Here is a 144,179-nt window from a genome sequence, read left to right as displayed (position 1 = left end):
AAGCAATGTTGTGTCAGATGATTCCCTAATGCTATGGCACAAGAGGCTGGGCCATCCAGCAGAAGGAAGCTTGAAAGAACTCATCAAGAAGGGCCTGATCTCTGGAGATTTCAACAAGATGGACCCCTGTGAGCAGTGTATACTTGGAAAAGCAAAGAAGGCACCCTATCCTACAGGTATTCACTCTTCTACAGCCCCTTTAGACTACATACATAGTGATCTTTGGGGGCCTTCACCGGTGTGTTCAATTGGTGGAGGAAAGTATTATCTAGCTATCATTGATGACTATACAAGGAAGTTGTGGGTATATATTCTTAAAGAAAAATCTGAAACACTCACAAAGTTCAAGATATGGTGTAAGGAGGTTGAGCTAGAGAAGGGTAGAAGTGTTAAATGCTTAAGAACAGACAATGGCCTAGAGTTCTTGTCTGCTGAGTTTGATCTGTTTTGTAAAGAGAAGGGTATGAAGAGGCACCGTACTGTTCCTGGTAATCCCCAGCAAAATGGTGTTGTGGAGAGGATGAATAGGACTATCCTAGAGAGGGTGAGGTGCCTGCTTCTTGGTTCTGGTTTGAGCAGCAGGTTCTGGGGTGAGGCTGTGTATACAGCAGCCTATCTTATCAATAAATGCCCATCTACTGCCCTGAAATCTGAAACTCCTGATTACATGTGGTATGGAGCTCATAGTGACTACTCAAAGTACAAGGTGTTTGGGTGTGTGGCCTATGCTCATGCTAGGCAAAGCAAGCTTGAAGCTAGGGCTCTGAAATGTATTATGTTGGGGTATCAGAGGGGTGTTAAGGGGTATAGGCTCTGGTGTATTGAGCCCGGTAAGCAGAAGGTCTTGGTGAGTAGGGATGTGGTGTTCTTGGAGGATCAGATGCCATACCTGAAAGATAAGCTGGACTCCAGTGAAGATGAGGGTGATTTCTTCAAGATGGAGCCTGTGGGGGTTGGCCTAGGAGCAGGAGGAGTCACTGACTCAGGGAGTGAGTCTGATTCAGATAAAGAAGAGGCTCCAACTCAGGGCAACCAGGCTGGTGAGTCTATATCAGACTCTATCAGAGACTATCAGCTTGCAAGGGACAGAGTTAGAAGAGAAACAAGGCCACCAACAAAGTTCTCTGATGTTGTGTATTATGCTCTGTGTGCAGCTGAAAGTATTGATGGTGCAGATCCACTCACATATAAAGAAGCTATGCAGAGTAAAGATAGAGAAAGATGGATTGAAGCCATGAATGAGGAAATAGAGTCTTTACTCAAGAACAAAACATGGATTTTGGTGGACAAATCCAAGCTGAGTACAGATGGTAAGGAAAGGAGGCTGGTAAGCTGTAAGTGGTTGTTTAAAAGAAAGATTGAGACCACTGATAAGGATAGAGTCAGGTTCAAGGCAAGGCTGGTGGCTAGAGGCTTTACACAGCAGGAGGGAATCGATTTCAATGAAGTGTTTGCACCTGTTGTGAAGCACACTTCAATTAGGATCCTATTGGCTGTGGTGAATCAGCTTGACTGGGAGCTACAACAGCTTGATGTGAAGACAGCCTTCCTCAATGGAGATCTAGAGGAAACTATCTTCATGGAACAGCCAGAGGGCTATGTGAAGATTGGAGAAGAAGGCAAGGTGTGCCTGTTACAGAAAAGTCTTTATGGACTTAAGCAAAGTCCTAGACAGTGGAATAAGAAGTTTGATGCACAGATGAAGAAGATTGGCTTCTCCAAGTCAGAATATGATGATTGTATTTACATCAAGAAGGCAGGCAGGACTCCCATTGCCTACCTATTACTCTATGTGGATGATATGCTACTTGCAGGGCCTTCTATGACAGAAATTCAGAAAGTTAAACAAGATCTGAAGTCAAGCTTTGAAATGAAGGATCTAGGAGAGTCAAGGAAGATCCTAGGCATACATATTCAGAGAGATAGAGGCTGCAAGAAGCTGTGGATGCTTCAAACTGACTATATTGAGAAAGTTTTGCAGAGATTCAAAATGGAAAATGCAAAAGCTGCATCAACTCCTCTGTCCCAGAGTTTTAAGCTTTCAAAGGAGCAGGCCCCTAAATCTAAGCAAGAGGCTGAGGAGATGGAGTCTATTCCTTATGCTAGTGTGGTTGGAAGTGTTATGTATACTATGATCTGTACCAGACCAGATCTGGCACATGCTATCTCAGTGACTAGCAGATACATGGCTGACCCGGGGAAGGAGCATTGGAATGCTCTTAAGTGGATATTGAGGTACATGAAGTCAACCAGTGGCTGGGGAATTGTCTTCAATGGCTGGGAAGGTGAATCTGAGGAGGTTGTGCAGGGCTATTGTGATGCAGACTATGCTGCAAACCTGGACAACAGAAAGTCCCAAACAGGTTATCTTTTCACCATGTTTGGAACTGTAATCAGCTGGAAATCAGGTTTACAAAGTGTTGTTGCTCTCTCAACAACAGAATCAGAATATATAGCTCTCACTGCAGCTGTACAGGAGAGCTTTTGGATTCAGGGAGTGATTTCTGACTTTGGTTTTGACCAAAAGACAATGGTGATTCATTGTGACAGCAGCTCAGCTATGTGCTTGGCTAAACATCCGGGTTTTCATGAAAGGAGCAAGCACATAGACATAAAGTTGCATTTTATTAGAGACGAGATTGAGAAGGGGAGAGTGAAGGTGATTAAGATTAACACCTTGCACAATCCGGCTGACATGCTAACAAAGTCTCTAGGTAGAGACAAGTTTGATCATTGCAAGAAGTTGATCAATGTTTGTGCAAGAACTGAGATGAGCCCTCAGGTGGAGAATTGTAATAATGGAGTGCTCATTTCAGTTGGAAGAAGAAGGCAGAGTTCGGTAAGCTCGGCTTTGAGCTGGAACTAGCCGAGAAGAAGAAGGCAGAAGAAGGAAGCTCGGCTTTGAGCTGGAACTAGCCGAGAAGGGAGTTCGGTCTTGAGCCGAGAAGGGAGTTCGGTCTTGAGCCGAGAAGGGAGTTCGGTCTTGAGTTCGGTCTTGAGCCGAGAAGGGAGTTCGGCCTTAAGCCGAGAAGGAAGAAGCAACCTAGCCGAACTAGCCGTTGGGGCAGCAGTTAGTTAACTCCCATGTAGCAGTTATTCTTCTTGTTTTCTTGATTCTTATTGTAGTTAGTTAGTAGCAGTTGCTACTTGTTTGTAGAGCTTTAAATAGCTCATAAACCGTGTATGTAGTTTAGAAGTAGGAGTTTAATCAATAAAGAGTTTTCCAGTTTCTCTCCAAGATTATCATCTTCAATACTCAAAGTGTGAGTGTGTGTGTTTCTGCATTGTGTGATCTCATACAACAGTGAGTGTGTGTGTGTGATCTTCTTGAGTGTGTGAAAGCCTTGTGTGTGCGAATCCCAACAAGTGGCGCCGTCTGTGGGAAGGGATATTGAAGCTGATTTGCAGAGGATCAAACGGTTTCAGAGATGGCAGCAAGGCTTGATGTAGAAAAGTTCTCAGGCAAGAATGATTATAGCCTGTGGAAGATGAAGATGAAGGCGGTTTTGATTCAACAAGGCTTGGCCGCAGTTCTTGCAAAACCAGAGGAGAAAGGAAAGGCTCCAGTGCTTGATGATAAAGCTCAGGCAAAGATGGAGGAGATGCAGCTCAAGGCACATTCTGCAGTGATTCTGTGCCTTGGAGATAAGGTCTTGAGAGATGTTCAAGAAGCCAAGACTGCGGTGGAGATCTTGGACAAGTTGGATGAAGTTTACTTGGCCAAATCCTTGGCTAACCGGCTGTATCTCAAGAAGAGGCTGTATGCCTATAGTTTTTCTGGAGATAGGTCCATCATTGAGCAGCTAGAGGAGTTCAACAAGATCATTGATGACCTGGGATCTGTTGATGTCAAGATTTCAGATGAGGATAAGGCCATTCTCACATTGAATGCCTTGCCTAGCTCGTATGACCAGTTAAGTGATGCAATTATCTATGGAAGAGATAAACCTATCACCTATGCAGAAGTCTATTCAGCCTTGATGGCCAAAGAACTCCAGAAGACAGCCAACAGAGGCTCTGCAAGCTCCAATGTTCAAGCTGCAGAGGCCTTGAATGTGAAGAAGTTCAAGAAGCAGAACTTCAAGAAGAAGTTTGAGGGCCCTAAACCCTCAAGTTCTGATGCTCAGAAGGAAACCAGAGCTTGCTATTGGTGCAAGAAACCTGGACATTTGAAGAAAGATTGTCATGCATGGAAGAGAAAGATGGCCTCTGAGGGACACAACCAATCTGATTGTGTGGAGAGTGCTGATCCCCCGGCTCAACTTATGAATATTAGTGACAGTGGGGTCAGTCACAGGTGGATAATGGACTCGGGGTGCAGCTTCCATATGTGCCCAAATAGAAGCTGGTTTCATGATCTTCAAGAAGCATCAGGTACGGTTGTTCTTGGAAATAATCACATTTGTCAGATCAGAGGAATAGGGAAGGTAAAGCTAGCCTACAAGATGGCTCTATAAAGATCCTAACTGGGGTGAGGTATATTCCAGAAGTGAAGAGGAATCTCATCTCATTGGGAATGCTGGAGCAGAGAGGGTTCACCATATTGATGAGTCAAGGAAAATTGTTTGTTAAATCTGGAGATGCAGTGATGATGGAGGCTGACAGAGAGCATATTCTCTATTATCTGAAGGCTAAGGCTGTTGATGGAGAAAGCAATGTTGTGTCAGATGATTCCCTAATGCTATGGCACAAGAGGCTGGGCCATCCAGCAGAAGGAAGCTTGAAAGAACTCATCAAGAAGGGCCTGATCTCTGGAGATTTCAACAAGATGGACCCCTGTGAGCAGTGTATACTTGGAAAAGCAAAGAAGGCACCCTATCCTACAGGTATTCACTCTTCTACAGCCCCTTTAGACTACATACATAGTGATCTTTGGGGGCCTTCACCGGTGTGTTCAATTGGTGGAGGAAAGTATTATCTAGCTATCATTGATGACTATACAAGGAAGTTGTGGGTATATATTCTTAAAGAAAAATCTGAAACACTCACAAAGTTCAAGATATGGTGTAAGGAGGTTGAGCTAGAGAAGGGTAGAAGTGTTAAATGCTTAAGAACAGACAATGGCCTAGAGTTCTTGTCTGCTGAGTTTGATCTGTTTTGTAAAGAGAAGGGTATGAAGAGGCACCGTACTGTTCCTGGTAATCCCCAGCAAAATGGTGTTGTGGAGAGGATGAATAGGACTATCCTAGAGAGGGTGAGGTGCCTGCTTCTTGGTTCTGGTTTGAGCAGCAGGTTCTGGGGTGAGGCTGTGTATACAGCAGCCTATCTTATCAATAAATGCCCATCTACTGCCCTGAAATCTGAAACTCCTGATTACATGTGGTATGGAGCTCATAGTGACTACTCAAAGTACAAGGTGTTTGGGTGTGTGGCCTATGCTCATGCTAGGCAAAGCAAGCTTGAAGCTAGGGCTCTGAAATGTATTATGTTGGGGTATCAGAGGGGTGTTAAGGGGTATAGGCTCTGGTGTATTGAGCCCGGTAAGCAGAAGGTCTTGGTGAGTAGGGATGTGGTGTTCTTGGAGGATCAGATGCCATACCTGAAAGATAAGCTGGACTCCAGTGAAGATGAGGGTGATTTCTTCAAGATGGAGCCTGTGGGGGTTGGCCTAGGAGCAGGAGGAGTCACTGACTCAGGGAGTGAGTCTGATTCAGATAAAGAAGAGGCTCCAACTCAGGGCAACCAGGCTGGTGAGTCTATATCAGACTCTATCAGAGACTATCAGCTTGCAAGGGACAGAGTTAGAAGAGAAACAAGGCCACCAACAAAGTTCTCTGATGTTGTGTATTATGCTCTGTGTGCAGCTGAAAGTATTGATGGTGCAGATCCACTCACATATAAAGAAGCTATGCAGAGTAAAGATAGAGAAAGATGGATTGAAGCCATGAATGAGGAAATAGAGTCTTTACTCAAGAACAAAACATGGATTTTGGTGGACAAATCCAAGCTGAGTACAGATGGTAAGGAAAGGAGGCTGGTAAGCTGTAAGTGGTTGTTTAAAAGAAAGATTGAGACCACTGATAAGGATAGAGTCAGGTTCAAGGCAAGGCTGGTGGCTAGAGGCTTTACACAGCAGGAGGGAATCGATTTCAATGAAGTGTTTGCACCTGTTGTGAAGCACACTTCAATTAGGATCCTATTGGCTGTGGTGAATCAGCTTGACTGGGAGCTACAACAGCTTGATGTGAAGACAGCCTTCCTCAATGGAGATCTAGAGGAAACTATCTTCATGGAACAGCCAGAGGGCTATGTGAAGATTGGAGAAGAAGGCAAGGTGTGCCTGTTACAGAAAAGTCTTTATGGACTTAAGCAAAGTCCTAGACAGTGGAATAAGAAGTTTGATGCACAGATGAAGAAGATTGGCTTCTCCAAGTCAGAATATGATGATTGTATTTACATCAAGAAGGCAGGCAGGACTCCCATTGCCTACCTATTACTCTATGTGGATGATATGCTACTTGCAGGGCCTTCTATGACAGAAATTCAGAAAGTTAAACAAGATCTGAAGTCAAGCTTTGAAATGAAGGATCTAGGAGAGTCAAGGAAGATCCTAGGCATACATATTCAGAGAGATAGAGGCTGCAAGAAGCTGTGGATGCTTCAAACTGACTATATTGAGAAAGTTTTGCAGAGATTCAAAATGGAAAATGCAAAAGCTGCATCAACTCCTCTGTCCCAGAGTTTTAAGCTTTCAAAGGAGCAGGCCCCTAAATCTAAGCAAGAGGCTGAGGAGATGGAGTCTATTCCTTATGCTAGTGTGGTTGGAAGTGTTATGTATACTATGATCTGTACCAGACCAGATCTGGCACATGCTATCTCAGTGACTAGCAGATACATGGCTGACCCGGGGAAGGAGCATTGGAATGCTCTTAAGTGGATATTGAGGTACATGAAGTCAACCAGTGGCTGGGGAATTGTCTTCAATGGCTGGGAAGGTGAATCTGAGGAGGTTGTGCAGGGCTATTGTGATGCAGACTATGCTGCAAACCTGGACAACAGAAAGTCCCAAACAGGTTATCTTTTCACCATGTTTGGAACTGTAATCAGCTGGAAATCAGGTTTACAAAGTGTTGTTGCTCTCTCAACAACAGAATCAGAATATATAGCTCTCACTGCAGCTGTACAGGAGAGCTTTTGGATTCAGGGAGTGATTTCTGACTTTGGTTTTGACCAAAAGACAATGGTGATTCATTGTGACAGCAGCTCAGCTATGTGCTTGGCTAAACATCCGGGTTTTCATGAAAGGAGCAAGCACATAGACATAAAGTTGCATTTTATTAGAGACGAGATTGAGAAGGGGAGAGTGAAGGTGATTAAGATTAACACCTTGCACAATCCGGCTGACATGCTAACAAAGTCTCTAGGTAGAGACAAGTTTGATCATTGCAAGAAGTTGATCAATGTTTGTGCAAGAACTGAGATGAGCCCTCAGGTGGAGAATTGTAATAATGGAGTGCTCATTTCAGTTGGAAGAAGAAGGCAGAGTTCGGTAAGCTCGGCTTTGAGCTGGAACTAGCCGAGAAGAAGAAGGCAGAAGAAGGAAGCTCGGCTTTGAGCTGGAACTAGCCGAGAAGGGAGTTCGGTCTTGAGCCGAGAAGGGAGTTCGGTCTTGAGCCGAGAAGGGAGTTCGGTCTTGAGTTCGGTCTTGAGCCGAGAAGGGAGTTCGGCCTTAAGCCGAGAAGGAAGAAGCAACCTAGCCGAACTAGCCGTTGGGGCAGCAGTTAGTTAACTCCCATGTAGCAGTTATTCTTCTTGTTTTCTTGATTCTTATTGTAGTTAGTTAGTAGCAGTTGCTACTTGTTTGTAGAGCTTTAAATAGCTCATAAACCGTGTATGTAGTTTAGAAGTAGGAGTTTAATCAATAAAGAGTTTTCCAGTTTCTCTCCAAGATTATCATCTTCAATACTCAAAGTGTGAGTGTGTGTGTTTCTGCATTGTGTGATCTCATACAACAGTGAGTGTGTGTGTGTGATCTTCTTGAGTGTGTGAAAGCCTTGTGTGTGCGAATCCCAACAAGTGGCGCCGTCTGTGGGAAGGGATATTGAAGCTGATTTGCAGAGGATCAAACGGTTTCAGAGATGGCAGCAAGGCTTGATGTAGAAAAGTTCTCAGGCAAGAATGATTATAGCCTGTGGAAGATGAAGATGAAGGCGGTTTTGATTCAACAAGGCTTGGCCGCAGTTCTTGCAAAACCAGAGGAGAAAGGAAAGGCTCCAGTGCTTGATGATAAAGCTCAGGCAAAGATGGAGGAGATGCAGCTCAAGGCACATTCTGCAGTGATTCTGTGCCTTGGAGATAAGGTCTTGAGAGATGTTCAAGAAGCCAAGACTGCGGTGGAGATCTTGGACAAGTTGGATGAAGTTTACTTGGCCAAATCCTTGGCTAACCGGCTGTATCTCAAGAAGAGGCTGTATGCCTATAGTTTTTCTGGAGATAGGTCCATCATTGAGCAGCTAGAGGAGTTCAACAAGATCATTGATGACCTGGGATCTGTTGATGTCAAGATTTCAGATGAGGATAAGGCCATTCTCACATTGAATGCCTTGCCTAGCTCGTATGACCAGTTAAGTGATGCAATTATCTATGGAAGAGATAAACCTATCACCTATGCAGAAGTCTATTCAGCCTTGATGGCCAAAGAACTCCAGAAGACAGCCAACAGAGGCTCTGCAAGCTCCAATGTTCAAGCTGCAGAGGCCTTGAATGTGAAGAAGTTCAAGAAGCAGAACTTCAAGAAGAAGTTTGAGGGCCCTAAACCCTCAAGTTCTGATGCTCAGAAGGAAACCAGAGCTTGCTATTGGTGCAAGAAACCTGGACATTTGAAGAAAGATTGTCATGCATGGAAGAGAAAGATGGCCTCTGAGGGACACAACCAATCTGATTGTGTGGAGAGTGCTGATCCCCCGGCTCAACTTATGAATATTAGTGACAGTGGGGTCAGTCACAGGTGGATAATGGACTCGGGGTGCAGCTTCCATATGTGCCCAAATAGAAGCTGGTTTCATGATCTTCAAGAAGCATCAGGTACGGTTGTTCTTGGAAATAATCACATTTGTCAGATCAGAGGAATAGGGAAGGTAAAGCTAGCCTACAAGATGGCTCTATAAAGATCCTAACTGGGGTGAGGTATATTCCAGAAGTGAAGAGGAATCTCATCTCATTGGGAATGCTGGAGCAGAGAGGGTTCACCATATTGATGAGTCAAGGAAAATTGTTTGTTAAATCTGGAGATGCAGTGATGATGGAGGCTGACAGAGAGCATATTCTCTATTATCTGAAGGCTAAGGCTGTTGATGGAGAAAGCAATGTTGTGTCAGATGATTCCCTAATGCTATGGCACAAGAGGCTGGGCCATCCAGCAGAAGGAAGCTTGAAAGAACTCATCAAGAAGGGCCTGATCTCTGGAGATTTCAACAAGATGGACCCCTGTGAGCAGTGTATACTTGGAAAAGCAAAGAAGGCACCCTATCCTACAGGTATTCACTCTTCTACAGCCCCTTTAGACTACATACATAGTGATCTTTGGGGGCCTTCACCGGTGTGTTCAATTGGTGGAGGAAAGTATTATCTAGCTATCATTGATGACTATACAAGGAAGTTGTGGGTATATATTCTTAAAGAAAAATCTGAAACACTCACAAAGTTCAAGATATGGTGTAAGGAGGTTGAGCTAGAGAATGGTAGAAGTGTTAAATGCTTAAGAACAGACAATGGCCTAGAGTTCTTGTCTGCTGAGTTTGATCTGTTTTGTAAAGAGAAGGGTATGAAGAGGCACCGTACTGTTCCTGGTAATCCCCAGCAAAATGGTGTTGTGGAGAGGATGAATAGGACTATCCTAGAGAGGGTGAGGTGCCTGCTTCTTGGTTCTGGTTTGAGCAGCAGGTTCTGGGGTGAGGCTGTGTATACAGCAGCCTATCTTATCAATAAATGCCCATCTACTGCCCTGAAATCTGAAACTCCTGATTACATGTGGTATGGAGCTCATAGTGACTACTCAAAGTACAAGGTGTTTGGGTGTGTGGCCTATGCTCATGCTAGGCAAAGCAAGCTTGAAGCTAGGGCTCTGAAATGTATTATGTTGGGGTATCAGAGGGGTGTTAAGGGGTATAGGCTCTGGTGTATTGAGCCCGGTAAGCAGAAGGTCTTGGTGAGTAGGGATGTGGTGTTCTTGGAGGATCAGATGCCATACCTGAAAGATAAGCTGGACTCCAGTGAAGATGAGGGTGATTTCTTCAAGATGGAGCCTGTGGGGGTTGGCCTAGGAGCAGGAGGAGTCACTGACTCAGGGAGTGAGTCTGATTCAGATAAAGAAGAGGCTCCAACTCAGGGCAACCAGGCTGGTGAGTCTATATCAGACTCTATCAGAGACTATCAGCTTGCAAGGGACAGAGTTAGAAGAGAAACAAGGCCACCAACAAAGTTCTCTGATGTTGTGTATTATGCTCTGTGTGCAGCTGAAAGTATTGATGGTGCAGATCCACTCACATATAAAGAAGCTATGCAGAGTAAAGATAGAGAAAGATGGATTGAAGCCATGAATGAGGAAATAGAGTCTTTACTCAAGAACAAAACATGGATTTTGGTGGACAAATCCAAGCTGAGTACAGATGGTAAGGAAAGGAGGCTGGTAAGCTGTAAGTGGTTGTTTAAAAGAAAGATTGAGACCACTGATAAGGATAGAGTCAGGTTCAAGGCAAGGCTGGTGGCTAGAGGCTTTACACAGCAGGAGGGAATCGATTTCAATGAAGTGTTTGCACCTGTTGTGAAGCACACTTCAATTAGGATCCTATTGGCTGTGGTGAATCAGCTTGACTGGGAGCTACAACAGCTTGATGTGAAGACAGCCTTCCTCAATGGAGATCTAGAGGAAACTATCTTCATGGAACAGCCAGAGGGCTATGTGAAGATTGGAGAAGAAGGCAAGGTGTGCCTGTTACAGAAAAGTCTTTATGGACTTAAGCAAAGTCCTAGACAGTGGAATAAGAAGTTTGATGCACAGATGAAGAAGATTGGCTTCTCCAAGTCAGAATATGATGATTGTATTTACATCAAGAAGGCAGGCAGGACTCCCATTGCCTACCTATTACTCTATGTGGATGATATGCTACTTGCAGGGCCTTCTATGACAGAAATTCAGAAAGTTAAACAAGATCTGAAGTCAAGCTTTGAAATGAAGGATCTAGGAGAGTCAAGGAAGATCCTAGGCATACATATTCAGAGAGATAGAGGCTGCAAGAAGCTGTGGATGCTTCAAACTGACTATATTGAGAAAGTTTTGCAGAGATTCAAAATGGAAAATGCAAAAGCTGCATCAACTCCTCTGTCCCAGAGTTTTAAGCTTTCAAAGGAGCAGGCCCCTAAATCTAAGCAAGAGGCTGAGGAGATGGAGTCTATTCCTTATGCTAGTGTGGTTGGAAGTGTTATGTATACTATGATCTGTACCAGACCAGATCTGGCACATGCTATCTCAGTGACTAGCAGATACATGGCTGACCCGGGGAAGGAGCATTGGAATGCTCTTAAGTGGATATTGAGGTACATGAAGTCAACCAGTGGCTGGGGAATTGTCTTCAATGGCTGGGAAGGTGAATCTGAGGAGGTTGTGCAGGGCTATTGTGATGCAGACTATGCTGCAAACCTGGACAACAGAAAGTCCCAAACAGGTTATCTTTTCACCATGTTTGGAACTGTAATCAGCTGGAAATCAGGTTTACAAAGTGTTGTTGCTCTCTCAACAACAGAATCAGAATATATAGCTCTCACTGCAGCTGTACAGGAGAGCTTTTGGATTCAGGGAGTGATTTCTGACTTTGGTTTTGACCAAAAGACAATGGTGATTCATTGTGACAGCAGCTCAGCTATGTGCTTGGCTAAACATCCGGGTTTTCATGAAAGGAGCAAGCACATAGACATAAAGTTGCATTTTATTAGAGACGAGATTGAGAAGGGGAGAGTGAAGGTGATTAAGATTAACACCTTGCACAATCCGGCTGACATGCTAACAAAGTCTCTAGGTAGAGACAAGTTTGATCATTGCAAGAAGTTGATCAATGTTTGTGCAAGAACTGAGATGAGCCCTCAGGTGGAGAATTGTAATAATGGAGTGCTCATTTCAGTTGGAAGAAGAAGGCAGAGTTCGGTAAGCTCGGCTTTGAGCTGGAACTAGCCGAGAAGAAGAAGGCAGAAGAAGGAAGCTCGGCTTTGAGCTGGAACTAGCCGAGAAGGGAGTTCGGTCTTGAGCCGAGAAGGGAGTTCGGTCTTGAGCCGAGAAGGGAGTTCGGTCTTGAGTTCGGTCTTGAGCCGAGAAGGGAGTTCGGCCTTAAGCCGAGAAGGAAGAAGCAACCTAGCCGAACTAGCCGTTGGAGCAGCAGTTAGTTAACTCCCATGTAGCAGTTATTCTTCTTGTTTTCTTGATTATTATTGTAGTTAGTTAGTAGCAGTTGCTACTTGTTTGTAGAGCTTTAAATAGCTCATAAACCGTGTATGTAGTTTAGAAGTAGGAGTTTAATCAATAAAGAGTTTTCCAGTTTCTCTCCAAGATTATCATCTTCAATACTCAAAGTGTGAGTGTGTGTGTTTCTGCATTGTGTGATCTCATACAACAGTGAGTGTGTGTGTGATCTTCTTGAGTGTGTGAAAGCCTTGTGTGTGCGAATCCCAACAAACTTGATACTCTATAATTGCTACTGTTGTGTATATTCTATTGATTTCTAAGGTTCTAAGTTATTGACTATCTATTGTGGTTGATCTATATGATGCAAAAGGTGTATCGTCGAGTTACCTTGCTTGGTGGTTCTTCTGGGTTATGGCTGGTCTCTTGCCGCCCCTTACTCCTCTTCTTTCCCCCTTGTTGCACTCCTTGCAAAAGTGTTGACTTATGGGGAGGAGGGAGCGGTGAGCGGGCTGTTTATATAGCTCTCAATATTGGCAGCTTGTGCCTGAAAACTTGGGGACAAAGTCTCTTATTTTTGGCTGCCAGCTTGCTCCCTTTTGAGCTTTGTGATTATGTGATTATGCTATAATGGTGAAATTCTTGGGAGAAAACAGCCCCTCCTTGGCTGTTTCTCAAGCCTCGATAAGAGGGTTCCATTCCTCCATCCTTTTTGGCTTGTGGTTGGGTTCCCTTACCTTGTGGCAGCTGGGTTTGATTCCCGATTGATGCAAGCAGAGAAGGGACAATTGTGGCTGATCTCACAGCTGAAAATCTCAGCCTCTTGGTTGCCTATTACTCCTACTATCTTAATTGAGCTTGTCTCTCCTCTTCCCCTTCTTATGTGTTAAAAATTTGACACCCATTTTGGTGTAATTTTTGTAGGTGAGGTGGCTGCTCCTTGGAGCTACATGGAGGGAGAATCGAGAGGGAAGAGGAAGGAGAAAGGGGAAAGGGGTCCCTTCTTGTAGCTACTTGGTTCCCATACTAAATTAGCCAACTCCTAGTCTTGCTTATTAGAGTTGGTATGATGAAAAGTGTCATGAGTGTTATCTATTTCACTTATGTAACTATGTACTAATAGCATCTCCATTATCCATGAAATTTTGTATTTCCAAATTGTACTTTTAAATAAAAGCATATCTCATACTTTTATCCTTGAATGCATTTCCTAGCAACTTGTTGTTTTTAATACAAAACTTGATTTATCCCAACGTCGGAAAATACAATGAAAATTCTACGTCCTCTAAACGAGAATTAGGTGAGCTAATAAATTCGATTTATCCATAACAAAATGAAAGAAATCTCGGGGCGTCACATGGTGCTTGGCGGTTGAGGGAGAACTGGGAGCTAGGTTTCATAAAGTGAGCTAAATGTCATATAAATTGAGAGTAGGTCGAGTCAAATTTGGATTGATTTTAGTTGATGGGCTAACATATTTCAAATTGTGTTGATATTCGACTTGATCATCCAATTTCACAAGTAATACAACCTCCTTTGAGACTTTTTTTTTTCCTCAAACACCATCACGGCGGGGGGTTAAGGCGGACCCCCAAAACCTCCTTTGAGACTTTAAGGCTTGGTTATTTATTGTTTTAATATTATGATATTTAGTTATATAAAATCAAATATGATGTAATTTCATGTGTGCGTGTGACTCAACATATGAATACCTAAACGAAAGAATTACTAATATTTAAGATGATGATGAGTTCTCTAAATTTCTAGCTAAATAGTGAATCCAGAAGGAATTAAATTGAAAATTAATAATGTTAAATTATGAGTACAATTTTGTTTAGTTAGGTCATTTATATTTCTTTCTATTTTTAGCTTCTTTTCATACTATTGGAATATACTATAATTAATATATAAAAAACAATCTAATAAATTATACAAGATGCTTATGTTGTAAGATAAATGAATATACTTATGGAAGAAGGATGAATTATTGAAGCATTAGATTAATTGGTTTTAAGTGAATATAGGTATCTTTACAAATATATCATCGTATATTCAATATGCGGAAAATGAAATGGATCATGCATAGCATGTGGGTTAGTTTTGAGAAAATTAACCAAAATGCCATTATGAATATTTTAATAAACTTTGATAATTTGAAAAGTTTTTAGAGAAATAACATAAATAGTATTCAAATGTCAACCTTAAGTAAGGTTTGTTGAGAGGGTTTTTTTCAGTTTCAAAAACTTTGAATTCCTAGCCCTTTCTTCTTCCCACACATTTATGCTATTAATTTTTTATATTCGTATTTAATTAAAAATAAAATAAAATTTTATATAAGTTATAAAAATTTATTTATAAACTTAATAAGTTCAAGAATGAGTGACAAAAAACCTAATAATTGAAAAATGGAATACAAAGTTTATTACATAAGCAATTTTAGAAATAATAGCACTTTTTAAAAGTCTTAGTTGTGCCGTTTAACAACACTATGGTTTTTTCTATTTTAATTGAATCATTTTTGTTAGTATTGGTTTTATATTTAAATATATATATAATAACTTTTGATGTATTAAACGTATGCATTATTATTTTAGCTTAGAGCTAAAAGGCTCCAATTGAACATAAATGTAAAACGCATTATTATTTCACGTATTAGAGCTAAAAGGCTCCAATTGAATATGAATATAGAAGGCCAATAGTTACATGAATATAGAAAGATAGAAGGCTCCAATTGAAAATGAAAACGTATACATTATTGTTTAGACAGATAATTAGAACTCGTGATTGATAGTATTTGATTTAATTTATTTACGTTAAGTTAATTTAAATTAACTAAAGTTCATCTATATTGTAATTCAGTTTAGCCGATTAATAATAAATTATTATACTCCCTCCGTCCCGGACTACTTGCACTTATTTCCTTTCTGGGCGTCCCAAGTTATTTGCACTCTTTCCATTTTTAGTAAAAATTATCACCTACAGCCGCAATTGTTGACTTTGCTATACACTCATTCCTTAATCTCCGTGCCGAAAAGGAAATGTGCGAGTAGTCCGGGACGGAGGGAGTATTTCAATTGCTTCTTGTCACCACAAAATCTATTTCGACAACAATAAATATAGAGTTAAGGCCAAAATTGGTCCTAAACATATGGTCATTTTAACTTTTTGGTCATAAACTTTATCTTTTGAATTTTTTGGTCCTGCACATATGAAAATTTGATCATTTTGGTCCTCCGTCAATAGTTCCGTCAATTTTTTGACAGTCAACGCGTTTTACCCAATTTTGACCAAATTAGAATCTTAATTCTGATTTTAAGTCACCAATGAATCCATTCTTTTAACAAATATGATAAATCAAAAATAAATAAATAAATAAATAAATAAAATGAAAAATCTAACCTTCTCCTGTCATTATCTCGAACAATCTTCACACCTTCATTGCACACACCTTACCAAAAGAAGCAGATGCATAAAATCAAATAAATGAAACACTATTTTCTGAAATTATTTATTCCTAAAGCAATCAAACTGATAGTTGTTTAATTGTACCGTCGAAGAGCATGATTGGTCGGGAATCAATAATGTTGGTTTCCTCCTCCCGTGCCGTGTGCCCCACCGAGCTGAGCTGGTGCCGCGCCGTCCCCATCGGCACCGGAATCACCATCCTGGCCCTCCTCTTCTCGAAGCCCCCCGACGTCTCCCTCCTCGAAACGCCCTCTGAAGCCTCCAATCCTCCCACCCCATCCTCAACTCCAGGCTCCGCTTCGACCCCTCCTCCAACTCCTTCTCCTACGTCACCCCCCAATCCCCCAACCTCCAAATCCGCCCCTTCGATTCCCAATCCACCTCTCACATTCTCGCCTCCCAAGTCCAATCCCATCCCCCCTTGCACCTCATCCTCGAGCACGAGCTCAACACCAATTCCTGGCAGAATCCCAAACCTTCCTCCGACACCGGAAATTCGGTGCTCGCGCTCCGCCTCCACACCTCCGCCTGCGACAGGGCGGCCGCCGAGGCGCTGCTTAAGGAGCTCGTGACCTTGCTGGAGGAAAAACAAGGGATGATTCAGGGGGAATCGGGCAAGAAGATGAAGGTCAGTTCGGGGATTGAGGATTGCATCCCTTCCGGCCAGGGGAACACACCGTTTTGGTCAGAAAATAAAAAAAATGAAATACAAGGCATTTTATTTTATTTTTTTATTTATTTATTTCTAATTTATAATATTTGTTAAAAGAATTAGGGATTAATTAGTGACTTAAAATCAGAATTAAGATTCTAATTTGGTCAAAATTGGGTAAAATGCGTTGACTGTCAAAAAATTGACGGAACTATTGACGGAGGACCAAAATGATCAAATTTTCATATGTACAGGACCAAAAAATTCAAAAGATAAAGTTTAGGACCAAAAAGGTAAAATGACCATATGTTTAGGACCAATTTTAGCCTTAACTCATAAATATATCATCAGTCACTCAAAAGATTTGCCTCTATGCACCACAAAATCGACTGTTCAGCCACGCTCAGTTTCGTGGTGTTGTTAATCTGTGCTCTGATAAAGCATTTCTTTTGAGTTACATTATGAAATTTATGGTATGAAAATTTAATCAGCTCAGACATAGTTCACATGTGAGTTGCAAGTTAATTTGACGTGCGCCAACTTGCTGTAGCTCCTGCCAATATTGAGTTTTCTCCACTACGATCATTATTAAGAGGCCCGTTGAGTTTAACAGCCGCAAGCTGTCTCAATCTTAGATTGTGGCAATACACTCTTTGAACTTTTTCCTCTTCCTAGAATATGTGTTTTTGCTTTGAACTAGTGTGGAACATGCAGGTAGCATTCTTTGTCGGAATACAGATAGACGACCGTTGCAAGAATGAGGAGAGACACAGGTTGAGCCCAGTAATGAGAGAGCTGAGTGTGGTTGGAGCCGTCAAAGTTGCTGTTAGGGGCTTGTACGTTGAAAGGACCAGGGGTGCGTAGGTGTCGCTCAAGCAAGGATATATCCTACTGGTCAGGATAGAGATCCTAACTAAGCCTAGACCCTGGTTTCAAAGAATCCTCAACCCTCTTCTACTGGGTAGTATAGTGAAGGTAGGGGTCGAATCCCACAGAGATGGTGCGCTAAAACTATTGCGGTGATATTCTGGAGGGTTTGGTTAGCTACCACGCTTGGGTTGAGTCTCTACCTAGACGGGAAATTAAGATGGTGTCCTACTGACTAGGAAGGGTGAATGGTGGTCGACATGTAGTGGTGTACATGGAATTATGGTGGATGCGGTGTAACAGAAAATATGCGGAAAGTACTAGGTTTCTATAAAAGGCTAAACAGAAAAGCAGAGAATAAGTGGTAGTTGTGGTGACTAGGCTGACAGATCTGCAGGGTGTACTAAAGGTGAAGGACAAAAAGCAAAAAGCATCTAAAAAGCAAAGTGGTCCCAAACTTGGATATGGACATCATATTCTTCAACAAACACAAACTAAAATCAGAAAACAAACCAGATTCAGCACCATAAAAACACAGATTAATAACTCACGAACACAGATCTACAATCAAAAATTCCAAATCGAAAATCAAACATCGAAACTGAAATCCCGCCTACTGATCAGCATGGAAGAAGACAAGAAACACATAACTGCACCTTGCATGAAACAAACCTCTATGAAATAAAAGTAAACAGATTATGCTAACTCGAAGAAATAAACTACTAACTGGAAACACACGATTCGATACTCATAACGACCAGAAACTCTAGATCTAAGCTAACTAGGCAGAAGGAAAAGAGATCAGCGAGGTAAACTGAACAAGAAACAATTTCATAGCATAAAACAAGTTCGGATCTGCAAACAAAGTACTTCTAGGCAATGAAATTCAAAAGCAAACAAAGATCCAGCGTAAGGAAAAACAAGCAATTAAACTATGAAAATGAAATAAAAGTGTTTTGCCACGCCGGGCGATGGAACTTCTAACTACGATCTTGCTGACTAGATGAGAACGTCTGGAACTCCGGGAACTTCTTCACGACCTTCAAGTGACCATGGCAGTGGCGAGGAACGAGACTCTGGACTGGGCTGAAGGACTGAACTATCGAGAGAATTCTACCTAAGAGTGATGATGATGAAATTAGATCCTCCTTTCTCTCTCCAAGTGGCTTCCTTTTATAGGGAGGCTTACCCTTGATTTTAGGGTAAAACCTTGTGGTGAGATGACTTCTTTGCTCTTAATTGTGGTTGATCAGTCCCAGTTATCCTTCTTCTCCATCTCGAGCCATTTTTGCATGTATACTGGTCAGTACGTAATCTTCCTGACGCCCTTATCACCTGAAGTATCTGAAGCTTTGCCTACTGGCTAGAACACTCAACCTGCACGCTTAAGCAACTTGTTTTGCAGATAAAGTTCAAATATGCACATCATACTGACCCGTAACAAAGGCCTAGAATACGACTTATCAAACTGCTCACACTTACCACATGCTTGTCCTCAAGCGTGAAGAACAACCAAAAGACATAAGTTGAATTCTAGTCTGGTTACTCCCCTGACTGACTCTACCTAACCTAGACTCTAAACTATGATGCAAAAGAAACACTTAAACAAACACACAAAAAAAAACTGAAAACACAAAGAGCGGGCTGTATTTTCAACCATCCCTCCCCTCTGGATCAGGTGCAATCCGTCCTTAGACAGCCTTGAACTTCTGCCACCCCCCCTCTCTCTCCCAATCAGTATATCTGTTTGTCAAGATCGCCCACACTCTCGGCCCAACTGTAGGTTCACTCTGTCACTCATACCTCACCAGGAATGTTAGGACTGCATTCTCTCATTATGCTCAACCACAGTTGCTTCGGACTTAGATCTCACGAGCAGCTACTGAAGGACTTATAGGCTTGTAATGGGGCTTTTGGCTTGTAATGTTTTGGGTGGATGTTCCTAAGGCTCTAAGGTTCAAAATTTCTATTTTATTGATGCGGGGGGGACTGTGTGTATCAGGCTTCTGATCAGTTGCTTTTCTTAGTTGGCGCTTCTGGCTTTGGTCTCCAACTGGTCAGTAGCATCTTTGTGGCTTCGCCACCCTTATTCCTTCTTCATTTTTTGTGGCCGAGTTTTTTTTCTGACCATTTTCTTCATATTCTTTCTTCTTCTCTTTTTTTCTTTTTCCCTCGTGGCTTCGCCACCCTTATACCTTCTTTTTGGGCCTGGGATGACTCCCTGGCCGATTTTCTTCCAAACTTTCTTGTCCAGCTGGATTCTGCTTTCTTGTACACCCTTCTAGCCAGTAAGCTTCATTCGCTTCATGCCTTGCACACGCACAGTCCCAGTGGCTAGGGGTATTTATCTGGGTATAAAGAGTTAGAAAAGAGGTTCTAAAGGTGGTTTTTTTGGGGGGGGGAGGGGGGTTCCTACTGCCTTCAGTGTTGCTACACGCAGTCACTTCACCCTAGGCAATTTGTGGCAGCCGCTCTTTTCTTTTCTAAACATGTGGAAAGTGGTTCCACTTAAAGCTTATAACTCACATTTTAAGAGGGCTTTCGTGTTTGGCTCTAAGTATGGGCTTTTCTCTCATACTCACATCATCTATCCTGACTAGGAGGTACTAATAGGGATGGTTTTGGTTTTCCAGCATGTCCTATCTCCCTCAATTCCCCTCACCGTCAGCTCAAGACAGTTGAGTTTTAAGCCCAATCAACACACAAAACAACAAAAAAAACTAGACCTAACAAGACATAAGCACAAACACATACCACACATACATCATACTGACCATTGCGTCCCCCCTCCCACTTCACAAGTGTCTGCCCTCAGATAGGGCTGTGAAGTGGAAAAGGTAATGGTCAGTATGGTGGACACACAGACAACAACAAACAACATACTAAAAACGAAACTTCTCACACTTAGACTATAGAATAGGCTAAGTGGGAGAGTTTAAAAACCTAAACAGAAACCAACAACACAAACTCATATATACACACTTCTCACACTTAGGCCATGCTATGGACTAAGTGCGAGTCAACATACAAACGAAAAAAACATAAGAAGAAAACATAGAAAAAACATGCTCAAATGATACAAACCTTTACTTCTCACACTTAGACTATAGAAGAGGCTAAGTTTTATGAAGTGGAGTCTGAGTACAACCACAAATTAACTACCTAAACAAACATTAAAACAAACATGAAAAACTAAAAAAAACAGAAAACTAAAAAGCAAACTAACTTGTCAGTATGAGGGGGTCTATCGATGTCTCCTGCTCCTTCGCGGGGCAGGTGGTGCAGGTTGCTCCTCCAGTTGTTCCTTCTCCTTCCCAGCTTGGTCCTCATCATCCTTCGCCGGCTCCTCGGCAGCTGCCTCGGTTTCAGTTGGTACACTTGGTCCGGTATCCTGACTTACATGGCCCCCTACTCCCGCAGCTTCTTCTTTCCTCTGGTGGGTCATTTCCTCTAATATGTTATCGATCATGGATAACAGCCTGTTCATCTCTTTTTGCATCCTGTGGTTCTCTTCACCTAAGTTGGTCACTATCACTTCCATAGATGCCTGCCTCTGGGTCAGTAAACTCTGTCCTGCAGACTCCTTCAACATTCGTTCCATTACCGATGCCAATCGCACCACCTCCGCTTTCAACTGCTGATTCTCTTCTTTCACTTCTTCCATCGTTTTCTCCATCCTTTCGCGACGCTGCTCTTGTTCTGAAACTTCCTGGGCTGCTGCTACCCTTCTGGTAGGCAAAGCTTCCTCCCCCATTGCATAGAAGCGGGGCACACCCTGCCTCAAATAGACCGTGTTCGTGCGGACGAACAACGGTGTGTCAAACATTCCCGGGGCGTCCACCATGCTTAACGGGGAGAGGTCTTCAGCCTCTCTGACGATGATATTGTTCTTCACGAACATTCCCAAGATGTGGCAGAGGGAAAGATTCCATGCGAGATGGGTAGCTATTTGGTGGCACTGGTATGCCGTCCAAAATCCCAAGTGCAATTTCATGCCCTTCTTGGCACACCACAAGATGTACAACTCCGTCATTGATGTTCTCACAGCCGAATTCGACTGCCCCAAAAGGTTGAAATCTAAGAACAGTTGAACTAAGCGTAAAATAGGGTCGTTGAAATAGATGGACCGCGAGAGGGTGGACTGGAACTCTCCTGAAGCTGGGTGAGTCAACTCCCCCCAAGCCTCCTGTGGTTCGAACTCCACGTGTCTGCGTGGGATTCCCCTCTCCCTATTCTGCCACTCCGAACTCAACGCTTCCTCTAATGTACACATACCCAACCTCACCGTCCACTCGATTATACTCATCCTAATCTCACTCCCAAACACCTTAAAACTGATGCATTCCTCATCCAAATCAGTGGTAACTTTAAATCTAAAAGACGAGAAAAATTCCTTGGCCAGCTTGACCGGGATGTTCATAACCTCATTCTCCAATAGCCACTCGAAACCCAACGCACGCAAAAGAGCGAGAAAAGAGCCGCGAACCTCCAATTCATCCAAAGAGGGGAGATGAAGTACCTTTCCACTCTTGATTTGTTTGCTCTTGTCGTCCTTTTTCCGGTAGGCGTTCTGGAGTTTCTTGGAGTCGAACAGCTTCATCTCATCTATCACGCTGCATTGAGGTCGACCGTCCACCGCCGGTATCTTAATCTCTCTACCGGCGGATGAACGAGCTCCCTATGATCAGCCAAAAGATGTTGTTCCGTGTACTCCTCATCGTCCAGAGAAACATTGTTGTCGGACGATGGTTCAGAGCTGGCTGTATATTCGTTGTCACTCAACTCCCGCTGGCTCGGTGGAGTTCTTAGGGTTGCTTCCGCGATGACGATCCCGGTGTTCACAACACGCTGTTTCTTGGTGCTTGGAGTTCTTTGGGTTGCTTCCTCATAACAGCCTTGCCCTTCCATTTCTTTCTACTCGGTATCGGGTTTTCTCCTCCGCCTCGGTTGGTTGCATCTCCTGGGTAGTGGGGCTACTCTCTATTTTGGCGTCTTCCTTCACCGGTTGTTCGGGCCTAACTGACTTGGGTGCGAGGTCCAGACCCTCAGCCACCCGCTCAGTTTCCACACCCTGATCCTCTTGCACCGGAGAGGGTTCCTCGACTACTACTTCAGCATCTATTTGATCGGTAAAAGATGGGGGCTCCTCCCCAGGTTTTGTGGGAGTTGTCCGTTCGTCGTCACTCACGATCTCTAGAGGATCCCCCGTCGTGTTCGATTTCGCCCTGCTGGATGCCCACTTACCCAAACAACGTTGCGATATCCTCTGCGGTTTGGCCGGCTCTGCCTTGGAGTCTGTCTTCACTACCAGTTTCCGTCTGATAGTAATCGGCTTTACTACCTGAGGTGCCACTAGGGTGGATGCTTCTACCTCTGGTTATGCTGTCTCTGTTCCTGTTTCCTTGGCTTCCGTAATCGTATTGTCCTCCTCTTCTTCCAGCTGGTATGCCGGGCTTTCTGGTTAACTTACTCCCTTTGTTTCCTCGCTCATGCCTACTGCCTTCGAAGCGAGGTCTAGACCCTCAGCCTCCGAGGCAGTAGCTTCCGCTGCTTGGCCTACTTGGTTCAAGATAGAATCAAACTCCTCATCTGTCATCAACGACCGCTTCTGGGCTGATTCGTTCAGATCTATGTCCTCCCTTTCCACTTCATGAGACACCGGCTCCTCCTCGGGCGTCCTCTCCGTTTTGCCACTCCCCTCATGGGTTGTCTCTTCTTGGCTGGCCCTTTTCCTACGCTCCTCAGGGTCGGAGTCGTAATGGGCGGCGACAGCGTCGAGCTCCGCCGAATCTGGTACCGAGGTCTCCGATGGCGCGGTCGCCGAGGGAGATCCCTCCTCCGATTGTACTTCTGCGTGACTGACCGGTGCAGGTGGAATTTCACTGGGTGCGGTTTCTACGCCCCCCATTTGACCGCAACCAGCCAATGCCACCGTCCAGTCCCAAGTAGGGTCCTGTTGACGAAGAAATGCCATCATGGCATCCATGGAAATCATAGGTGGTGGCTGAGCGGTCGGTGCTGGTGGTGGTGGATTTTGCTGTGGTTGTGCCTCCTGGGTTTCTTGGCGGCGCGGTTTGATTTTCTTGGCGAACGCTTTCTTCCCCATGATCGGAAATCTGCGATTTAGTGGTGGAAAGTAGGGTTTGATATCTTGGAGAGAGTTGGGGTTGAGAATGATGTTTCCGTGAGAGAGATGGACAAGAATTTCTTGAAAGCGAATTTGAAAATGAGGGTTTGTGAGGGAAAAGGGTTGGGACGGTGAGTTTAATTTGGGTGAGAGAGAGCAGTTGCAGGTGGTTGTAACCGGTTATCAGGGGTTGCCGGTCGCGACGCTTCAGAAGGGAGGCGGTTTAGATTTCTGGCCTCTGATTGGTCAGCGTGTCCCTTCTCTCTGCTCACGCGCCATCCTAGCCGCTGTCACCCTGCAAAAGCTGCACAAGCCTTAATTCAAATTATCGTCCTCTCCATAATTTCCCCTATACTTACCTAAAAAAGAAACTAATTCAAACGGGCACCTAAATAAAATTTGAAATAGCACCAGATAAGTAATCCCTTGGTCAATGTGTACTCCAAATTAAAATTAAGGCCCGAAAATATTTTTGGATTTTTAGAAATTATCTTGCATGCAAAGATTAACTACGTATGTACAATATTTACATCTTCCTTAGGTAATTTGGAATTCTACTTGACCAGTATATGCAAGCTATTATTTTTTTTTTTCAAAAAACTAGCCATGTGGAAATCCAAATTCCTATCTTACTGATCAGTAGGACACCGTAGTAAGTGGTTGCAGTGGAATTTCATCCACTACACCCACCTCACTATTCTCCCTAAATAGTTTCAGCCTATGTCCGTTTACTATGAAAGGCTCAGAGTTAGGAAAACTCCCTGAAATTTCCACTGCCCCATTAGATCGGAGTGCAGTTATGATGTAAGGTCCTGTCCATTTGGACTTGAGCTTTCCTGGCATCAGCTTCAATCTCGACTGGAAGAGTAGTACTTTCTGGCCAACATGGAGCTCCTTAGTTCTTAGATTTCGATCATGCCACAATTTAGTTCGCTCTTTGTACCACATGGCTGAGTCAAATGACTACAATCTAAGTTCCTCAAGCTCCTGCAGTTGCAGTTTCCTTTCCTCTTCACAGGCTGTAGCATCCATATTTACTTTCTGTACTGCCCAGTATGCCCGATGCTCGATCCCAACCGGTAAGTGGCACATCTTCCCAAAAACAATCCGGTAAGGGGACATGCCTATGGGGGTTTTGTAGGCTGTTCGATACGCCCAGAGAGCATCCTCTAACCTTACACTCCAATCCTTCCTAGAAGTGTTCACAGTCTTCTCCAAAATTTTCTTTATCTCGCGGTTAGAAATCTCTGCTTGACCATTTGCTTGCGGATGGTAAGGGCTGGATAGTCTATGGTGCACACCGTACTTTTTCATCAAGGATTCAATTGTACGGTTACAGAAATGCGTACCTTGATCGGATATGATCGCCCTGGGCACACCGAATCAACTGAAGATATGACTCTTTAAGAACTTGGCCACCTCCTTGGCTTCACACGTGCTTGTGGCCTTGGCTTCTACCCATTTGGAGACGTAGTCTACAGCAACTAGGATATACAGATTCCCATAGGATGAAGGAAACGGACCCATGAAGTCAATTCCCCATATGTCGAATAGCTCGCAAACTATTATGGGTACCTGAAGCATTTCATCCCGGGCAGATATTCCACCGGTCAGTTGGCAACGCTCACAGCTCCTGCAGAACTCGTACGCATCTTTGTTGAGAGTTGGCCAGTAAAAGCCGCTATCCAGAATCTTCCTTGTCGTCTTCTTAGGACCGAAGTGTCCTCCACATGCCAAACAGTGGCAATGTGTCACAACGTCCCTTTGCTCCCAGTCAGGAACGCACCTCCTTATCACTTGATCGGATCCTACTCTCCACAGATAGGGGTCGTCCCAAAAGTAGTATTTTGCCTCACTCTTGATTTTCATTCTCTTGGCCTTAGTAATACTCGGCACTTCCGGAAGCTCTCCAGTTACTAGGTAGTTGGCCAGGTCCGCATACCATGGCTCTTGCCCTACCTTCTCTTTCCCTTTTGCTGTATCATTCTGACCAGTAAGTTTGAACACTTCTTCCCAATCAATTTTTCTGGGCGCAAAAATCACCTCACACAAATGTTCCTCTGGAAATTTATCATGCACTTCGTCACCGTTTCCATCTTGCATTATTCTGCTCAAATGGTCTGCCACCTTGTTCTCGACTCCTCTCTTATCTTCCACCTCCCAATCAAATTCTTGTAACAAGAGTACCCATCGGATCAAGCGTGGTTTGGATTCCTTCTTGGCAATCAGATACTTAATCGCTGCATGGTCAGTATACACTATGACTTTGGATCCTAATAAATATGGCCGGAACTTCTCGAAAGAATACACCACTGCCAGCATCTCTTTTTCAGTGGTATCGTAATTCCGCTGGGCTTGATTCAGAGTCTTGGACGCATAAAAAATTACGTACCTCCTCCCATCGATCTTCTGACCCAGCACGGCTCCTACCGTAAAATCGCTGGCGTCGCACATTACTTCGAAAGGATGGTTCCAGTCAAGAGCCCTTATGATAGGTGCGGATATCAGCTTTTCCTTGAGAAGATTGAAAGCAGCCTTGCATTGCTCATCAAAAACGAACTCCACGTCATTTTGAAGTAGTCTGGTAAGGGGTTGGGCGATTTTGGAGAAATCCTTAATAAATCTTCGATAAAATCCGGCGTGCCCCAGAAAAAATCCCTTATTCCCTTCTGATCAGTAGGGAATGGCAATTTTGATATAACATCCACCTTAGCTTGATCCACCTGAATGCCTCTCTCTGAAACCACGTGTCCTAAAACAATACCCTCGGTGACCATAAAATGACACTTCTCAAAGTTTAAAACCAAGCTCTTGGCTTGACACCTTTCTAGAACTATGTCCAAGTGATGAAGCATGCGTCAAAAGAATCGCCATAGACCGTAAAATCATCCATAAATATCTCTATACAATCTTCAATCAGATCGGAGAATATGCTCATCATACATCGTTGAAACGTACCTGGAGCGTTGCATAGGCCGAAAGGCATGCGTCTATATGCATAGGTTCCGAATGGGCATGTGAAGGTCGTCTTGTCCTGGTCCTCAGGATCCACGTAAATTTGGAAATATCCGTTGTATCCATCCAAAAAGCAAAAATACTTCTTACCGGCTAGCCTCTCCAACATCTGGTCGATGAAAGGCAAAGGAAAATGGTCTTTCCTCGTTGCATTGTTTAGCTTTCGGTAGTCGATGCACATTCGCCAACCCGTGACTAGCCTCGTTGGAATCAGCTCATTCCTCTCATTTTGGACGACTTGGATTCCCGACTTCTTTGGAACCATGTGGATCGGACTGACCCACTCACTGTCCGGCACTTAATAGATAATTCCTAGCGACAACAACTTCAAGATTTCCTTCAATATTTCCTCTCGCATGTTCGGGTTTACCTTCCTTTGAGCATCTCTATGTGCTTTCGCTCCTTCTTCCAGCCTAATATGGTGCATGCAGACGTCGGGGCTTATCCCCACTAAATCTGTAAGACTCCATCCAATAGCCTTCTTGTTCTTACTCAGCACAGTCAGCAGCCTAGCCTCCTGTTCCCTTGTAAGACTGCTACTGATGATCACTGGATATGAGTCCTCACCTCCAAGGAAGGCATACTTCAAATTCGGTGGCAACTTCTTCAGCTCAACTTGGGGTGGAAGTGTGTCTTCGGGTAGAGGGTTTTTCTCAGCCTCTCCTCTTTTCTCTAATTTTCCCTCTGGAGATTCCTCTATACTGACTGGTAACTGAGCCCCTGCGGCTCCAACGAACTCTGATTTCTGGCAAAATTCCTTGATCGCTCCTTCTATTTCTTCATCAGTCAACCCTTGGCTACTGATCAGATCACACCATGCAGCAGCTTCTATGTCAGCCTGTTCATAAACATCTAAAGCCTGGAGTTTCTCCTGCAATAGTTCGGTCTCAAGAAAATCTTGGACTAGAGGGTCAATCACATCAACATAGCATATATTTTCAGAATCGATAGGTTTCTTCATGGCATCATTTATATCGAAGGTAAACTTCTCCCCATGAAAATCAATGCAAATAGTCCCCTCAGCCATATCCACTATTGTCTTGGCCGTTCTCAGAAAAGGTCTTCCTAACAAGACTCCACTAGACTCCCTCGCTTCATGCTCACTCATTTTGATCACATAAAAATCAGCAGGGTATGTAAAATCATGCACTCTTACTAACACATTTTCTAAAACTCCCTCAGGACTTATGCACGACCTATCAGCCAGTTGGATCAACACTCTAGTATTTCACAGCCTCACTCCTTTCAACCGGTTATAGATAGACAATGGCATGACATTTATAGATGCCCCCAAATCACACATTGCATGTTCGACCTTCACATCTCCTACAGTTATGGGTAGGGTGAACATACCTGGGTCGGCTCTCTTGGGTGTTAACTTCTCTTGCACTATTGCTGACGCTATCCCTTCCACCATAATCTTGCCATCCTTCTGGGCTCTCCCGGCTATGAAGTCCTTTATGAATTTCCCGAGAGGGGGTAGCTTCACGGCTTGGAGGAATGGTATGGTGACATCCAACTTCCCAAAAATCGACAAGTAGTCAACCGGGTTCTCTTTCTTCCTCTTTGTAACAAATCGGAATGGGAATGGTTTCTCCCCTTTTTTCTCCTCTACTGGTCCCTCAGCAACCTTCTTGGAGTCTTTCTTGGGTAGTTCCTGGGTCTGGGCATCCATTATGGGCTCTTCCTCTTGAGGAGGTTCCTTCCTGGTCAGTAGGGTGTCGGGTTAACCTCTTACACTTGGTGTATCATCCAAGAAGAATGGATCCTGCATCCGAGGCATAGGTCTCCCTAATTCTTCCGCTGAAATGGTATTGCCTCCTATCTTCGTTCCATTAGATCCTCCACTAGGTCGTTTCGGTTGATGCGCGTCATAAGTAGTTCCTGACCTCAACGTAACCTTACTCACATTTGCCTTTTCGGGCATTTGGACTGTAGATGGGAGTTTCCCCGCATTTCCCTTCAAATCACCCACCGAACTGGCCAGTTGAGTTAACTGCCTATTCATCATATCCATGTTCGCTTTATGTTCCTTCTGGGCATTTTGCATCCCCTGCACGACCTCATTATGGGATTGCAATTCTCCTTTGATGCTCTGTTGTGACGCTAGCATTTCACCCATCATGTCCTCAACGGATCTCCTTGGCCTGTTCGAATTTTGAAAATGACTCGGCCCTTGGTGTTGATAGTTCTGGGAGTTTTGCTGGTCTTGATTAGGCGTGTATTGGTTATACTGGGCAGGAGGGGTGTACTGATCTTGAGGATATTGATTCTGGTGCTGGCCTTGGAATTGATTTTGGTTCTGATGGTGTTGGGGTCCTGGGTTCGGCTGATTTTGGAAATTTTGGAAGTTTCTCTGGTGGGGCGGCACATAGACAGGGTTCGGGTTTTGGTTTTGTGGGTTTTGGTTTTGGGATTGTTGGTTTCTTCCTGACCAGTTGGGCTGGTAGTCTGGGATTCCTGGTCCACGGTTAGGGTTTTGGTTCGGATGGGGGTTATACTGGTTCTGACCTTGGTTCTGATTTTGGCTTCCGTCACCCCATCGGAAGTTTGGATGATCCCTCCATGGTGCATCCCGTTGTCTACCTTGAATCCAATGCCCACTAGAATTGAAGTACCCCGCAGCATTAACTTGCTCCATATTCCCGAAGTCATTAGGCTGATCATAGTTCGGTCCTTGATTTCCCTGCTCTGCACCCTTGTAATTCCCAGCTGGGGGAGGTGGTGGAGTGCTCTTCTCGATCGCACTCAGAAGTGACTTCTTCAGCTCATCCATTTTCAAATCCATTTTTTGCTCCAGCTTATTTTCCTGATCAGTAAACGAGGCAACAGCAGCCCGCTCTCGGTTGTATCCTTCCCTTGAATGGTCATACTCTTTCTTTGCATTCAGTAGCTTCCTTAGGACTCTCTTCGCTTCGCTGACCCGTAATTGCGTGAAGCTTCCTCCTGACGATGAATTTGCCAGGTCCTTGGTTACCGCGTTCATACCTTCATAGAAAGTATGATGTACTTCAATGTCCGCCATGCGATGGTTGGGACATGATTCCAAAAGACCCATGTATCTTGCCAAATAATCACTCAAGGGTTCATCATACCCTTGCTTCACATTAGTTATTTCCCTCTTCAGCGCGCTTGTCTTGGATGACGGAAAAAACTCGTCCAGGAATGCTGACTTGAAATCGGCCCAAGTCTCAATAGAGTTGGGGGGCAGGCGCATGAACCAGGTGTTAGCTTCCCCCTTGAGCACAAATGGCAAAGCCTTCAGCCTATAATCATCCTTAGTCGCTCCTGCTGGTCTCCTCTGCGCCCTACAAATTTTACAAAACTCATGAAGAAACTCATACGGCCCTTCATAGCTCTTCCCACAGTATGTAGGCAGGATCGCGATCACATGAGGCTTCACATCGCAGGCGGTTTGCCCTGGAGTAACGACTATGGCTTGCGGGGGCTCTCTTTCAGTATGTGCGTTCAGCGTCCCGATCTCTGGGTCTTCATCTCCCTGGTTGGCCATTTCCCTTGGGTGGCCTTCCAACAGTGGTTTCTCTTCTGGTATTGGTCCCTCTATGGTGCCCTTCTCTTCGTCACTACTCGTGCCTAGGTCAGACAAGGTGGTCAACAGGCCAGAACGAGTGGTTACGAGTATAGTTCCTCGCTTGAGTATTTTCGGCATCCACTGATCAGGAGACGAGCTACTGCTCATAAACTGAAATGAAAAGAAAAAGGAAAATTATACACAATATATACACCAAAGTATCACACACAATAGCAACTCAAAAAAAAGCCATCCATCCCCGGCAACGGCGCCATTTGAAAGGACCAGGGGTGCGTAGGTGTCGCTCAAGCAAGGATATATCCTACTGGTCAGGATAGAGATCCTAACTAAGCCTAGACCCTGGTTTCAAAGAATCCTCAACCCTCTTCTACTGGGTAGTATAGTGAAGGTAGGGGTCGAATCCCACAGAGATGGTGCGCTAAAACTATTGCGGTGATATTCTGGAGGGTTTGGTTAGCCACCACGCTTGGGTTGAGTCTCTACCTAGACGGGAAATTAAGATGGTGTCCTACTGACTAGGAAGGGTGAATGGTGGTCGACATGTAGTGGTGTACATGGAATTATGGTGGATGCGGTGTAACAGAAAATATGCGGAAAGTACTAGGTTTCTATAAAAGGCTAAACAGAAAAGCAGAGAATAAGTGGTAGTTGTGGTGACTAGGCTGACAGATCTGCAGGGTGTACTAAAGGTGAAGGACAAAAAGCAAAAAGCATCTAAAAAGCAAAGTGGTCCCAAACTTGGATATGGATATCATCTTCTTCAAAAAACACAAACTAAAATCAGAAAACAAACCAGATTCAGCACCATAAAAACACAGATTAATAACTCACGAACACAGATCTACAATCAAAAATTCCAAATCGAAAATCAAACATCGAAACCGAAATCCCGCCTACTGATCAGCATGGAAGAAGACAAGAAACACATAACTGTACCTTGCATGAAACAAACCTCTATGAAATAAAAGTAAACAGATTATGCTAACTCGAAGAAATAAACTACTAACTGGAAACACACGATTCGATACTCAAAACGATCAGAAACTCTAGATCTAAGCTAACTAGGCAGAAGGAAAAGAGATCAGCGAGGTAAACTGAACAGAAAACAATTTCATAGCATAAAACAAGTTCGGATCTGCAAACAAAGTACTTATAGGCAATGAAATTCAAAAGCAAACAAAGATCCAGCGTAAGGAAAAACAAGCTATTAAACTACGAAAACGAAATAAAAGTGTTTTGCCACGCCGGGCGATGGAACTTCTAACTACGATCTTGCTGACTAGATGAGAACGTCTGGAACTCCGGGAACTTCTTCACGACCTTCAAGTGACCATGGCAGTGGAGAGGAACGAGACTCTGGACTGGGCTGAAGGACTGAACTACCGAGAGAATTCTACCTAAGAGTGATGATGATGAAATTAGATCCTCCTTTCTCTCTCCAAGTGGCTTCCTTTTATAGGGAGGCTTACCCTTGATTTTAGGGTAAAACCTTGTGGTGAGATTGTGTCGACTGCATCACATTTTTAGAATGGTAAGTAGACAATTGTGTTGACTTCATGGAGGAGTGGGGAGGGAGGCTGAAGATTGAGGACGAGTTGTCTGACTTCATAATACACATCATCCGAACGACTTTTTGAGGGCGACAAGTAGAATAATAGCAGAGACAACAGCATACTTGAGTCCGAGATTAACCAGTAAGTAAGTTGACGACAAGGGCCAACGAGATTTGCAGTGAGAGCTGGCCAGAAGGGCATGTCCAGTATGGATGCTCCGGTCCAAGCTCCAGTTCCGGGAAATGGCACTGCTACAAATAGCATCAAGCCAATCCACTGGAATTCTTTCACTGGAGCTGCCTTGTGTTTGGCCTTGTCGGAATATACGAGACGCAGCTTTGTTCTTCGTAGTGAGAAAAGCTGCAACTTTCTTCAGGTATAGTATGATTATGATGATGATGGGGACAGGGACCATGTTCCTGTCATTGGCATTAGGATTTTCCATTACATATACACAACATTCTGATTACCAAAAGTGAAAAAAAAGTAAATGGTTCTTTAAATCGTGGACAACTCAAAATGACAAATGACTCTTTAAATGGTGGACATGTAGAGTATTGTAGATATGTACCCAAGAATAGACACGACTGTGAGAAAAACCGGGTGCAGTTGCAACCAATAACCAACGGGGATAGCACCACGGAGCTCGATCACTGGCAGCGTAGCTAGGGCGAAGACAACAGCTTCATCGGGCCAACCCGAAGCCCGCAAAGCTTTAGCCACCTTTACGCCAAAGCCAGAACCCCTGATGCTGTCAGCACCAGCACCAACAGCAGTATCAGCAGCTCTCGCATCTCCGCACAATGCATGCAATCCAAGAGACACCGACGCAAACAACACAACCCAGAACACGAATTTCACCCGGTTCTCTTTTGACATCCACAAAGATTCATCCTTTTCGACTTTCCCAATACAATCATCCGATAGAGCTCCAGCAGCAGAAAGTTTGAGGCAGCCCGGATGGGGGAAAGACGGATAAAAGAAGAGAGATTCTGGCTTTTCGACGGCGCGTGGGAGTGAAAAGGAGTTGATTCTTGGAACTGAGATTAGGTGCTTTTCGCATTTTAAACGAGATGCTGCAGAAACTGAAAGGGATGTGGAGTGGAATAAAAGAGTAAGCCATTCAAGACTAGGAAATGAAATGGATTTGTGGTGTTGATTAATGAAGCCATTAGCAAGGCCACAAGAAACAAGATTGAGGGGTATTAATCGAGGTACAAATCCAATTTTCTTCGTTTATTTCGCCAATACAAGTGTACTGGCCTTTTTCACCTAAATAATTACAATTATACTAGTAATAAATAAATAAATACCGACTTAACAAGCTAGTAAGATGCAACATTACTAAGATTATCTCATAAAAGAATCTCAAAAATGTGTGCATCCCCACTAAAATCTTTCATGGCAGGTAAAACACTAGAAAGAATCGAAATGAATTTCCTACAGCTTACAAACAGTAAAACAACCAGTTTTTTGGTGCATCTTTCTACTTAGACCTGGCACAAATTCTGTACAGATTCATGTAACAATGAAAAGGTTATTTTCATGCCCATTGTTGTCAACGACAAGGCGCAGAGGATCGAGTTTCCATTTTCCATCAACTATGAATTTGATCTGCAAGATATAATGAAAAATATTTTAAGTATCAAGTAAGGTAATCAAGTTGTTCCAACAACCTTACCTCGTATCTGCCCGGATACAGTTTCAGGGTTATCGAGAACATGCCTGACTTTGATCTCCGCATCCTTCTCTGCATCACATCAAATCCATAGCACCCATCACTTATCCACAATGGCTAGTCTAAAGTCCATTGCAACTGCTGCAGATGGAACTTGAGACCAAAATTCTAATGAAGGATGGGCATGCATGACATTATTCTATATTTCATGAACAATGCACCAGACAAACAAATAGGAGTACTAACACATGCTTGCAGTCTAGCACTAATAAAAGTAAACAAACAAAGGCCCAATTTTACCAAACAAAATATGTCAACACTGTTTCAAAGGAAATGCATTACATTGGAATCGAACAGAATTCAGGGGTAAAAAAAATTCGCGAGGCGGAGTGACGGGTGTACTAGATATTTTTCCAAAATTGTGCACATTATATGGGTAAGTTGCAACTACAAAAGGTAAGTTTCATTATATTCTTTCTTATGGCATCACGAGGTTTAAGGTTTTGTTTGGATTCTCACACATCCAATGCCCTCTCTAGAACTTCTACTTTCAATATTCATAGTGGCAAATGGAATTACCCACATATGGAAGTGTTCAACATCAAGCTTAGGATCTCATTTTGGTCAGACCCAATAACAATATTAAGCAAGCTAGAGCAATAAAAAAATATTGGTTGGTAGCCGGCCCAATTACAGTTTGCATGACATGAGGAACCAAAAGAATTATATTGGAATAAAAAAGCATACAATATTGATAGGATGAAAGTTTAAACTCAAGTTACTCAACAGAACTAAAAGAAAAAAGTGAGTTCCATGACAAGGAGCTTTCTACATATTAAAAAATATCTAACCTGAGTTGTCCAGCAATCAAAAGAGCCTACTAAGGATACCTCTGAGGCCGAATTAGGCCATACTATGGAGGTTGTTCGGAGAAGTTGCAAAGATCTACGAGCATCACCTATCCGTCTCTTCTTCACTTCTATTATCTTTTGTGCTTCACTGAGAAAAACAGATGGATATATAAGCTAGTTGCAGCTATATACTATCAAATATACGAGTGTCGTACATTCTTGCTAATGTCATTTTCCCCTCTACTACAGCCAGCTTTGCTCTTAGTGACCTTAGTAGCTGTTTTGCACTCATGACTCATGACTTCATTCTCTTGGAACTCCACAGAATCAGAAAGAGACTGCAAATCAATGGAACCTCCAGTTACCTATAAAAGAAAGGTGCATTGATGAAAATAAAATCCAAAAACCTTTTTGCAGATATAATTAAGGAGTTGGAACTTGGAAATGTTTTTCTCTGTAATTTGGGTCTGAGGGGCAAACTTTCGTTCTTCAAATTATTCTAATTATGATAAATACAATGGTGTACAAAATATACAAAACTCGACTTATCACTTAAGATGGCATTCCTTTATAGTTCATTAATTAACGCAAATCACTAACTCATATGGTGAACCACTGCATGTCAAATAAACGACAAAAGTGAAAGTTACAGCACCTCTTTCGAAATACTATCTTCCCGTTCAGATCTAATGGAGCGAAGAGCTGTTGTGAGCTCAGATTCTAGATCCCGAAGACGAGTTTGTATTTCATTGTAATTGATCTCGTTGTATTCATCCACATCTTCAGTATATTCCTTAGTGGTTACAATTATTCCATCATTATAGCTCTCTTTATTAGTATCAACAGGATTTTTTTCAAATGAAATCTCTGCAGCTGCACATTAACAGTTCAAACACCAATATGAGAAAACTAAACCATAAAAATACACTGATTCAAATAAAACTAACATTTTAAGCACTTTTGCCTAAAAAAGAATGAACATTAAAGCACCTTCAAACTCAGCAAGTGGGAAACCTGCTCGTCTATTCAGCCAAATTCTCCAAGTTTCTGGTTCAGTATAATGAGTAATGTTGTCAGCAGATGAAGCCGACGTGCCTTTGGAATGGTAAGCAGGCATTGTTCTGCTGTTTTCTTCATGATCGGTCCCACCTTTACAAATTTAGAATAGCCAAATCCCAAGCTTTAAATTGCAATTGTAAGAACTATAAACAAGTGTGCCCCTAATTCTTCTAACACAGCAAAGCCACAACAGTCGAATAAATTTCCTTGGGCTACCTAAATTACCATATTGCATACCAGCAAGAAAAGACTTACCGAAACCTAAGGAGTTATCAGAATGCATGTCATTTCCCTCATCTTTACGTTTGGTTTGAGCTTCATATCGATCTTTCCCTAACTTGATACCCGAGTAATCACTGTTCCTCTGCTTCTCCAATCTACTCAATATTCCATCAATCCCAGAGTCTACATCAGCAGCAAGCTGCCTACACCAGACAAAAGAAACATGTCTATAATTGATATATCCAGAGAACTAACTTACTAAGCTCCAGAAATGGCAAGTACAGTATAAGCAGGTATTATCAATTTTCCCAATAATGTTTTTCCTTCCTTCTATATAGCATTAAATAAAGGATAACGATAAGTCCAGACCTCGGATTTCTTTCGTTCTTTCTTTCTTTCTTTTTGTAATGTTTTTTCAATTAATGTTACTAAAAGTAGAAAATCTAAAGATAATAGACGAATATCCAAAGAAAACAATAAGATTTGAGAAAATAGAAAAGGACAAAATAACACATTATCCAGAAATTCACAGGAAAAAAAAGGAAGAAGAGAGAAAGAAATCTGAGTGTGATGTCTCCAATAAGGATGAACCAGGGAGCTCCTCGTCAACGAAACTCGAGGAAGCAGTCTGTTTACAACTCTCAATTCTACTGTGGAACTCCGCAATATCAAAATCGGTTGTTTCCTCCGCATTTTGATCGTCCCAACCAAGAGAATACCACCCGCCTCTCTCCTTTATAGCTCTCACCAACTCCTCCTTTGTCGGGAACATAGAAGGTTTCTCCGACTTGGCCATGAAATCCATTATCTCGGCCTCCAATTCCACGTCCCCGTCACCCTGGTGGGACCCGCAGCACCAAGACCTGTCGAGATTAGTCCCTGATTTGAGCGCTGCCCGCCTCTCTTCGTTCAACTGGAAACTGAAGTTTAGAAATTTCTTGGGGTTCCACACGAAAATGAAGGCGGGGGCGAGACGAGAGTTGAAGCAAGCGACGCAGTGGTTTGAGGTTGGGATTTGGGCGTGAGCTGTGAGAGATAGCATCGTTCAGGCATTTCGTCGAACAGTTAGCCAGCGACGCAGCGTGGAAAAGCGTGACCACCATTAACTGAAGCGCTCAGCTGTTGCTTAATTCGTACTTCTGTGTTGATGCGATTTTGAGTACTTATTTCACTAATTATTTCACTAATTATTTTGAAGACCCTGATTTGATTATGAATAGGTACTCAAATTATTTGTTATCTCCTTTCGACCAACTCTAAAATTACTACTCCCTCAGTCCCTCTTATTATAGTCTCATACTCGACACGGATTTTATAATTTTGTTTGGTTTCATGGTAAAATGGAAAAAGAATGGTAGGATCTATTTTTATATATATATGAATGCAATAATTTAGTTGAATAGTAGATAAGGCATGTTGATATCGTGGACGTCCTATAATAGCAAAAATGAGCCATGTGTTTTGCAGGCAGAGGGGTGGGTTTAGGGTTTTGGATAAAGACTTAATATAATTATATGTATAAATTATACTTCATTCGTTCCACAATAGTAGGTGTAATATGAGGTCCACTTTTTTTTATTAATTTTATAATAGAATGTGAATGAAGTGAGTTTATGAAATGCGGAACCTATTTACCATTTATGATAAAAATGACATGTAATTCTTATTATTGGATGAGGAGAGTAAAATTTTATGAAAGAAAAAAAAATTCATTAGGGGTAAAGCCCTCCCCTCTCTCCACATATGTCCGCCCTTATTGCATGAGCATCACAATATCTAAATTGCAATCACTGACCACTCAATTGCCAATTCCTACTCCATTTCCTACTACTTACACACAAACATGATAAGTGATGGTGCCTCTTGAGTCTCGACCGGCACACACTAAGGGTGACCGTTGGGTTATGTTGTTGTCTAGACCAAGCCTCTGTTCTACAATTTTTTTTTTCATTTTGGGATTCAATGTGGAATTGCACTAGGAGGATTCATAAAATTATAATAATATAAATTTTATTCAAGATTTCATATAGTTAAATCTATCTAAAACACATATAGGAACAATAACAAGTTGATAAATTTCAATCTCTAAGCATGATTTCAGAGTTTAAAGTTTAACATTGTTTGCGTAATTTTCTCTTTATTGGTGACGTAGATATTGTATACTCCATCATTTTCCTAAAAATAGAAACTCTTTATTTTTTGATCCGTCTTTTAAAAATAGAAATTTTCTTTTTTTGAAACTTTTTATCTTTTTCTTACTTTACAAATTTTAAAATAAAACTCGTACCATTTCAAATATTGTTATTTTTAGGGGATGGAGGGAGTAACGAAAGTTACTCCACCACAACAATTAGAAATTCTAATCTTCTAACCTATTTCTTAGTGTAGCTTGAATATTGTGTGTGCAATTCAAAGACAAAAATCGAGAGAGCACGAACAAATAGGCTTGCATGTGTGTGTTGTGTATTGGATTTTCGACGCACATAATTTTCGTTGCTAAATCATTATTTAGGGGAGTAGTCTATAACTTTCTAAACTTTCGTTTATTTCTGGTTTTGCATATTAGTAATTTTTGAATCCACATATAATTTACCACAGGGCGGATCTAGCCTAGTTGAATATGGGGCAAATACCCCTCCTCACTCCTCCTTCACCTTTACACATTTATTGTAAATTTTTGAATATATACACGGACATTATACCAATTGCCCCTCTTCAAATATATATAAAAAAATATCTTATACGGAGTATTATAATTTCGCCCCTTTTACAAATGAAATCTTGGCTCCGCCCCAACAGTACTCCATTCGTCTTGAGATTTTATGCAGTGTTGTTTTATTTTGATTTTGCAACCAATCAAAATTTTGGCTCCAAGATAACTTTATATTCCCCCATTTGTGAATAGGAGTCCCGTTTTGCCATTTTTTTCGTCCACAAATAGGAGTCCCGGTTCATTATTTGTACTAATAGTAAAAAGTCTTGCATTCCACCAACTCATTTCACTCACATACATTATTTAAAACTGTATATACAAGTGGGGTCCATATTCCAATAACTTTCTTTCACCCACTTTTCTTAACATTTCATAAAACCCGTGAAGGAAATAGATGTGACTCCTATTCGCAGATGGGGGAAGTATAAATCATAGTTCAACAAATAAAAATTTATTTTATATGATACAATATTATTTCATTACCTAAAACGTGACATTGTTTTGATTGATATTGGATAATACTGCAATCGCTATCTTAATGCAATCAAAACCAGACCTCAAGCACAGCCAAGATCAAACTCGGAACGAACAAGAATACAATACACGATTGATTGAAATGATTAAGTCAAGAAAACACTCTGAACTCGGATGAAAAATGGTGGAGAACTTTTATTCAATGTATGGAAGAATTCTAACTAACACAAGATGAAAAACTCTTTCTCTCTTTTTCTAGTTACAACTCGGCTCCAGAAGTGAAGAATCTAACTAACTCCCTCTCCTTTCATACTCAAATAATTGTGAGGGAAATACAAAGGAAATACAAGAATTTGCATATTAGTCCCCGAACTATTGCATATCAGTCCTTGAACTTTCTAAGTTGTTCACAACCCATAGAATGATAGCTTGAAACTCATAGAATGATAGTTTCCAACTACAAGAATGATAGTTCAGTTTTGCCCCAAATTCCATAACAAATCTCCACCTTGGGACACAACTGAACAAACTTCCAAACACTTCCAACTTCTTTCATTCACTTTAGCTGGATTAGATTCACCAAATCCATACAATACTTCAGTTTTGAACCGGGTAACACTTTTGTAAGCATATCAGATGCATTGTGCTCAGTTGCTACCTTTTGAATCTTTACCGAGCCTTTATCAACCTCATCTCTCACAAAATCCAGCTTGACATCCACATGCTTACTCCTCTCATGGAATGTTTGATGTTTGGATAGACATATGGCACTATTTGAATCACATAATATTGTCACAGTTTCTTGATCAACTCCAAAATCAGAGCAGATCCCTTTCAGCCATATGCTTTCCTTTACAGCTTCAGACATAGAAATGTACTCAGCTTCAGTTGTTGAGAGAGCCACCACAGATTGTAAACTTGATCTCCAACTGACTGCAGCACCATACAAACAGAATACATAACCAGATTGGGACTTCCTTGTGTCTATATTGGTTGCAACATCAGAATCACAATATCCCATCAGATGCTGCTCTTCAGTTTCCTTACTCCCATCAAACAATATTCCATAATCCTGAGTTCCATTTAGGTATCTCAGTATCCATTTCAAAGCATGCCAATGCTCCAGACCTGGATCAGCCATGTATCTGCTCACAACACTTATTCCTTGGCTGATATCTGGCCTTGTACACACCATGGTGTACATGATACTTCCCACTATGTTTGCATATGGGATTTTATCCATTTCTCTTCTATGTTCATCATCCTTTGGGCTTTGATTCACACTGAGTTTAAATTGTGGACTCAGTGGCATGCTCACTGGCTTACTTTTATCCATCTGAAATCTCTTGATCACATTACTGATATAATCCCTCTGAGTCAGCCATATCTTCTTGTGATGTCTGTCTCTGATAATTTCCATCCCAAGAATCTTCTTAGCATTCCCAAGATCTTTCATCTCAAACTCAGATTTCAGATCAGATTTCACTAGCTCCACCTCTTCCTTATGCTTAGCAGAAATCAACATATCATCTACATACAATAGTAGATATGCCACAGCAACTCCACCTCTTCTCTTGATGAATCCACAGTGATCATACAAAGATTTCTCAAACCCAATTTTCTGCATGAATTCATTAAATCTGAGATACCACTGCCTTGAACTTTGTTTCAGCCCATACAAGCTTCTCTTCAATAGACATACTTTTCCCTCATCCCCTGGTTGAATGAAGCCAGGTGGTTGTTCCATGTAGATCTTTTCTTCAAGCTCTCCATGAAGAAAGGTTGTTTTAACATCAAGTTGCTCCAATTCCCAATCTCTTTGTGCAACAATTGCAAGCAAAATTCTGATGGAGTTGTGTTTAACCACAGGTGAAAAAATCTCATTGTAGTCCACCCCTTCTTTCTGTGTGAATCCCTTAGCCACCAATCTAGCTTTGAACCTGATTTGATTGTTGTTGAAAACCTCGATTTTCTTCTTGAAAATCCATTTACATCCAACTGTTTGCTGATCAGTTGGCCTTAACACCAAAATCCATGTGTGATTCTTGTACAAGCTATCAATTTCCTCTTGCATGGCTAATAGCCACTGATCCTTTTCTGGGCTTCTTATTGCTTCCTTGTAAGTTGAAGGCTCATGATAGTCCATCTCCTCAGCTATAGCCAATGCATAGTGCATCATATCAAACTCCTGAAATCTAGAGGGAAGCTTGATTCTTCTTCTGGGTCTGTCTGTGGCAATCAGTCTCTGTGGAGTCCTGCTGTTACTTTCATGTTCAGAGGATCCACCAACATTGGTTTCTGGTGAACATCTCATAGCATCTGATGTAGATTCTCTCTGACCCTCCACCTCAAACTCAACAGTCTGAACTTGCTTCTTGAGGAAAGGCATTTTAGATTCCCTGAAAATAACATCCCTACTAATCACCACTTTCTTATTTCCTTCCTCACAGCACCATAATCTGTAACCTTTAACTCCAACCTGATAGCCTATCATCACACATCTGAGAGCCCTTGGCTCCAACTTTCCTTGTTTGATATGAGCATATGCTCTACACCCAAATGGCCTCAATCTGGAATAGTCTCCACAAGATCCATACCATCTACTATCCGGAGTCTGATTCTCAATAGCAGCAGAGGGACATTTGTTGATTAAAACAACAGCAGTGGAGGCTGCTTCTCCCAAAAATGGCTTTGACATTCCAGATGCTATCAACATGCATCTTACCCTTTCAAGAATGGTTCTATTTATCCTCTCAGCAACCCCATTCTGTTATGGGTTGTGAGGGACCGTTCTATGCCTTTTAATCCCCTTTCTCTTACAAAATTCATCAAACTCATGGGACAAGAATTCCAGCCCATTGTCAGTCCTAAAACACCTCAAATGCTTTCCTTTCTCTAACTCAACTGCAGTACACCATTCTTGAAATCTCTAGAATGTCTCTGATTTTTCTTTCATGATCATTATCCAAACCTTTCTTGAAAAATCATCAACAAAGGATAAGAAATACCTGCCTCCTCCAATGCTATTTACTGGTGCAGGGCCCCAAATGTCACTGTGAACATATTGGAGAGGCTCTGTTGAATTATGTTTGCCTACTCCATATGGCAGCTTCTTGCTCTTTCCTAGAATGCACTCTTCACATGATCCAATGGCTCTTTGTATCTCTGACTCAGCCATCTGAATAATGCCTTGCTTTACCAGCTGCATCAGCCCAGTGTCTCCCACATGGCCCAGCCTAGCATGCCAATTGATGGTCTGTTGAGTGGAGTTAGCCGATCCAGCTACTGCCTCAGCTTGTAGATAATAGAGTACATTTTTTCTGACAGCCTTCATGATCACCTGGCCATCCTTTGTGACAATCATCTCTCCACCAAAAAGAGTAAATCTATAGCCATTCTTCTCAAGAAGACCCAAGGATATCAGATTTCTTTTCATGGATGGAATGTATCTCACATCAGTGAGAGTTCTCAAGGATCCATCATCCATCCTCAAGGATATCTTCCCCACACCCTTAACATCACAAACGTGATCATCTCCAAGCAACACCGAGCCATCTGACTCCTTCAAATCCATGAACCACTCAAGATTTGAGGACATGTGGAAACTGCAGCCAGAGTCCATGATCCATAACTTGGATATGGGACTGCTCTGGACCACATTCAGAGCTCTAGCTTCTTCAATTTCTTCAGTGATAGCTGCAGTTCCTTCTTCCTTATGATTTTCAGCTTGCTTTTTCTTCCAAGCAAATCAATTTTGTTTGATGTGTCCTGGTTTCTTACACCAAAAACAGCTTCTAGTTTCCTTTTGGTCCCCATCTTTTGTGGATTTTGGCTTCCATTTATCAGATGATGGTTTCTTGAACTTGAACGGTTTCTTTGAGGCTGCTTTCACATTCAGACTCTCAGCTGCATGATCAATCGGTTTGCTGATGGATTTCTGCATTCCTTTCAATTTAAGTGCAGAATACACTTCCTCCAAAGTCACCTTGGAATCTCTCCCCAGAAGTGTGGAGTCTCTGAATTGTTCAAAATTCTGAGGCAGAGCATTCAGCAACATTAATGTCTTATCTTCATCCTTCATAGGATCATCAACACCCTCAAGATCATCCATACACTTTCGAAAATCTTCGAGCTGATCGGCCAGATTCTTGGAGTCAGTAAATCTAAAGTTGAACAATCTTTGCTTGAGATGTAACCTATTGGAGATCGACTTCTCCATATAGATTTTCTCCAATTTCTCCCATACTCCTGCGGCATCATATTCTTTCTGGACTTCCCTCAAAACCCTATCACTGAGGCATAAGACGATCGAGCTATACGCCTTATATTCCAGCTCCTGCGCTTTCGTCGCATCCACCCCCTCAAGTTCCTTCTTGTCCGTCTTGGATTTCACATAATCCCAGACTCCTTGCTGCATCAAAACAGCTCTCATTTTCAATCTCCACAGGCCGAAATCATTTTCCCCGGTGAACCGCTCAACATCAAATTTCGCGGTAGACATTGTCAAATGCGTCGTCTTCTCTCGTTCCCACAGACGGCGCCAATTTGCAATCGCTATCTTAATGCAATCAAAACCAGACCTCAAGCACAACCAAGATCAAACTCGGAACGAACAATAATACAATACACAATTGATTGAAATGATTAAGTCAAGAAAACACTCTGAACTCGGATGAAAAATGGTGGAGAACTTTTATTCAATGTATGGAAGAATTCTAACTAACACAAGATGAAAAACTCTTTCTCTCTTTTGCTAGTTACAGCTCGGCTCCAGAAGTGAAGAATCTAACTAACTCCCTCTCCTTTCATACTCAAATAATTGTGAGGGAAATACAAAGGAAATACAAGAATTTGCATATTAGTCCCCGAACTATTGCATATCAGTCCTTGAACTTTCTAAGTTGTTCACAACCCATAGAATGATAGCTTGAAACTCATAGAATGATAGTTTCCAACTACAAGAATGATAGTTCAGTTTTGCCCCAAATTCCATAACAAATACCATGTAAATAAGTCATTAAGTTATTATAGTATCGAAATCTTGATTGCTTGCAAAATTAGAAATCAAAAGAAGTGAATTGTTTGATTGTAAAATTAGAATAAATTAATAGTTTAATAATTTATAAATAGATTTTAAAGTTGGTACGTGAAACTTTAAAAATTTACAGACAAATTATCTCATTATTTATGATTGGGACTAAATCTTTTAATTATTTGAATTGAGCCCAACTTGATTAAATTTATAACAATAATTGATTATAGGATGACTAATAAGCTAGCATGCAGGATTCCTATTAGTATTACCCAATACCCATATGACTATTGACCGTGATCAAGATCTACAGTATTTGTTAATTAATCTAAACTTGTTAGTAGTTTTAATACACTAGTAATTACAAGTTAAGAGTCGCCTCATTTTTTATACACAAGATTAATTGAACTAGGCAATATTTCAAAGCTCAATATCAACTCTGTTATTTGAGACATGATTTTATGCAATAATCGTAGAACACTTGTATAGAAATCATTTTATTGTTTGGTAAACAAAAACTTATTTATTCAATCTTCTGAGAGTCTCGAACCATGATGTAAAACTCATAAAGCTTTTGAGCATCTGGCAAAACATCCTTAGCTGCTTCATGTAAAGAGAAACGTTGAGCCCATCTTGCTAATCTAGGAGTCCTCATTTCCTCAAATATCACAAGACCAGTTGCAGATTCTGTTACTTTAATAAATCCCAAGTAGCTTCCCAACACAAGATCCATGTAACCAAGGCGGTCTCCACCAAAATAAGCCTTCAATCTGCTGCATTTCACAAAGCTCTTCTCCAATAATACTGCCCCTTCATGTATCCTCTCAACGATCGCGCCTCTTTCCTCGTCTCCTGATGCCTTCTCCAGCTCCCTGAATGCCGGAAACCACTGCAAAACCATGCCATGTTGTCAAAGGAAATATGTATATAACGGTTAGATTAATGCCACATGTAACTTAGCTAATAATCTAGTAAAATAATAATGTAACATCTTGGTCTAATAATGTAACTTATCACAACCATCCAATCTAAGGATCCAAGGGCCGAGATTTGCTATGATTTTTGGCAGAATTTCACTTATTGACCACAATGCGCACCTATTACTATATCCTAATATTAGTTGAAATAATTTAGCAAATAAAACTAGACCTTATCATCAACATATGCTGCCCAAAAGCATGCCATGGCGCGATCATAGGGGTCGGAGGGAAGGATGGATGGGACATTGGAAGGCCATACTTCATCAATGTATTGAAGGATGATGAGGGACTCGGATATAGGCTTTCCGTCATGGACCAGAACTGGGATTTTCTTGTGGACCGGGTTGGCCTCAAGAAGGCGTGCGCTTTTGTTGCTCGTGTAGAATTTCTCTTCGGTGAATTGATAAGGTATCGACTTGAGATTTAGAGCTATCTGCACTCTGATTGAGTATGGGCTTGCCCATGCTCCAAGCAGCTCAACTCCACATGTTTCTCTGCTCATCATTTTGATCAAGAATCACCAAGTTTGAACTCAGAAAATGTTATGTTTGATTGCCTAAAAAGATATCTCATCTTCAAATAATACCATGTCTATATACAGTAGAATAATGTTAGTAGATTAGACTTTTTGCCCTGCAAAAGAATTATTTTCTACTAGATCATTGATTAGCATAATCTCAAGTCTAGCCACTACTAAGTTTGGCTAACATTTCAGCAGCCCTATATTTTTACCTATAAATACAGATAAACTGTTTCTGCTATTTACACTTTACAGACTTGAAAACAAAGATTGATATATATTTTTTTCAGCCTAATTAAAATATTCATTACATAGAAACTTACTTCTGTTTTCTTCATGTAAGCTGTAAAAAGTGAACTATCCTAGCCTAAAAAGCCTCATTGCTATAAACAAATTCACTAGAAAAAAGATACTCTTATGATAAGAAAGAAAGACAAGACAACTTTCCAATAACAACATTGATAAAAACAGAATATTTTCAATCAGAAGCAGCTTTTGACATGGCCAGGATCTTCTTGTGAGGATCCAGCATAACATCCTTAGCCAGGCTGTCAGAGTGGCCAGACGAGGAGTCTTGGCTTCGTCGAGGATTTTAGTACCATTCATCATCTCAAGGTATCCAACCATCATCTCCACCAAAGAAAGCTTTGCCTTTGCTGCAGCTGATGAATGCCTCCTCCAACAACACAAATGCTTCCATTGCTTTTTCAAAAGCCAACGCGTTAGCCTCCTCTCCTTCGCCCGCCCAAATTTGCCCGGAACCAACTAGCCAAACCATTTCAAATTTTTTTAACTCTTGTCTTTGTGTGAAGCTGAAGAAAGGAAGACGAAAACTGTAGCTTGTCATCAACAAAAGCAGCCCAGAATCGAGCAGTGGCACGGTCATGGGGATCGGATGGAAGGGGCATGCATCATGAACAATGATGAGAGACTCACAGATTGGCCTATCACCATGAATGAGCACTGGAATTTGTCTTGTGAACAGGGTTGCTTTTGACAAGGAGCTCTGGTTTTTCGTGTCGGTTCATTTCAACCAACTCATAGTCGACGGATTTCATCTCGAGCGCCATGACAACCCTGTTCACAAATGGACTCTGACCTGCTCACCTGTTGTTGCCATGGATGAAGTGAAACTCCTAGCAATTTGTTTGACTTGAAGTAATCAAGTTATTAGTTATCTCTTGTCACCTCCCTAAAATAAATATGGTGATGGAGAAAGGAAGCATTTATATCCACACCAGACCACCCTCTTTGAACTAGTAATCTTTGGTAGACTTTCAAAACTAAATATTTATGGTGAAGCCATTCTTATGATAATAGTATTAAACTGCTAGATTGGATCTTATCTAGAATGACAAATTATCTCTAAGTTCTTTTTTATTTGCTTGGATTAACAAATTTCTTTCACTACTTTCATCCTCCCAAATTTCTTTCACTAATTCAGGCCAACCACCTAATTTAATTACTCATCTGTTGTCATTTCACGTTTCCAACTAACTAGTACACTGATTTGGATCACTTCAACAAAAAAATTCCATCCAAACTAGCTATCTTTTGGGAGTATATATTTTTCCTTAAATTAATTGTATTATCTGAAATTAATATACCATATCAATAGCTAATACTATATATCTTTCCTTGATTAAATTGATTTTGTTTGTTATGATAGAGTACCATATTCGGATATGAAAAAATTTCATTACGCTAATTTCAATAACGAATTCATTACATATATGGATATATTTCATTATTCAAAGCAATAGTTTCCATTATATCCCAAAGTTTAAAATTTTATTAAAAGTATCTTTTTGTGCATGTTCTTGTCAATTATACGTATTGCAAATGCCCATTATATCTTCAAAATTAGGATATATGCCTATTATACAGCTTATATTAATATTGAATTTTCTATTAAAAATACATGAATGTTTCAGTATTCCATGCAAATTTTCCATTACACTCTTAATTTATGTTAGTACAAGCATTCTTTGAATGTACAGTAGCATACATTATTTGAGAAGACATTGTTCATCATACAGTTGGGTTACTTGGGTACGTCGCATCGTATTATAGTCGATAATTGGTACTTCCTCCCACTGTGAATGTTTCCACTGAGATTCAACGCAATGAACTTACAGAATAACTTTGCTTTTATTCCATTTTTTTTTGTAAATGGACCCTACTTTCCATTAACTCATTACCATCACATTCTATTATAAAACTAATATATAAATGTGTGGCAACATTCCACTAACTTTTTCTATTCACTTTTCTTTACATTTCTTAAAACTCGTGTCAGTCAAACATGGACAACATTTTACAGACGGAGGGAGTATTAATTATATACATTTTATATTGTTTTTCACTAAGATGTTATGGAATACTCCATCTGGCCTTAAAAATAGAAATTGTTTTCATTTTGGTCCGTCCCTTATAAATAAAAATTTATTATTATTATTTGAACCAGCGTAGACATATTGCCAACGAATTTACAGTCCGTCCCCATTAACCGCTCGGGCATCGACCCAGGAAGAATCCATTAAATTTTTTTATCGGCTTATTGGTAATCCATGATCAACTTCCTTTATTTATATGCATTTTATTTTTTATTTTATTAAGATGTTATGGAATATTACATTTGTCCCCCTTAAAAATAGAAACTATTTTCATTTTGATCCGTCCCTTACAGATGAAAATTCCTAAATTATAGTACTATATTTTTGAAAATTTTTGAACCACGTAATATCCCTACGCATCAATTTATTAATTGACTTAGGTATATTTTTCTAGTTAGTTAATTACTTGTCGGTCTCTATTCCGTTACAGCTGAATAATCAACCATAGATGCTCACACACTTTAAAAAAGAAAACATAAATATTTAAGTAAATTTGTTTTCGGATTTCAAGTTTGTAAAATAAAATTTAAAATAAAATTATTGATTACAGAATGATAAAATCATAATTTAATATTTTTGGTCTAAATAATTATGGGCGGAAAAATTAGATAGTACAATAAATTAACAGTGAGAATCTTTATTGAGAAGAATCGATGGGAGAGAGCAACTATGTAGAATGAATTTGTATACTAATCAGTAATTAGAATTATTTATTCGTTATTAATATTGTATAATAACATTATGAAACTAGTGTAGCAAATTCTGAAAGCAGCTTATTGCAAATCGCATGGCATTCGAAATCTGATCGCATTATCATTTACGATCGATCTCGTCGCGCACTGAAATTCGTCTTTGATCTTTCCCTCTCTCTCTGATTTTCTGTTATTATAATTTGGATCTTATTCGTGAATTTGATCGCAGATAGAGGTGATTTTAAAATACCGAAACAGCAAGTGATGGCGTTCTCGGAGATGCAAGGATCCATCGATTTCGACGCGGAGATGACACTGAGTGATAAGCTCAAATTCTTCAAATCCAACACTTTCGATCCTCAATCCTACTTCCACAGCAACAGCGGCGGCACCACCGAAAAGGTCTATCGCTTAGTATAATTTTTACGAGATTCGTATAATTCCGTAAATTAATTTTTAATTTTTGGACCAAATTGAATGTGTGAATTCTGCAAATTTGACCGAATTGGTGCATTTGGAGCAGGAAATTAGGCAATTGTGCTTGCACCTAGATAGGTTGAAGACGGCTTCTGCAGAAGAAATGCGGAAAAGTGTCTATGCGAATTATGCATCATTTATAAGGTGTGTGATCGTTTCAAACATTTCAATAATTGACCTCTGTTTCTGATGATGTTCATTATCTTTTGCTATGTATATTGTTCAGGACATCAAGAGAGATCTCTGATCTTGAAGGGGAGCTTGTTTCCTTGAAAAACCTGTTGTCTTCGCGAGCAAATATCATCCACAAGATAGCTGATGGAGTTCGGATCGAATCCTTGCCAGACGGAACTGATCACGCTAGAGAGGCTGCAGATTTAAGTTCGAAGAAACAGCCTCCAAAATATGACAAGTGGCTGTCACAGTTTATGGAGAAGATTGAGGTCTTACTGGCTGAGAGGCGAATCGATGAGGCATTGGCAATACTAGACGAAGGGGAGGTTCTAGCTGAGGAGGCTAAGGAGACTAAATCAATGACTACCAAAGTCATATTATCTCTACAGCACTCTATCATGGTAAGCAGGCAGAAATTAGCAGATCAGCTAGCAGATGTTACCTGCCAGGCTTCTACCAATGGCTTCGAGCTTCGTTCAGCAGTTCAGGCGATGAAAAAGATCGGTGATGGCCCTCGAGCGCATACTTTGCTGCTTAAGTCTCACCAGCAGAAGCTGCACAGAAATATGCAGTCCCTACAGCCATCTAGCACTACATAAGGACCTGCATACACTACTGCACTTGCACATCTTGTTTTCTCCACTATAGCTCAGGCATCCAATGATTCCTTGACTATATTTGATGATGAACCGGCTTTTACATCTGAGCTTGTGACTTGGGCAGTTAATCAGACACTGGCTTTTGCACAGCTTATCAAGAGGAATGTTGTGGCGACTCCAGCAGCGTCTGGTTGTCTAAGGATTGTTGCTGAGTGCATCCACATCTGCTTGGGGCACTCGTTGCTGTTAGAGGATCAAGGATTGGCTCTTTGGCCGACTGTTCTGAATTTTTTCAAGCCCTTCTTGGAGCAGGCCATCACTACCACGTTAAAAAAGATCGATCTGTGTACAGCTGCATTTGCTGCTTCTGAAGATTGGTCGCTCTGTCACTCTCCGATAGCTGGCCGTTCTTGGGGAAGTGCTTCGGCTAGCATGGTTGCATCTCACCATAAGCTTTCAAACACTGCACAGAGGTTCCATACAATGATTCAGGTGATGATAACACAAATTTCATGTCTTTATTTTACGATGCTAGTTTGTAGTAGAACTGAATCTTGGTTTAGGAGCTTTGTGAAGATATTGGCTCTCTTGAGATCTTGCATTTATCCGAGCAAGCTCTGGAAGGCGTGCTGCAGTCGTTCAACGCGTATGTCAGCTTGCTCGTAAACGCATTGCCTAGCTCCATGGACGCGGACAACTTGGAGGGCGGTGGAAGAAGAATAGTTGGAATGGCAGAAACTGAAACTCAACAGGTAGCTTTGCTGGCTAATGCAGTGTTGCTGGCTGACGAGCTTCTCCCTCGTGCAACCATCAAGTTGTGTTCCACCATCAGAGGTGATGACCCACAACAGGGGGGACCCTGACAGGAAAACCCGCCCTCCCGAGCAAAGGGAGCTGAAGAAAAGGCTACAACGCTCGGTTGAACAACTGAGAGATAGCTTCTGCAGCCAGCATGCTCTGGAGCTCATAGTCACCGAAGATGGAGGCATTCATTTGAGTGCCGAGATGTACTTAAGCCTAGACGAAAACAAGGAGGAGCCTGAATGGTTTCCATCTCCTATATATCAGGTGAGCAATAAGTAGAATTAATAAACAATTTTGGACAATATTTTTACAAACACTTGTTCAGGAATTGTTTGCTAAGCTGACAAGGCTAGGCAGCATTGCATCTGATGTATTTGTGGGGAGAGAGAGGTTTGCAACTATTCTGTTGATGCGGCTAACAGAGACTGTGATCCTATGGTTTTCTGTGGATCAAAACTTTTGGGATGAGATCGAAGGTTCGCAGAGACCGCTAGGACCTCTGGGGCTTCAACAGGTCTCATCTTCATCACATTTCCAGTCATTAAGATTCAAACACACCAGCAGCATCAAAGAATTTGTATTCTTGTGCAGTTCTATTTGGATATGGAGTTTGTGATACTTTTTGCGTCTCAAGGGCGCTACTTATCCCGGAATCTGCATCAAGTGATGAAGAACGTTATTGCCAGAGCTATTGAAGCAGTTAAGGCAAACAACATTGATCCATATAGGTACAGTACAGTTAGTACTCACCAACTGCTTCTAAACTTGTCTAACATCAAATACAGTACTTATGTTTCTAAACTTGCTTGAATTTGCAGTGTGCTGCCCCGAAGACGAATGGTTTGCTGATGTTGCTCAAATCGCAATAAAAATGTTGCTGGGACAAGCCAATTTTGATAACCTGGACCACGATAACGCTAGTCCGAGGTCAGCAAGATCTGTATTATCCGTCCATTCTCATGGAAGTCAATAGCATCATCAGCTCAAGATTTAGGATTCCATTAGTCGGTTTCATCTGTCAATGAGTTTAAAAACTGGGGACATCTGAAACCTGGTTACATATCCACCACTTAGTTTGTTTGCTACTGTAATCCATGATGGTTTACACTTGTAGTTTGAGTACACATTCAAGATGGCTGCAGTAGTAGGACTGTAGGAGTACCTCAACATTTACAACAAGAATGGGTGGAAGTTTTCCAGAAGACACTATTATTGTCTCTTCGAAGACAGTATTCATCCGTCCCATTACATAAGACACATTTCTTATGGACGCATGCTTTTAGGCAGTGGGATTTTAGTGGTTAAATGAAGAGAATAAAGTAGAGTTTGAGGAAAAAAGTAGAGAGAAAAAGTAGGAGATGAGATTTAGTAAGAGAGATAGAGGGTTGTTTTTTTTGCCAGACTCAAAAGAGAATGTGTCACTGATAATGGACGACCCAAAAAGGAATACGCCTCACTTATAGTCGGACGGAGGGAGTATAATATTCTGAGTATAACTTTCTGAACTTACTGTAAATAAACCATTAATTCATAAAAAATATTAGTATTCCTCCGTCTCAACTCAAGTGATTGACTGGTTTTCGGCACATGCTTTGGAAAATTGATAATAAATACTCCCCCTGTCCCTAGAAAGTCGAGTCACTTCCTTTTAGCACTCATTTTGAAAAAATCGTAATAAATAGTTAAAATGGATAAATAGTAAAGTAAAAGCGAGAATAATGTATAGAAAACTCTTCTCTACCGTGATTTTCAAACTAGATCATATTTCTCTGGCTGTTGGATATTGAGATACATGGCTAACCAATTTTTGTTCTCGGTTCTGGACAAGCCATGTGAACACGCAGTGGTCCGCTTGTTGCCATCGTGCGAAGGCTTGGTCGGTTTTTGCCGGAGGGATGGGACTTTAGTGATGTGAGATATCAGTCCCATTCTGCTGATTGCCGCCTTCGTAGGCACTGACCATAAAGGATAGTTGTCGTCGTTTAATTTGATTCCGAGAACCACCATTGAGGTATCGATTCGGTATGAATCTAGTTTTGGTTCAGGTTGGTTTAAGGGTATTCTGTGCAATCCTGCTGCGCATGAATTCAACGAATAATTGTGCGAATTGCTCGTTTTTGGTTGGTTTGTATGTTTCATTGTCATTGAGATCTGACATGGTTAAGTAATTTGAACAGGGTGCCCATTTTAGGCTATTTAGGCTTAAGATGGTCCGAGACCGTGTTGAGACTTCTCTAAGTCTCACTCCTGTTTTGATACCATCTTGAATGGGGTATCAATCATATTTGGGGAGAAGGAAAAGTGTAGAGAGATTTAATGGTAGAAATTGTGTTGTGTATATTCATTGATACTTACAGAGTTTTACATATTGTGTACATGGTATGATTTTCCGTATGGTAGGAAATCAATCTATTTAATCTATACAAATCAATTTATACTCATTTTATTATGTTTCCTTTTCTTGGATGATTCTGATCTTCATTCCTTTTCTAACACTGTTTGCCAGTTGATTGTGTAATGCCATACTATTTCTGAGTTTTTTTTGTATTGATAAGGAATTATTCGTAAATTCATGTATCAGTGTGGCTGTCCGTTTCTGTTGAATTTTATGCCTGATTTGGTTGTTTCTTTGAATCTATATGTTGGTTTGTTTGTCTTGATGAATAAGTGTAGATAGGGCTGACAATTTTTGACACGACACGATAACACGACACGAATCGGCACGAAATTAATGGGTTTGGGTCAGAGCTTATTGGGTTCGTGTCCTTATCGGGTCGACTCATTAAGGACACGAAAATTTCGTGTCGGGTTCGTGTTATCCGTTAACAATACGTGTTCGTGTCGTGTTCGTGTCGGGTTCGTGTTATCCGTTAACAAATAATATTTTTATATTATTTATTCTTATTATTTTTATTTTTCAATATTTATTAAATTGACTCTCATAGTCTCATATGGTCATATCTCATTTAAATCATTTAAATATTTAATCACTTTCCAATACGTGTTGTTATTGTGTCGTGTTGACCTGAAGTGGTTCGTGTCGTTAATGTGTTCGTGTTTGAGGGTAGCGGGTCGTGTTCGTGTTTGGGGTTTCTTAACAGGTCGTGTTCGTGTTTGTTGTTATCGTGTCGACACGATAACGATCCGACACACACGATTTACCACCCCTAAGTGTAGATGATGAAATAATTTTTCTTGTTTTCATCCTCTTGTTTGCAGGCTGTGAGGATTCATAAAGTATCATTAATATTGTAAAATGTTGTTGAATAAAAGTATTACACCAGCTGTTTCTCTGCTTAATGCTGCATGGCCTAATCCATTTTACAAAAATGAATCCTAATTTGCATCTAAAGAGCAATTTGCTGGCCCTCCCCTAAGGGTGGTTTCATCGATGAACTGCATCTCAACCCAACCGCAAATCACATACACGTGGGTCCTCTCCTCGTACAACGCAGACACACCCTCCCGGACCATCCCATCGTACTTGAGCTTAAACCGCAGAGGCTTATGAAATGAGCGACTCTCCATGAGAGCCGTTGGCACGAAGGAGGCAGGGACAGAGACCGTCGTGGTGTTCATGGTCACATTAAACAACATGTGATCACCAACTTCAATGAAGAAGTCACCCGTCCTCGACACCCACAAAAGCTCGTGGTCCAAGAAAATCGACATGACAGACGTCTCGTGGTAGAGGCTTCTTTCACCAAAATTGCTGATGTTGAGCCTAACATCACATTTTCCTGTCACCCGGTCCGGGGCAGCCTGAAACTCCGAAATTGTCAAAGATTTGAGGACAAAGAGATGCTGCAATTGCTGGTCCATCACAATTTGGGTTTGCAGATATGGAAAGAATGCAAAGACAAGTAGTACTAATGAGATTGTGGCTAAGGCTGTCATTAAAATGCGATCCCAATCTATGACACTGAATGCAGACTGCATATGCAAGTGGAGATCGCGGCACAAGGTTCGAAGCTCTGAGGTTGCGACTGGACGAGCTTCGTCTTCCACCTCCAATGCGCTAACCCGGTTGTACCTGTCCGGCCATCTAATACGTCGAGGCGACGTGTTTTCCTCCATGTAAAAGAAGGGAATGTTTGTATTTTGCCAAAATGAAGGAATGTGCATGCTTCATATACTAATATATCTCCAGTCTAAGAATTAGGACTCAATGGTATCCTCTACTAAACTCTTGGCTCCATGATTGTTTCCCAAAGATAGAGAGGAATGCATAATAGGAGAATCACTCATTTACACCCTTCTCTTCTAAACTCTCTCTCTCCATTATATCCACACATCTAATAGTGTCTTTGGTGGAGGATTCAAGTACCTTATTTTCTCTCTCTCTTCCACATTATGTGTTATGTATATAAGGGGGCTGGGCTGCCTTCACATGGAAATTTTCAGATTTGAAGTTGACAGAAACATGCATGCCTTTTCCTTCATTGAAATTGTTTGAATATGAACCATTAGTATTTATATTAATTGTTTGTTATTTTGATATTTTTCTATTCTACACTCACCAATAGTCTTCTCTGCAAATAATTCTCCATGTGAAAACACAGAGCCAAGGGACTGCCATCTCCTACACTATTTCCTATTATATCAATATGATATTATCATGTGGGTACTCTTTAAAATAAGAAAATAAAAAAAGCATTTTTCCTATTATATCAATATAATATTATCATGTGGGTACTCTTTAAAATAAGAAAATAAAAAAAAAGTATTTTAAATCTTATACATTAATCATATTTCATTAAAAACATAAACGTGAAAAATTTTTACGGTGCGAAACAACAGTATTATTTTTATTCTCAATTCCAAGATTTCACTTGATTCAAGCTGTAGATAATTCAATTATATTTGACGTTGCTTCAATTTATTATTATTATTATTATTATTATTATCCAATAAAACATGGATCTTTTAAAAAAAACTTAATTAAATAAACTTGATTAGTTACATGCATACAATAGATTTACATTCAACTACAAAAATGGTCCATAGACTATGAGTTTATCTCGCTCATAGTCCCTAGACTTTAAAAATATCACCAGACATCCCTGTACTAAGGGTTTATTTCGAAATTGATCCTTTTGGCTATTTTTTATCCGAAAATGCCCTTTTGAGCATTTGGGCAATTTCGTCTTATCACATTTTAATGGTTTCAATATGATATTATTTCAAAATTATCATCTTCTTCCTTTTGTCATCCTTCAATTTGTTTTTATTATTTCAATATTAGATTTAATTTTATAAAATTTAATTTAAAATTTAGATTTTTAAATACCGATAAATTGTTTAAATTATTAGTTTATGTATTTATTATAAAAGAGTTTTGTATGAGTTGGCTGCATAATTTTATTTTTATGTATATAGCTATGTGACGAAAAAGAATACATAAATTAATAATTTTAATTAAAATAATTTATTGATATTTAAAAATCTAAAATTTAAATTTAATTTTATAAAATTAAATTTAATGTTGAAATAAAAAAAAACAAAGTGAAGGATGATAAGGGAAGAAGAAGATAATTTTGAAATAATATCAGATTTAGTACATCATTGAAATAATATTGAAACAGTTAAAATGTGAAAAGACGAAATTGTCTAAATGCTCAAAAGGACATTTTCGGATCAAAAACAGGCAAAAGGATCACTTTCGAAATAAACCCTTAGTCTAGGAATGTCTGACGATATTTTTAAAGTCCAGGGACTATGAGCGAGATAAACCCATAGTCCAGGAACATTTTTATTGTTCACTCTTATATTTATTTAAAGTAAATGTACAAAGAGAGATTATGAACTGAAAATATATTGAATGACCGTGTAGAGTAGTAGAAGTAGAAGAGATGGTTTCATTGCTGCCAATTTGTTTATTTAATGACATGCATTTTGACGTTTGATTTGGAAGTATAAGAAGAGAAATTACGAGCATGCAATTGATATCTATTTTTTTTAAAACAAGATATTTTTCTTACTCGGGTTCGTTTGTAGGCACGTATAAGACCATATCAGAAGACATTAGTGCTAAAATAGGAATAGAGTTCGAAATAGAAGTTGAAGCATAAGATATTATATGAACTATGTTAAGTTAGTAAGTACTCTCTGAGTCTCTGTCTCATCACAAGTAATCAACTTTTCATTTTGGGTTTTCTCACCACAAGCGATCAATTTCATTTTTTAACAAAAAACAAAACTTTAACTCTTTCTTACTTTAATCCTTCTCTCTTACTTTATTCTCTCATTCTTACTTTATTCTCTCTTTATATCTCTTACTTTTTCATCTCACATACTTCATTCTCTCTACTTTAACTATAGTGCTCACTATATATCATTTTCTTAAATCTTGTGCCCAAAAGAAATCCATCACTTGTGGTGGGACGAAGGGAGTAGGTTTCAGAACTCGAAAAATGGCTGCTCATAAGATCCAATTACGGGAAACATCTTAGATATTAGTTTTTTTGTTATTGTAGACAGTGGCGGATCCAGGAATAAAAAATCGTGGGGTCGAACCGATCAAGATTATAAATATAATATTTTAATAAATATCTCTAAACAAAAATACGTAAAAATATAAATACCACAATCTTATGCTATGCGAGATAGTTGGCTTCTTCGAGTATCCATTTTCTGAAAACGACTCAAAATCCTTTCATTGGGAATAGTTGCAAACACCTCCTTCTCGCTATATACCGTCAAACTGTCATTCAACCAGTCATCTCCCATCCTATTTCTCAGCTCTGACTTCACAAATTTCATTGCAGAAAACACTCTTTCAACGGATGTTGTAGCTACTGGTAAAAGTAAGACCAATTTTATCAATCGATACACCAATTGAAAAATCTTATCTTTCATCGTTTCAACCATCTTCTTTGAAAGAGTTCCCAAATCTTCAACATCTGAAAAACGTGTATCTCTTCTTACATCACTCACGAAACTTTGAAGGTGTTTAGTTAACAAGTTAAGCTCCATAGATGAAAAGTCTTCCGGATAAAGGGTGGCAAGATGAACAAGTTTATCGACATTGAAATTGGAGAAATGATTTCTTGGATCAAGACATGCCATACACTCGAGTAGGTCTGTGACGATTCCTCATTTCTTGACTAATTAAATCAACAACCTGATTGTGAAAAAAAATTATGTTAGGAGTTAATATAAAAGTTTAAATAAACAAGAATATTAGTTATCAAAAATACCTGATAAAAAATTTCAACACGATAATAATGATAGTTTGTAATACTTTGTCCATCATTCTTCATACGAATTCTTCTTGGAACAATTTTTTGGAAAGTCATGGCCTTTTGGTTGGCAAGGACCTTTGGCAACATATTCTCTACGAATTCGATCACGAATATTCACATCAAAACTATCTATAGGGTCTCGTAATCCAGGGTCGGCTTTGATTTTCTCTTTATCAATTTCAATATCGTCCGGATTATTTTCAACTACCACATGATTTTCCAATTGTTGTGGTTCTTGCTCAACATTAGCACTTGAAGAACCAATAGAAACTCGAGGTCTTTTCTTTAGAAATTTATCCATTAACCTAAAAACAATGTAACACAAATTTAAAATTTATATTTAATCAATTATCATTTACAAAATAAATGAATAATCCACAACTCCAAAGCAATTAAGCAAAGAATTTGCAATATCTACTTCTTGATACAATGAATAATTGATTGTCAAACAAATAATAGTATTAGTGTATTTCTTGCACAGACCTGTGAAATAATCTTCTCTGTAGAATCGGCGTGAGAAGCAGGCAGAACGTGAACTACGCCTATTTTAATAGGTTAAAAAGTGATCTACTCCTATTAGAATTGGGTCAATTAAAAGTGGTTTCAATTCTAGAATTAATGAGTAAAAAGGAAGCCTAAATTGTAAAGCCCAATTGTAAAAGCAGGCAGCCCAAATTAGCAATCTCTCTTCCTTCTTCTCTGCAAAAAACGGCGACGCAATCTCTCTTCCTTCTTCTCTGCAAAAAACGGCGACGCGGGGCAGGAGACCTTCTTCTCTGCAAAATCGGCGACGCGGGCAGGAGACCTTCTTCTCTGCAAAATCGGCGACGCGGGGCAGGAGATTTGCGGCGTGGGGTCGGCGGCTGAGGGAGGGCATTATCCGGCGATTCTCCGGGGACAGCGGTGGGGTCGGCCGACCCCACCTAGATCCGCCGATGATTGTAGAGAAATGTTCAGTACCATAGTTAATTCTTATCTACTTTTTCTTACTACCTTATACTATCATCATTCTAACTAGGGATGTCAATCGGGCTAACCGTTCAGGATCAGGCCAACCATTATAAGTAAGTGAGTCACTTTCCTTTTTGGTGAGTCCCACTATAAGTAATCATTACTTTTTAAAAAAATAATGAATTTAATCTTTTTTTACTTTATATTTTATTAGTCCCTTTGTTCATCATTACAAGTCCATATTTGACAGGCACAAGTTTTAAAAAATGTAGTAGAAAGTAAGTGAAAAAAGTTAGTGGAAGGTGAATCTTACTTTTATATACTCCGTTCGTCCGCTATTTATAGTCCGGTTTTGACTCGGCACATGTTTTTAGAAATCGTTTGACTTGGTGAAAAAACATAGCGAAATGAGTTAGTGAAAAGTGGACCCCACTTTTATATATTGATTTTGTAATAGAGTGTGAGCGTAATGAGTTCTGTGAATAGTGTGGACCCCACTTTAAATCACAGACATCCCAAAATAATAAAATGGGACATTATTTCACAGACAAAGGGAGTATTAGTTTTATTATAAAATATTAGTATAATAAAATTAATGGAATGGTGAGTCTATTACCAAAAATAGTACTCCCTCTGTCCTCTGTAGTAAAGGTGTTTCATTTTGAGCACTCATTTTAAAAAAAATGATACTCGCTTCGTCCCACCACAAGTAATTAATTTCTTTTGGTCACAAGATTTAAGGAAATGATATTTATTGAGATAAAGTGGAGTGAATAAAGTTTGAGAGATTAAAAAGTAGAAGAGATAAAGAGAGAATAAAATAAGAAAGATGAAATAAAGTAACAGACCGAAAATGTTTTATTTTTTGTTAAAAGAGGAAATCAATCATTTGTAATGAGACAATTCAAAATGGAAAGTTGATCACTTGTGGTGGGACGGATGGAGTAATAAATAGTTAAAGCAGAAAAAAAGTAAAATAAGAGAGAGAATAATATAGATAAAAGTCTTCTCTGTATTATTCTCTCTCTTACTTTATATTATCTCTATTTTAATTATTAAATATATTTTTTCCAAAATGAGTACTGTAAATGAAATTTGTCTAGTACATAAGGACAGAGGGAGTAAAAAACAAATGAGATACTTCCTTCATATTAAAAAAAATAGAAATATTTGAAGCAACACGGATTTTAATGCATAATTGGTAAAGTAAGTGAGAAAAATTGGTAAAGTAAGAGAGATGAAAATAAATATAAGTAAAGTAAGAGAGAAGAAGAGAAAAAGCAGTGAAAGTAGAGTTAGGGTCCATGTTCTAAAATAGAAAGGTTCAAAAGTTTTTATTTTTAAAAAATGACCTAAAATGGAAATAGTTATAGTTGGTATTTTTAAAAAATGAATGAGAATATTTATTCATTCAAGAGGGTACAACTTTTTAAGAAACAACCCAAAGAGGGTAGATCTTAATTCATTCAAATTTTATTTATTGTACTCATCAACCATTCAATTTGTCACCTAAAAATCTATTGATCGAGTAAATTAATCTTGTCCAGAATTTTAGGGTCAATTATTATTTTCTGAAATTGATACAAAAGTAGAATGGAAATTATTATTTTCTGTACATTGCTTCGTCTTTGAGTTGATAAAATCAAAGCCCCAACCGTCAAATTCCGGCTGAATAGGGTTCAATCCGATCATGTCTTCTCATGGGAGAGAGGTGCGGTGGCTTTTGTCCTTTCTTCTCGTCGGGTTAGGGTTTCGGATTCAATTCGGGACCGCACTGAAGGTGCCTGTACGATTCACTGACGTGCTCCCCGTGCTGCCGCGTCAGGTGTCGTGGCCTGTGCTCAACAACATCCACAGCGCCGTCGACTTGCTTCCGCAGTATATCGGCTCCTTGGCGCCCGAAAACGGCACGATTAACTGGAACGGCTCCTGTTTCTTCGACAATCAAGCCAGGATCGAGCTCACCGGCTCCGGCGATAGGGGAATTGGTGGCGGCGTTGATGGGGTACGAACTAAACAAGCCCAACAGCAGTGACGGCCCATCAGCCCAAAGCCCAAGGAAGAGTATGAGTTCGGCATTACCAAAGAGTTCGGAGGAGTTCGGCATTACCAAAGAGTTCGGCCTCAGCCTACAGCTCGGTAAAAGCCAACCAATCAAGCTCTGCTCTCAGGTCGGCATCAAGCTCTACTCTCAGATCGGCAACCAAAGCAGTTCGGTCTCAGTATTCGACCGAACAAGGAGTTAGTGGACCCATGCAGGATTTCCACAACTTCCAACACACCCACTACCACGTGGCGTCAACTCAGGCCACGATCTTAGGCCATGACCTACACGACCTCCACGACCTAGAGTGATGATGTAAGCCACGATCTTAGTTCAATGTATAAATAGAACTTAGATCTGATAGAAAAGGGGAGAATCTCTCTAGAGAAATAATCATATAGCAAGTCTGTGTTGTAAGCTGTAATTCGCAGATCAAGCAATACAAACCTGCCCCCATTTCTCCCCGTGGACGTAGATTTACCTCAGTAAATCGAACCACGTAAAATTCTCTGTGTCGTAATTTATTTTTACGAGCATTTATCATCATCAAAAATTCGCGGAATCATCACTGGCGCCGTCTGTGGGAAACAGAGAACAAAATTTGTGATAAAGCGAATTTTTGATCCATTTTTTCCACCCAAAAAATGCATACCAGATCGCAGAGTACCCGTATTCCTGCCCGTGAGAACCAGGAGGAAGCCAATCCATCCCATAGGTCGGGAAAACAGCCTAGGGATAAATCCACCACCAGTTCTCATGGTGGAGGAACAAGCCGCTCCAAAAGCCGTCACACCGAGTCTTCCCAGCAGCCCGATTTGAACGAGGCTGTCAAGCTGTTTTTGGCGGAAAAGCAGGAGGAATTCTTAACCTTCCTGCAAAAAAGCCAAAAGCAGCCGGGGACAAAAACGGCGGATTCTCCCTCTCCCTCCATACGAGACAGTCACTACCGCAGTAGTGTCATGTCTTCCAGAAGAAAGAATCCTCGGTACCGGAATCACAGGAGAACTCCATCTCCTCCATACCGAAGAAATGTCGGGTTCGCCATGTACGGAGCATTGAGGACTCCGTTCTCGGACGATATTACCCGAACTCCCCTTCCACAGAACTACCGAACTCCGTCGATAACCTATGACGGACTCGTGGATCCTCATGACTTCCTGGGACGCTATCAGTATAATATGGCGAACCAAGATCTCAATGAGGTCCATATGTGCAAGCTGTTCCCCGAGCTGCTCATCGGGAACGCCAGAAGGTGGTTCGACAGCCTTCCTCAAGGCAGCATTAGATCCTACCGAGATCTGATGGATGCTTTCCACAGGAGGTTCTTTCGGAAAGCGGAAGCCCGAAATACTTCGGCTCAGCTGCTTTCTATACGTCAAGGTCGCGACGAAAAGATCAGCGACTTCCTGACGAGATTCCATAAGGAATGCCTACAGGTAGATAATCTCAATGATCTACTTGTCATTTCGGCATTCCAAAATGGAATCCTGCCCGGAGCTCTCTACAGAAAGCTCGTGGAGTGCGGTCCGCAAACAGCTCAAGAGATGTGGGACATTGCGGACAAGTTTTCTCGTGCCGATGAGGCAGACCGTCGAAAACGGTCTTTAGACAGCTCATCTAGAGAAGACAAAAAGAAGCCCGGTCATAGCGATCAGAGGCATCCTCGCCGAACACCTTCTCCACTAAAGGAGAGATAGCGGTCATCCGAGGTGATCGAAAAAGAGCAAGTGTGTTCGCAGATTGCGCTTAAAAGTGCCGAGCAATCAGTTCGGCACCATCAAGCATAGCAATCACAGCAGCCGGAATCAGAGGCCGGCGAAATGACCGAAGTCACACCGGAGCCGAACTCGATGGTGTACGGCACTGAAGCCGTGATTCCGGTTGAGATCGGCATATCCAGTCCCCGAACTCAATTTCTCCTCAGAAATGAATGGTGACGGACTAAGAGCCGAACTACATCTGGCCGAAGAAAGAAGAGAATTGGCCTGCATAAAAGCAGCCAAGTACAAGGAGCAAGTAGCCCGGTATTATAACCAAAGGGTGAAAAAGCTGCAATTTCAAGTGGGAGATCTCATCTTGAGAAACAACGAAGTAAGCCGAGCAGAAAAGCTGGGCGAACTCGAACCCACATGGGAAGTTCCATATCGGGTGTCAGAAGTCCTCGGCAAAGGGTCTTACAAATTGACTCACGTGTCAAGAGCACAAGTACCCCGAACATGGTACGTTTCCAACCTCAAAAAGTTCCATTTGTAAGAGACAGTCCGGTCAATGTGCTTTCTTTGGTTTGCTTGGTTTTTGTTCGTCTCTATGTGCTTTTTATTTGTCTATATGCCTTGTCTATGTGCGTGTCGTCTCTTACAAATGTTACTGAGGTATCTTGTTCTTCGAAGGCTGATCCCCTTCTTAGAACATATACAAGCTAAACGATTGTGTGTCAAAGCTTCTAAAGAGGATACAAGACCACAATTCAGCTTAAACAAGCAGTTCGTCCGAAACGAGCTGCAACAAGCCAACGATTGTGCGTCAAAGCTTCTAAAGAGGATACAAGACCACAATTCAGCTTAAACAAGCAGTTCGTCTGAAACGAGCTGCAACAAGCCCACGATTGTGTGTCAAAGCTTCTAAAGAGGATACAAGACCACAATTCTGCTTAAGAATCAAGCACTTCGTCTGAAACGAACTGCAACAAAAGTCCGATTCTCGCGATAAAACTTGCCTGAATTAGGACAAGGGAAAGTCCAATCCACGCGATAAAACTCGCCGAATTAGGACGACCAAGTTCGGTCAAAGCAGTTTACCTCATAAGACCGAGGACGACCATGTCTAGTCAAAGAGGTTTACTGCATAAGACCACTTCGGTTAACTGGGAAAGTCCGATCCACGCGATAAAACTCGCCGAATTAGGACAAGGGAAAGTTCGATCCCGGCGACAAAAATCGCCAAATTAGAACACAGACCAAAGACGAGTCCGGTCAAAGATGTTTATTTCATCAGACCAAAGACGAGTCCGGTCAAAGATGTTTATTTCATCAGACCAAAGACGAGTCCGGTCAAAGATGTTTATTTCATCAGACCAAAGACGAGTCCGGTCAAAGATGTTTATTTCATCAGACCAAAGACGAGTCCGGTCAAAGATGTTTATTTCATCAGACCAAAGACGAGTCCGGTCAAAGATGTTTATTTCATCAGACCAAAGACAAGTCCGGTCAAAGAAGTTTACTTCATAAGACCGAGGACAAGTACGATGAAATTTTTTCGCTAAGCTGTAAATACACAGTGTTAGAAGCGAAAACAAAAACAAAATTTCATTTTCAAATCTTGTTCGGCACACAACTCCGCTACCCTACAAAATGGCGTTACGCTATTACAAAGGACTATTCTACTGTCCAGGGTTGCTGAAGTTAAGCCACCTATCTGCAAAATCCTCTGGAAGCCGATTTCGGTTGTTCCGAGCAGATGAAGAATAAGCAGGTCGACGAGATGCTATCCTCGACCCAACGCCTCTTCCCCGAGCCCGAGAAGCCCAGCGCCGCAATGATGTCACGACTTGTTGGCAAGCCGAGCTCTCCAGCGCATTGTTCCTCCGGAGTACATTATATTCCTCCCACAGTTCGTCAACTCGACTCTGAGCATCTGATATGGTCATTCCCCCGCGCACACGGATGTAATCCTCGTACGCAGTCCTCTCAGCAATGGTCGTATTCAGCTCGGCCTCCAGATCATTCTTATCGGACTCTAAGTCCTTATTATCGGCCTCCAGCTTCACTAAACGAGCCAGAAGCTCGTCATTCTTCGTCTGATCGGCTATAGCTCTTTTCTCAGCTTCGTCTAAAGCCGAAGAGTACAGCCGTTTCCAGTGAAGTATCTCCAGCTCCTTGAGAGTTAAGAATACAAAGCAGCTACGTCAGTTCGGCATTTCAGCTTACCGAGCAGGTAGTAAACCACAACAGGAGTAAGAGAGTACGAAAGGCTAAACGAAGACACAAGAGCAGAAAGAAGAATTTTTTCATTCATAAGAAAAAAAATTTTTCTATACAAGGAGGGCTTCAAGGCCATTTTACATAAAGGAAGAAACTAAACTAAGAGAAGGGAGACGAAATCATACTTCGCTAGCTTCGTCTCCGCCTTCTCGGTGAGGTTCAGCTTCCTTCTCCTTATCTGCTTCAGCTTCAGCCTCTGCCTCCTTGCTCTCCCCAGCCTGCTCGGCGCCACCGTAGCCGATCTGCTGCGCCTCCTGATCGGCTTCCTTCTCCGGATGCCCGGCTCGCTCGACTTCGGCCTCCCGCTCCAGCGGCTCGGCCTCACCCTCTCCGTTGTAAGTCGAAGCGGGTGAAACGGGTCCCACGGAGGCAAAGATAGCCTCCAGGTTCTCGTCCCGATCAGCTCGACAACTCCGGACTCGGTCTGCAGAAAGCAGGACCGAAGATGAAGCGAGCTCCTCAAGGAGCGGCAGATTCTGAAGCCGAGCTGCTATCTCTCGGCTGTACAGAGGCAGTACGACATCGGCCCCCTGCTCGCCCTTATCGGCAATTAGCCTTACCAGACTACCGACAAAAGCCGAGAACTGGCTACTCAAAAAGAGTTTCTCCGTGTAAACACGGAGAGCCTCCCCCTGGGCAACCACGGCGGCAGCATCACTCCGTTTCGTCTGCTCTCGCTGGATGACGAGCTGGTTTTTGGCAAACTGAGCTTCATCCTGGGCCGAAATCCTAGCAGCTCTGGCTTTCTCAAAGTTTGCCTCGGCCTGCTCGGCCCGGTGACAAGCAGCCGCCAATTTCCTCTGCATCTCAGCATAGTCGTTGGACGCTTTGGAGAGTTCGACGGCGACGAGCTTGGAGAGCATATCGTTCCTCTGAAAATGGACAAGGAAAAAAGTCAACAGAGGGCACCAAAAATACAGGACAGAAGCCAAGCCAAAGAATCAAGAAGACAATTCACCTCGGCGAAGTCCGTGGGCCATAAAAATGGCTCACAGATATGCTCCGAAGGAGGCGCCAAGACCACATCTTTCTCTGGCGCTCTCGGGGGCTTCTGGGTCCTCCCCTTCCTACTTGCCGAAGTCGACTCCGGCTTCTTTGGACCCGAAGAGGTCTTTTGCCTCTTCGGATTCTTCTCGGCATCAGGCGCCGAGCTGGTAGCCTTCTCTTTCTCCGGCTCCTCAAGCTCGGAGGACTTTCGGATAGCCTTATTCAGCATGAACACTGCCAAAAAGCAAGAAAACAAGGTTAGTTTTCTTCGTTAAAGCAGTAGAGCATAAAGATAAAGAGAAATCCTCACCCTCGGCCTCTTCGTCCGAAGACGAGATATTGAACACGAGGTCGCCCTTGACGAGCTCAGTTTCCGAATACTGTTTCCTAATCATAGGAATCTTATTGAGCTCGCCCTCGAGCTCGGCCAACGGTTCTAACCGAGGATGGGGAATCACGGACTTCGGCCTTCTCCAAGGAAAGCCCGGAGCCGAAGTCCTATTATAAAAAAAGAAACGGTTTTGCCATTTCGGCCACTTGGTTCGGCAGAAGGCCCTAAAAGGCTGTAAGGGGATCAAGTAGAACCAAGATCCCTTCCTTTTAAACTGGAAAAAATTAAGGATTGCCCTCAGAGACAGATCCTTATCTAGCCTACGCAGTTCGGCAGCAAAAGCCGATAAGTGCCTCCAAGAGTTCGGAGTCACCTGACCTAAAGGGAGTTGAAAAAAATCAAGAAGCTCTACAAAAGGTGGGGGAAGAGGAAAACGAAGCCCGCATTCTAAGCAGGCTTCGTAAACGGTGGCATAACCCTCCGGCGGGTCGTTAGCCCTATGATCATCGTCGGGAACCACCGCCTTCCCCCCAGGTAAAAAATATTTCTCGTGAAGGGATATCACAGTATCCTTACTCAAGATACTGTGAAAATACTCTACGGTCTTCTCCCCGGATTCTTTCCGGCTAGAAGACCCCTTATCCCCTTTCCTACCGCTACCCGACACCGAAGAAGAAGAAGAAGACATTTTTCTTACTTTTTGAAAGTGAAGAAAGTCTGAAGAAGCTCTTGAAAGCGGAAGAAAATTTCTCGAGAAAGAGAGTATAGAAGACGCAACAGCAAAGGTGTTCAAATGAGGAAGAAAGAGCATATTTATCAGATTCGGCGAAGATTTCAAAATCGTCGCACCGTTTCGAATCCCACCTTTTCAGGATTCAACGGCCGGATTTTACTGTCGCATTTAATGCAGTCACATGCAAGGCACGTCCCCTGACGTCAGCCTCCCCCGTACCTTTATCCAGAATGCCGAAGTGACTCGCTTCGCCGAAGTGATTCACTTCGTCTTTCGGGGGGGGGTAGTGATGGGGTACGAACTAAACAAGCCCAACAGCAGTGACGGCCCATCAGCCCAAAGCCCAAGGAAGAGTATGAGTTCGGCATTACCAAAGAGTTCGGAGGAGTTCGGCATTACCAAAGAGTTCGGCCTCAGCCTACAGCTCGGTAAAAGCCAACCAATCAAGCTCTGCTCTCAGGTCGGCATCAAGCTCTACTCTCAGATCGGCAACCAAAGCAGTTCGGTCTCAGTATTCGACCGAACAAGGAGTTAGTGGACCCATGCAGGATTTCCACAACTTCCAACACACCCACTACCACGTGGCGTCAACTCAGGCCACGATCTTAGGCCATGACCTACACGACCTCCACGACCTAGAGTGATGATGTAAGCCACGATCTTAGTTCAATGTATAAATAGAACTTAGATCTGATAGAAAAGGGGAGAATCTCTCTAGAGAAATAATCATATAGCAAGTCTGTGTTGTAAGCTGTAATTCGCAGATCAAGCAATACAAACCTGCCCCCATTTCTCCCCGTGGACGTAGATTTACCTCAGTAAATCGAACCACGTAAAATTCTCTGTGTCGTAATTTATTTTTACGAGCATTTATCATCATCAAAAATTCGCGGAATCATCAGGCGTCATCCACCTCTCGGTCTGTTATTGCTCAAATACATATTGGGATTGCTGTTATTATGTGTATTGAATGTTTACCTTGACTTTGCATATTGTCTTTACCCTGCTTATAGATTTTTAAAACCATAAATTTGCTGGATATAGATTCTGTTGGATGATAGGTTTTTCAGTAATACTCCCTCGTTCCCTCATAGTTGAGATGGAACTTTTCGGCACAGAGTTGAAGAAATGGATGTTTAATGTTTAGTGAGATAAGTAGATAGATAAAAACAGAGAGAGAAAAAAGTAGATAGAATAGAGGACAAAGTGAATAACGTAGAGAGAATAAAGTAGAGTAAAAGTAAGAAAAAGTGTTACTCCATTACTCCATCCGTCTCTAAAAGGTATGAACATTTGGTTCGGCACGAGTTTTAATGCATAAGTGGTAAAGTAAGAAAGAGATGGAAAGAAAAAAGTTTTTAAAGTATTGTTAGCGGAGAATGAGTCTTACCTCATTAGAGAGAAAAGAGTTTCCAAAACTAGAAAGTTCATACTTTTCAGGGAAGAGCCATAAAGGAAAGAGTCCATATTTTTCAGGAATGGCGGGAGGTACTAGTAATAGCTTCACACTATGAGGGAACGTAGGGGGTACTAGTAATAGCTTCACACTTTATTGCTCTTCATGTGCTCCTTATAGTCTCATTCTTGTAATTGTGTTTGTGCTTTTGTTTATCCATTAGAGTGAAATGTTAAACTGAACGCTACCAATCTTTCAGACTGCCGCTGCCCATAGCTGGTCGTGCATGGATTTGTATGTATTTGCAACGCCTTACAGGGTCACTTGGGATTACTATTTCTCTGCTCGAGACCACACACTGAAAATTGAATCATGGGAGGAACCTGCCGAAATTGAATATGTAAGCACATGCTTATGTCCACTTCATAATGGTTGATTTCTTTATGAGGTACAAGTTGACAATTTGAGCATTCTATTTCTGAGCAGGTAAAGCAGCATGGGATCTCGGTTTTTCTTATGCCATCCGGAATGATTGGGACCTTCCTTTCATTGGTAGATATCCTGCCGCTATTTTCAAACACTGGATGGGGTCAGAGTGCTAATCTAGCTTTCCTGGAAAAACACATGGGTGCATCTTTTGAAAAACGCCATCAACCATGGCGTACTACCATCAATCCAGCCGATGTGCATTCTGGTGACTTCTTAGCCGTTTCAAAGATCCGTGGACGGTGGGGTGGATTTGAGACACTGGAAAAGTGGGTCACTGGTGCATTTGCTGGACATACAGCTGTATGCTTGAAGGATGAAATGGGTAATCTTTGGGTTGGTGAATCTGGACATGAAAATGAAAAGGTATGTATGTATATCCTTGTGGCTTCTATTTTCTCTTGCGTACGGTTCATGTTTTATGATGCTTATGAAGACAAATTTAGACTAGGCAAACCTGTTTCCTTTTCTACCCTCGACTGTCAAATTATGCCTGGAAAGTATTTGAACTTTATGTGTCATGTTCTCTGATTGAGTAGTAATTCAATGGGATTTGACCTCTGGTTTTGACCTTGTGGATCAAGCAAGTGAGAATTTTCTGTATTTTACATTTGTTTGGAACAAGGTTTAAAAGAGTTTCTTGTTGGGAAATTCTATGAAGCTGTAAAATCATAGCATTGGCATATTGATGTGGTAAGCTGACTTGTCCAGGGTGAAGAAATTATTGCTGTAATTCCTTGGGATGAATGGTGGGAAATGGCACTCAAGGATAGTTCTAATCCACAAATTGCGCTGTTACCCCTACATCCCGAAGTGCGTGCTAAGTTTAACAACACTGCAGCCTGGGAGTATGCTCGGCAGATGTCAGGCAAGCCATATGGTTATCACAACATGATCTTTAGTTGGATTGACACTGTAGCTGATAATTATCCTCCACCACTAGATGCTCACTTGGTACGTATCTCTGTTTGGACTAAGATGGGCAGAGCTTTATTCTCAGCCATGGATTTTATAACAATATTGACAGATATCAATTACTCTACGCTGTTTAGTTCATACATGCCCTAAGTTTAAATCAACAGTTTGTACATAAGATGGGTTGACTGACCACAAGACTATCCACAGGTCATTTCTGTCATGTCTATGTGGACGAGAATGCAGCCAGCATACGCTGCAAACATGTGGAATGAAGCTCTTAATATGCGGCTTGGGACAAAGGTGAAGTATTTTGTCATTATTGCAGAACTAGTGGGGTCTTGAGGGATAAAATTGAGTTCATTGACTATAATTAAACGACAATTTGTATTGTTTTTGGCGTTGTTAAGATAATGGGCTGCATCCTGATTTAGCTACATATGGTGGATTCCTCTCGATATTGATGTCTTCACCTTGTTTATTTCCCCGTAGGATCTTGGGCTGCATGAAATTCTAGCTGAGACAGAAAAGCGAGGTATAACTTTCGATCAGTTACTAACTATCCCAGAACAGGATGAATGGGTTTACAGTGATGGTAAGTCTACAACATGTGTGGCCTTTATTCTGGCAATGTATAAAGCGGCGGGAGTATTTGGTCCTGTATCCAATTCCATCCAAGTAACCGAGTTCACAGTGAGTATCTATACTTTGGACCTCACAGATGATTGATTCACGCATTGTTGTCTGCTTACATTGGCTTGTTTTGGTGGTGGCAGATCAGAGATGCTTACATGCTCAAAATATTTGAGAACAACGCAACACGACTTCCACATTGGTGTAACAACAAGGTGGACCAGTTGCCGTTCTGCCAGATCTTGGGTGAGTATAAAATGGAACTTCCATTCTACAACACTCTGGAGGCGTACGCCCAGATGAACGAGCGCTGCCCGTCTCTACCCCCGACTTATGAGAGGCCTCTCCAGTGTTGAATACGATTGAATATATGTAAGGATATTCGTCCTCCGAAACTCCAGGCTTGTAATGTGTATTATCGTCTTGGCTTAAAAACATGTCGTGCTTTCAATTTTCCTTTATCAAAGTGTAGATATTGGCGGGGAATGCTCAATGGAGAGACTCCCTAGTAGGAGTATTACACTCCGATAACAATTTTATGCTTGCAGAGTAATCCTATAGATCTATAACACATTTAATAGCATGTAAAAGAATATAGGAATTCAAAATTCATCAGTTCATGTCTTCTCTTCAATCTATTGGAAAAATTCCATCTTTTAAGTGCCAAATAGGGTGGGAAAAAACGAAAAAGAAAGAAATGGAAATAAGCCCAGTTTTAGTAGTAAAATTAGAGCAAAATATAAGTGCCAAATAGGGTGGGAAAAAATACTGAGATATCGGTACCGAAAATATCGATTTTTTGGTGTACCGAAATCTTTCGATATGGTAACGGTATCAATTTTCCTACACCGTGGTATATCGAAAAATCGGTATATGTTGAAATATTATATTATATTTAATATGTCAATATATAAAATAGAATTAAAAATAAAAAATCTCCCAAAAATCTTACTTTTAAATATTTTGTGCGTAAGATAGATTTTTTTTGAACAATAGTATTACGAATATTGTACCATTCTTCGGTATACCGTAAAAAGTGCGGTATACTGCAATAACAATAAGGTAATGGAATAAAAAATTAATACCGAAAATTCAGTATGGTATCAGTACGATATTTTATCGTACCGCAGTTTTCGGTACGTCGTGTGGTATGACGTTTTCGGTACCGTATACCGTACCGACCCTCCCAAACATAAAAGTGTCGCATTTGCAAATGATACATAGGTAGTGAGTATTAATACTTATAAATTTTGGAAAATGAGAGAAAAGTAGTATTTATTTGTTAATTTGGAAAAGTAGGGAAGAGTTATGATCCACACAGATGAGGGAAGGAAGTAATTAAAAATAGGAGCGAGTGAAAATCGCAATGCCAGTAACTGAAAATAGTAAGCAAGTAAATGGATGCATAAAAGCAAAGGGAGGTGCGTGTAGCCTCGCCCTCCACCACCAAACCAATAAACAATGTCGTCGTCACTCCTTCCTCTTCCCCTTCTTCTTCTTGGCCTCCTCCTCGTGAGCACGGTGCAATCGGCAGCGCAACCGAAGCTGAAAACCGACTACTACAAAAAGAGCTGCCCTAACTTCGGCAAGATCATCCAAGAGGTGATCACCGACAAGCAGCTCGCCGTCCCCACCACCGCCGCCGGCGCCCTCCGCCTCTTTTTCCACGACTGCGTGGTCGGCGGGTGCGACGCCTCCCTCCTCCTCGGGTCCAGCGCAAACTCCCCTGCCTCCGAGCGCGACCACGAGATCAACCACTCCCTCCCGGGAGACGCCTTCGACGTGGTCATCCGCGCCAAGATCCGCCTGGAGCTGGAGTGCCCGGGCGTGGTCTCGTGCTCGGACGTCCTGGCCGAGGCCACCCGCGACCTCGTCACCATGGTTGGGGGACCCTTCTACCCGGTCCCCCTGGGGCGCCTCGACAGCCACGAGCCCCACGCCGCCAAGATCGAGGGCCACATCGCCACCCCGAACATGACCCTCACCAAGATAATCGAAATCTTCCAAGCAAAAGGCTTCTCCGTACAGGAGATGGTCGCCCTCTCCGGGGCCCACACCGTGGGGTTCTCCCACTGCTCCGAGTTCGCCAACCGGATATTCAACTTTAGCGCCAAGGAGGACCACGATCCCACCATGAACCCGGACTACGTCGATGGCCTCCGCAAGCTCTGCGCCAACTACAAGACGGACCCCACCATGGCCGCCTTCAACGACCCCATGTCGCCAGGGAAGTTCGACAACACCTACTACGTCAACCTCCAGAACGGCCTAGGCCTCCTCGCTACTGATCAGATCCTGGCGCTCGATCCGCGGACCAAGCCCTTCGTCGACGCCTACGCCACAGATCAGACCAAATTCTTCCAGGATTTCGCCAAGGCGATGGAGAAGGTGGGAATGCTGGATATCAAGACTGGGGATAAGGGAGAGGTGCGGAAGAGATGCGACACTCCAAATACTACCAAATTTCATTCATAAACCTTCCTTTTTTTCTATACATTAATTGCTTTCTGTGTTTGTGCAACAAAAACAAAAATGATTGTTTGATGTAAATCAGAATAATCTACTATTCATTTGCTTTCTGATTTGTTGTCATCTCATTTTCATGTTGTAGTTGATATTTGGTTTTGGAGATGTGTAGCGTGGTGGTGGGGGCGTTTTATTAACCATACTATTTATAAATAAAACGCCTACATATACATAAAATTAATGATCCATTTTCTTCATTGTTCTTGTCCTCATTGTTTTCCCCCTGTGATCATATAGTTGGAATTAATTTGAGTCAGATTGAGGGATACTTAACACTACTCTCCTTGTCAACAATTTTATTCCATAATTTACCCTGAAACTTGATCTAAGAGTCTTTTATTTAAGGTGGAATCCGTCATACACAAGTTCATTCGCATGTTCCAGGACATATGTATAAACCCGGGAAAGAAAGTTATTCATGAAATGGTACCTCAAGATCTCGTTCTTAAATGAAAGTGAAAATATAGTTTGTACGCGCACCAAAAACATATTGCGAATGAGGGAGCTCCAAATGCCCTTGCCAATCTCCACTCAGTAGAGAGCAATGCATCGTGTGCTAGCAAATAATGCCAAGTGCTTTAGGCGCTTCTTAAGCTTTCGTGTGATGATTCTTTGCAAGTGTGTGTGTGATCGATAAATTCAACGGTTGCAAGTAGGGTCGGGAATTCGGTTATCGGTTAGTCGGTTAACCGATAACCGAGCCGAAACATTCAGTTCTCGATTAACCGATAACCGATAAATTCGGTTATTAGTTCGGTTTCAGTTCCCGTTTGAAGCCACGATCGGTTATCGGTTAACCGATAACCGATCGGTTATACCCGAAAGAACCGAGGGAACCGAAATTAAAATTCCTGAATTCCTATTATTTATTTTCCCTAAAAAATTCTTTTATTATTTCCCTATTCAAAACATTATTTCCCACTTTTCAGCCCTACACACGCCGCTGAATCTGGAGACTCCCACACCGCCGCATTCTGCCACTCTCCTTCTTCCCAGCGCCCGACGACTCCTCCCCACCGGCCGGAGACTCCTTCCCAGCGGCAGGTTCTCCTTCCCTTCCCAGCGGTGGGTTCTCCTTCTTCTTCCCAGCACCAGCGACCACTTCACCTTCCTCCCAGCAGCAAGCCCGGCCAGCAGCGACGGCTCTCATCCTCCCAGCGGCGACATTGTAGCGTATTATAATAGGTTGTTTTTATTTTTTTAATTTATAATACGAAATATAAACATAATTATTTCTACAAACATAAGAAAAACAAAGTGCATTGTAGAGCAACTGGTAGGCTGTCCATTTTTCTCACACATCGACTAGGGATCGAATCCCGACAATAACTTGTTTTTTTTTCCAATTCGGTTCCTATCGGTTAGAACCGAACCGAACCGTGTAAAATCGGTTCCTAACCGAACCGAACCGATGCCTTCTCGGTTCCGGTGTTAACCGACCTTTCGGTTCGGTTAGAACGTTGCAAGCACACATGTTCGCACCTGGCAAATTCTACTACTCATACGTTTTGAAATTGACATTTTGGGTCAGTTTTACGTGTGGCCAAAAATATTTACTCCTCCTGAGTTATATTCTTTTTGTATTGTCCTAAATTACTTGAGTTATTTCTTTTTTTTATAATTTTTTTATCATCTATCATACATTACTCTTTCTTCATCTCTCTTACATTATTCCCTCTCTCACTTTAACATTTAATATATCAATTTCTTAAATCTCTTACCAAAAAGAAATGGTCCAACTATCTTGAGACGAAGGGAGTATTTGAAAAAAAAATGTTATTCTTTTGGATATATTGAGTTTTATTAAATAAAAATATTCTAGATATTCATATTACTCCATCCGTCCCACAATAAGAGTCATGTTTTGTCATTTTTGTCCGTCTCACAATAAGAGTCATATTTCACTTTTATCATAAATGGTAAGTAGGCCCCACAATCCACCAACTTATTCCACTCGCATTTTATTATAAAATTAATATATATAAGCGTGACTTTTATTCCACTAACTTATTCAACCAACTTTTATTTACATAACCAACTTTTCTTTCTATTTCTTAAAACATGTGACATAACTAAGTAGGAATCCTGTTGCGGGATGGAGGGAATATTAATTAAGATCAAAAGTTATGTCTCGTCATGTTTGGGCATGGATATCAATTTAATGCAGTACTACCTCCGTCCTTGAAAAACAAAAACTTTTGAAATGGTACGGGTTTTAATGCATAAGATAAAAGAATTTGTAAAATAAGAGAGAGAAGAACAAAATGGATAAAGTAAAAGAGATGAAGAGAAAAAGTAGTGGAAGTAATGCTAGTGTATTGGGTCCATGTCCTAAAATTAAAAGGTTAAGACAGTTTCTAGCATTTTTAAAAGCCGACTCAAAATGAAAATAGTTTCTATTTTTAAGGGATGGATGTAGCATTAAATAAATGCAATAGAAGGAGACAAATTATCAATTATACTGGAAGTATTAAATTTTGTGTGTTGCGACAAACAAAATCTAGATGCATGCGGCTATGGCGAATTGGCGACGGATGATGCCGAACATCCGTGACCCAAACAATGAGATTTTATGAGCAAATTCCCAAAATACCGTTTCCCTGTAATTACGCCTTCTATTTACCAAAATCACGCACACCCATCTTCCTTTCTTTTCTCTTTTCCACCTAAAATCTCTCCTTATATTACTCCATCCAAAAAGTGTTTTTACAAGTATACATTGTTAACTCAATATTCCACCAAATTTGCTATTGTATTCAAATCAATATCTAGTGTACATTAGTACTCCCTCTGTCCCCAAAAAATATACACTTTGGGTTCGGCATGAGTTTTAATGTAAAATTAATAAAGTAAGAGAGATGTAGAGAGAAAAATTAATTAAGTATTGTTAGTGGGGAATGAGTCCCACCTTATTAGAGAAAAAAAATAGAAAAATGCATATTTTTATAGGATTGACTAAAAAAGAAATAGTGCATATTCTTATTTTTTATTATTGCTTTAAAAGTGATATGTACCGGTGAATCAACATGAGATTCAAGCTATTGAGACCATACTGTAGTTTCTTTCCTTTTATTACGTCCTCGGGATAGATTTTGTACGTTTCCCCATAGAAAATCACGTGACATTTGTCGCAGTTAATCTCGTGACTCACATCCATTCGCCTCTGTCTCTCTCAACTGCTAATTAACCAACTCTCTAACTGCCTTATTCTATTCTATATAAATTAAAGTGTGTGCTCCATTCCATACAAGCAGAAACCATTTTAGAATAATCATGGTTTCAAAACATATTATTCTGTGCTTGTTTTCAAGCTTTGCTTTGTTATCTTGCTCTGCATTCACTCCACAAGCCTACGCCGATGCACTTGAAAAATCAATTCTCTTCTTCGAGGGACAGCGCTCTGGCAGATTACCCGCCACCCAGCGGCTCACGTGGAGGGCTGACTCCGCCCTCTCCGATGGCTCCGGTTACCATGTAAACTTCATACACCCATATACTTGAGCCATTTTTCTCTTTTAGGACGTCATTTCCCTTTTTAGCAAAAAGTAACACATTTCACACTCTTACTTTTTTCTCTCTACTATTCCATTTCTCCTACTTTATTATATACTACCTCCGTCCAAAAAAAATAGGCACAATTATAAATGATACGGGTTTTAATGCGCAATTGGTAAAGTGTGAGAGATGGAGGGGAAATGTGGTAAACGTAGTGTTAGTGGATTGTGGGGTCCACATTTAGAATGAGGCGTAGGGTTAGTATCTGTTTAAAACTTTCCACATTTAGAATTGGTCTATTTTTAGTAAAATTGTAAAATTAGTTTATTTTTTACGTAAAGAGAGTATTTATTTAATATACTATACATTTATGTGCTAAAAAGAAATGACTCTACTAGTACTTCATTTTTATCCAAAAAAACTGATTCATTTTCAGGTAGATCTAGTTGGAGGTTACTATGATGCAGGGGACAACGTCAAGTTCGGCCTCCCGGTGGCTTTTACTACAACACTAGTGAGTTGGAGTGTGATTGAGTTCGGTAGTTCGATGGGGAATCAATTGGAAAATGCACGTGAGGCAGTGCGTTGGGGGGCGGATTATCTACTCAAGGCAGCGACAGCAACCCCGGGGGCCTTGTACGTGCAAGTAAGCCCACCCTTGCGCCTCGTCTTGTAGTAGTATACTACTTAACTTTTTGTTTGGAGGTAAGAGTGGTATTTATGGGAACAGGTGGGAGAGGCCAACAACGATCACCGTTGCTGGGAACGACCCGAGGACATGGACACGGCCCGCAATGTGTACAAAGTGACTGCTCAAAGCCCTGGATCAGATGTAGCAGCAGAGACTGCTGCAGCATTGGCAGCTGCTTCCATTGTGTTTAAAGATTGTGATTCTTCTTATTCAAATAAGTTGCTCAAAACAGCAATGGAGGTATTCGATTTTGCAGACAGGTATAAAGGGGCTTATAGTGACTCTCTGGGTGCAGTGGTGTGTCCATTTTACTGCTCCTACTCTGGATACCATGTAAGAAATTATTTCACCCACTCACATACTTCCCCCTCTCTAATAGAAATACACTATATTTTATTTTCCGTTTGTCTCATAGTCCATATACATTTATGTCAACTCTTTTCTCTTTCTATTTTATTTTATCATTTATAGCTCCGAGCCGACCATTCAATACACAATTTCTACTATTTTTTTTCATTCTCTTTTATTTTATGAATTATGCATCAAAACTCATATCAATCCTAAATGACATATTTCTATGAAACGGGGGGAGTATAATACTATTAATAGTGTCACTTTAAAACAAAAAACACATGGTTAAATGCACAACGCAAAACTAAAGAATTAAATCATTATAAGAGAATCATTTTTACTTCGTTTATTCAGTTCATTATATACGGGTTCTTATTAAGACAAACTAGACTATATTAAAATGACATGAATTTTTCTATAACAAACTAAAAAATAAGTAAAAAATGATCTTATATTGGTCTATCTCTTTTTTATTCAGTGTTTAAAATTAGTTTCGTATTGATCAGTAATATCTTGATTAAATTGAACATATATATAAATGTGTGTGCAGGATGAGTTGATGTGGGGAGCATCATGGCTTCATAGAGCTTCAGCAAACCAATCATATTTGTCTTACATTCAATCCAACGGTCACATTCTTGGAGCTGATGATGATGTTTATTCTTTTAGTTGGGATGACAAGAGAGCTGGGACCAAAATACTACTCTCTCAGGTGTTGTATACAATCACTTTTTTGCATATATTTGATTGTGTTTGTGCTAATAATAATAACAATAATAATAAATCAGGGATTTTTGGAGAAGAATATTGAAGATTTAGAGGTGTACAAATCACATTCAGACAATTATATATGCTCCCTAGTTCCAGGGTCACCTAATTTCCAGGCACAATACACTCCAGGGGGGCTTTTGTACAAGGGAAGTGAAAGCAATCTCCAATATGTAACCACATCAAGCTTCCTGATGTTGACATATGCCAAATATGTGAAGAGCCACGACGGCGGTGGCGGTGGCGGGGGCGGGTTGTCGTGCGGCGTCAGCGCCGACAAGGTTGTGGAGTTGGCAAAGAAACAAGTGGACTACATACTAGGAGATAATCCAGGCAAGAGGTCATACATGGTGGGGTTCGGGGAGAGGTATCCGCATCGGCTACACCACAGAGCCTCTTCCTTACCCTCGCTCCACGCACACCCTGCTCGGATCAACTGTGGCGATGGATTCCAGTATCTAAACACGCCGTCGCCCAATCCCAACATTCTTGTCGGAGCAATCGTTGGCGGCCCAGACAGTCAAGACAAATTTGCAGATGACCGGAATAATTATCACCAATCTGAGCCCGCCACTTATATCAACGCCCCATTTATTGGCGCGCTCGCTTTCTTTTCTCATCATCTTTAATCTTCTTATGTATTGTACTCCTCCCGTCCCTCGTTATTTGTCACTAGTTTCCTTTAGTTTTATTTTTAAAAATGGAGATTATTTGTGCCTTTTGCACGTGAACGTGAAGATCATTAGAATTCGACAATGGATTTCCAAACTTTAGTTTGGATCTTTGTCTAGACTAAACTTATTAAAATTGCTTATGTCGTATATAGAAAAGAAAAGAGACAAAACTCCTTCATAAAATAGGAGACGAAGTGATCTATTTGAGAGAGAGGGAAGAAAAATATAAGTCATATTTCTATGTTGCTCATTTATTTACCTACAGAAAGTTATAAATTTATATATGTGTTTCGACTTGGGTCGCACCACCTATTTGACTTTTAACTAATTAAATTGAGAATCAGTTTAATTCAAGCTCAAATACAAGCTATTACAATAAATAAGTATTGATTGTTCGTTCAAATCCAAAATTTCGAGTATTTCAGATCTTCTCTTTAATTTATTATTTCTCGTACCTAAGATATAAATATCCATTAATTAATTTAACACTGACTTTGATTAATTAATATATTTTCCAAGTGTGGTCTAGTTCAAAAAATATACTCCTTCTGTCCCACTCATGATGTCCATATTCTTGAGTGACACTAGATTTTTAGAGTAGTTGTTAGGTGGAGTAAATAAAGAGAAAAAAGTAGTTGAATATTTTTAATAAGGAAAGAGATGAGGGGATTTATTTTCAAATATAGAAAGTGGACATCTTGAGTGAAACAAATTAAAAATGAAAGGTCAACACCTCTTGAGTGGGACAGAGGGAGTATTTATCATTCATGGAATAAATTCCAGCTATCCGGTTTTTGAAAAAAAAAACTTTATTTCAAATATCTCTTGATGATTTTATCAAACTGGACTCATTTAATACACGATTCGTTGTAACAACAAAACTAACACCTCTAGACATTGATCATCACTACCCAATGCATCAAGATTTTTGGATTACGAACTGCCTACAACTTTTGATAAATTAAAGCAATGCATTACCAATATAATATGCTCAATGTTATACTATCTGTTGGAAAAACAAGTAGCCGCCCATCATTTATTACATTAGGGTACCTAGAACATTATTAATGTCGTAGATTCCTAGTTGTATGGTTCCAATCCTCATTTATGAGTGTACATAAAGAGTTTCAAAATCCCTATAAATACTAGGGTGATGAGTCTCTCAGATGATCGAAAAAACAATTACAAACAATTTATCTCTTTACTTCTACTCTCAATATGTCTGACCAATCTTCCTACACCTCTCTCGATTACCATCTTTGAGATGGTATCAGAGCAGAATTTCCCTTTTTGGGACTCAGAAAAATGTCATCATAGTCCCGGATATACCTTTCCCGACCTTTTTTAAACCTGCAAAACCAACCAAAAACCAAACCATGTCAGATTCTGACACGGAGGAATCAAAACCAGCCCAAACAGAATCCATGGCAGATCTGGCAGCACAATTTGCCGAATTTCTGAAGTTCATGGAGAGCAAATCTGGAAACAAATCAGAAAACTCCAAAGCAGACAACACTTCCCCAAAGAAGCAGTCAACCCAAATAGAATATTTGGGGAAAGTCAAGGTGGAAACCAAACTCAATGGGGATAATTATCCTCTTTGGGTCAATCTTATGGAGAGAGCCATTGGAGGAGGAGGACTGATTTCTCACATTTATGGAGTTTCAGATCCTCCTTCATCCGATGATCCCGGCTACTCGAAATGGCAGCAACGGGATCATTGTTGCTTTAATTGGATCATCAACAATCTTGAGACAAGTCTTGTGAATGAAGTATCACAATACAAGACCGCCAAAGACCTGTGGGAAGGTCTGGCAATCACGTACGGAAGTGGAGCGGATCCTTTCCAAGTGCACGATCTGCATAGGCAAGCAATATCAATGAAGCAAGGGCATTTAACCTTGGAAGCTCTCTGGAACAGATTCCAAGATCTATGGATAAAAATTGATGCCAGAGATCCTAATCCCATGGAAAGCCCGAAAAGCATCGACAAATACAACAAACACACCTAAAGGCACAGACTTTATCAATTCGTATGGGTATTGGATGTGAAGTATGATAAAATCAGGCGCGAGATTCTAAATCAGGATCCCTTACCGTCGGTCCGCCAAGCCTACGGAATGGTAAGAAGAGAAGCTGAAAATGACAAAGTTCTCAAACCTGAGCCGGAGCAATCTGGAATCGCTACTGGACACGGAGCATTCGACAGAAGCCGACCTCTTCCTTCACCGGCGATCCGATTCCTACCAAACCAGAAACCAGAGGAAGATAAAAGCAAATTAATATGCTCTCACTGTGGAGGAAAGAAGCATACACATGAAACTTGCTTTCACCTCCACGACTATCCCAATTAGTGGCAGGAGATGAAGCAAAATCGACAAAACGGGAAGCGAGGCGGAGGGAGCGGCGGAGGTGGCACCGGTGGCGCTGGCCGTGGGAGAGCAGCGGCGGCGGTAGCAGGTGGCTCGGTTCCCACCTTCGTCGATGGAATCACGGGCGGCTTCGGCACCAGCTACACGGCAACCACACCTCCACCACTTCAACACCTCAACGGCGGTGGAATCGGCAACCCCTCCAACCCCGTCAACACAGATCCGATGAATATTGCCAAAGCTTCGGTCTCCATCAACAAAAATTGGACAGAAGGTAAAAAAAATTACTTGGTGGCTAGGGCTCAGGATGCACATAGCAGTGGAGGAGGCGGAGGAGAAGCTGGAGAGGCGGCGGCGGAATCCAGGGATGAAGATGGAGTGGGGCGGCTAGGGTTTTCTAACCCACAACCCTCGGTTTTGCAAAAAACAACCCCAATTCCCTTTTTATCTCCAAATTTAACCCCACCCAAAAATATCCCACCCCAAACAAACCTGTATTCTCAGAAATTACCCCAGCTGACCGAAAATATCCATTAAACCCCTCCAAGTTTCAAAAAATTAGAAAATAGACCCCAAAATTTTGAAATTTTGTCCTCCATCAAATGCACAAACTCGCTTCAAGCCCTAGCCTACACATCATCCTCATATGTAGGACCTAAAGATTACCACATGATTTTTGACTGTGGGGCAACAGAAACTATGCCCTTTGATGCATTAGATTTCCTTGAAATTTCCCAATCCACGAAACATTATGTCCAAACAGCCAATGGGGAATTAGCACAAGTAAAGGGGCGGGCACTATCACTATCTCACCAACTCTTTGCCTCTCGAATTGTATTTATGTCCCATCTTTGTCCCACAAACTCTTGTCTGTTAGTCACGTGACAAAAGAGCTCAACTGCAAATTACTAATGCAGCCTCGTTTTTGTATGTTACAGGATATCAAAACGGTGACGATAGTTGGACGTGGCACTGAGCGGCATGGACTGTACTACGTGGATGAGATAGCCCAACAGAGTACTGCGATGCTGACTCATGGACTGACTGACATACAGATTTGGCTCTTGCACCGCCGGTTAGGTGCATTTATAGGATATCTTCACTTATTGTTTCCTGAGTTAGTTTCTTTTTCGTATGTTTTGAACTGTGAAACTTGTGTTTTGGCAAAAAGCCATAGACATTCCTTTAAACTGAACAACACAAGAGAAAATTTTCCGTTTGCCTTAATTCATTCTGATGTTTGGGGTCCTGCCCCGGTTACTGGTGGACAAGGGTTTCGATATTTTTTGCTATTTATTGATGATTTTTCTCGCATGACTTGGATTTATTTTTTGAAAACAAAATCAGAAGTTTACTGGTGGACAAGGGTTTCGATATTTATTTTCGTTCTATAGTCTTGTCCGAACCCAATTTCACACCAAAATCCAAATTCTTAGATCTGATAATGGGCGGGAATATGTGAACTCTAGGATGCAATCTTTCTTTACTGAAAACGGCCTTGTTCATCAAACCTCTTGTGCATACACACCAGAACAAAATGGGGTCGTAGAGCGAAAAAATCGATACATCCTTGAAATCACCCGAGCTCTCTTACTCGAGTCCAACATCCCAAAATCCTTTTGGCCGGAGGCTGTCGCCACTGCTGTATATCTTCTTAATCGACTTCCTACAGGAATCCTTAGCTTTAAAACTCCCTTAGAGGTTTTTTCTTCCCATAACTCAGTCCCTTCCTCCCTTCACCTCGATCCCAAAATCTTTGGATGTACTGTGTTTGTTCATATTCCAAAACATGACCGGGATAAATTCTCACCTTGTGCGGTCAAATGTGTTTTTTTGGGATATGGAAAAAATCAGAAAGGTTACCGTTGCTATGACCCTTCCACAGATCGCATGTACACTACTATGAACTGTGACTTTGTTGAGAGTGAATACTTCTATAGCCAATCTAGCGGTTAGGGGGAGAGAGTCAGAAACCTCGGGGTGTGACGCACTAAATTGGCTACCTTTTTGGGGAGAGGTCATTCAGGGGGGAAGACGAGATCAACCAAACTGGCATGCTAGACCAAAATCCTGTCACAAAAGTCGGTCCAACAGAGGAAGTTATGTAACACCCGTACTATTAAAGTACTAAATTAAAGCATGTCATGAAATAATTAATACAAAATATTTATGCATGCTATGTTTCTCGTTAATGTGCCTTGGAATGTAGTATGGTATTTATGTGACGAAATAATTGATAAAATTATTTCGAAATACTATGCTTCGCGATAAATGTGATTTGGGAAATCGTATGGTTTATGTGTTTAATGTGAAAAAAGGAAACGTGCTTATTCTTTTAATTATGAACGATAGGAGACATATGGAAGGTCTCGTTGAAAGAATGACGACGATATTGCTATATTTAGCAAGACGAATAAAATACGTGGAGATGATTTTTTTTCCCTATGGAAGACGTCGTGCGTAAATCGAGGAATGGTTGAAGGGATAGTATATTTGGAACAACACCAAATATAAACTATGCCGTTAAACGTACTTTAATTTTGGTTGTGATGAACGAGATAACAAGAATTTAATAAAGACGCGTGAATTTTAATTATCAAAGGAAAATACGAGAAAATAAAGTATGTATTTACTTGGGTACATACAATGGCCTTGGGCCATAACAATCAAGAAGCCTAACAATTTAAATATTATACTAACTTGGGCTTCCAATTAAATTGAGCCCAAGACCATTAAATTAATTTAGAAGCCCAATTTCTTTCCAAACAATTGGGAGCAAGCCCAAAAGCCTTTCTTCTTCCTCTTCCTCACAATGTGGTCGACGGCTTCTTCACAAGGAGACCCTCCAATTTCCACTCCTTCCACCTTCTATCTTCCACCATCAATGCCCACAAACCAAGAGTTACCACCACTTCTCAATTTATGCTTTTCTCTAACTCCTCACATTACACTACACAAAAAAAAAAGAAGACAGAGAGTGAGAGAACCGAGAGAGAGCCAATAGAAAGCAAGAGGAGGAGTTCATTTTTACCATTCTTGTCCATCCACCACCAAATCCAACCATTCTTGAGGTATAATCCCTTTCCCAAAGCATGATTAAATAGTATCTATGCATATATAATTTTTTTTTATACATTCACTTCCATAATCACTTCAATTAACAATCAACTAAGAATCAATCGAACATTTTCCGTATGTAATCGAAAGCCCGAAAGAACTTAACTTTGTATTGAAAACGTATCTTTCGGGGTGGTTCGGAGTGTTTCCGGGGAAGAGGAAGCTGCCGGTGGCGGCGAGCGGCCGGTGACAGCAGCGGCTCCTCCCCGTGGCAGCAGCAACGCGGTGACAGCAGCGGCTCCTCCCCGTGGCAGCAGCAACGCGGCGGACAGCAGCGCTCCCCGGCGACTCCAGCAGCGACGCGACGACTTCCGCAGCGACCCGGCGACCCCAGCGAGCAGCACGGGACAGCAGCAGCGACAGCGGGAGTATAATGACACTGAGCGATGCTCGGTGCAGCGGCTACGGCGGCTCCGACGCGAAAGGAGAGGGGAGCGGCGGAAATTGTAAGAAGAAGAGAGAAAGAGAAGAAGAAGGAGACGTGGAGTGGGTAGAAAAAAAATGGACTTGGGCCTCTTGTGTTTTCTTTGATTGGGCATTTTTATTTTAGTGGGAGGCTATTGTTTTAAAGTGGGGCCTTTTTAACTATATGGGGCTTATAAATTTAATTGGAAGTAAGAGGTGAGGTAAATAATTAAGTCTTGGGCCGATGATTTAATCGCTAAGAATGATTTAATTTAATCATGGGAAATTTTAATTAATTTCCGGAATATTTCAACGAGAAATTCTATCCCAAGTCCGAAATAAATATGTTCCGAGGGAATATTATTGCGATAAATTAAGTATGCGCTTAAATGATCTTTAGAATTTTTTTTTCGACGTCATGGAAAATACGAGGAGCCAACGGAGGAAAGAACGAGCGTAAGCGGCCGACCGGCGTCGCACGCGACGCCTTGGGCGGCCGCCGAATAATCGAAAATGTATGAAAAAAAAACCGAGGAAACGAATTAAAAGATTTTAATTAGAGTGCATGCATTCTAAATATCGTCGTTACCGAGAATTTATATGAATTTTATGTATTTTCCGAAAAGGTGGTTCGCACGCACGCTAAAAGTCGGAACGAGGAATTTTACGGAAATCCTAAGCTTTTGAGGTGGGCTTTATTCTTTAACGTTTATTTTAAATTGATATGTTATGGTGTGATAAGGATGGTTTCAAAAAGTATGTCATGCCGTGTTTATGTTTTGAAACTGCCTATCTGATTGTCTACTAGGATAATGTCCTACTAGACTTTGATGGTTAACGAATTCGGGTTTGACTAGGGAGTGAGTCCCTACTGAGACTAATGCACTGATGGGGATCGTGAGCCGTCCTCTAGGTCGGCCGGTCCAGTGATCGAGTTTGTGGCCACATTCTCGTTTCACATGATGGTTCAGATATGGTATATGATGGAGGATGACGATTGTCCGCGCGGAGACTATTTTAAGGAATGATTTTAGTGTTTCTCGGCCTTTTTAAAGTAAAACCCGAGATTCACTCGATGATGGATTGACATAACTTAAACGATAAATGTATTTCGGGCATGAGTTCACTGGGTGCATTAAGTCCACAGTCCTTTGAGATGGCCTTTGAAGCTGCACTTTATGAAGAAGAAGAAATTCCACAGTCCTTTGAGATGGCAATGAAACACAAACACTGGAGGGAAGCTATGAAGAAGGAGATTGATGCCTTGATCAAAAATGAAAGTTGGGAAAAATGTGATCTACCTCCAGGAAAGAAACCGTAGGATGTCGTTGGACCTTCACTATAAAAAGACGAGCAGATGGTTCAATCGAGAGATACAAGGCAAGATTGGTGGCTAAGGGATATACTCAAGTGTATGGAGTAGACTATGAAGAAACGTTCTCACCTGTGGCCAAACTAAATACAGTAAGAGCCCTTCTATCTGTTGCAGCATGCAAGGAATGGCCACTATATCAGTTTGATGTTACAAATGCATTTCTTCACGGAGAGCTTGAGAAAGATAAAGAGGTCTACATGCAGGTTCCTCTCAGATGATCGAAAAAACAATTACAAACAATTTATCTCTTTACTTCTACTCTCAATATGTCTGACCAATCTTCCTACACCTCTCTCGATTACCATCTTTGAGACTATCAACAATGATTAAGAAATAATCACCAAGACTTCGTCTTTCAGTAAATAGCAAGAAAGACTTATCTCACTGTTACATCTGCTCAGTGTTATACCTAACTGGTGTCATTTATTTATTGGCAAATAAATATGCGGACAAACACTAAAACCTTTTGCAATAGGTAACTAAATCCTATATATGTTGTGAAATACTATTTCTCTTCTGCAAAGAATTGCATAAAGCCGACTGTGTTATCTATATTGTGAACAATGCTCACAATCAGTTTACTAAGTGAAAGAACTAAACTTGTTTGTTTATTATACATGTAAATGTTTGTGAAATATTATAAATGCATAAACAATCAAAATGTAATAAAATCACTTCTCAACTTGGGTTAAAACTAAATTGTAAAGTTTGTTATATACGAGCAATTCTAATTGTGCATACGGCTCGAAACATACTTTTTAGTATACCAATTCTAATAATAATATTGTCACAAGTCTCTGGAAAAAAATGAAAAATATCTGATTCTTTTTTTATCCCTAAGACTATGTTTATCAGCAACCATCCAACCCAACACAACCATCAACTTTTTAATATTTAATTAATTTCTATCTCCTCCACATCATCTTCCATATCATCAATATTCATCCAACCCCACCACACATTTTTTCATGGTTTATCAATGACCACCCAACCACACTATTATATTTTTTTATATATTATTTTTTAACAATAATATTGTTACATAAAATATTTATTATAGCACAGTAAAATTTATAAAAAATACAATTAATGACAAAATAAAAATTATAAAAACATACAATAAAGGGAACTACAAAATAAAAAAATTATACTGTACCAAAGAAGAATGATTATATAAGGAGAAAATATAAGATTTTTTATGTGTAAAACTATAACAAATGTGGTCTCTATTTATAGAGGATGAAAATTTATAGATTTTGATATAATTTTTATAGTTTTTTAATATAATATATTAAAGATATATAAACTTTTATTTTGAAAAGTATCAACCAATGAGATTGTGCCATTTGGCTGAATCTCATTGGAAGAATCATGAGAAGTTTGGAGAGACCAAGCGATCTGTGGTTGCACACCATCAGACCGTGATCGAAGAGAGAGACCAGCTTGGATAATTTTTTTTAAATTGTAAAATGATGTGGAGGTCGGCCTCCTTGCACCAATAAACTTGGTCTAAGCATTAAAATCAAATGTCAAATTTCTCTATATTTTATCTACTCTTACTTCCTTAGTTTTCCTCTATCAATTCTCTTCTCTCATCTCTCTCTTCAATTTTCGTGCCACTGTTTGTTGATTTTGAACCACACCAAAGTTTGTGACTTTTATAGCCACTTGAAATTTTAAATGATTATTTACTCTCCCGTCCTTTAGTCCTTTAAAAATCGATCATATTTATCTTATTTGGATGTCCCTAAAAAATAGACCAATTCTATTTAAGGAAATTTGTTTTCTCTCTAATAAGGTAGGTCTCATTTTTCACTAACAATACTCCAATCACTTTTTTTCTCCACTAGAGAATATATATATATATATAGTTAAATAAAATAATATATGAATATTTATAATCTAAAAAAAGAAAGTAATAATGTAAGTAAAAAGGAAAACAAGAAGATTTGAATCTCAAACATGATAAATAGAAGATTAAAAATGAAATATTAAAAATTGAACAATTATTTTTATTCAAATAATATGTTTCATATTTCAACGATTATATATTAAATTATTTCCTGAATTTTAAATAATATGGATATTAAATATTTTTTTTAATAAATCTACGCCCAACAAATATAGAATTTTCAATACAAATTATGCATGTAAAAATATGAATAATAAAGACATGACATTCTCAATTTAAATAAAAAAGTTAAATGAATTTGACTTCTTTCCTTCCAAGGCTCAGGGGTGAAAGGGAAAAAAAATTGACCACTATTCCACTAATGATATTTGGAATTTTCAAGAGACATGAAACAATATTATTCCGAGTTCAAGGACTTAACACGTGCAAAGTGCATATTCAGTGATGTTCATGTTGGAAGGAAGATCCCCAAAATATCCTGCACAATTGAAGCAAAGATTACATAGAATCAAAGGAGAAGATCAGGGGAAATCAATCACACCAATTAGGGATATTATACACGGTTCTACCATAATTAAGCTTACCTTGTATAGCTCTCATTAGGCCTATATTAACAGTGTACCAAAGTTAGTGTAAAAATACAAGAATTATCCCTAATACTCAATTTCTACATGGCATCCGAGCAGGGGCTCAGGAAAATATCATCATAGCCCAAACCTATACCTTTCTCGACCAAGAAGGCGAGAACAATAACCAGCCAAAATATCAGAAGACAAACCAGAGACGGTCGAACCAGTGGCCGAGAAAATAAGATCGAGCAAGAGTGTTACCGTAGCCTTCAAACTAAACGGCTCAAACTATGCATTATGGGCGCGTTTAATGAAGGTATCCATAGGCGGCCGAGGAGTCTACCGCCATATATCCGGTGTCCCACCTCCACCACAACCGGGGGAGAAAGGGTATACCGATTGGGAGGAGATAGACTTGATAGTCTTCTCCTGGATTATCGACAATATGGAAACCAACATCATCGCCGACTTTGCGCATCACCAAACGGCGAAAGCACTATGGGACACGTTAGCCGTAACTTTTGCAAGTTCGGCGGATTCGTATCTCATATACGACCTGCGAGACAAGGCGAGCAGAGTTATACAAGGAGAATTAATATTGGAAGCATACTGGAGTAGACTCCACGGATTGTGGATCGACATTGATCGATGCCCACACAAAACAGTAAATTGCTGCGATAAAGGGATAGCACAGTACCGAGACATCAAGGCAGAATTGAGATTGTTCAAATTTCTTACCGGATTAAACGAGAAATACGACTGGATCCGATGGGAGATCCTCAAAGAGGATCCCTACCCCTCAGCCGACGTAGCATACGGATGGGTGAAACGGGAGGCGGCTCGACACAAGATCATGTCGCCGGCGTCCGAATCGACCTCCATCGCTGTCGGGAGTGAGACATCATCGGGGGTCGGATTTGGGTTCGGGGCACGCGAATACCGTCCACCACAGAACAGAGGGCAACCATCGACGCAACGCAACACCACCAGCCGCTGGGGAAACAACCGTCCGGACAAATCCAAACTTTGGTGCTCCCACTGTGGAATGCAAAAACACACAAAGGAGACTTGCTTCCAATTAGTGGGATATCCAGAGTGGTGGGAAGAGGAGAAGTCCGGAAAGGCGAAGGTCGCTATCGGGACAAACAACGGAGGCTGAAATCAGACAGAAGGGGGGCGAGAGGCAACAACCTTTCAAGAAAGGAAAACCGATACCGGAGGTCTCCTAACCGATGGCAGCGGACGCAGCGAGAGCGGCGGTGGAGAGAAACCAGCCGAGGCGATGATCGGCTCTTTCAGGCTAGACGGCGGGGAGACAAGAGGTAAAGGGTTAGGGTTTGCAAGTCCTAACCCTATTGAACTCGATTCTGCTATTAAGTCCCCAAGTTTTAGAAAATCCGAAATTCAACCCCACTTCAGAAAATATACCATTATTGAACCCCAGCATGTTGATAATTATAAAATTGACCCCCAGCCTGTTAGTAATTGCATAAGTAACCCCATTATTTGCAAAAATTCATTTGCGCCCCTAGAAAATCTTTCATATGCTTTTGAAGCCCGGGATGGGAAAATTAGTAACGAGACAGGGTGGATTTTTGACTGTGGGGCAACCGACACTATGTCATATGATAGGAATGATTTTTTGGAAATTCATAAAACACCCAAATCACATATTAAGACTGCAAATGGAGGGGTAACACCAGTGGAAGGGGCAAGAACTATAGAAATCTTTCCTAACGTACATATTCCCAATTGCCTCTATGTGCCTAAATTGTCTCAGAAATTGATGTCGATAAGTCATGTGACTAAGGATTTAAACTGCTCACTCCTGATGCATCCAAACTTCTGTATGTTACAGGATATCCGGACGGGGAAGATTATTGGACGTGGCACTGAACGTCGTGGGCTCTACTTTGTGGACGAGATCGCTCGACGAGATGGTGCGGCGATGCTTGCTCACGGGTCCACTGATCGAAATGCTTGGCTCTGGCACCGTCGGATGGGACATACCTCTCCGGGTTATTTGAAATCCTTATTTCCTAAACTTTTTGTTCCTAAAGATTTTTCTTGTGAAGCATGCGTTTTGGCCAAGAGTCACCGAAACTCATTTAAACCTAATGATACTCGTGTTGAGACTGTTTTCTCTTTGGTTCATTCTGATGTGTGGGGCCCAGCGCCTATAGGAACAAGCTTTGGATTTAAATATTTTGTGATATTTATTGACGATTGCAGTATAACTATGTGGGTTTATTTCATGAAACAAAAATCTGAAGTATATGATAAATTCGTGTTGTTTTACAAAATGGTTCAAACCCAATTTCAGACATCTGTCAAAATCCTTCGTTCAGATAATGGGGGGGGGGGGAATTTTTAAACACTCCAATGACAAATTTTTTTGAAGAAAATGGGTTAGTACACCAAACCTCTTGCTCCCACACACCAGAACAAAACGGGGTGGCAGAATGAAAGAACCGAATCATCCTAGAAATGACCCGGGCTCTCCTATTTGACTCGAAAGTACCACCATCTTTTTGGCCGAAAGCCGTAGCCACATCCGTCTACCTCCTTAACCGACTTCCCACGAAAACCCTAAACCGAAAAACTCCTCTCGATCACCTATCCACCCTAACCAAAATTCCCCCTGCATTATCCTTACCACCTAAAACTTTTGGGTGTTCGGTTTATGTCCATGTTCCCAAGCATGAAAGGAATAAATTTTCACCGTGTGCCATTAAATGCGTCTTCATGGGGTACGGGATTAACCAGAAAGGCTATAGGTGTTATGACCCGAAAACCAAACGAGTGATTACCACCATGAACTGCAACTTTCTTGAAAATGAATTCTACTACCACCTTGGGACTCAGGGGGAGAGTGCGAGACAGGGGGAGACCCGAGAAAATGACTCCCTTCGGTGGTATGTGCCAAGTAACTTCGATTCGGACCTAACAGAACAAGCTGGCACTGTTCCTGAGCCGATCCCGTCCACAGGGACGACCCCGACAACGCTTCCGTCGCGTTCCTCTGATCCAACCGTAACGGAATCCGAGGTAATATCTAGTCCGAATCATGAAACTTCAGATACTGTTTCTGACTCACTTGGTACAGAAGAATAAGAGGAAGATACTACTATTGATCAGGATACAGGGCAGTATATGCTTCCGCCGCGGAGCACGAGAGGAATTCCGCCCAAGAGATACTCCCCGGAACCCAGAGAAAGGAAAAGTAGGTACTCAGTGGCCAACTTCATCGAAGCCAACATATCCAAAATGGCACGGGCATTCCATGCAGCACTCTGTGAAGAAGACATTCCTAGAACCTTTGAAGAGGCCTTCAGAATCAAGCACTGGAGGGAAGCTATGCTAGTCGAAATGAAAGCGCTGGAATGGAATGGCACTTGTGAAGTAAGCCCTCTGCCCGATGGGAAACATACAGTGGGCTGCAGATGGGTCTTCACAATTAAACGAAGACCAGACGGGAGTATTGAACGATACAAGGCGCGGTTAGTAGCAAAAGGATACACGCAGACCCAGGGAGTGGATTATTCTGAAACATTCTCCCCCGTTGCAAAGATGAACACAGTACGTGTATTGCTGTCTATCGCAGCAAACAAAGACTGGCCACTCCATCAGTATGACGTCACCAATGCCTTCCTTCATGGAGAACTGAAGGATCCTATTTATATGGACGCTCCACCTGGCTTCACAGAGGAATTTGGGCAAGACAAAGTGTGCAAATTAAGGAAGACTCTGTATGGGTTAAAGCAGTCACCGATGGTCTGGTTCGGGAGATTCACGGACGTAATGAAGCGTTATGGATACAAGCAGAGTAACTCAGATCACACCTTATTCACCAAACAGAGAGGAGAGAAGATCACTTGTCTTATAATCTTCGTGGATGATATGATTATTACAGGGGATGATACAGAAGAAATGGACGATCTCAAGGGACATTTGGCTGCAGAGTTCGAAATGAAGAATCTAGGAGATCTCAAATATTTCCTTGGGATCGAGGTTCTCAGATCCGGAAAAGGAATCTTCATTAGCCAACGGAAATATGTTCTCGACCTCTTGACGGAAATGGGGATGCTAGAGTGCAGACTGACAGATACTCCCATTGTACAGAATCATGGCCTCCAAATAATCAAAGGAGCCGTATCAACTGATCGAGGAAGGTACCAACGGCTTGTGGGAAAGCTTATCTACCTATCCCACACTCGACCCGATATCGCATACGCAGTTGGGGTACTTAGTCAGTTTATGCATAACCCACAGGAGGAGCACTGGGAGGTGGCACTTAGAGTAGTGCGCTACTTGAAGGGAACGGCCGGACATGGGGTACTGTTCCGAAAAAATGGACATCTTAACATCCATGGATACACCGATGCAGATTGGGCCGGAAACCCAGTTGATAGACGATCAACAGGAGGATACTTCACATTTGTGGGCGGAAATTTAGTCACTTGGAGGAGCAAGAAGCAGAAAGTAGTGGCTCTATCAAGTGCAGAGGCTGAATTCCGAGGCATCAAAAGTGGACTCACGGAGATTCTATGGCTTAGAAGGGTGATGAAGGAGCTGAACCTCGGATCACAAAAACCGTGCAAATTACTCTGTGACAACAAGGCAACAATCAGCATTTCAGAGAATCTGGTGCAACATGATAGAACCAAACACGTGGAAATTGATCGGCACTTCATAAAGGAGAATCTTGAAGAAAAGATAATAGAAATCCCATATGTGAAGTCCGAAGATCAATTGGCAGACATCCTGACTAAAGCCGTATCAGCCAAGATCTTTCAAGAAATGTTGAGCAAGTTAAACTTCGGGAATCCCGTCGCTTAACTTGAGGGGGAGTGTTGGAAGGAAGATCCCCAAAATATCCTGCACAATTGAAGCAAAGATTACATAGAATCAAGGGAGAAGATCAGGGGAAATCAATCACACCAATTAGGGATATTATACACGGTTCTACCATAATTAAGCTTACCTTGTATAACTCTCATTAGGCCTATATTAACAGTGTACCAAAGTTAGTGTAAAAATACAAGAATTATCCCTAATACTCAATTTCTACCGTTCATTCTACCCCTTAATGCCATATTCATATTACACTAATCACGGCCAAAAATCTTAGATCTTCACTGTTACTTTTTTATCTAAGAATTTATAGCATTTTGTTTTAGTTTTGATATAAAATTAAGAAATTAATCTTATCACGTTCGTATACGCTCATTGACTTTATACATATGCAATATGTACCATGTTAACTCAATTATGTGATTTTTAAATAGTTAAATTTTAATTTCAAATTTTCAATCACGAAAAGTATTGTTTCCAATTCGATTGACTAAAGCATCCACAATAGTTCGTGGACAAGCAATAGCCCAGTCACAAACTCCTCTGCCACATCAGCAGCACTAAATTCCTCCTGCCACATCAGCATAAAAAGCAACTGGACAAGCAATAGCTCAGTCATAGCCCAGCCACATCATCAGCACTAAAAACAAATAATTAAACAATCACACAAAATACGGAATTAAATTTACGACACATATACGGGAAAATTCAATAATAATATTAAAATTTTAAAAAGTACATTAATTAAAAAAAAGTCAAATAAAAAAAATACATTACTTAAAAAAAACTCCTAATCCAATCACGAGCCCCCCGCCTCCGCCGCCGCCTCACTCCTCGCCGTCGTCGCCGCTATCCGGGATCCCCAAATCTACGGCATCTAAGCCCGCGTCAGAGCCCCCCACCTGTGCCGCACCGGGATTCAAATCCTCTCGCATACTCACGAGCACGGCGTGAAAAAACTCTTCTCCTCGGGGTCAGTTGCATTCTTCCATTGATCTATGATCTTGATCATCTGAGCCCGCGTTTGTTGACGCACTAAGAAGACGAGGTCGGCTGTCGAGCTGCCAACAGGGGGGATGCCGACTGGACCTCCTGGGACCTCTGGCGATCACGTTGCGCCCGCCTTTGACCAACCGGGCGAGTGCGGCGAGTAAACGCGGGAGGGGACGGGGTCTCCTGAGCATCTTCGGGGAGGTCGTGGGAACCGCCGCTGCTACCGCCGGCGTAATCACCTAAATAGTTCAGGCGCTGCTTCTTCGGCCAGCCCGCATCGACACCTGCCCGAAACTTCTCGGAATCCATTAGCACCTTGTAGCAGTTCCAGTAGGTGAAGTCCTTGTAAAGCCCGGGCACAGGGAACTCTTTCTCCGCCTCCCTCCTGCAGTCCTCGCCAGTTTGGCCGCTGGACTTCATTCGGAGGGCGTTGGCGTACAACCCCGAAAATCGGGAGACCCCAGATCAGATTCGGTCCCACGCCTTCCGGCACTCCTCCCCGCTGCGTATCCTCCCCTCCGGGCAAAATGCCTTGTAGGATGCTGCTATTTTAGCCCACAAGTTGAGGATCCTCTGATTGTTCGAGGTGAGGGGGTCATCGCAAACACTCACCCACGCCTTGGACAACACGACTTTCTCCGCATACGTCCACTTCCTCCGTGGCTGGCTGTCGTCACCAGCCGGCTGCGACGACTCGCCGACCATCCTCTTCCCCTTCTTCTTGGGCGCACCTAGACCCCGCCCTACTCCCCCGTTTGAACGGGAGTGCCCGCATCCCCGAGATCTAGTCCCAACTCCTCTAAGGAGAAGGTCTCAAAGCTAGTGAACTGCGTCGCCGTAGGGGTCGATGTGTGCGAACAAGCAGTAACAAAATCAAGTGTGGGGCGATAGACGTTGTCCCCCCCGACGTCCCCTGCATCCCTGCCCCCCTTCCCCTCCCCCCGGCGTCCCCTGCATCCCCGGGTACCCCTGCGTCATCTGCATCCCGGGTGCCCACCCCGGCATCATCGGCATCCCGTGTTGCATCACCGGTACCCCCTGCCCGCCCAGAACCGCCGGCCCGCCCTGCATCGCCAGACCCCCCCGGCATCCCCTGCCATCCCGACATACCACCCCCGGATGCCATCCCGGACATCATCTGCTGCAAAGGGTACATGTTGTTGTAGTACCAGGGCATCTGACCCCATCCACCTCCCACGGGGACCGTGGGAGTTTGAGACCCGCTCGTCCCTGGAGTAGGCTCGTTGTTGAGATCCATTTCTCGTTGTTGCTCTTGTACAGAAATTAAGATAGGGAGAGTACTCGTTAAAACAAGTGGTGCGAATGAAAATGAAGTTCAAATCGCGTATATATAGAGTTTCGAAAATAAAAAAAAAAAAACAAAATTGCGCTCGCTGGTCGCTCGCCGATCGGGAGGCTGCAATAGGGGCGAGCCGATCGGCGAGCGCCAGGGAATCGGCGTGCGCTCGCCGAAATTCTCGCCGATTTGGCACTCGCTGGCTGCAATAGTTTGGTGAGCGAACCAGCGAGCGCCAAAAATCGGCGAGCCGGTGCCCTTGCCTCTATTACGGATCCTCTAATCGACCGTTAGAGATCTGAATTTTTCTTTAATATTTAATCAATACTATGAATATGATAATAATTACCATAAATAATTATCTTAAATAATCAATACAAGAATCTCTCTCTGACTCTTTGCACTATTACTGATACACGAAAAATAGTACCTACACTAAATAGTACTCCCCTCCTCCGTCGCAAGGATGATGATCCATTCCTTGGGCGGGACGTGATTTTATACCGTTTTATTTTATGTGATAGGTAGAGAGAGTGAAATAAGAGAGAGAATAAAGTAGAGATAAATGAATTTCTAATTTTGGTAATGAGTAGGACAAACTAAAAAAAATGGGTCATTTTCGGTGGGACGGAGGGAATACATGTGAATGACAAGATACTAAAAATAAAACAAAAACAAAAATCTCAAGTCAACTATGGTATCTTCTCCCCTAGTGAGTATGTATGCATACTAATCATCATTAACAGTAGCAAATGTTAGTCTGATTTTAGAAGAGGGAGAGTAACAATGAAGAAGGAGTGTATGGTAGTTGATGCTGTGACTGTTACATTATTTTTAGTATTATTATCATCAATAATAAGGTTGAGTGATTGCTCAATTGGGGAACAGCCTTTGTCGAAGATTGCTATTCACAAAGCCACTCTCTCTCTAACCGATTCCGCCTCCATCAAAGCTAAACCTTGTCGTCTCGGTCACAACGTATTTATTCACTCCTTTCTCTCAATTTTATTCATCAATTTTGCTTTAAATCAGCTTTCATTGGTTACAGGGCGAGGATACAGCATCGGTTGTGGTGGAATTTGAAAATGACCAACCTTCAAATGACGACTGGATTGCTGTATTTTCTCCTGCAAAATTCAAGTAAAACTCCTTCAATTTCTCTCTTCTCTCATCTCTTTTCGAAATACAATTCAGTATTTATCGTTGTAATCTCAGTGGATCGATTTGTGACCTGGAAAATGACCCTAGAGCAGATGTTCCTTACATTTGCAGTGCCCCTATTAAGGTATGTAAACTCAAAAATCAGAATAGGAATTGCTGCTATTTCTTTATTTTTGTGTTAATTCTTACTATTTCAGTACCAATTTGCCAATTTCTCCGATCCTAACTATGCCAATACTGGAAAAGCTTCTCTCAAGTTGCAATTAATCAACCAACGGTCCGATTTCTCCTTTGCCTTGTTTCGAGGCGGGTTATCAAATGTACGTTGTTTATGCAAAATGTAACACTATTTATTGTTTGGTTTACGAGCAGATTATGCTTCATCTTGGTGTTTTTGATTTTGCAGCCACAATTGTTGGCAGTATCCAATTCCATATCCTTCGTGAACCCTAGAGCACCGGTTTATCCTCGCCTCGCTCTCGGAAAGTCATGGAATGAGGTACAAAGTCTTGATTTGTCAAAATTTTGAGTTTTGATGAATATCCTAATTAGAATTATATTTGGCAGATGACAGTAACATGGACAAGTGGATATAACGTAGACAAAGCCGTTCCTTTTGTTGAGTGGCGCTGGAAGGGTGGCAAGAAGATGCGCTCGCCAGCAGGGACATTGACATTTGGGAGAAGAAGCATGTGTGGTAGATCATCTTAGCTCATCTGAATTTGAATATTGCATCAACCTCCATCAATTTTGAATTTAAGGTTAACTCGAGTAACTGGAAAATCAACATAAAATAGACGAGTTAGTTATTGCTCTTTAATTGGTTGTTGAGCTTTCTTTAGATTGTCTTGTCCTCATCCAACTGCCTTCTGCATCCGTTCCTGTTTTTGCATTTTTGTGCTAATACATGAAGAAATATTAATGCTGTATTTGATTTCATAGTAATTCACAAATACATGTTTCATGATAATTTTGAATGTGGGATTATGATATCTAACTAAGGATTCCTTGGCTAATAGGATCTCCAGCTCGTTCAGTTGGTTGGCGTCATCCTGGTTGGATACATACGAGTTTTCTTAAAGATTTGTGGCCAAATACTGTGTATGTCCACAAAGATTTAGATATGTACACCCTTGATTAGAGACTGCATATTTATCGACTAAACCTTAAACTTTTCTTCTCAGGTACACATACAAGCTCGGTCACTTGTTATCAAATGGCTCTTATATTTGGAGCAAGATGTATTCATTCAGATCATCTCCGTATCCTGGGCAAGATTCATTGCAGCGTGTCATAATATTTGGAGACATGGGGAAGGTAATGAGTTATTTTACTTGAACCATGCATAGAATTACCAACAATAGATGTGTGCCGGATATATTCTAAGGATAACTAACTAATTTAAATTATGCTGATATAAGAAATCGACTGCTCTTAAGGCTTTTTCATTCCTATATACTTACTACATATGTTTATTTCTAAATTCCTTGCTTCGACATGGTGATCTTACTTCTTCATGGTAATCTGCTAGCTCTGAAGAATTTAAAGTCTTAATATAAATTGTTAAGAGACAGCTATACAATATTGTAATATCTAAGGTGTAATTGGATATACACACGTGTAATTTTGCTGCCTTTATGCTATTATAAGTCTCTTTTAAATCATTTTAACCATGAAATAGCACCCCATTATGGTAACATCATATTTGCTTCCTGAATTACTGTGCTAAGTGAAGTGCTGAAGCATCATGGTGTACTTGATTCATTTCAATGATTTTAGTTCCATTGGAAGGTCCTGCAGCAGCATTACTGATATTTCCTAAATCATCTTTAACAGTCAGTGGTTGAGGTTGCAAATAAATAAAGTACGCTAATAACCTGGGTTATCTGTTGATAGAACTGGAAAGAGTTTTGTTCACTAATTTTGCGATATCTACTTGTCGACTTTTTCTCAAATACCATGGATATGTCACTTTGGTTTTCAGGGGGAGCGTGATGGATCAAATGAGTATACTATCAGCCTGGCTCACTACATACGACTGACCAATTGATCAACGATCTTAATAACATTGATATAGTTTTCCACATTGGAGATATCACATATGCGAATGGCTATATCTCTCAGTGGGATCAGTTCACAGCACAGGTCGAACCTATAGCATCCACTGTCCCTTATATGATAGCAAGGTATATTCTTATGACCTGTCATACGATGTGCATTCTTCTTATTGATATCTGATCTTCACACTTTCTGTAACTAACAGTGGAAACCATGAGCGTGACTGGCCTGGGACCGGATCCTTTTATGGGGGCACAGATTCCGGTGGAGAATGTGGTGTGCCAGCTGAGACAATTTTCTATGTTCCTGCGGACAACAGAGCCAAATTTTGGTAATCATCGTTATCCTCTATGGTAACCATAAAAGTTAAACAAAGAAACTTGATGCTCTCAGCGTTCTATTTTCCTCTAGAACTCTAAGGCTTCTGAATCAAATCTGATTATCTGATATAAAACTGAAAGTGGCGAGAACATGGGAAAGAATTTGGGCTTAATATTATGTTTGTTAATGTATCAAACCTAATGCGTACTGATTTCAGGTACTCAGCAGATTATGGCATGTTTCATTTCTGCATAGCAGATACCGAGCATGACTGGAGGGAAGGATCTGAGCAGTACAAGTTCATCGAACATTGTCTTGCGTCTGCAGATAGGCAAAAACAGCCTTGGTTGATATTTGCTGCGCATAGAGTTCTTGGATATTCTTCAGACAAGTACTATGGCTTGAAAGGTTCGTTCGAAGAGCCCATGGGAAGAGAGAGTTTGCAAAAGCTCTGGCAGAAGTATAAGGTGGACATGGCCTTCTATGGTCATGTCCATAATTATGAAAGAAGTTGCCCAATTTATGAGGTAAACCTGCATCTATACGCGACTTCTGGGTCGATTCTATAGATGCTGACTTTTAGTTTTGTCCGATGGTGCAGAACACGTGTGTGAATCTTGAAAAATCTCACTACTCTGGTACGGTGAACGGGACTATACATGTAGTGGTAGGGGGAGCCGGAGCTCACTTGTCTGAGTTCAGTACGCTTAACACGACATGGAGTGTGTACAAGGACTATGATTGGGGATTTGTGAAGCTCACTGCATTCAACCACTCCTCCCTTCTATTCGAATACAAGAAGAGCAAAGATGGTAAAGTTTACGATTCTTTTACGATCTCTAGAGACTACCGAGACGTCTTAGCGTGCGTGCATGATGGCTGCGAAAAAACCACTCTAGCAATTTGAGAATTCACAGCCACTCCACCTTGTGCAATAGCATGTACTATCTTATTATTCATTACTATAGGGAACAAAGAACGCATCCACAAATTAATAATATGTGATTGCGTATAAATTTATGCAAAAATCCTTTTATGCTCACTTAGTAGTAGTATTACTCATTTATTCCACTATTATTTGTCATTAGTTTTTTTTGTCAATCCGTAGATACTTGTCTTATTTTTTTTTACTAATTTTGGTAATAGACTCGATGTTGCGATATTTTTCTATAAATTTTTTTCACTCAATTTTTTTTATATTCCCTAAAATATAGAATAAAATAGAGATAAAAATGTTTCTATTTTTAATAATAGGTCATCTTTGTTGGGACAATTATAAAAGGTAAGTAGGTCATCTTCAGTTGAACGAAGGGAGTACTTTATTAATGTTTTCAAAAATAGAAAAGTATCATTTCATTTTGGACAAACTAAAAAAAAGTGTATCATGTTAACTAGAACGGATGGAGGATGGAGGAGCTGTAGCACTTTGTTTCAACATGGTAGCTTTGTTGCAAGTAAATGAATTTCCCACTAGTTTTTTTCTCACGGCCTCAAATGAAGATGTGGTGAGGGCATTTAATGTTGGATCATAACTGATGATTCATATAAATATATATCGACCACGATTGATGAACATTAATTGGAAGCATACTTGGATTCATAATGGTGTTTTTGATGATTTCTAGAGTGATGAAATCGTATCCAAATGTTAATAGGGTTGATATTTTATTGACAAATTTATATATTGTTCTTGAAGACTGTAATTTCATATTTAGAGAACATGTCCCTGACTTTATAACAATTTCAATTTCCCCCTTAACAAAAAAAAAGTTATTCAAAATTATAATCTCTCCGTCCCATAATAGATATCACACTTTTCTTTTTAGTTTGTCCTATAAAAGATGTCATATTTCTATTTTTTAGAAAAAAACTCTCTCTCACATTAATATAAATATATTATTTTCTCTCTTCACTAACATACAAAACAATATCTTCTAAAATATTGTGTCATTCTTCACATATGTCATCTATTATGGAGGGACGAAGGGAGTATCACATAATAGTCCCGTACGTTTTTGTAGTGCTCCGAATTTTTGTGTCTTGAATTCCTTGAATTATAGGAATTTTTTCCGTGATTATTTATATAGGAAAATGTGCTTTTATGTGAATTATTTTATTTGTGACCAATTATGTGACACCAATTAATTTTGGTGAAAGCCAAATTGTGTGTTTGATCAAGTGGGCTAATGCATAGTATTTCTAGCCTTTTTGGTTGGTGAATTTTGACCACCTTGTTTATTTGGAGATGAATTATTATTTCTTTAGATTTAATAAATTGTCTTGGGATATTTATTTAAATTAAATTCAAATAAAATCCTCTCTAGTTTCAACTCTTTCCGTTAAGTGATTGACTGTGTTTGAAGAAATTGATAATAAATAGTTAAAGTGGAGAGAAAGTAAACTAAGAGAGATAATAATGTAGACGAAGCTCTCTTATACATTATTCTTTAATTTACTTTACTTTTTCTCCACTTTAACTATTTATTATCATATTCTCAAAATAACGGTAAAAAATTAATAACTTGAGTTGGGATGGATGTAGTATTATATAAAAATCGGCCCCTCGTTTCTTTCACGTAATAAATTGCCTTGGGAATAATTATTTTGTGGATTTAATTAATGTCTCGTACATCATTCCTAAATTAAATCCAAATCAAAACTCAATGAATCTTACATATCCTATTCAAATTAGAATTTGAATATTTCATTATGAATATTTTCATAATTTGTTGGTTTTGTTGGTTTTGTCAAAACTTAATAAATTCCCCTCTCTGCTTCTCACCTTATTTATAGAAGTGGATCTAGATCTAATTATTAAGTTCATCATGGTGTATGATTCATTATATCTAGATCTATCAATTCCATGTAGTATTCTATAAGATTTGTCCACACAAATGGATAATATCGAGTTTGAGAATATGTTAGAATATTCCATATAGAGTACAAACAGGACACATAGAGAAGGTGCAAGTTATTGGAGGATCCATAAGGTACTCATCAAATCACATTTAAATTTATGTATTTTATGTGGATTTGTGTGATTTTCATAGACCTATGTGTTTTACATGAAAAAGAAACTAATTACATAATCACCTAAATACATGATATTTAAGGATTCGTTTACTTTATGCATTTTTACGTTGCGCAACTCCAACCCTTGTATGGTCTAAAGCAGTGGTACATGAAGTTTGTTGGATTCATGATGGCGTGATACAATATGGGATTTGGGATTTGGATGCAAATTGGATTATAGGATTTGGATTTGGATTTGATACAATAAGATATTCCGTCATACTTATCCTTATCTTTATTTAGTTAGGATTTGATTTGATTTGATTTGATTTATGTGGTTGCCGTAGGTCTCTTCGGAGGATTTATATTTTCTCTTTCAGTATTTATCAAGTAAATCGAGTTCATATTATTATTCATCTCTTCCGACACATCTAGGTTCCAGATTCGAATGGAGAGAGAGAGATGGACTTACTGTGGAGAAGAAAGGAGTGAGAAGTCAGACAAGAGATAGAGGAGCATGCCCTGGTGGTGACGACGACTATCGGGTGTGCCGATGAGGAGGCCAATTGACGGTGGAAAAGGGAGATAGCAGAGAGGTGACACGAGGAGTAATGAGGCATTGCATTTGGGCATAAAAATTAGGGTATCCGATTTTGATGAGGAAGGGATTCTTGTTGGACTAATTGATTGGGCCACCGTGACAAAATTAAGGACTTTGGGCATGCAATTTTAATTACTCCAAGGGATGGTCTTAAATTATGTGGGCCGACTTTATTTAAATTAATTGGGACTTGGGCCTCCTAATTGAATTAAGAGAAGATGTGCTGTAAATTCTAGATGAGGTTTAGGGTTTAGAAGAATTGATCCTTGGGTCAAAATAAATCAAAGAGGAAGAAGAGTAGTAGGGCTAGATGGAAATAATTTCTAAGGGAGTTTGGGAAACAATATAATTTGGTTTTGTGTTTCTTAGGCCATGATTAATTAGGAGGCATGCATTCCTATTAAAGTATAAGAGTTTCTTGAGTCTTATTAGTACGCTATTTGTTTTTAAAAGGTTATCTTTGTGGGTTAAGGGCAGAGTGAGGAAGATTCAAGTTAAAGAAACTGAACGAACGAGGTGGACTTTCTTATCCAAAGTATTATGAGAGCTTTCTTTTAAATACACAAAATTTCTTTCAAGTATGCTTATAGTTATTTACATTCCCAATATGTTTTTGTCTTGCCATATTTTATTTTAAGCCTTGCCTATCTGCTTGTTAATACACTCGGATTTTGCACTGTTTTAAGGCCATTACTTAGTCCATTTTGAGTGTCAAAGTTGCATTACATGTCCATTAATTACACATTTTATCTATTTTGGTATTTTGACGTGTTTTGTGAGAAATGTGCAAAATTGAGCCTAAAAAGATGGCAAAAAGTCGAAGATGAAAATCTGGAGTATTCAAACTATAATACCCGCCCCTTTATTAACCTCTTTCGTTATGTTTAAGGTTGAACTAGAGTTTTATCGCTCTCTTGTTTTGTTGTTTTAATAGAACTCGTTACCACTTTGTTGATGCTTAATGTCATTAGTTCGCAAAATAAAAAAAAATTAAAGTGCTAATCGAACAAACTAATGAATGTTCTGAAATATGTGAACATTATACAAGGAAATAAAGTTGTTCTCCCGAACTAAAATTTTCGTATACATCTCGAATAATACAATCAATTTAAAAGGAATACTATACTATTACAAAAACAAATGTTCAAGAATGAGCCTAGAAGGTTAAGAAACTAAAGGCTTCTTTTAGCTATACTTTGGGCCTCTTTCTCCTGAGCCCAAACCACATCCCCACCGCGGCCCTATCTGATCAACCCATCGGGCCAAAGGTAGCAGGCCCATGTCTCGGAAGGCCTGCCCAACTGCCCAGTTTTCCCATCCCTGCAAAATGGCAAACAAAACATTAATTGCCTAAAAACAAGAGGAATTTAAGGGACATCCTTTTTGGAGAAATGAAACAACAAGACTTTATTAAAGAGGGAGTTGAGAATGGCAAGGTCAGCCCCCTAAGACCATCCACAACGGGTCTCGCCGGCGTCTCGCGTCTCGTCTCAGCGAGACGCGTTGCAGCCTCCATCTCGTCCCGTCTCGTCGCGCATCTCGCCTCGGCGAGCCACGAGACGAGCTGTCTCGCCACGCGCCTAGGCGACGTGGCGCAGCCCGGCGTCGTGCGTTACGCCCACTCGCGGGCCCGCGAGTGGGCGTCGTCACGTGCTGACGCAATAAATATTTTTTTTTAAAAAAATTCAAATTTAAATAAATAAAAAAATTTGTAACGGTATTATTACCGTTTTTTTGTTTTTTTTATATTTTTTTTGTTTTTTATTAAATTTTTTACTCTATAAATACTCCTAAACCCATCCTCATTTACACACAACTACACATCTATTCTTCCTATCATCTAAATTTCCTCTCAAATTTTCGCTGAAATTTTCATAACCCAACTCAAGATGTCCGGCGACGGCGAGGGCAACTATGGCGGCTCCGGCTCCGGCGGGTGGGATCTCAACTCATTCGGCGATTGGGAGAACATGATCAACACATTGGGTGGTGGAGGTTCGTCAACGCCGGGGACCCAGGGTTCGGCGACGCCGGGGGGGTACCAACCACCCAATTTTGACCTTGATGCATATGTTCGTCCCAACGTCCCGCGGTTTTCGCAGGGATTATCCCAGATCCGGGAGGCTTTTCCAGTTGATCCCACGCCGGGAGTAGGCCGAGGCGGTGGAAGTGGGCGAGGCGGTGGAGGTGGCCGAGGCAGTGTACAACCCCAGACGGGCGAGGACGAGGAGGAAGAAGAGGAAGAGGATCTTGGCCGACATCCGTACAACAACCTCGAAACGATGGCGGTGTACAACGCCTGGATCACGGTCTCGTACGATCCCATCGTCGGGAATCAACAAACCCGGAAGTGTTTCTGGGAAAAGGTTGTCGAGGTCTACCACCAAATAAAGCCGAACCGCTCCCGCAAGCGCACAGTTAAAATGATCCGCTGTCACTTTGACCGAGTCGACCGACAGGTCAAAAAATTCTGCGGCATCTACTCGGCGGAAGAGGCGCGCTACCAAAGCGGCGCCACGGCCACCGACATTTTGACGTCCGCTTTGCGCGCCTACTACCAGGACGAGGGACATCAATTCAGATTTGTTGATGTTTGGCGCGCCGTCAAGGACGAGGAACGATGGGCCGACGGTTTCCGCTCCAGCTCGGGCTCAACCTCGAAGCGCACGAAGCATACGGCGAGTGGCAAATACTCGTCTAGTGCTGGTGCGTCTAGTGGTGACACTGCTGAAGGCATCAGCCAACATGATGCTGAATCCCAGGAGTTTGCGGGTACAGTCGGCGATGCAGGAGGATCCGCGAGTGGGCGCCGTCGGCCGCAAGGGACGAAGGCGGCGAAAGCGGCTAGAGCAAGGAAGGGCCGAGGCGAATCAAGCCAGTCGGCCTCAGGATCGGGCTCGCGAGGAGGCTCGGACACACTTATGGTGGCGTACATGACCGCCACAATGGCGGACACTTCCCGCTTCTTGCACTCCCAATTCGCGGCCTGGTGGAACGGAATTGTGCATATGGCAGCACAACTTGGCCTTCCGACTCCCCCTCAACCTCGACCGCCTCCGGAGGATGATTAGCCCTTCCGATTAGTTTTTTTTTTATTTTGTGTGTTTTTTTATTGTGTTTTTTTTAAAAATTTTTTTTTGTGTGTTTTTTTTATTTTGTGTGTTTTTTTTTGTTTTAATTTTAATAAAGTGTGTTTGTTTAAATTGAATTGGGTTTTAAAAAAAAATTATAAATTAAATTGAATGAATAGTAATTAAGAGACGGTATAGAGACGGTTAAGAGACGGAGCGTTGCAGGTTCCGTCTCTTAGTTAAGAGATGGAGGAAAAAAGGACAGTGGGGCCCTCAAATAGTGCTCAAATAGTAGTTAAGAGACGGTTTAAGAGACGGTATAGAGACAGCGTTGTGGATGGCCTAATACCCCCTCTCTCGACAGAAGCCTACACTTAAGGAAAGATGACAGTGATACCTTTGCTTGAGTAGACCAAGGACTTACCCAAAGGGGCAAGTCAATGCCTGCAACATCCTCCTCAAATCAGCACCTGCACTTCTTCCCTCTCCACCTTGTACATCTACAAAATCAAACAAAGACCATAAATATAAGAGTACTTAGGCTCAAGCAAAACACCAAAATTCTTTAAGTTAAAGTGCTGCAAAGTGGATCAAATAAGAGATATGCTGCAAAGTAAAGACAAACTGCAGTGGCAGCCATTTATTCCTCATAAGGACACTACACTCTACCTATAAGAACCCCCACACCACCTCCAAACTCCCCTCCACATACTTTGAATCATTTTAAGCCACAATAGCAAGTTGAGAGTGAGAAAGCTTGGAGTAGAGTTTCAGCAGAGTTCTTGCAGGCAACTCCCCTTCCCACATTTCTCTTCATGCTAAAAACTCAAGCTCACCCCTTTCCCTTTCACTGCAACTAGGAAGTAGGAACTCCATGGTAGGTGGGTGAACTTGGAGTCTCGGAGCAGAAAACTCAAGGATCAGAAGCTGTTTTCAAGAGGTAATACACTTCTTTTCCTTCTTCCAAACAATCCTTCATATCATCATGTAGAAGCAAGACAACTTAGAATTCTCAAATAGTATGCTAAACCCCAAATAAGACCAGTAAATCATATCATAACAAGTTAGTGCAAAAAAATCATAGTCTGCCTCATAGGCCAAAATCAGTAGCAACCACACGGAACTCCACCACTGTGAACAAATCCAAGAATTATAATTTCACAAAGCTACTGGCTAAGCTTTGTTTATAGCATGCTAAATGATAAATGGAGCTAGAACATAGAGCAGAATCCCTCCAAATCGAACTCAGTTCACCAGATAACAACCAACCGTAGCTACTGCCCAAATTAAGTGGCTATTGAGGAACAAGTTAAAGAACTTAGTTTCATTTCGGAGAAACGCCGAGAAAGGGGCGGCTCGTCGCTGACTCCGAGGAAGATCCGTGAGGTCAGGGATGTAGCGAAACAGCGGTGGCGACACCTTGAGCCTCACCGAACAGCAGCGACGGCAGAAGCCTCGCGAAGCGACGAGGAGTCCTGCTGGGCTCCGGTAGCGGTGTTGCGAGCGCCGGGAATGGATGACGGTGGCAAATCGAGAGAGAAAAGGAGGAGGCGCTGTTTTTGTTTCAACTAGGGATTTGAGGACTTGAGGGAAGGATTCGAGGAACTGTCGATGGACAGAGGGGGAGGATGGGGAAGGAGAAACAAGTATCCGGCGGTGTGAGGAGGGCGCCGAGCAGAGCAGCGACCGACGGACGGCGTTGGAGGAGGCGCCGCTGAAGGAAGCTCCTTCCGATCGAAATCCCCTTTCAATTAGGGTTTTTGATTTGGGATTTTTTATGAGATTAATTTAAGGGAGTTACCGATAGGGTTGGGAGTATATGTTGTTATTGCATTAGTTTTGGGCCAATAATTAAAATAAAGTATGAGTTTTGGGCCTGCTTCTTTAATTCTTTCGTTGGGCCTCTTTATTTGACAATATGGGCTAAGAATCAATTAGAGAAATGGGCAGCATTTTTCTAGAAAATAATTATGGAGTTAGGCCGCCAACTAAAATAAAAGTATGGACTAAGAACTTAATTAAATCATGGGCTCTTTTAAGTTGCCCGATTGAAGTTTTGATGCTAAGTGATGGACCGCTAATGAACTCCGCGATAATGAATATAAGCCTCGGACTTAGATTAGTGCTTGAATATTTTCGCATAGGAGGTAATGCACTCTCTTGATTACACAAATAATAATTCTCAGTCATGCAAAACAAAAAAACTATGTCCCCCTTTTTTTTTTAAAGAAATGTGTATTAGGTTAGAATGCTTATGAACAAGTAGTTATAGAATGACAACTCCTTTACCGCTTTCAAAAGCGATGAAACCAATGAGAACATGCAAGTTAGGGCGAACCCTAATTTTTAACGAAAATATGGAATAATAATGTGAACTACGACGTACTATACTACCCCCTTCTTGGTTTCGACGGAAACACGTTCTTTTTGGGAAACATATGTTGCATGGACCAATATATATATATATATATATATATATATATATATATATATATATATATAGGTGTGATCAAATACAAACCCCTATCTATAATACAAACTACAAACTTTAATCCTACACACTCCTTATAAGTAATCAACGGTTAGCAATGAGATTCATATGTCAATGTCAACGCCTAATACAAATTCTATCACTGGGGGGAATGTCAACGCCTAATACAATTTTGTCACTGGGGGGAATGTCAATGTCAACGCCTAATACGAATTCTGTCATTGGGGGGAATGTCAACAATGTCAACGCCTAAAGTTTGTATAGTTTGTATTATAGAGGGTTTGTAGATTATCATGACAATACTCAAATTGCATCCTATCGAACTCGCGGATCAACGCTTCCTCTTGAGTTAGAAAAGAAGCCAGTTGCGGTTGGTTCTTCCTACTCAAAGCATCGGCTACCAGGTTTGCCTTGCCCGGGTGATAGTGAATACCGCAATCATAATCCTTCACGATCTCTAGCCAACGTCGTTGTCGCATGTTCAACTCTTTCTGCTCGAAGAAGTACTTGAGACTCTTATGGTCCGTAAAAATCTCACATCTCACTCCATAGAGATGATGTCTCCAAATCTTTAGTGCGTGCACTACTGCTGCTAGCTCTAAATCATGAGTCAGAAAGTTCAGCTCATTCGGCCTCAATTGCCGGGAAGCATATGCTATCACCTTCCCATCTTGGATCAACACGCATCCTAGTCCCACTTTCAACGCGTCAGTATAGACGGTGAAGTCCTTGTCGGGTTCAAGTACCGCTAGGACATGTGCTGTAGTCAATTTCTCCTTCTACGGCGTCCAAACTACCTTGATTTCTTTCTTCAACAGTTGCGTCATCGGTCTCGCGATCTTAGAGAATCCCTCGATGAAACGTCGGTAGTATCCCACCAATCCTGAGAAACTTCAGATTTCACTCGTCGTTTTGGGTGACTTCCAATTTTGCACAGCCTCGACCTTTGCTGGGTCCCCTTGAATTCCATTAGCTGTCACGATATGACCAAGAAAGTTCACTCTATTCAACCAGAACTCACACTTACTAAACTTGGCATATAACTTTTCCTTCCGCAACGTCTCCAACACCGTTCGCAGGTGCCATCCATGCTCCTCCTCGTTCTTCGAGTATACCAACACATCGTCGATGAAGACTAACACAAATGGAAAACTCGGTTCATCAAGTCCATGAAAACTACCGAGGTGTTAGTCAGTCCAAATGGCATCACGACAAACTCATAAAGGCCATAACGAGTGCGAAAATCAGTCTTACGCACATCCTCTCGTCGGACCTTTAGTTGATGATATCCCGACCTCAAGTCCATCTTTGAAAATACGCCAGCTCCTCGAAGTTGGTCAAATAAATCATCGATCTTTGGCAGTGGGTACTTATTCTTCAAGGTCAACTTGTTGAGCTCACGATAGTCGATGCACATCCTCATCGTTCTATCCTTTTTCTTCACGAACAACACAGGCGCTCCCCACGGTGACACACTAGGTCGAATGAATCCCAAATTTAGCAGTTCTTGCAACTGAATCTTCAATTCAGCCAACTCCTTTGGGGCCATTCGGTAAGGTGCTTTCGATACTGGCGCAGATCCAGGTTCCAAATCAATGGTAAACTCCACTTGCCTGTCAGGCGGCGATCCAAGAAAAGTTTCAGGAAATACGTCGGGAATGTCTCGTACTACGGCCCCACGTCTTCCACCTTCAAGTCCTTCTCCTCCTCTCCATTTAAGTACACAAGATACGTCGGACGCCCTTTTCTATTTATCGTGGATGCTTGAAATGCAGAGATTATGGAGGTTCGCCGGTTCATGGAAATCCCATACAAGATAGTCGGCTCGTCTCCAGGGGCTTGGAAAGAAATCTGTCTCTCTTTGCAATGGATCGTCACGTGATTCTCGGCAAGCCAATCCATTCCCAAAATTATGTCAACGTTCTCCAAAGGTATAACGTGCAAAAGTCGAGCTACTACTCCTAACTCTCGTAACACAAACTCTACGTTCGAGTAAGTTTGCGAAATATCAATCAGACCTCCAACAGGTGAAGACACACTCAAACCCAAATCACGTTTAGTAGTAGAGAGTTCTAAGGCATTCACACATGACATCGAAATAAAAGAGTGCAAAGAACCCGTATCAAACAACACGATAATAGGTAGTTGCTGGAGCTTGCCCATACCTGCGAAGTTATCTTTGCCCTTGTTGGCTTGCTGCTCCTGCCCTTGATTTCCTCTCAAAGCATATGCCCTTGCCTGTTGTGGGGCCACTTGTCGGATCGGTTGTGGTTGTTGCGGTTGCCTCTGTCCTTGTCCATTCCTCATTCCTCCTTTATTGTTTAGACACTCTCGAGACATGTGTCCGTTTCTACCACAAGCGAAGCATCGGATCCCTCTGACTCTACACTCCCCAACATGAAACTTGGAGCACCAGTTGCAGTAAGGTGCCCTCAGTTGATTTCCTCTCTGTTGTGGCACGACTTCTCGGCCATAGTTCTGTGGGTGGCGGAGAGTGGAATGGTGTCGCTTGCTGTCAAAAGGGGCTCGGTTGCGGTCCCACTTCCTCTTGTCTCTATAGTTCGATTGTGGTGCGGGTGGTGTAGGATTTGCCACCCTCTCATTCTTAGGCAGTCCCTCTTCCACATCTAAGGCGCAACTCAAAATCTGGGAGTAAGAAATTCCTTGGCGGCTGGCCACGTCTACTCTTATCTCGGTTCTAAGGCCAGAGCGAAACTTCGCGGCCATCTTCTCATCCGTGTCCACCAACTCAGGTGCATATCGGGTCATCTCACAAAGTGCACGGTCATACTCTGTCACCGTCATGTTTCCCTGTTTCAAGGTGTGGAACTCTACTGTCTTGGCTCGTCTGTAGCTCATGGGGACGTACTTATTATACACCTCCTCCTTGAACTCGTCCCATGTCAACGCCTCTCGGCAGGCGGGGTCCATTGTCCTTCGCCTAGGTTCCCACCATGATCAGCAGGCCCAGTCAATTGATAAGTCACGCATGCCAAACGCTCCTTATCAGTGCACACCATAAACTAAAAAATACTCCTGATGTCGCGTATCCTGGCCTCTGCCTTTTGTGGCTCTCCCAACCCATCAAACTTTGGGGGTTTTTCTTTCGGTAGGTCTTGATGTATTCCTTATCTTGAGGTTGCGGTAGGGGTGGTGGTGGAGGCTGGGATTGATTCCCAACACTTCCCTCAGACCGTTCCTCTTCATTTCCCCCTACTCGTGGGCCACGTCTACGTCTCGGTGGTATCTTGATCTAAAACACAAGTTACCATCGTTGTTAGTATTCGTTGTTATCAAAACAAGGCTTCCTTGCATTCATTCACGTATACGAAACGATAAACCACAAGTGCGCGAAGTCAAACAAAACGTGGAACTTTTATAGAAGCTTGGAAAGGGAAACAAAACATTCGTTCAAGATCAAAAGCAAAAGGGGTACTACTTCTACTCGTTTCTAACAACTTAAGACAGAAACAACCATCGAACTATCTATCGTTATTTTCTTACTCTTCGGGGTCCTCTTCTTCTTCTTCTTCTTCTTCTTCTTCTTCCGAGTCCTCTTCTTCTTCTTCCGGGTCCTCCTCTTCGTGATACTCGTTAAGCAAACGGAGGTCTTCGTCATTCTCCGTGGCATCCCATACGTAATCATCCTCGAAGCTCGGAACCATTTCTACTCGTGCTCTGGCTTCACCTCCTGTCACGGGTCCAACCTCGACCATGTGTTTATCCTCCCATACTATCTCGTCTTCCGCCTCTTCCGCCGACGGTGGTAGCTCAAAATGGGAATCGACTAGAGCACACTTCACGGCCTTCATGAAGCCGTTCATGTCACCGTCCATCTCGTTACTTCGCTGTTCGTACCAAGTGAAACGACTGACTGTCGCTTCCATCCATTCCTTCCAACTCTCGGGCATTAACCCAACTAGCCTTCGTATGCCACCATAAGCCGTCTCATAGTGCCCTTGGATCTCTTTCCACATGGTTTTGAAACGGGCGACAAACTCTCCAAGGGCTTTTCCTTTCTCTCTGTGGTAGCGGCGGTACTCGTTCCATGCTTGTCGCATGCTGACATTATATTGAGCGCTCTTGCGTGCGGTTTGTTTTGTTCGTACCATCTACGTGACGAAGATGATTTTCCTTAGTAAACGAAGATTTCTTAAACTACATTTTAACTCGCTGTTTTTGACAGGTCTATAGCTTGCCACATATCACTAAATTCGAGATCATCTTAAGGCTTTCTATGTTCACATGCTTACGTCGCAACACTTTCACACAAATAACACATACTTAGGACATCTTGTCATTCGTGCTCATGTTCCACATAATCATACCATCACATTATCAAATTCACTCATAACTTTCATACACATGCATACTCTTGCCAAAACATCCTTATCATCACATCATCGATTTCACATTCTTTCAACAATTTAAAACATACCTCACTTTCTTTTAGTTGAGCGTGATGTTTCAGATGTTGAGCCTTCGTGACATTTCTAGTCTATGGGTACTAATCTAGTGTAATAGCCGAGACTTAGATTTCTCGAGAGTTATGAAATAAAATACTAGAACTGAATGCCTATTTTTTTTTATTTCTTGAAAAAGGGTACAATTACAATTTTCTGAATCTCAAACTAAAATTTCAATCTTTGACGACGAAAAATAAAAGTCGAGCTACACTATTACATTTAGAAATCCCTAACAACTACTTTGGCCTTCGTCACCGGGCCGTCTCGGCCCCAGATTTTCAAACGAGCCGGGAGAGCGAGACCACGAGGGAAAACAGCCTCGTTGGCCAGCCGCAGCTCCTGCCAGAACTCACCAAAAAAAGAAAGTTAGAAGCATGAAATAGAATGCAAACTAACAATCGGTATTTAAGGGGAAAGAGTGACACTACCTTTTGTTAAAGTGAGGAAGGGTTGGGCCGAGAAAGGCAAGATCAGCAACGAATCCCCCTTAACAAGCTGCAAGATTTCAAGGCTGCAGATGGCAGCCCGTACCTCTCCTATGGTCGAGGAAATAGCCACATACCCTGCCATCTCTAGTGTGCACCTGCAAAAGGAGACGAAACTCTCAAATGGGTCAAGGTACAATGCAGCACAAAACACCAAAATCAGTTATGATAATCAGAGCCATAGCCAGGAGCTATAAGCTCGTCCAGCCCACGAGTACACTCTGCGGAATGGCTGCAGAAGTAACAGCCAAATCAGCTCAGCAAAGACTGCTCCCCAGCCAGAGATAACAGCCCTTTTCAGGCTTTCAGTTAGGCCACAAGCATATATAGGCCTCAGCCCTCCCTCCCTCACCAACACAAAGACAATCGCATACAGTGAGCCAAGTGAGAGGGAGTTGGAGCCGAGAAGCTAGCTAGACAGAGATCACAAGAAGCCACAGCCAGTGGAGAGGTAACACTCTCCCTTTTTCCCCACATAATAGAAGCATGATAGAACGTTTTCATGAGAATAAGTAGGAAATCTACCATGGAACTTAAGAACACAGAACCAGGGATGTAAACATATATGTCGACTAAAAATCAGCTGAATTGAGCAAGAATTATGAATGCATGTATAATCCCTCAACAAGAAATAAGAAAAGGGGGGGGGGGCATGAAATAGATTATTAGGGGACTTAGCTTGGCGGGGGGTGGCAGTCGCGAGGTCGTTTGGCAACGGAGCCGGAAGCTGACCGCAAGGCAGCCGAGACACTCGATGAGTCGCTATTGAGGAAGATCGGTGGCGTCGGCGTGAGTCACGGACCGACAGCTGCTGTCCGAACGACGGAGATCCGAGACGTCGTCGCTGAATCGCCGATGAATATCGAGGCCGCCTCGGGAAAAGGGTGGCTCTGTAGACGCGCCGAGGGGACGACGACGGCAGCAACAAGGCGGCTGCCAGTCCTTGACGGCTGGCGGTGGCGGTGATGTCGTGCTTGAGTACACAGCGACCCGTCGCGGGCCAGAGTTGAACGGACGACGCGACAAGATGCGTCGATGGAGGGAACGCGGGCTGACCCCGTCAAATTCCTCATCGTCGAGGAAGCGCCGGTGTTGGCTGCTGCAAGGAAGCTACGACGAGGCAGAAGAGAGGAAAGATTAGGGATTTGCTCTCAATTTGGGAATTTGGCAAATTTGAGAAATGAGAGAGAGATAGCCGACGGTGGAGAGGGAGTATATCCTCCACTGGGCCAATTTCCATTATTTTGTCTTCTGGGCTAGAATTTAATCAAGTTGGGCCTTCTTTTTCTCTAGGGCCTGATTTAAAATCTTGGGCTTCAGTTTAATTAAAGAAAAAGAAGTAGAAAATTGGGCCTTTGCAAATTATTTTACAATCTGGGACTCAGACAGAAAAATAAAAAAAAAAGGGAGTAAGGAGAAAAGAGCTGGGCCGCCTAAGAATTTATTTCTGAAAATTAATTCCTAAGCCACGGAAGAAAGAAATATTAAGCCGTGTGGGATAGCTTCTCGATAAGGAATTAAAGCAGACTTTAATAGTCACAGTTTTAATTAAAGAATTTAGATCTCTAAGTTTTAGAAAGAAAGAGATAAAATAAAATAGCACACGCTTAGGCATGCATACATGCAAGACAAGTAATTATTTAAAGCCTAATTTAAGTATATTAAATTTTGTAAAGGAACGTCGTCGCTCGACGCGTAATCTCAGGACAGGAAAGCACCTGTTTTGCAAGAGTTTAAGCAATTGAGGTGGGTTTTCTTTTTCTATTCTTTCTTTTAAAGCGTGTTTTATGTGAAAACATGATTATTTGAATGAGTTGTCATGCCATGTTTTGTTTTGTGATTGCCTATCTGTTAAATCGAATTCGGGTCCCAGTAGGGCAGTGAGCTAGCGCCAGGTCGACCTCAAACCCTACTCGGACTAGTGTACACATAGGGACCGTGAGCTAGCGCCAGGTTGGCCGGTCCGGGGTCGTGAGCTAGCGTAGCGTTGGCCGGCCCAGTGGTCGTGGAATGTGGCCACATTCCCGATTCACGCAGCTGATATGGCATATCATCAAAAGTTTAAATGACTGCAGTCTATTTCAGAAAGAAATAACAGATTTTAGTGGCCGGGACTTGTTTTCAGAAAAACCCCGCGTTCACTCAGCTTGACTGACAACTAAAAGAAAACAGTTTTCGGTATAAGCCCACTGAGTATATCAAGTACTCAGCCCTGCATATTGTTTTCCGTAATGTGCAGGTTGATCAGTCGAAGCAGAGGAGGTGTTGGGACAGAAGGCTAAATAAGTAGGAAGATAGCTGGTGTAGTATGTCTTCATACATATTACATCTGTCTTGGTACTCTTCCGTTGCGCAAATTTAGAACTTGCTTTTAGCAAAGACAATTGTTCCGTAACTACTTTGATTCAGTATGATTTGTGCCCTCAACATATTTCAGACAATGTTTTCCTTTGATTTAAGCATCTTGATGAGTTGAGACAGTTCAGTAAGTTTTAGTCGCGATATAGCTACACTTTCTTTGACTAGGGAGAAGTGGTCGTGACAGAGTGGTATCAGAGCACCTTTCTTTCGCTCTGACCCAAGAACCTTCCTTCTAAGCCTCAGTCCAAAAAAAAAGATAGTACTAGGCTAGAAAGTGAACAGAATGTTAAGTACAAGATTCCAACACCTCAGCTCGACACGATCAACTGCAGCAGAAACAGGGGTCGACGCCCGCTCGTCCAAAAAAGAGTTTTAAAGGAAAAAAAAAATATATATTTTCCATTTGAGAAGGAAAATGAATTTTTTTTTGAGATTTTCAGGAAAAGAAAAGAATTTTCACAGCCCTATATGGGAACGAAAATGTTATTCAAAATATTTGCGTGATGCAACGTGATAGCTGATACTTTGCATGAGATATGCTTAATGTATCTGTGATTTTTATCAAAGAGCTTGACAGAAATGTATGGCTGTCATGTGGACTAAGTATGCGAACCTAGAGTGCTTTAGAAAAGTACCTCAGGTGAGACACATGCGACCAAGTACTAGCAGAACGAGAATTTGTTACCGCTTTCCAGGGCGATGAGACCAACTAACACCCATCAGTTTGGGTAAGCTTCTAATTCCAAGGAATTATGAGAAAAAAAAGACGAACCAGAAAGTACTGTTTTACTACTTATAGACAGCAATTAAAGGAAGTCCATTCCTTTAAGTACACAGATAGTATACATATATATATGTATACTAGATGATGAACCAAGAAGTTCCTAGTGTCTTTACAAAGACCAAGTCATAACAAAAATAGTGTACTTTCAAGCCTGTTCGGGAGATGCATCCCTACACGGAAAGAGATCGTACCCAAAATCTAGTAACGTGATCTAATCTGGCGTAACAGGCCCCAGAATGTTGTGAAGCACGATGGAGAATGTAATGTCTTACAAGAATCAGCGTTCTAAGTTATCGAGAACGATAGGAAAGTATGACCTCTAGCTGCGGTTATCAGTTAAATAGCACGAGAAACCCCATCTTCGAATGTATGGTTTCCTAGAACGCGTTATTCACGTCAAAGCTCCACAAGAACAAACAAAGAAGTGTCACATAACTAGAACCGATGATTATAATCAATAGTACTTACTTGGATTCCCAATGAGATCCCTTCTAAGAGTCCTTTCAAAGGACAGTACCCCGTCTATTCAGACTTTCGCTTGACTCGCAAGTAACATGTCAGTATTCCTTTTTCTATGCGAGATTTGACTCATTTCCAGTTTATGGACTGCAGTCCTTTGACTCATCGCTCATAAAGAGTAAAGTTTGGACTGTGTAAGCTCCGGTCATAAATTCTAAAGTTGCTTTTATCTACTACCTTTAGAATAAGCTTATTCTTTAGACATCGTCTATGGAGACTTCTGATTGACTCACGTTTTACAAGTAGTACGCCACTTTCATTCTTTCACGAAAGCGGTGACCCAGTTTCAGTTCCCAAATTTGGGATACTTCTATGTTTCAAGCATCGTTATTTTTTGTTGTCTCCTTTGAGCCACAATATAGGGGATCCATATCCCGATTTCTTGGACTCGTGCAATGAAATTTCATTCTTATGATGCTTACAGTTCCAACCCCCAGAATGGTCGCGCCTTTTAAATATTTCTCAGCGCATTTCATATTGTGTTGGAACTCTTGTTCACCTCCCCATTTTGAAACTGTGTTGTAGCAATGTTTTCCCTACAGAGGTGAAATTATTCTATCTCAGTTCCAATACATGCATTATTCCTAGTCTCAGAATTTTTCTGTAGTTTGAAGTTAAGGCAAGCATATTGTACTTTTCCCTAACGAGCTTGGCCTAGCTGATTTTTCTGAATAGTTCATTTCAGTGTATTGCCTTAATGAACCTATGAAATCATTGATGTGATTTTGTTATTCCATATCAAGATGCCTTTCAAGCATGACCAATGTTCCTTCATTGCAATCGCCTATGTTTCTAAATTTTTTGCGGTTGATCATTTTAGGCGGTGACATGTTTGAACCACTATCCTTGATGCTCAGATCCTTTCAATTTGATTGGACAATTGTACTGTCCTATTAGCCAGCTTACTGTGGAAATTACAGTTAGTTCATTTCCATCCAGTTTTCATGACCTCTCTCATGATTATTTCTAGCTCCCATTCAAGGGTGAGCCTCAACTTCTATGAGTTCATTTGAAACCAGTTGAGCCCGTAGTTCTTTGAATGGACAAGATAAGCTCCACTGAACTCAGTACTTGCCTTCAAGGGTGAATATCGATGAAAATTCATATGAGTTGAACAAGAGATGTTCTTGTCCAATTGGGTATTCGGGAGCCCTTCAGATTTTCAGTCATACTTCTTCTGTGTGATATCAGTTCCTATCCAAGTTAAGACTATTAGATTAATCGTCGGGTTATTGATACGAAACTATCAGGAAAGGCATAGTCTCAGTTTCTTTCAGTTATGCATGATAAACACGTCTCCATGGAGACGCGTACAAAAAAAGGATGCACCAACCAGAAGCGTCGCATAACCGACGGCACAAAGCATTAAATATTTCACGTTTACGTACCGCTTGTAACAAGCTGGTAGAAGATCGAATACTATGTTATGTGGAGAAGTAACTAGCCTTGAGAAGGGAGACGTCAAGGAATATACAAGGTTTAAATGACGTTCGATGACGTAAAAGACCTATACATATGTATATAACTGTTGATCGATCGAAATGCTTATTCCAAGAAGATAAGTAAGCCACCAGAATAAAGACTCAATCATGAGTATGTAATGAAAGCCATGGAGAAAATGTAAGCACTTCCGTAGCTTAAGTTTGACGAAGCAAATCCCATCAACAAGAGGGATTCGTCTGAGAGGTGGCCAGGAAAAGCTAAAGCTGGAGAGACATTCGGGGAGAGGAACATGTGATAGCACCACTACCCTCACCATCCCTACTATGAAAGGAAGAATCGAAATTCTTCTTTAAAGAGTTATCGCAGAAGAATCGATTTAGAGCCCTATAATACAGAGCAAGGGCAAACGTTGGCAATGATACGCGATGAAGTATTCTACGATATGCCATGTCCCAAATTAAGCGGCTCAGAAAGGAGCTGTCGATAGAGTTTTGTGTTAACCTAGACACGAGATCTAGATCACTTTGGAAAGTCATGCTAGATTATTTCACCATGAATAGCTCAGTCGAACCAAAAGAACGTGGAGACAGTAGCGTTGGGAGAAAGAAGCCAACACCTCCACATGCACAGATCCAGTATTCAAGGTTTAACGCGAGTAGAATAAAGTCTGTGCTAAATCATGACAAAGAATCGCGGTAAACACAAAAGCATCTTGAAAAACGATGAAAGTAGACTACCTCAACAAAGCGAGAGGTTACAAGGTCATTAGGCCAGCTCAATGACTACGATTACGATCGATACAAGCATTTGAGAACTTAGTATCTGACGATGAAATCTAAAACGAGGAATGGCTTCAACAACTAGACGAAATGAAACGTCTAATGGATGACTTGAATCAGTCATATTATCTCAGTCACCAGATAGAATGGCGCTTAAGGAACAGTAGAACTTAAGATCTAGATACAATAACTACTAGATCCGCGTTTTATTAGACTCAGTGTGTGACCATGTGGTACACCAAAATTCTTCATGAAGAAGGATAAAACGTTGAGAGTTGAACAAGTTAGCACTCAAGAACAAGTATCCTTTACCGAGAATCGACGATCTTTTCGATCAGCTGCAAGGAACTAGAGTCTTCTCGAAGAACGAGAAGGAACACGAGGAACATTTGAGGGCCACTTTAGAAACGCTAAGAGCCGAGAAACTCTATGCTAAGTTCAGCAAGTGTGAGTTCTGGCTTACCGAAGTGAACTTCCTTGGACATATAGTAACAGCAGAAGGGATCCGAGTAGACCCCGCTAAGTTGAAGCCGTGCAACGTTGGCAGTCACCAGCGACGCCCAATGAAATTCGAAGTTTCCTAGGACTGGCAGGATACTACTGAAGATTCATTGAGGGATTTTTTTAAAATAGCAAGGCCGATGACTCAACAGCTCAAGAAAGGAGTTAAAGTCAATTGGACCCCCGAAGGCGAAGCAAACTTCCAGTTGCTTAAGGAAAAGTTGACCACAACGCCAGTCCTAGCCGTACCAGAAGCGGGAGTCGACTATGTGGTGTATACAGATGCATCGAAGGTCGGACTCGGGTGCGTGCTGAGGCAGAAGGGCAAGGTGATCACATATGCGTCACGCCAGTTAAGGCCGCACGAGTTGAACTACCCGACGCACGACTTAGAAGCAGTGGTATACGCTCTAAAGATTTGGAGACGTCATCTCTATGGAGTTCGATGTGAGATCTTCACAGATCATAAGAGTCTCAAATACTTCTGTGAACATAAGGATTTGAACATGAGGCAGCGCAGATGGCTAGAATTAGTCAAAGACTACGACTGTGGTATAAATTACCACCCAGGAGAGACCAATGTGGTAGCAGATGACCTGAGCAGAAAGACTGCACCTCAAGTGGCTACTTTCCTCACCCAAGCGGAGGAGCTTATGTCACGACCGCCCTTCTAGGGTATAATAAATACGGGCGATCGCGACTTAAACAGACTTAAATATAACAAGGAAAATAGGCTAGGGTTTCATCAATAAGGCTTGACCAACATATTAAACGGGCAATTAAGTATAAAACAAGATGAGGGCTCGGGTTTAAATAATGAGTTGGGCCAGACATTAATATTAATGGAAAAGATTAAGAGTTTGACATTATCCAGCAAGACTTTAAAATATCCAATAACGGAACAAATTCAAGTTCAAGCCCAATTGCTAATAAGTAAAAGAAATATCGCAGCGGAAAACGACCAAGAGAAAGAGTGAAGTCATGTATGAAGACACGACGACACTCGGGGTTTCAAGACAATATTATCATTTCGTTTAATTTGCTCAACACCGCCAACTGCTCGTCGCCGCTCAACCTGCACATAAGGAAAACATATGCAGGGCTGAGTACTTATAAAATACTCAGTGGACTTATGCCGGAAACATTTTTAATAAAGATATAGTTTATCATGCCATACGTAAGTAACCATGGGGGTTTAGCTTTAGAAAGGCCCGAAGCACTCAAATCATTTCCCATTGTAAAATTCGACTGATCAGTCATTTTCCCATAGACAATAGCCATATCTGCCAATACATGACAAGGAATGCGGCCGCAAACCAGGTCACTAGACCGGCCAGCCCGTACGCTAGCACACGATCTACCATAGGTGTACACTAATCCAAGTAGGGTTTGCGGCCATACGAGGACCCGAATTCGATTTATATAACAGTGGCAACAGCCACATCAGATAGGCATGTTAAAACAAATCACGGCATGATAAATACTTTAAACCACCCTTATAGCTCCACAATCATACGTAAAAGAGTTTAGTAAAAGAAAGCCCACACATAGTGTAGTGTATAAAAGAGGCCCACCTCGACCGTTTAGATACCAACTACTGCCTTTCCTTTGTTATCACGCTTCGCGCACGAGTTATCACCTTTAGATAATGTATATATCTTATCAGTCACAACCATTGACTTAATATTATGCATATCCCTATCGTTTTCCCTTTTCCCATCTTTGAACAACACATCATGTCATCACATATATCAATCCTGTATATCACTTATAACAACATAGTGTTTTTGTAAATGTAGAAATCTGGCAGCACTGCGCAACCATTTTATAAAAATTATTAAAAATTCACCCGACTTCCGTTGGGGCTAAAATTTTACCACAACGCAGTGGACTCATCAAATAACTTCCAGTTTAAAAATCATGTTAAAATAACGTTTTTAGGTCAGTCAAATAGAAAACGTAACTCACTGGTCGAGAAAACACTTTCTGCCAGAAATGCGCAGTCAACTTTAAAAATTCACCATAAATTCATCTTTTGTCCAAATGAGTTGAAATTCGCACACAATATAGAAGACATCATGAAGTTTACTCAGGAAAAAGAATAGATCAAATCGGAGTTCATTTGATCGGTCAAATACATGTAGGAATATACTGTCCGAACTTACAGCTTTTCATGCCTTTAAAAAATTCGAATTAGGGTTTATCCCTATTTATTCAAAATCAACTTTTTCATGGTTTTAACACACAAACATGCTCGAGAGAGTCCTTATACTCATGTTTTCGTAACATCATATATCATTCACCATAGATTCATTAAATCATCAAACAATGCATTCAAAACGCAAATCACACATCCAAGCACAAATTCCCACCGATTAAATCCCTTAGATTTGAGATCCCTCCACTCACTAGATGCATGAGGGAACAAAAGAAGAGTTGAGATGGAGAGGAATGAAGAATAGGGTCCGATTTTTTTTACCTCTCTTGGACGAAACAAACGGTAGGAACGAATAAAAGTCTTGATTCTTCAATAATCTCTTGGATATTCGAAAGGATCTTGAGTAGAGTGGAAGAACAAGTGTGGGAGAAGTGGAGCAATGGAGAATGGCGTGTGAGATGAGAGGGGGCGTGTGAAATTGAGTGCTGGGTTTAGGGATTTAGTTAATCTCTATTTATAGGCTTAAGGAATAGAATATCCCACAATTAATTGAAGATTTGGGAGAATAACTTATATTAAGATTTGAGAGATTTGGGGGAAGGGAATTGGCGTGAATAATGAGGGAGAATAAGGGAGAATATTTCGAAAATCATGGCCATTTAATTAGCCATTGATTTAATTTAGTATTTTACGGAGCAGAATAAAATAATACGGAGCAAGAAAATTAATAAAAATCCTCCCACAATAAATGGAAATAGGCGTGTGAAATATTCCTTCCACAAGGAATAATTTCCAAATCTTGAATAAAATAAGATGAGGCAAGATTTGCTAGGATATTCCAATTAAACATGGAATGAAATAATTAAGGGATCAAAATAAATAATGAATAATTTCTTCTCCCACAAGCTAGGAGATTTCGAAATCTCTCTTAGGAATAATAGGGGACAATTCTTTCATCAAGAAATAGGATAATTAGGCTTTGGATTTAATTGGGTAATTATCCCAAGCAAATAATTAAATCCAAGAAAATAATTCCTCTCCATAAATTCATAGTGGTCGAAAATTTCAATAAAATGGGTAAGGTAATTATTGATGATCCTATTAAAATTTCACTCCCCAAAATAAAAATATAATTTGCTGCTATATTTCATTCCGCATCGATTAATTAAGGCCACGTCAGCAATTCGACAAGATTGACTATTCCACCTCTCAACTCCAAAACAAAATTAGGTCGCATAGAAATCAAGCAATTAATTCACTCGTCAATTAATCCACATACTTCACGGCATTAAAACATTAAATGCAAAATTTTAGGGTTCGAAAATTAGAGTTCGAAAAGTGGGGCGTTACATCCTACCACTCTTAAAAGAAATTTCGTCCCGAAATTTGGTACTCTCAAGGGAAGAGTTCTGGGTACAGTTCCATCACCTTGTCCTCAAGCTCCCACGTGGCTTCCTCGTGTCCGTGGTTTCTCCCAAGTACTTTCACGTAAGCAACCGGTTTATTTTGTCACATTCTGGACCTTTCGGTCTAAAGTCATTTGGGGTCTCTCCTCGTAGCTCAAGTCCGGGTTCAACGCGACTTCTTCGTAGTGAATCACATGCTTTAGGCCAAATACGTGTTTTCGCAATTGTGATACGTGAAAGACGTTGTGCACGTTTCCAAGGCTTGGGGGTAGCGCCAAATGGTACACAACGGGTCCTACTCCTTCTAGAATTTCATAAGACCCGATAAATCGTGGCTTCAACTTTCCCTTGACACCAAAACGCGTTATCCCTCTTGACGAGGATACTTTGAGAAAAGCTTTGTTGCCAGTTTGAAAATGCAAGTAGGTTCGTTGGACATCCGCGTACGACTTTTGTCTGTCCTGAGCTTCTTTGATCTTTTCACGAACTTGTCGAACAATTTTAATCATTTCTTTAACTGCATCAGGTCCAAGTACTCCTCGTTCGCCAACTTCGTCCCAAGAGAGCGGCGATCTACACTTTCTTCTATACAAGGCTTCGTACGGCGCCATGTTTATTGTTGTTTGGAAACTGTTGTTGTAAGCTAATTCGATCAGTGGTAGCATTGATTCCCAACTTCCTCCGCGGTCGAGCACCACGGTTCTCAACATGACCTCGAGAGTTTGGATCGCCCTCTCGGATTGTGCATCGGTCGGCGGGTGAAAAGTCGTGCTAAAATTCAATCGAGTTCCAAGCTCGCGTTGCAGACTCATCCAAAATCTTGATGTGAGTTTCGAGTCACGGTCAGACGTGATCGTCACTGGGACTCCATGCAGTCGCACTATTTCCTATATGTAGATCTGAGCTAGCTTGTTCGATCCAGGCGTTGCGGGAATCGGTAGGTGAGTCGGTCTACACTTACCCATATGGCAGTATTCCCTTTTTGCGTCTTTGGCGAAGCTGTCATAAAGTCCATGACAATGTGCTCCCATTTCCACTCGAGAATTTCTAGTGGTTGCAACTTTTCGTACGGTCATTGATGTAGAGCCTTCACTTGCTGGCAGGCTAAGCAGCGTTCCATAAATGTCGCTATGTCACTCTCCATACAATTCCACTCAAAGGACTCTTTCAAGTCTTGATACATCTTCGTGCTTCCCAGGTGAGCGGTGTATGGAGTCTCATGAGCTTCACTCATGATTTCATTCTTGAGTTCCACGTTGTTTGGTACGCACAGTCTCTCTTCAAAAGTGAGGGCGTTGTCGGATTCCTTACTAAAACTTCCCGATTTTCCAGTTCTCACTTTAGTTCGAAATTTTCCAACTTTCGTATCCATTCGTTGTGCTGCAACGATTCTTGTTCTTAGATTAGGTTCAACCATTAAAGTGGCGATTCGCGCTTCCACTGGTTCCGGTGCTCTCACCACTTCCAAGCGCATCTTACTAAACTCGCGAACCAGGATTTCTTCTATGGTGAGAAAGGTGGCTAGTTGGGAATGACCCTTCCGGCTCAAGGCATCTGCCACTACATTTGCCTTGCCAGGGTGGTAGTTGATGCCATAATCATAGTCCTTCACCAATTCGAGCCATCTTCGTTGTCGCATGTTTAAATCTCTTTTGCTCGAAGAAATATTTCAGGCTCTTGTGGTCCGTAAAGATTTCACATCAAACTCCGTAGAGATGATGCCTCCAAATCTTTAGGGCATGTACTACTGCACCTAGACCCAAGTCTTGGGTTGGGTAGCTCAACTTGTGCGGTCTCAATTGTCGTGGCGAGTATGTGATAACTTTGTTGTTCTACACCAACACGCATCCTAGTCCCACCTTCGAAGCGTCGGTGTAGACTACGTAGTTCACTGCAGGCTCCGGCACAGCTAACACTGGCGCGGTGGTCAATTTCTCCTTCAAGGGTTGAAAGCTCGCTTCAAACTCCGGAGTCCAATTGACTTTGACTCCTTTCTTGAGTTGTTGGGTCATTGGTCTCGCTATCTTGGTGAATCCTTCTATGAACCTTCGGTAGTATCCTGCCAAACCTAGGAAACTCCGAATCTCGTTCGGTGACGATCTTGACTTCCATTGTTGTACAGCCTCAACTTTGGCAGGATTTACTCGGATTCCTTCTGCCGACACGATGTAACCAAGAAAGTTGACTTCTTCCAGCCAAAACTCACACTTGCTGAATTTAGCGTATAGCTTCTCGGTCCTCAACGTCTCCAAGGTGATTCGTAGATGTCCCTCGTGCTCTCTCTCATTCTTCGAGTAGACAAGCACGTCATCGATGAACACCAAAACGAACTTATCCAAGTACGGATGAAACACTCGATTCATCAAGTCCATGAATACCGCAGGTGCATTCGTCAATCCACACGGCATTACGACAAACTCATAGTGACCATATCTCGTATGAAAAGCCGTCTTTGGTATATCCTCTCTTCGGACTCTCAACTGATGGTACCCGGACCTCAAGTCCATCTTAGAGAATACACCGGCTCCTCGAAGTTGATCGAATAGGTCATCTATCCTCGACAGTGGATATTTGTTCTTGAGGGTCATCTTGTTCCCTATAATCGATACACATTCTCATCGATCCATCCTTCTTTTTCACAAAAAGCACCGGTGCGCCCCACGGTGAAACACTGGGTCTAATAAGACCCAAGTCCATAAGCTCTTGGAGCTGTATCTTGAGTTCCTCTAACTCCTTAGGCACCATTCTGTATGGTGCCTTGGACACAGGTGCCGACCCTGGCTCTAGGTCGATTGTGAACTCCAGTTGTAGGTCCAGGTAAAGTTTTAGGGAAAACGTCGGGAAATTCTCGTACAATGGCAACATTTTCCACTTTACTTTCTCCTACCTCTTCTCCCTGTAGCTAGGCAAGATAGGCAGGACGCCCCTTTCTTACCATCGTACTAGCTTGGAGTGCGGAGATGATAGATGCTCGCCGGTTCATCAAGATTCCATAGCATAAGGTGGGTTCCTTGCCCTGGGCTTGTAGAGATATCTGTCTCTCCTTACAACGAATCATCGCAAAAATTCGTGGTTAATCAAACCATTCCTAGAATTACGTCGATATCCCTCATCGCCATAACTTGCAAATCGTGAGCGACTAACTTAAGTTCTCCCATGAAAATTTCTATTAACTCTTCTCGTTTTGTCTTCTAACTTCCACATGATTTTTTTCTAATATTCATGGTATTATCACACATTTCTTTTCTCGATCGTATCGCCGTCCCGTGGCTCTTTATCGTCACCTTTCATAGGTTCTTTCTTGCCGACGATATTTATTTTGTGCAATAAACTCTATGAAGGGGCTGGTACTTCCTCTATAATTTCCTCGCACGATGGTGACCGTAAATACATCTTCTCATATTCTTTATTCGCTTATCGTTCAATCGATCGTTCACTCATATATGTAGCTCGTCGGTTATGTCGATGCTTCTGGTGGGTGTGTCATTTTTGAGCCTGTCCAACTATAGAAACTTATTCCTTGCATATATCCGAGTCGACTACTGCATTTCCCTACTGTCTAGTAACAAGGATTCGAAATTTGACCCAACAGTCTTACTTGGATATGAACAGATTTCAAATTGTTGCAACATTGCTGAGGATGTTTTTAGTCGGGAAGGCTCCAAAATTAATCAAGGAAACAAGAACAACAATGCAATGATTGAGTTCCATTGGATTCAACCCGTCCATTCTGAGAATCACATGGTTTAGAGGTATCAAATAAAACCCATAGAGATTTAAGAATTTACTTCTGATGAGAGCTCGAAAGAACATGAGATAGGTCATGGAAACAGGATGAAACTGCAAAAATTCTCAAATTCCATAGCCGACTGCTAGATCACAATTTGCAAAAATTCCGGACAGCAATGAATGATATCGTTCAAACGGGTCAAGGCCTAAAATAATCAGTCGCGGCAGGATTTAGAAACATAGACAAATGTCATGAAGTAGTACAAATAATGGTTCAACAACTTCATGGTATTGGAAAAAGATGAACTCACATCAATGGGTTCGCGGGTTTGTTAAAGACAACTCAAAGTGAATGGAATTTTTAAGAAATTTAACCAGATCAACCATTAAGGAAGAAGAGAACAAGATAGTCTTAACTTGGTGTTGCAGAAAGAAAAATCATTGAGTATGAAGCAATATATGTAGTGAAACCGAGTTAAAAAGAATTTCACTTCTTCAAGAAAGAACTTGCCACATACATGGTTACCGAATAAAGAGGTGAGCTAGTAGTTCCAAGAAGAATATTCCATCCTTTAAAGAAAACAGGTCTGGAGGTGTGATCATACTGAAGGTCACAACTGCAAATGACCTTAGGAATGAAGTTCAATGACGGAAGTTCACAAGGTCAAAATATTGTCCTTAGGAAAGATGAATCAAAGAAGAAGACTAATCAAGATGTCCAAGGTACGAAGGCAAGTACAAATTTTCAAGAACTGAAAGCGAGTCATGACTCGATATGGGAAAAATAAAGTGGGCATTACTTGCAAATTGGGAGTCAACCAAGGTGTTTAAATAGACAAGGGCTCACGTTTATTCAAAACGTCCCGAAAAGAACTTAGAATCCAAGTAAGTACTGTTGATTAAGGAAAAAAAATCGTTCATTCTAGCTACGAGGGTCGTACTCCCTCGCACATTTTCACGAGCCTGAACATGGTAACATCGTTCTATGGAATCGTGGATTCCAAGTTGAGATTCATCGTATTGTCGAAATTAATAACATTTTTTTTGATAGTCGCATCTTCAAAGTCTTCTTGCCATGCCACGTAGTTTTCGAAAAGCATTGCCATTTTACACATGGTCTTAAGGTGTCGTAAACGTCGTCGTATTTGTGTCGCATCGCCACTTTGGCATGGTATGCAAGACTGCATGGTTTTATTAGATCTTAGGTATGATCTCGCCATTGTGAGGATACACCAAAGTTCGAAATATATATTTTCGTTGGTTTTACCACTCAGGAAAGTGATATTGCAGTTGTCAACTTACAGTTATAATTTCAAGCATAGCTTGAAGCCTCGCACTTCAACGTCTATCTGACCATTACCTAACTTAAGCTTCATCTGGCTCCTACGTTTGCAGCTAAGTTCAAAAGTTCCACATTCCACTTTAATAGTGGTTTCATAGTATAATCGAGTAATCACACGCATACTTTACGTTTCACAATTCATGTGATTTCAATCATTTAGAATTTCATCTATCCAAACTCATACAAGTCCAATCACATATTCGCCGATTTTCCTCATCGGGGTGTGCACAACAATATTCATCATTTTTTTTGGCATAGTAGTATTAAACAATTTCATATACATGTATTTTCATCATCCCACACTTCAAACAACATTTTCGAAGACGTCATATTGATAAGGCTAATTTCATGCATGGGTCTAGGGATTTAATTCGTGATTTTACTAGGACTAACGCACGTTTTAAGCCAGGTGTGTGAAGGAATTCGCCAGGTCCAGGAAAGAAGACCAAAAAATCACAAGGTCGAGGAACTGGCGATTTAGTGAACGATTATGAAGAGAATTGCTCGACGGAGGAAGCTCCAGAGTTGAAGGGTAGAATAGGGATTTCTACGAAGACTCAAGGGCTATGTCCGCGTCTATAAAAGGCAGAAGCATGCAAGCTGGAGGGATCTTCTCGGTGGAGACCTCACCACAGCCTGTTGCTTAGTTCACTTTCCCACACACACACTTGATACTAGTTTTGAGGAGATCTCAGTTCGCACGTTCGGGTTTCATCTTAGCTTCCGATATGGTGTAACACCGCTCTTGTTAGGAGCGAAGAAACAATTTATTTTCCGCTTTCCGCATTTTACTTACTCTGCCGAGCTTCGTTGTTCGAAGCTCGGTTCGCTGTTTTCACCGAATAGTTTCTGGTTTAAATGCAAGTTTGATTTTCCGTTATGGCGATTGTGTTGATTTCTGGTTTGATCGTTTCGCTTATTGAGATTTTGGAGTTTTTAAATTGTCTGAGTTGGATGCGTTTCGCAGCTGTTTACTGAGTTATTGTAGGTTAATGGTCAGATCTGGGAGATTGGAGTTGGATTGTGAAAGAATTTTGGTTGGATTTGCTGGATTTGTTGGTTGTTGGGTTCGGATGTCTTGGATCCGGAGTGGATCAAGTATTCTGACGTGAATCTGAGTAGTTTCGATCTGATTTTCATGCTTAGTTTACGTGTTTTTCTTTCATTCCGTCTAGTGTACGCAGATCTGATGTGTTTCCGAGTTGCAGCAAGATAACGACGACCAAATCTCTATATTCTGTTCGAATCTCGCTTTTTGCTCTGTTTTGTTCATCTGCAAGTTTAATTTGGTTGAGAGGATGCATTTTGCTGCGAGCTAGCGTCAGAGTTTGTTAATCTGCAGTTCTTTCCGTACTTGCCATTTTTGGAATTATGGTCCCCACTTTCAGTCATATTCTGTTTAGCTAGATTAGGTAGTTGTTTACACTGTCTAGGAAGTGGTTATGTTTCTTGTTGTCGAAGTCTGAATTTACAAGTTTAACATGTCCTAGGTCTAGCATTTACATTTTCTGCCTAGGTCTAGAGTTAGTTTAAAATTCTCAACCCTTTTGTTGCGTGGCAGCAGCCATTTGTCTGTCCAAAGTCTCTGAGCACTACTTTGCGAGTCCATCTCTGTGGGATCGACCCCACTTCCCTATACTAATTCATAGTATTCGGGTTGAGGGATTTATATTTTTTGAAGGGGAGTCGATGTGTGTCCAACGACCAAGCACTTTATGTTCTCTTAAGTTCCTAGACCTTGTGCTCTAGTGGATTTAAGGAGCGTGGTGTCTTGACCAAGCGCTTGCAGTGATCTATTTCTGTGCACACGCGATATAAAAAAAAATCCTCGTTTCAAATGGCGCCGTTGCCGGGGATGGATGGCGTACTTTGTGTTAGTGCCTAGAGTTTTTGGTGTGAATAATTTTAATTTACTTTTTCTTTCCGTTTTCTTTGTAGTACATGAGCAGGAGCTTCCACCGGAGTAACTCGTCTGGTTGGAAATACGGTCAGTTCGTTTGGAAGATCAAGGATACAGCCTCCACTGTGACTACCAGATCAGGGTTCACGACGGGAGATCCGTTCCCGACTGAGTTTTTGAGTGACGAATCCTGGGAATCTTCAGGACGAACAGATCCGGAGTCCCCACCAGAATCGGAAACAGAGTCAGAAACAGGGGAGGAAGAGGAAGTTGAGATGGCACACGTAGCGGACCCAGATCCAGAAATAGGGTCACTAACGGCTCATCTCGATGGAGAGCCAGCACACGCAATAGTGATGAACCCACGTCAGAGATCTATTGAGATCAAAACGAATGTGTTAGGTGTCTTGCCAACATTTTCTGGGCGAAGGAGTGAATGCCCGTACGAGTTTTTGAACGAGTTTAGCAAGTTATGTGGCATTCAAAAGAGGCCTAATGATGCGACAGAGGAGGACTATCGCTTGCGCGCGATTCCTTTCACTCTAAAGGGGGAGGCAAATACATGGTTGTTGAGATTACCCCCGGATTCTATCCGCACCTGGAGGGACTTTAAATTGGAGTTCCTAGATTACTTCTTTCCATCCAACAAGACGAACGCTCTGAAGAAGGAGATAGTGGAATGCAAGCAGGATTACGATGAGTCATTGAGCCAATACTGGTCAAGGTTCAAGGGATTGCTGGACGCATGCCCGAATCATCGGATGATAGAGGCAGAGACCTACTCTCTGTTTTATGAAGGGGCAACTCCCGAGTCTAAGGATTTGATGAACTCCTCGAGCGGGGGGAATTTTACAAGAAAGAGAGGAAGTGAGGCAAGAGAGATTTTGGGAAGATTAATCGACGCCAAGAAGGCGTATGACAGTACGAGGAATGCTGTGAGAAGAGGCTCTGTGAATGCATTGAGGGAGCAGGAGGATGACAAAGTTGAAGCAAGGATTGATAGGCTGGAGAAAGCCTTGCTGAATGCTATCGGAAAAACTAATGCAGCCGCACCAAAGGAAACGGCTAAGTTGTTAGGTCCAGTAGATAATCAACTCCAGCAATATTACGTACCTCAGGAAGGTGATTACCAGGCCCAGGCGAACGCGATGGGAAGTTGGAATCCTGATGGAAGTTGGAACCAAGGAAGACAAAGAGATGCACCCTGGAGGAATCACCCGAACTTTAGATGGTCTGAAAACAAGCAAAGCCAGCCAGCACCCCAACTGAGTATACAGTCCGCACCGCAGCCCGAGAGGCAGGGTAACTGGAGAAATCATGAGGGGCAAGGAAATTGGAACAACCGTAATCAAGGAGATCACTCGACCTGGGGAAACAAGAATCAAAATTATCAAGGGAATTCTTATGTACCACCACATCAAAGGAATTTCCAAGCACCTTACCCAGGTCAAGGAAGTAATTTCAACAACAATCCAGGAGGTCAAGGGCACATTCGCCCAGGCCAAGGAAGTGGAACAAACCAAAATATAGGGCCAGGCCCTACTCAGCCAAGCTTTAGACCAAGGAACCTTGATGAGATGGTTCACGACCTCGTTAGTTCCCAGCATCACATTCAGAACAATTTACAGTCGAACAATGATGTGGTCCACAAGCTTCAGGATGCGCAACAAGAACAGAAGGCGGCAATGGATATGTTGGCCAAACAGTTGTCTCAAATAGCTACTTCCTTGAGTGATATGCGGGGAAACGAGGGCAAGATTCCTGCATCGGTAAGACCACCTGACAAAGCCAATATTAGCCAGATCACGCTGAGATCTGGGAAGGAGTACGAAGGGCCAGTCATGAGGTACAGAGAGGTCACGACCCCCATTAAGGATAAGGAAACAGAGGAAAAAACCACTGAATCAAGAAACTCGGTTGAAAGCAACCCTGCAGTTAGAGATGAACTTCAGGCAGGAGATTTAGAGAAACGGCTGCCCAGGACAATCGAACCATTTTTCCTAGATCCAGAACCGGAATTGGTAGAGAAAAAAGGAGTCGATGAATCTTCAGCAGGTGAATGTTCCGGAACCGGGAAACGACCAAAACCTTTCCCAAACCGAGGAGAGGCAAAGAAAAAGAAGGATGAGCCAGTGGATCTTATGGATATTTTCGGGAAACTGGAGATAAATCTACCCTTCTTACAGGCTTTGAAAATGCCAGTTTTCAGCAAGTTCATCAAAGAGTTTATAGCTGGGAAGGCTAGACCTAGTGGAAAAATCTTGATAGGCGAGAATGTGTCCGCGGTAATTCAGAAGCGGAGGATGCCTTCGAAATGCAATGACCCAGGTATGTTCACCTTGCCTATTTCCATCGGCGATGTAAAAATTGAGCATGCTATGTGTGACTTGGGAGCATCCATAAATGTGTTACCCCTGTCCATATACAAGAGGTTAGTGGGAGTAGGAATGGTGGATACGAAGGTTGTGATCCAATTGGCGGACAGGTCATGCATCTGCCCTGAAGGAGTGCTCGAGAACGTAATAGTCAAGGTACATGACTTCCTGTACCCGGCTGACTTCCATGTGATTAAGATGAGCGATAATGAGTCTGTAGAGTCTGGCGGAGTATTATTGGGGAGACCTTTCCTGCGAACTGCTAAGACTATCATTGATGTCTTTGATGGTACTATCTGTCTCGATTACAATGGGGATAAATATACATTCAGCATAGATGAGGCAATGAAGAAGCCACTTGATGTTGAAAATTTGCATTCTGTAGATATCATTAACCCCTTGGTCCAGGAATACCTCGAGACTGAATTAATGCAGGGACAGATTGAGAACTCAGAGATGAGTCATGCTGTTGATAGGGAGGTGGCCAGTTGGTGCCAAGCAATGAATACGAGCAAGTTGTCAGATGAAGAGCTAGCAGAAGCAATTCTGGAATTTTGCACCAAGCCCGAGCTAGCCAGATCGAGGGAGACACTTTATGGGGCAAGCAAGGAAGATCTTCCTGGATCGACTAAGGGGATGACGACTGGAGCAGCAGAAAAGAACCCCCTGCCCCAGGAAAAAGATGTTCCCAAGAAGGAGTTGAAAACACTTCCGCCAGGCCTAAAGTATGCTTACCTTGAGGCGAATGAGACTTTTCCGGTAATTATCAACAGCAACTTGATTAAGGAACAGGAAGAGGAGCTGCTGAAAGTCATCCGAAGGAACAAGAACGCTATTGGTTGGACACTTTCTGACTTGGTAGGGATTAGCCCTGATCTGTGCATGCATCACATTCGATTAAATGAAGGAGCGAAACCCTGCAGAGACCCTCAGCGCAAATTGAATCCCAATATGAGGGAAGAGGTATTGAAGGAGGTATTGAAGTTGTTATCCCTAGGAATCATTTATTCCATACCAGACAGTGAATGGGTTAGCCCAGTACACATGGTACCCAAAAAGTCGGGAATCCAGGTTGTCAAGAACGACAAGAATGAGTTGATACCGACCAGGCTAGTCACCGGTTGGAGGATGTGCATAGACTACATAAAATTGAATGAGGCAACCAAGAAAGACCATTTTCCCCTTCCGTTCATTGACCAGATGCTGGAGAGATTAGCAGGCAAGCAATATTTCTGTTTCTTGGACGGATATAGTGGGTATTTCCAAATTTACGTGGACCCCGAGGACCAGGAGAAGACAACTTTCACGTGTCCGTTCGGAACGTATGCATATCGGAGAATGCCGTTTGGCCTTTGCAATGCACCAGGCACTTTTCAACGATGTATGATGAGTATTTTCTCAGACCTGCTGGAAGATTGCATCGAGATCTTTATGGACGACTTCACTGTATACGGGGATTCATTTGATTCATGTCTGGCGAGCTTGGATGTAGTGCTGAGAAGATGTCAAGAGAAGCACTTGGTTTTGAATTTCGATAAATGCCACTTCATGGTCCCTGAAGGAATTGTCCTGGGGCATGTAGTATCGGAAAGGGGCATACAGGTGGACCAAGCAAAAGTGGACGTGATATCAAAACTGCCCCACCCGACAAATCAAAAGGAAGTGAGGGGATTCCTAGGTCACGCAGGATTCTACAGGAGATTTATAAAGGATTTTGCCAAAATTGCTCAGCCACTCACTCATCTGTTGCATAACGATGTTGAGTTTGTTTTTAATGAGGGGTGCATTAAGGCTTTTCAGCTGCTGAAAGACAGACTAGTATCTGCCCCCATCATCAGAGCACCTGATTGGGGTTTGCCGTTTGAAATCATGTGCGATGCGAGTGACTATGCAGTAGGGGCGGTGCTAGGTCAAAGAGTTGATGGAAAAAGTTACGTGATTTTCTATGCGTCAAAAACGCTAAATCAAGCCCAGAAAAATTACGACACCACGGAGAAGGAAATGTTGGCAGTCGTGTACTCTTTTGAAAAATTCCGACCATATCTGCTCGGGTCGAGGGTGATAGTCTTCACAGATCACGCTGCGATAAAGTACTTACTGGCAAAGAAGGAGTCTAAGCCAAGGTTGATCCGATGGGTGTTACTGTTACAGGAGTTTAACTGGGAAGTCAGAGACAAGAAGGGGACGGAGAACAAGGTGGCTGATCACCTGAGTCGCATTTACCAAGGTGAGACGGATGAAGCAATACCTGATGCGTTCCCGGAAGAACATCTTTATTATTTTAACGATTCTCCTAGACCTATCAATTGGGAAGAAGTAATGGCAGCAACAGGTCCAGGAGATGCTGAAAAAAGGAAATGCCAGGCGAATGCAGAGCCATGGTTCGCTGATCTAGCAAATTACTTGGTCACTAGAGAAGTGCCCAGTTCCGACGAAATTTCTCGGGCCCAGAAGATGAAATTAAAAAGTGAAGCCAAATACTACTTTTGGGACGATCCGTATTTGTGGAAAATGGGAGCTGACCAGGTAATTAGGAGATGCATTCCGGAGTGGGAGCAAAGGGATGTGCTGAATCATTGCCATGCTTTAGCTTGTGGGGGTCACTTTGGACCTAGGAAGACTGCAAGGAAGGTTCTAGACAGTGGTTTCTACTGGCCTACATTACATAAGGATGCATTCGAATTCTGTCAGAATTGCGAAAGGTGTCAGCAGATTGGAGGAATTTCTAGAAGGGACGAAATGCCACAAGTTCCGGTGATTGTTTGTGAGATTTTCGATGTTTGGGGTATGGACTTTATGGGTCCATTTCCATCTTCATATGGGAATACATACATACTTGTGGCGGTGGACTACGTTTCGAAATGGATAGAGGCAAAAGCTACGACCTCCTGCGAAGCTGTGGAAGTAGCCAAATTTCTGCGGTCTAACATTTTCAACAGGTACGGGATCCCTAGGGCTGTCATCTCAGACCAAGGAACCCATTTTAAGAACCGTACAATAGAGGCTCTCATGAAGAAATACGGAGTCCACCATAGGTTGTCTACACCTTATCATCCTCAGTCCAACGGCCAGGCAGAAATATCAAATAGGGAGATAAAGGCCATTCTCGAAAAAACGGTGAACCCGTCTAGGAAGGATTGGAGTAAGAGACTGGATGATGCATTATGGGCTTATAGGACAGCTTATAAGACACCTATTGGTATGTCACCATATAGGTTGGTATTCGGAAAAATGTGCCACTTACCCGTGGGAATCGAACACAGAGCATACTGGGCGGTCAAAGAGATCAACATGAATCCGCAGGCTTGTGAAGAATAGAGGAAGATGCAGCTCCAGGAACTGGAAGAGTTACGGCTTGAGTCTTATGAATCTGTCATGTGGTATAAGGAAAAAACTAAGCTTTGGCATGATAAAAATCTCCGGGTCAAGGAACTCAGGGTAGGACAGAAAGTCCTTTTGTTTCAATCCAAGCTCAAGTTGATGCCTGGAAAGTTAAAGTCTAAATGGATTGGGCCTTACATCATCATGGGACTTCGAGCAAACGGAGCAGTTGAAATCCAGGGAAGTGCACCAAATTCCATACCTTTTCTTGTCAATGGACATAGGATAAAGGTCTTTAGGGATAGCTCAGAGTTGTGTGTAGTGGACGAAGTGCCACTACGCGCACTCTTTGATATCACCTAACCAGTCTAGGAAGGAAGTGTTTTTAAAATATCTCCTGGGTCTAGTAATTAAAAGTTTGACCATACCCTGATCCAGGAAATTTTGAGAACACTTGACAACAATTTTGTAAATATTTAATTGCTTTCTTTAAATCAAGAAAAATCCAAACAAATAAAAAATTTTTATTCTTCCAAAAATATTTTCGAAACACCAGACCCATCGGGAATGTTTTTGATGCTGTCATATCCTAGACCCGGGGAGTTTGGCGTTTCATATATTTTTTTTTTTAGTTTGATGTTTTCTTTTAGTGTGTTTTGGCAGAAGGAATTTACTTGAGCAAGGAATTGTGGGGTAAAAGAGTTTTGGAGGGAGTTGGCACCGGTCCGGATTTCAAAGAGCACTTTATGGGGAGGCGTACGGTCGCTAACGTCACCACCTGCACCCGCCTGCAAAAGGAAACTGTCATCTCCAATGCCTACACTATGATCGGTTTTGGCCTTCTTATTTTCTCATTACTCATTCTCTCTCCAAATATTCTCTCGCCCAAATCAAAAACCCCAAATTTCAATCTCTCTCTAACCCTAATCTGAAAATTTCGCCCAAGTTCTTTTCAAAATTTTCTGCAGAATACCATGGATAACCAACAAGGAACCAGCAGCGCTTCTGGATCCGCCGAGAAGAGTGCGGCGGAGTTCATGAATGAACTATTTCAAAAGTTCGGAGGGGCCGATAAAGCGATGCAAGCGTTCGCGATGTTTGCAATGGGACAACCCATGCCAGCCGTTCCAACAACCACCGTGACACAACCGGAGGTTGTCGAGACACCACCCACTGCTGTACAAGAAACCGCGCCGGAGGCTGCTACCATTATTCCAGAAGAAACCACCTCTGCCCAGGACACAGTCCCAGAAACCGCCACCAGGCCGGAGGACGATGCAGTGCCCGACGTTCCAGGATCATCCATTGCGGAGATTCGCGAAGTAGAGACAGATCTGGCCGCGGGACTGACGTTATTGGCCGTAAGTGAACCCAGGTTAGGTTCTGATTCTCAGAAGGAATCCCCTGTTTTAAAGTTTGGAGGTGATGGTGTTTCAGAGGGAGTAAACCTTGATATTTCTGCTGTGAATTTGGTGGAGAGTGTTGTTGGGGGGGTAGATGCTCTTGTTGCGGTAGTTGAAGACACCGCTATTACTGTTAGTAGGGTTGAGGGGGAAACCCCTGTTCTGGAGGCGTCTGTTGAGAGGGATGCCGTTGTTGATGATGATGATGTTCAAGTGGGCGGAGAAGCCCTAAATTCTGAGAAGGATGTAGAAAAGGAAACCCTAGACGTAGTTGGGGGCGATGAAGCCCAATTTACTGAGGAAGATGTTGATGCGGGAAGGACTCCCGAAAAATCTGTGGGCACTGAAGCCCAACCTGAAGGAAATCTTACGGGGTTAGAAACCCCTGTTTATATCACGGGGGCAACCCCATTGTTAGCAGAGGAAAGTGGAGCACTCGATTCTGAGGGTGCTCAAGAAACTGTCGATGCAGGACTCAACATGATAGTGGATTTAACTGAGATCTCTGAGGAGGCCGATTCGCAACTTAATCTAAGGGAAACAAGGAGACAGACACGTCGGAGTATTCTTGATGACATTGACGTATCTGCCCAACAAAAGGAAAAGGATACGCTGGACCTAGCGACAGCCGTGTCTGCGCAGGAAGACTCCCCCAGGCCGAGTGGAAGGGAGAGTGACGAAGAGGGGCGCCGCGCGAGGGCTAAGAAGAGGAAAGGGAAACAAATTGCTTCCTCCTCGACCGAGAAGGAGAGGGGGAAATCTACTGAATCTCCACTTCCTCCACCCGCCAAGGTACCATACGCCACAGAGCCCGAGAATCCTGCCAGGTCCAGTGATTCAGAGGAGGAGCAAGACGAGGATGTACTGAACTTTGAGCCGACGGAGATTTGGATTACAAACGAGCTGCTAGACGATATGAGAAGATTTGACGATCCAAAACGTGTGGCCATATACAAGGAAAAGAGTGCTGAGGGAAAGGTGGCGAAGTCCGGAAAAATGTACCACCCGGCGGAACTCAAACATATTAGCTCTAACGATGAGTTCAGGGGGTATATAGATGCAATCGGTTTTGATTGGTTACTAAAGCACAGCACTTTCGAAGTTCCAGTCGACGCGGCCCGTGAATTCTTTTCCACCTTCCGGTTCAAATCCACCGCCGATTTGGATGCGGATTCCATAGCTTTCAGGCTTTTTAATGAAGAACATAGGATGAGTATCCGGGAGTGGACGCTGCGGATGGGCTTGCTAACAAGAACAGAAGATGATGAGGGCCTGTGGAACGACAGAATGGTTGGTCCGCCGAAGTTGACGCCAGGATTTCAGGCACAAGGTGCGTGGGAGTTCTTGACTCACTCAAGAGTGGGTCAATTTAAAACAAGTTTTTCGAAGGCACACCATATAGAAAATCGGGTCCTGCGATTCGCCCAAACTTTTGTTAGCTACAACTTGATGGGCACTGCCAACAACGCCCTGACGACCGCCGACCTATACTTTACGTGGTGCATGGCCACAGGAGTACGAGTTCATTTGGGTTATTGGTTAGCCCAAGCCTGCCATCAAGTCACCTCCAACCCGTCCAGGCATCTGTACACGTGCCATCTTCTCGGGGCCTATTTGCAGCGCAACATTGTAATTAAAATCAGCAAGGCCTGTCGTGTAGTAAAGATGTGCTCAGCCCCGGAAGTCTTCAATTTCGACTTTTTTTTCAACAAGGGGTTGCTGATCGCCCGAGGGAAGGAGGTGTGTTTTTATGAGGTCGGTAAATCAGAGGCACAAGTCAAGCAGGAACCCGATGGTGTGGAGGTAAAGGATCAAGCCACTGAGGACGAAGTCAGGCTGATGGTTCAGGGAGTTCAGAAAGAAGTTGAGGAGGTAAGGAAAGGAATCGACGGGGTACGCAAGGAAATGACTGAGATCCGAAGGGAATTCGGAAAAAGCAGGGAAGAGGCCGCAGTCCTGAGGGGACGTATCACCGATTGGGTGGCTTCGTCAAGTGAGCAAACCAACAGGATGGCGGAGGGTGTTGCTTTGATGACGACCATGCTGAAATGGCTGCACAAAAAGTTCCCGGATGCATCAGAAACTATTCCTGGGTCTAGCGGCAACATTACAACGCTAAGTCCAGGAAGTGTATCCGCGCAAAAGCCATCACAAGGCCCGAGGCCTCACATCACCCCCTCTTCCGCTAGACCCGTGGTCCTGAGGACAGCCATACCCCGACCTACTGCTGATAGACCAGAGAAGCCGGAGATGCCGGCCAGGAAGAAAGCAAAGGTGACCCAGCCGACGGTGCCACCATAGTTTGGCTCCCACGGGGGCCAGACACCGAATTGAATTTCCCCTCAAACCTAAGTAACTTTTTCTTTCTTTTATTTAAAAGTTCTTTCGTTTTATTTCTGTTTTACCTGCCAGCATGCTAGGTTCTGTATATATGTGTTGAACCCTTCCACTTAGACCAAGCATTGGTCTAAGTGTGAGAAGGGGTTCTATGTCATAGCATGTTTTGTGTTGTATGTTGTTCCTTCTCCCACTTAGCCCAATGCTTGGTCTAAGTGTGAGAAGTTTGTGTTTTGATGAGTTCGTTTCATGTCGCCACTAACTGGCCTGCTTTCCACTTCATACGGATTGCTTGGGGACAAGCATAAATGAAGTGGGAGGGGGGACGCAGTTAGTGCAGTTAGTGTCTTGTACATATTCTGTTAGGTCTAGGAGTTTGTAGAAGTTTTTTTTTTTTTTAGGTTTCGTGTTTGCATGACTGGTAAAATAAATAGCAAAAAGCCCCTTAGGGAGAGTAATTGAAGAGAAAATACATGCTAAATTGTGAATCCTTTTCTCTTAATAAATCAAAGTCAGTTGGATGAAGTAAGAACGATAGAGGATGCCTTAGATAACCCAGTTGTGCAGCCCTACTATAAGAGCGAGTTATAAGCCTATACACTTTGAGCTAACTTGTAAAAAGAATGGGCTACCACTTGATGCTTAGGGAGTAGAGAATAAAGGAGGTATAAGCTGGACGAAGTCCATGAAAAGGAGGTATAAGCTGGACGAAGTCCAGGAACCGGAGGTATAAGCTGGACGAAGTCCAGGGGAGGAGTTAAAATAATAAAACCGGAGGTATAAGCTGGACGAAGTCCAGAAAAAAAAAAAAAAAAAAAAAAAAAAAAAAAAAAAAAAATTTTAAGGGCAGGAAGCAGTAGTAACCAGACCCAGGAATAAAAAGGAGACGGTAGGAAGGAGAAACTCTCATAACCCGATGCATCAGTGGAGTAACTTTAACTTAAGAGCGATCCGATCCTAACATCCCTGGTGAGGAATGAGTGATCGAGTGAATCTAACAATTGGGAAGTCAGAAGGCTATCTTGACGAACTGACAACTTGACTAGACAGAAGAAGGGAGGGGGAGGAATCTGAGGCTGTAAACGCTTGGATTGACCTTAAACTTGTGGGGATGGCTGCTAGGAAAATACCAGTTTATGCGCTTATGTGTTTTCTTTTCTTTTGTGATTTTTATGTGTTTCGTGTTGTAGTTGTCTAGGTCTAGGAGTCTGTTTTGTTTGTAGAATAGTACTTGGGGGGGGGGGGGGGGCGTGCATTGAAATTCGCCTTATTTCTTTTTCTTGTCTTTCATACTTGAGGACAAGCATGGTTTAAGTGTGAGCAGTTTGATAAGGCTAATTTCATGCATGGGTCTAGGGATTTAATTCGTGATTTTACTAGGACTAACGCACGTTTTAAGCCAGGTGTGTGAAGGAATTCGCCAGGTCCAGGAAAGAAGACCAAAAAATCACAAGGTCGAGGAACTGGCGATTTAGTGAACGATTATGAAGAGAATTGCTCGACGGAGGAAGCTCCAGAGTTGAAGGGTAGAATAGGGATTTCTACGAAGACTCAAGGGCTATGTCCGCGTCTATAAAAGGCAGAAGCATGCAAGCTGGAGGGATCTTCTCGGTGGAGACCTCACCACAGCCTGTTGCTTAGTTCACTTTCCCACACACACACTTGATACTAGTTTTGAGGAGATCTCAGTTCGCACGTTCGGGTTTCATCTTAGCTTCCGATATGGTGTAACACCGCTCTTGTTAGGAGCGAAGAAACAATTTATTTTCCGCTTTCCGCATTTTACTTACTCTGCCGAGCTTCGTTGTTCGAAGCTCGGTTCGCTGTTTTCACCGAATAGTTTCTGGTTTAAATGCAAGTTTGATTTTCTGTTATGGCGATTGTGTTGATTTCTGGTTTGATCGTTTCGCTTATTGAGATTTTGGAGTTTTTAAATTGTCTGAGTTGGATGCGTTTCGCAGCTGTTTACTGAGTTATTGTAGGTTAATGGTCAGATCTGGGAGATTGGAGTTGGATTGTGAAAGAATTTTGGTTGGATTTGCTGGATTTGTTGGTTGTTGGGTTCGGATGTCTTGGATCCGGAGTGAATCAAGTATTCTGACGTGAATCTGAGTAGTTTCGATCTGATTTTCATGCTTAGTTTACGTGTTTTTCTTTCATTCCGTCTAGTGTACGCAGATCTGATGTGTTTCCGAGTTGCATCAAGATAACGACGACCAAATCTCTATATTCTGTTCGAATCTCGCTTTTTGCTCTGTTTTGTTCATCTGCAAGTTTAATTTGGTTGAGAGGATGCATTTTGCTGCGAGCTAGCGTCAGAGTTTGTTAATCTGCAGTTCTTTCCGTACTTGCCATTTTTGGAATTATGGTCCCCACTTTCAGTCATATTCTGTTTAGCTAGATTAGGTAGTTGTTTACACTGTCTAGGAAGTGGTTATGTTTCTTGTTGTCGAAGTCTGAATTTACAAGTTTAACATGTCCTAGGTCTAGCATTTACATTTTCTGCCTAGGTCTAGAGTTAGTTTAAAATTCTCAACCCTTTTGTTGCGTGGCAGCAGCCATTTGTCTGTCCAAAGTCTCTGAGCACTACTTTGCGAGTCCATCTCTGTGGGATCGACCCCACTTCCCTATACTAATTCATAGTATTCGGGTTGAGGGATTTATATTTTTTGAAGGGGAGTCGATGTGTGTCCAACGACCAAGCACTTTATGTTCTCTTAAGTTCCTAGACCTTGTGCTCTAGTGGATTTAAGGAGCGTGGTGTCTTGACCAAGCGCTTGCAGTGATCTATTTCTGTGCACACGCGATATAAAAAAAAATCCTCGTTTCACATATTATCTTCGATTTCCATCGAAATAATTTTATTCTCACAAGAGTAATATTCACATTGAAATTTCCAACATTTCACAGGTTCGGATCAATATAAATTGAGATACTTGTTACCTCATTCTTCGTGGTTGGGCGGAGACGAGTCGTGGTGTTGAGCCTTCGACGATTATCATTTAGTCAAATTACACATGAATAGACTTTGACTCAACAAGACTCTTGGGTCCAGAGCGGAAAGAACTGAGGCTCTGATACCAAACTGTCACGACCGCCCTTCTAGGGTATAATAAATGCGGGCGATCGCGACTTAAACAGACTTAAATATAACAAGGAAAATAGGCTAGGGTTTCATCAATAAGGCTTGACCAACATATTAAACGAGCAATTAAGTATAAAACAAGATGAGGGCTCGGGTTTAAATAATGAGTTGGGCCAGACATTAATATTAATGGAAAAGATTAAGAGTTTGACATTATCCAGCAAGACTTTAAAATATCCAATAACGGAACAAATTCAAGTTCAAGCCCAATTGCTAATAAGTAAAAGAAATATCGCAGCGGAAAACGACCAAGAGAAAGAGTGAAGTCATGTGTTAATACACGACGACACTCGGGGTTTCAAGACAATATTATCATTTCGTTTAATTTCCTCAACACCGTCAACCGCTCGTCGCCGCTCAACCTGCACATAAGGAAAACATATGCAGGGCTGAGTACTTATAAAATACTCAGTGGACTTATGCCGAAAACATTTTTAATAAAGATATAGTTTATCATGACATACGTAAGTAACCATCGGGGTTTAGCTTTAGAAAGGCCCGAGGCACTCAAATCATTTCCCAATGTAAAATTCGACTGATCAGTCATTTTCCCATAGACAATAGCCATATCTGCCAATACATGACAAGGAATGCGGCCGCAAACCAGGTCACTAGACCGGCCAGCCCGTACGCTAGCACACGATCTACCATAGGTGTACACTAATCCAAGTAGGGTTTGCGGCCCTACGAGGACCCGAATTCGATTTATATAACAAGGGCAACAGCCACATCAGATAGGCACGTTAAAACAAATCACGACATGATAAATACTTTAAACCACCCTTATAGCTCCACAATCATACGTAAAAGAGTTTAGTAAAAGAAAGCCCACACATAGTGTAGGGTATAAAAAACGCCCACCTCGACCGTTTAGATACCAACTACTGCCTTTCCTTTGTTATCACGCTTCGCGCACGAGTTATCACCTTTAGATAATGTATATATCTTATCAGTCACAACCATTGACTTAATATTATGCATGTCCCTATCGTTTTCCCTTTTCCCATCTTTGAACAACACATCATGTCATCACATATATCAATCCTGTATATCACTTATAACAACATAGTGTTTTTGTAAATGTAGAAATCTGGCAGCACTGCGCAACCATTTTATAAAAATTATTAAAAATTCACCCGACTTCCGTTGGGGCTAATATTTTACCACAACGCAGTGGACTCATCAAATAACTTCCAGTTTAAAAATCATGTTAAAATAACGTTTTTAGGTCAGTCAAATAGAAAACGTAACTCACTGGTCGAGAAAACACTTTCTGCCAGAAATGCGCAGTCAACTTTAAAAATTCACCATAAATTCATCTTTTGTCCAAATGAGTTGAAATTCTCACACAATACAGAAGACATCATGGAGTTTACTCAGGAAAAAGAATAGATCAAATCGGAGTTCATTTGGTCGGTCAAATACATGTAGGAATATACTGTCCGAACTTACAGCTTTTCATGCCTTTAAAAAATTCGAATTAGGGTTTATCCCTATTTATTCAAAATCAACTTTTTCATGGTTTTAACACACAAACATGCTCGAGAGAGTCCTTATACTCATGTTTTCGTAACATCATATATCATTCACCATAGATTCATTAAATCATCAAACAAT

The 144,179-nt window shown here is 41.7% G+C and overlaps 7 protein-coding genes, 3 long non-coding RNA genes and 3 pseudogenes across 10 annotated transcripts; 7 read left to right on the top strand and 6 right to left on the bottom strand.

The window, feature by feature from the left end:
• Positions 1-31,593: 31,593 nt before the first annotated feature.
• Positions 31,594-32,502, bottom strand: LOC121770482 (annotated as a pseudogene).
• A 450-nt stretch (positions 32,503-32,952) lies between these two features.
• Positions 32,953-35,948, bottom strand: LOC121770481 (protein PTST homolog 2, chloroplastic-like). Its single transcript, XM_042167206.1, is given in 9 exon segments — positions 32,953-33,237; positions 33,305-33,373; positions 34,153-34,300; positions 34,368-34,453; positions 34,455-34,517; positions 34,808-35,025; positions 35,143-35,301; positions 35,467-35,632; positions 35,937-35,948. Coding segments are annotated over 9 exon segments (1,017 nt in total). The 3' UTR covers positions 32,953-33,141.
• Positions 35,949-35,959: 11 nt separating this feature from the next.
• LOC121772155 (protein PTST homolog 2, chloroplastic-like) lies at positions 35,960-36,475 on the bottom strand. Its single transcript, XM_042169152.1, has one exon. The coding sequence runs from the start codon at positions 36,473-36,475 to the stop codon at positions 35,960-35,962; it is 516 nt and encodes a 171-aa protein (XP_042025086.1).
• A 7,634-nt stretch (positions 36,476-44,109) lies between these two features.
• Positions 44,110-46,426, bottom strand: LOC121770833 (glutathione S-transferase U17-like). Its single transcript, XM_042167608.1, has 2 exons — positions 44,802-46,426; positions 44,110-44,541 (listed from the first exon to the last, which is right to left on the bottom strand). The coding sequence occupies exons 1-2, from the start codon at positions 45,135-45,137 to the stop codon at positions 44,176-44,178; spliced, it is 702 nt and encodes a 233-aa protein (XP_042023542.1). The 5' UTR covers positions 45,138-46,426; the 3' UTR covers positions 44,110-44,175.
• Positions 46,427-48,250: 1,824 nt separating this feature from the next.
• On the top strand, positions 48,251-51,547 carry LOC121772039 (annotated as a pseudogene).
• Positions 51,548-60,179: 8,632 nt separating this feature from the next.
• Positions 60,180-70,465, top strand: LOC121770480. The gene is made up of 8 exons (XM_042167204.1): positions 60,180-60,483; positions 67,467-67,483; positions 68,220-68,360; positions 68,447-68,812; positions 69,158-69,400; positions 69,572-69,664; positions 69,854-70,054; positions 70,138-70,465. The coding sequence occupies exons 1-8, from the start codon at positions 60,180-60,182 to the stop codon at positions 70,348-70,350; spliced, it is 1,578 nt and encodes a 525-aa protein (XP_042023138.1). The 3' UTR covers positions 70,351-70,465.
• Positions 70,466-71,400: 935 nt separating this feature from the next.
• Positions 71,401-72,708, top strand: LOC121771157 (peroxidase 41-like). Its single transcript, XM_042167944.1, has one exon. It carries the CDS (start codon positions 71,456-71,458, stop codon positions 72,467-72,469), a length of 1,014 nt encoding a protein of 337 aa, XP_042023878.1. The 5' UTR covers positions 71,401-71,455; the 3' UTR covers positions 72,470-72,708.
• Positions 72,709-75,785: 3,077 nt separating this feature from the next.
• Positions 75,786-78,701, top strand: LOC121771066 (endoglucanase 1-like). Its single transcript, XM_042167859.1, has 5 exons — positions 75,786-75,994; positions 76,452-76,661; positions 76,746-77,039; positions 77,608-77,769; positions 77,846-78,701. Exons 1-5 carry the CDS (start codon positions 75,794-75,796, stop codon positions 78,452-78,454), a joined length of 1,476 nt encoding a protein of 491 aa, XP_042023793.1. The 5' UTR covers positions 75,786-75,793; the 3' UTR covers positions 78,455-78,701.
• A 1,174-nt stretch (positions 78,702-79,875) lies between these two features.
• On the top strand, positions 79,876-80,511 carry LOC121770479. Its single transcript, XM_042167203.1, has one exon. It carries the CDS (start codon positions 79,876-79,878, stop codon positions 80,509-80,511), a length of 636 nt encoding a protein of 211 aa, XP_042023137.1.
• A 2,928-nt stretch (positions 80,512-83,439) lies between these two features.
• Positions 83,440-84,084, bottom strand: LOC121771068. The gene is made up of 2 exons (XR_006043921.1): positions 83,903-84,084; positions 83,440-83,821 (listed from the first exon to the last, which is right to left on the bottom strand). It is a non-coding gene; the product is annotated as an uncharacterized LOC121771068 (long non-coding RNA).
• Positions 83,819-84,626, top strand: LOC121771069. The gene is made up of 2 exons (XR_006043922.1): positions 83,819-83,942; positions 84,079-84,626. It is a non-coding gene; the product is annotated as an uncharacterized LOC121771069 (long non-coding RNA).
• An 11,480-nt stretch (positions 84,627-96,106) lies between these two features.
• Positions 96,107-100,004, top strand: LOC121770605 (annotated as a pseudogene).
• A 3,557-nt stretch (positions 100,005-103,561) lies between these two features.
• On the bottom strand, positions 103,562-107,406 carry LOC121772206. The gene is made up of 3 exons (XR_006044285.1): positions 106,287-107,406; positions 106,015-106,117; positions 103,562-103,866 (listed from the first exon to the last, which is right to left on the bottom strand). It is a non-coding gene; the product is annotated as an uncharacterized LOC121772206 (long non-coding RNA).
• Positions 107,407-144,179: the final 36,773 nt, after the last annotated feature.

This window comes from Salvia splendens, chromosome 16 (assembly GCF_004379255.2).
Source record: "Salvia splendens isolate huo1 chromosome 16, SspV2, whole genome shotgun sequence".
Taxonomy (NCBI): Eukaryota; Viridiplantae; Streptophyta; class Magnoliopsida; order Lamiales; family Lamiaceae; genus Salvia; species Salvia splendens.
The sequence above is the reverse complement of the archived record's forward strand: the minus strand, read 5'-3'. Positions and strand labels throughout refer to the sequence as shown.

Excerpts from the sequence above, each read along its gene's own strand:
- LOC121772155 (XM_042169152.1), bottom strand. The coding sequence starts at position 36,475 with ATGCTATCTCTCACAGCTCACGCCCAAATCCCAACCTCAAACCACTGC.
- LOC121770833 (XM_042167608.1), bottom strand. The coding sequence starts at position 45,137 with ATGATGAGCAGAGAAACATGTGGAGTTGAGCTGCTTGGAGCATGGGCA. Across the intron at positions 44,542-44,801 it reads CAGCATATGTTGATGATAAG|TGGTTTCCGGCATTCAGGGA; the intron begins GTCTAGTTTTAT and ends ATGGTTTTGCAG.
- LOC121770480 (XM_042167204.1), top strand. The coding sequence starts at position 60,180 with ATGTCTTCTCATGGGAGAGAGGTGCGGTGGCTTTTGTCCTTTCTTCTC. Across the intron at positions 68,813-69,157 it reads CTGGACATGAAAATGAAAAG|GGTGAAGAAATTATTGCTGT; the intron begins GTATGTATGTAT and ends TGACTTGTCCAG. Across the intron at positions 69,401-69,571 it reads CACCACTAGATGCTCACTTG|GTCATTTCTGTCATGTCTAT; the intron begins GTACGTATCTCT and ends GACTATCCACAG.
- LOC121771157 (XM_042167944.1), top strand. The coding sequence starts at position 71,456 with ATGTCGTCGTCACTCCTTCCTCTTCCCCTTCTTCTTCTTGGCCTCCTC.
- LOC121771066 (XM_042167859.1), top strand. The coding sequence starts at position 75,794 with ATGGTTTCAAAACATATTATTCTGTGCTTGTTTTCAAGCTTTGCTTTG. Across the intron at positions 75,995-76,451 it reads CCGATGGCTCCGGTTACCAT|GTAGATCTAGTTGGAGGTTA; the intron begins GTAAACTTCATA and ends ATTCATTTTCAG. Across the intron at positions 77,770-77,845 it reads CCAAAATACTACTCTCTCAG|GGATTTTTGGAGAAGAATAT; the intron begins GTGTTGTATACA and ends ATAATAAATCAG.
- LOC121770479 (XM_042167203.1), top strand. The coding sequence starts at position 79,876 with ATGTCAGATTCTGACACGGAGGAATCAAAACCAGCCCAAACAGAATCC.